At 37.0% G+C, this 144,179-nt stretch overlaps 7 protein-coding genes across 9 annotated transcripts in view; 6 read left to right on the plus strand and 1 right to left on the minus strand.

Moving 5' to 3' along the window:
* The first annotated feature begins 6,527 nt into the window (after positions 1 to 6,527).
* LOC140756459 (kxDL motif-containing protein CG10681) lies at positions 6,528 to 9,424 on the plus strand. Its single transcript, XM_073091973.1, has 3 exons — positions 6,528 to 6,756; positions 7,766 to 7,939; positions 8,300 to 9,424. Exons 1-3 carry the CDS (start codon positions 6,617 to 6,619, stop codon positions 8,610 to 8,612), a joined length of 627 nt encoding a protein of 208 aa, XP_072948074.1. The 5' UTR covers positions 6,528 to 6,616; the 3' UTR covers positions 8,613 to 9,424.
* A 4,580-nt stretch (positions 9,425 to 14,004) lies between these two features.
* LOC140756570 (ubiquitin-conjugating enzyme E2 T) lies at positions 14,005 to 16,045 on the minus strand. Its single transcript, XM_073092095.1, has 2 exons — positions 15,643 to 16,045; positions 14,005 to 14,656 (listed from the first exon to the last, which is right to left on the minus strand). Exons 1-2 carry the CDS (start codon positions 15,902 to 15,904, stop codon positions 14,448 to 14,450), a joined length of 471 nt encoding a protein of 156 aa, XP_072948196.1. The 5' UTR covers positions 15,905 to 16,045; the 3' UTR covers positions 14,005 to 14,447.
* Positions 16,046 to 16,828: 783 nt separating this feature from the next.
* On the plus strand, positions 16,829 to 18,542 carry LOC140756569 (ubiquitin-conjugating enzyme E2 T-like). Its single transcript, XM_073092094.1, has 2 exons — positions 16,829 to 17,224; positions 17,741 to 18,542. Exons 1-2 carry the CDS (start codon positions 16,966 to 16,968, stop codon positions 17,965 to 17,967), a joined length of 486 nt encoding a protein of 161 aa, XP_072948195.1. The 5' UTR covers positions 16,829 to 16,965; the 3' UTR covers positions 17,968 to 18,542.
* Positions 18,543 to 19,055: 513 nt separating this feature from the next.
* LOC140756567 (oxidative stress-induced growth inhibitor 1) lies at positions 19,056 to 99,530 on the plus strand. Of its 3 annotated transcripts, none has more exons than XM_073092091.1 (10): positions 19,056 to 19,289; positions 76,016 to 76,341; positions 83,616 to 83,721; positions 85,484 to 85,583; positions 91,854 to 91,937; positions 95,464 to 95,661; positions 96,330 to 96,436; positions 96,976 to 97,139; positions 97,743 to 97,906; positions 98,656 to 99,530. In XM_073092091.1, exons 2-10 carry the CDS (start codon positions 76,281 to 76,283, stop codon positions 99,460 to 99,462), a joined length of 1,791 nt encoding a protein of 596 aa, XP_072948192.1. In that variant the 5' UTR covers positions 19,056 to 19,289; positions 76,016 to 76,280; the 3' UTR covers positions 99,463 to 99,530. The 3 variants fall into 3 exon arrangements, with proteins under 3 accessions (XP_072948192.1, XP_072948193.1, XP_072948194.1); XM_073092092.1 differs by lacking the exon at positions 19,056 to 19,289 and adding an exon at positions 49,857 to 50,018; XM_073092093.1 differs by lacking the exons at positions 19,056 to 19,289; positions 76,016 to 76,341 and adding an exon at positions 49,873 to 50,018.
* A 2,535-nt stretch (positions 99,531 to 102,065) lies between these two features.
* On the plus strand, positions 102,066 to 104,163 carry LOC140756571 (trafficking protein particle complex subunit 2-like protein). The gene is made up of 4 exons (XM_073092096.1): positions 102,066 to 102,321; positions 102,620 to 102,831; positions 103,223 to 103,399; positions 103,977 to 104,163. The coding sequence occupies exons 1-4, from the start codon at positions 102,289 to 102,291 to the stop codon at positions 104,020 to 104,022; spliced, it is 468 nt and encodes a 155-aa protein (XP_072948197.1). The 5' UTR covers positions 102,066 to 102,288; the 3' UTR covers positions 104,023 to 104,163.
* A 1,808-nt stretch (positions 104,164 to 105,971) lies between these two features.
* RpS20 (ribosomal protein S20) lies at positions 105,972 to 108,235 on the plus strand. Its single transcript, XM_073092002.1, has 3 exons — positions 105,972 to 106,127; positions 106,867 to 107,028; positions 108,000 to 108,235. The coding sequence occupies exons 1-3, from the start codon at positions 106,125 to 106,127 to the stop codon at positions 108,204 to 108,206; spliced, it is 372 nt and encodes a 123-aa protein (XP_072948103.1). The 5' UTR covers positions 105,972 to 106,124; the 3' UTR covers positions 108,207 to 108,235.
* A 31,956-nt stretch (positions 108,236 to 140,191) lies between these two features.
* The window catches only part of Tub1 (beta-tubulin), a 12,192-nt gene continuing 8,204 nt past the window's right edge, over positions 140,192 to 144,179 (plus strand). The window contains exon 1 of the mRNA XM_073092216.1: positions 140,192 to 140,351. Coding sequence (XP_072948317.1) covers positions 140,295 to 140,351 — 57 coding nt within the window. The 5' untranslated portion in view covers positions 140,192 to 140,294. The remainder of the gene's footprint in view (positions 140,352 to 144,179) is intronic.

Here is a 144,179-nt window from a genome sequence, read left to right on the forward strand (position 1 = left end):
TTATAAAAAAAAAACATATAGTGGCAACCCTATGGTAAGCTGAGATGCCATTGTGTGTTACATAACGGTGACGCAACGACCAGCTGATCGCTCATACCTACAACTTCTAATCTCTAGGTTTGAAGGTTTTGGTGTTAATAGCACGATAACTAGTTTAATTCATATACAAGCAGTCTTTCGCCTTCCTTCTCCTAATAATATGCCATGCTGTCTTTGACTGATTTAATTTTATTTAGTACTTTAGTCTTTAAACTGCCAAATTTGCATGTATTTCTCTATTTACGCTTACTATAACTTCACACCGATTGTCTGGAAGAACTCGGTTTTTATCCATTAGACCACCTTTTGTATTGTTTTCTTTTATATCTTTACATTTTCTGGGTTGTGCCCAGAGGTTGTATGGAGTAAATAAAGTATTATTAAACATATTTTAATGGCACGAAGATATTACCGCCATATCTTTTGAAGGTGGTCGCATCTTTTCTGGTTCGACTCTGGCGACACCATTGCCACAACTATTTCTGTGTAATAACAGCAGTGGAAAGTGCTGCTGTGTTCTAGTTTGAAGGGTGTGGTAAGGAAATATATATTCCTGTCGGACCTCAGGCAGTACACCGATTATCCTATCTAGGGTTTATAATAGATGTCCATGAGGAGCATGCTAATTTTATATAATAAACACATAGGGCTTGACAGGTGGTCGCCGTTGATCCGGGACCAGAATAGGGCTACGGTATCCCTGCCTGTTGTAATGGCGACTAAAAGGGGGCTTCCGGGATTGCGGGCGGCAAGAGCGGGAGCTCGAACCGTCCATTCATCGATTTCGGGAAAGACGGCGGTATGTGTGACCGCATAACGTCTTAAACACCAGAAAGAAAATTTATGATATGCGTGAAGCTCTCCCGGGCAGGTTCCTACAACGACACGCTCGGAAGACTTCTGTTGCGTTCCGACGGAAATCCCGCAGTCCTCTATGCAGCGCTGAGGACAACCATGGGAGGAATTTTATTAGGTAAAATCACACATAATCTAGTGTTGCTCCCATGATATCGGCTACTTACTAACTGGCTTGCTACTGTGCTACTTCTATTAAATAAAACATCCATAATATCAACGCCAACGCAGATCTATTAGCGCCTCTTGCTCTAGAATGCGAAGTAATTACGGACCATAAACCAGCAGTAAAACATTTACACCCGACTACGCTTGACCATTTCCGCTTGTAACCAGACACGCCATTTTATTATAGTCTAGTCCGCGCCGAACTTCTAGTCCGCTCTGAATATAGAAACGAGTCGCGTCGCAACAGCAAATTGTAGGTATAAGCGGGACGAAGACAGCGCCCCCCCGGCGACCTCCGCTGCCCGCTCTCGCCCACAGGTACATAGGTGTGTTAGTGCGCCCTTACGTTACGGAGTATATGCTAACTAAAACTACGCGCAACAACTTCAGAGCGGACTAGAAGTTTGGCGCGGACAATAACTATGTAGTATTATTTAAAAGCAGTAATATCCTAGTAATTAGAATTGATCTCTTAATCAATACCAAGGTCCAAATTTCAGACACGAATCAAATAAATCATTGAAGGTGGTGAAACCCCCTGTGGTTCGACTCCAGCGGCACCTCTGCCATACCTATTTCTGCCTTATAAAAGCAGTGCTAAGCGTTGCTGTGTTCTGATTTGGAGGGTATGGTAAGGGAGACATACTTTTCCGAGGCGTTCCAGCTTAGTCCTCAGGGGTAGCGGTGCATCTGTGGCCGACCTCAGGTAGGAATATAATTAATCCTATCTGGTGTTGATTACAGATGCAGTAGCCACTTACCATCAGGTGGACTGCATGCTCGTCTGCTACTCCTATATGATAAAAAAAAAAGAAAATAACCAACTAAAGTTATTCGTAGTTCTCAAAATTTCGGCTACATTGCCCCGGTTAACGAAAACTTGTGGCAGAATGAAATGTGTTGGTCGTAATTAAAACAACATCAGGCAGAACACACGCGGTGCCAGCGGACGTGACGTCACGCCGCCATTTGCATTTTTTCCCGCCAACCGCGAGTTCGTGGAGATCGTTATGAAGCAGCAGTTTTCCTGAAAAAAAAGAAAAAAATATTTTCGAAATGTAGAATGGAGTATTATTTGGTAAAAGTCTAAGTCAAAATATTAATTTAAAAGTAGGGACACATAAACCACATTTTGAAAATCAATTAATCACATTAATGAATTGTATTAATTGTAAAAATTAATAATAATATTAATATACATTATAATAATATTAATATACATTTTAATTTCCTTTTTAAAAACCTTATTTCCCCATATTTATACATCACTACGGTAATTGTCATCTATGTCGATATGAAACTAATATTACCCGAGGATATAAGGAATTGAAAATTAATTTCGACTTGCAATCAAAAAATAATATCGTTTGAGATAAGCCTGTCGCATTGCCGCTTTTTCATATTTCAAGTTGAAATCTCCTTCCTTAGTTTCACGTGTATACTTTGATATTTATAAGTGATTACTTTAATATTCTGATTTATGGAAAGAATAATTAAAAATGCAATTAAGTCACATGGTACGTATTTTTACTGATTTCTAGAACTTGTCTTTTTGTGATGGACTAATAGATATAATATAAAGTGAATTTAATGTTTAGAGGGTTTCATTAACAATCACCTATATTATAGGAGGGTTACCTAGAAGCCCACTAGAATCCGCTCCGCTAATAATTAATGATAAAATGAAAATAATGCTTTTTATACTTACTTAAATCAACATTGGATCAAAGATCAGCCATCTCTAGATTCAGACAAAATCGAAATCTAAAATCTGAATGTAAAATTTATAATATGTGTGGTATGACAACTCAAAATCAACTGTTAGAATACTTGACATATCTACGACCGACAAAGTTCCTGTCTTCCCATATTTAGAGATCAGCAATCTTTATTAATTACTGCTGTGTAATAACCACAATAACAAGATATTGCTTATAAACGCTTTCTACACTCACAGCCCCACACTAGGATTCCCTGTGTCGTGGGTCGGGGATCGAACTCAGGACCTTTTCCGCGTCAGACCGGTATGGTGACTGCTCCGCCACGCGGGTCTTCTATTATTATCCTATTAAAAAAGCTAATACCAAATAAATCTGATTCTAGATACTCCATTGTGTGTCCATTGTGATCTTCTCGACCCCAGTGTTCAGTCAGTACGCAGTCAATACCGGATTGAGACCAGACGTGACCTTCGGAGACCATAACGACAGATACGATATGTCTTCCCTCATAGATTACCAAAACAAGTACTTCAGGAGCGACGGCTCAATCGACTACCGTCGGAAACACAACATCAAAAAGAAACTTAAAACTGTCAAAGCTAAAGACACTAATAAAGATCTTCAGGACGCTGTGCTCAGATCTCGGAAGGCTAGAAAGAAGTTAGCGAAGAAGTTGAGAAGGGAAACAGACGCTCAAATTAATAGTTTAGCGAATTCTATTCTTCTTAGAATGGCATCTTCTAGACGAATTGGCGAGAGAGATAATAACAAAGAGGATGATGATTTCAATGATATTCGTGCAAGAGTGCCGACAAGAAGATCAGGGGCAGGTGGAAACGTTGCAGGGTATAGGAAAGTAGGCACGGATCCAGATATGTTCGATTATGCCTTTCCCATTGACATGAAAGTCAGTGGTTATTTGGTAGCGCCTGAAAGCTTATGAATAAATAAATTGTTAAAACATCAGACGCTTTTTTATTTCAATAACATTCGTCTATCTGCAAACCATAAATATAAATCTCACATGAGTTTAGGTTTGGCTACAGATAAATTGCTAATCCTTGAAGACTAAGTTGGAATGCTTCGAGCTGTTGCTGAGTTAAAAATCACAGTATTGATTAATCATATATATAATAGTCTAGTGTCACAATGTTAGTTACCGTACTCCTCCGAAACGGCTTCACCGTTTTTCACCAAATTTTATATGCATATTCAGTAGGTCGAGAATCGGCTACTATCTATTTTTCATACCCCTAAGTGATGAGGATTTACACCCTTAACATTTTTTTTATTAATATGGCAACATAAGGTTTGCCGGGTCAGCTAGTATTCCTATATAGAGTACAAATATGAGTTTAGAAAATCTTTGTAATATGAAATATAACTGTTCCTGATTTAAAAATAAGTCCGTTATAAAAATGTTAATTGCGAAATCTGGGTCTATGAATTATTCCCAAGTAAAACATTACATTTTTTTCATAAAGCATAAAAACAAAACTTAAAGTTGAATTTGAGTAACATAACTAAAAATGCCATTTATGTCTATATATATGTATTTATGCCGTATGATAGGAATAATGTAAATTATCGCATTATTTTTTCATAAATACCTGAAAATACGACTAATGTTACATGCTAACGCTTTTATAAATAATATTTCATATCATCAAAATATCGTACACCTTTTTTCTTCGTGGCCTAAAGTACCTGCGTAAAGCTAAAATTGTTTACGCATGTGTTTGGCCTGTAAACTTCAATTTACTGTAACGGCAATTACACGCTTTGTTTAATATCCGCTTGATTACAGGGAAATCAAGTTCAGAAATCAATTACTTTCGCTTATCTCCACCCGCTAGGAACAGGATGGTAAATCTCTATTAAAATACCTTCACGAAAATGCCTTCAGTAATCCTTTATCTCACTTTTGTTTTCGCTATATTTACCATCACTGAGCAAAAGAATAAACCGGTAGCGGAAATTCAAAAACTCCTGGACTTTTTGGCCGAAAAAAATCCACAACACAGAGCTGCTGAACATCAAAAACTTCCATATTATTCTAGACCTCAACAAAGACACAAGCACAGAGGTGATGAAAATAATCCAAATTTGATGAATATTCAAACTTTGAACCTTTATTTCAAGCACAACAATTTAAGAAATAAGAAACAATTGGCAGATGATTTGGAACAGGCAATGAATGCTGAAAGCGATAAAATGTGCAAGATGACGGGCAGATGCGGCTGCAGTGGGTCCAGGTGTGGGAAACCTTCAAAAGCAGAAATTGAAACTGCTGATGATGTAGATCAACTTCTAAAAGATCTTAATAAAGATTTGAATAACAACCGAAATTTAGATGGAAAACTGGATGATAAAGAGGATTATGGCGATAATCAAGCTGACTATGATGACCTAGATCTAAAATTGAAGAAAAATGATAATAAAAAAATGGACGAGGATTTAGATATTATATTCTTGGAGGTCCCAGATTCACAAGAAAAACTAATCATGAATAAATTACAAGGCCTCAGTGACAATGTTAAAATCGTTGATCTCAGAGATGTTGATTTAAGGAACTTAAAACCTTTGGATAAAAACAATAAGTTGACCAAACAAACCGTTGACAGTGAATATGTTAATCCTGAAGATTTAGCTCAATATTACGAAGAAGGTAAAAAGCGGATCGCAAACTGGCTATTAAAATATGTGAAGGGGAGCGGCACTGTTACTGGCATATCTCAGCTATTGCCATACCAAAGAAAACAGATAAAACTTTTGAAGAATAAAAATGACCAAAAACCAATTGCAGATGAAGATGTAAAGGCAGAAATAATTGAACTATTGTATGGAAATCGTAGCAACAACAAAATTCTTCCACACTCCGAAAATAATAATATTTATATACCCCAACGCATGTATGATGCAATAGTGACGTATAAAAACAAGAACTTAAGAAGAGCTAAGAAGAATTTGTTCCCCTTAACATCGCAACAAAAAGAAAGACTACAAAACAAAGTAGGTAGAAATAGAGTTATTTGGAGAAGAAATATGCCGCATCCGAGCCACGGGGTGCCATTCGATTTAGAAATTCAAGGACTGGGCCAAATAAATTAATGGTTTTGAAAACATTTATTTCAGAATAATACGAGTTACAGAGCTACAAGGCATCCACCGCCAAAAATACTACATACTTGGAACTGAAACAAGAGATTTTGAAAATATATATGTATTTTGAAATTATTTAATCCTATTCTATTCGAATCTATCAAAATTATTTTGTGATCAATACGCGAATGTACTCTAATATTTCTTTAAATATTGTTTTAAAGAGACAATGTCAGAATTATATTAAGTACAGCATTTAATAATCTTTTTATTTATACATTAGGACTGAGCATAGTCCACTACGAGATTTCAGTTTGATTTACATTACGTTACCCATAGCTCTATCTATTGGATATTTTTAAAGTTTCTTTGTGTAAGCATCTTGTTGATTTTTAAGTCTATAATGCAACAATAGATGGCGTATAAACTAATAAGAATTATATTAAAAAATTACCCATTTACTAGATACACAAAATAAAAAGGTATTAAAAAAGGAATAAATGAACAAATATGTACGACATAACTTATTTAGATAGACAAATCATTTGAGTTAGTGTTCTTATTACGATCTATAACTTAATTCGTAAACACTCACATCAGTCTGCCATTGTTTTGTTTTTGTGACACTGACACTGACAATTTTATTGATTCAAATTATTGACAGTTCTTATTGTTATTGTGCAGATACGATTTTCCATTCAAAATATTTATTTAAGAAATAAAATATTAAAATGGCAAACGATACACCGGAAAGTGACTTCTCAATAGAATGTTTTCAAAACTACTCCGCACCGGAAGTGTTCGTTCAGGGCTTGGCGGGAATGGTAGATCAGAGCGACGTGGAAGTTATCATACGGGCACAGAAAAATATGTACGTAAATTTAAAAATACGTATCAGGCTGTAGGCTTAAGGTAGATAGAAACCTGTATGATTTGTCTGTGGTGATACCAATACCACACCTTTTTTTACCTTATAAGAACGCTACGGTGTTCTGATTTGAAGCGGGTTTTTTTTATAATATAAGAGTAGCAGACGGGCATGCAGTCCACCTAATGGTAAGTGGCTACTACCGCCCATGGATATCTGTAATCAACCCCAGATAGGACGCATCTGTAGCCAAACTCCATTAAAATTTTAATGCTGTCTGGGGTAGAGTAGATGTCAGTAGCCACTTGCCATCAGGTGAACTGTATGCTTGTTAGCTACTTGTATATTATTAAAAAGGATTTCCGATCGGCTAGAACCTTTAAGTTTACGGAGGGACATAGGTTCCCTTTGCATGTTCTACCGGCTTTACAATGGTGAGTGTTCCCAGGAACTATTTGACCTGGTGCCTACGTCACCATTCCTCCATCGCACCTGTTACTGCATAACGCACTTCGTGCAGTACATGCGACAAAATACACAGTTCAAACCATATTTGGCGAGTTTTTATTCAAAGCTTGGACGCCCAGCTCACCACTGGGGCCTGACACTCAAACACACCACTCGCCGAAGAAGTTCCATCCACACCAACTGGCCTCGTGGCGGTCCTCCACGGTTCGGTTTGCAAGGACGTTCTTGCCGCAGACGTGCAAGATGTGGAATGAACTTCCTTCTGAGGTATTCCCGGAGCGCTATGACATGGGGCTCTTCAAAAAAGGTGCAAAAAGAGCTCTCCTTCAAAGCCGGCGATGCATTGGCGACTCCTCTGGTGTTGCAAATATCCATAGGCGATGTTAACTACTTTCCATCAGGTAGCTCGTCTGCTTTATCGTCAGGTTCCAATGTATCACAGGCTTTGGAAGAGCTCTTTTTGTAACTTTTTTTAAAACCTATTAATACTGTGAACTTACTAAGCTTAACTTTTTACCACAAACTATTTAACACCACATTCCAGGCTACAGCGGTTTGAGAAAACAACAGAAATGCTGACAAACTGCAACCAGCTGTCAGCCAGTCGCCTCCGGGCAGCGTCTACTGAGTTCAAGAGGCACACGCAACTCCTGCTGGACATGAGGAAAGATCTCGAGTTCATCTTCAAGAAGATCAGAGCTATTAAAACTAAGTTAAGGTATCATCATCATCAATCCATTACTGTCCCACTGCTGGGCATGGGTCTCCTCTCAGAATGAGAAGGATTAGGCCATAGTCCACCGCGCTGGACAAGTGCTTATGGTAGACTTCACATACCTTTGAGATTTTTTTTATAAATCTCTCAGGTATGCAGGTTTCCTAACGATGTTTTCTTTCACCGTTTTAGCAAGTGATAATTAATTTCTAATACGCACATCATTTCGAAAAATCAGAGGTGCGTGCCTGGTATTTGAACCTCGGACCCCTCGATCGAGAGGCCGAGTTTCTTAACCACTGGGCTATCACTGCCTTGCCTTGAATATGAGTAATATTAAATGAAATTAACACTTTCTTTCAGCTCACAATACCCTGAAGCATACAAAGAGGCAATCGCAGCAGCCACAACATACAAGAAACCAGTTGAAGAAGAAGATGAGGAAGATTTCAGGGCATCAGAACCAAAGACAGAGTCCAAAATGGTCACCACAGTGTCCACAGAAACCTTGAAACCAACCGCAAGTGATGGACGGAAAAAGAAGACCAAAGAAGCTAGTGGAAGTGGAAGTGAGCAAGTTGTTATACCCCAGAAAGTCAAGGTGCATAAGAATAGTAGTTCCTCGGAAACTGAAAGTGCTAGCTCTGGTGATGAAAGCAGCACAGACACAGGATGAATGCGTTAGGAGTAGACCTCTATCGGACTTAGGGGCGGAACGGGCGGTCTACCCTGACCTGATCCTGGAGCGCCCTTAAACACCATTGCTAAAAGAATAAAGACTATCGGAAAATACATAATACATACATAAATGTATTATAGTCAAATAATTCAATAGAATACAAATCATATAATATAATAAGTTATAACTGTGATGTTGCTTACCAAACGAGCTCACTGTCATATAATTAACTGTTAATAGCGATTTGTGTTTTAGACATTATTTATCGCTTGCTATAATGGTGACAGAAAAGCTTGCGAGGAAACCTACATACCAGTTTTAAAAAATATAGAACATTTTCTATTTCATAACAGCAGTTTTCGCTCAAAGGTAGTTGCAAAACCTTCCATGAGTTCTCAGCTTAGTCCTCAGGAGTAGCATTAGCATTTTTGCCAACCTCAAATATAAGCTATCTTTTTTTTTTTTTGTTATTGATGGGGAAACCTTCAAAATGTACCCTGTGCCATGGGAGCGACAGAGTTATGTGGGATTCTTACCGCACTAAAAGCCCCCCGGTGGCCGTCCTCGGCGCTGTGTAGATCCGGGATCCCGAAAGGAACGCAGCCGGAACCCTCTCAGCGCGTTGCCCCGTCGGGCTCCGCCCAAGTGAGCTTGACGCTCGCCACACCGTCTGGTGCGTATGACGGTATACGACCACACATACCGCCGTCCTTCCCGGAGCCGCTGGCCGGGCGGTTCGAGCTCTCACTCTTGCCACCCGCAACCCCAGAAGCTCCCTTTTAGTCGCCTCCTATGACAGGCAGGGGATACCGTAGCCCTATTCTGGTCCCGGAACTACAGGGACAAGTATGACCTATCTGGCATTAATTATAAGAGTCATGGGTGGCAATTGCCACTTACCATCTGGTAGACTGTATTTTATTTTGCAATTTCAATGATATTATAAAGATTACCACCAGATGGACATATCTAAGAAGTGACTCCAACCAATAAAAATACTACCACCAGACAAGAAGACCATGCATGGAGAGTGGTCATGCTCTGAAAGTCTCATTTCGAAGCTTGCATATGCAAAACGTTAAGAAAACTGCGATAGCGTGATTCAGAATCGTGTGTTGTCATCTTTTTTATTTAGTTGCTAATATTTTCACAATAATAATATTGTTCATGATTACAATAGTTTTCATAAGTATCATACCATAGTATTTTATACTTAACCAATGTTATTATTGTAAATATGTCAAGTTAATATTTTTCATTACGTTATTAAATAAAAACACGTTAGAATTTAACCATACAATTGATTTCTTTATTATGTTACACCAATAAAGTATACACCAACAATCGGTAAAGGTACACAAAACGAAATAAGACGCATACTCAATTATAGGTGCCAACTACAATGCAAATAATAGAACAACATAAAGTAGTATACAAATTAAAATGGAAATAATTGAATAAAATTGTAAATACTGAAATATAAATTAATGAAATAATTAGTTGAAAATAATAACAAAACTAAAATCAAAACAAGATCAACGTTTTTAACAAATAACTTTAAAGTCCCCCAAGGTAGTGTTTTGGGACCATTCCTGTTTCTCATTTATATAAATGCCATCACAAATATAACAGATCATAAAACAATTTTGTTCGCAGATGACACTACAGTCATAATTAAATGCAAAAATAACAATACCTATAAAGAAGAAATAAATTTAACAATTAATAAATTATCTAATTGGCTTAAAAATAATAATTTAAAAATAAACATTAATAAAACCAAAATTATTCAATTCCAAACTTATAATAAAAGACATTAATCTAAATATAGTTCATGACAATACTCCAATAGAAGAAGTAGAGAAAATCTAATTTCTAGACATAAAACTCGACAAAAACTGTAACTGGAGAGGCCACATTGAATATATTTGTGATAAATTAGATTGGTTTGTGTGGTTGATCGCCACACCGTACACACTACTGCATATAGACTGTATATATATACCATCGTATAGCGTGGCGACGCGTCGCCCCGACATGCGTCGCCACGCCAGAAATCGGTTTTACGTGCGGCTATAGATGTTTCACATCAAAAGTATCGAATACTGTGACCGTCAGAATGGCCGGTCACTACCCATATTTTACATCGAAATAATTACTAAGAGTTGCTACCTAGTTGCTAGTGTTGCTACTAGTTGCTATTAGTTGCTACTAATTGCTACCTTCGATTAAAAAAAGATAAACTACTTTTTAAGGTGACCGGCCATTCTGACATCAGGATGGCCGGTCACCTATCCAGTGAGTAGAAACTGCGCAAATAAATAGAGTTTTTTTGTAATCAATAGTTGCTACCAAATTGCTACCTTCATATGCATCGTACTGGACTTCATAGCTTTTAAGGATAAAAAAATATTACGGATTTAATATAAGAGGACTAAACGCCTGTATAATGTATAAGCATAATATGTTTAATTTCGGGTTTTCTCTTTTAATTATACAGGCGTATTAGGCGTTTAGTCCTCTTATATTAAATCCGTAATATTTTTTTTTCCTTAAAAGCTATGAAGTCCAATACGATGCATATGAAGGTAGTAATTTGGTAGCAACTATTGATTACAAAAAAACTCTATTCATTTGCGTAGTTTCTACTCACTGGATAGGTGACCGGCCATCCTGATGTCAGAATGGCCGGTCACCTTAAAAAGTAGTTTATCTTTTTTTAATCGAAGGTAGCAATTAGTAGCAACTAATAGCAACTAGTAGCAACTAGGTAGCAACTCTTAGTAATTATTTCGATGTAAAATATGGGTAGTGACCGGCCATTCTGACGGTCACCGAATACTGCCCCTAGCATGCATGTATATTAGGGAGGTCTGTCTGTTTGTTAGGCAGCACCCACACTATTTTAAAATCCAATATCAATATGTAAGAAGAAATGCAGACAAAAATAAATTTAGATTATTCATGCCAAAATCGAGACTAGAATTATATAGGAAAAATGCTTATCTTACAGCCAAAAAAATATATAACAACTTACCAGACAAATACAAAGATCTGACCTTAAACATTTTTAAGAGGAAAATTACCGAATGGCTTATGCAACACTGCTTTTATGACATCAATGAATATTTTCAATGTACAGAATAAAAATGGCATGTAATAACTTAATACGATATATATATATTTTTTTTAATTTTAATTTTTATATTTTTTTTTCTAAATTTTACAACTTGACATGATTGCACACCATTGTAATGGTAGAATGTACGAACTTCTCTTGCTGTAACTATCTTTGTGTACTACATTCTTGCAATAAATAAATTTCATTTCATTTCATTTCATTTCAACGTTTTACAAGACCCCCCCTCCCCCCAAATTGCGTTACGTAATACTTGAACGCCCCCCTATAGGTGGCAATTGCCACTTACCATCGGATGGACTATATGCTCTTTTACTACTTCAATGATCTCATTCTCGATGCATCGAAGCTTCCATATGCAAAATGTATAGAAAACGATGGAGTGATTCAGAATGGTGTGTCGCCATCATTTGACGAATTTTTTTATTGACTTAATATTCTTATCACAAAAATAATGAGATTGTTCATGATTACCAAAAATGACCAGCGTGGTGGAGCGGTCACCATACCGGTCTGACGAGCAGAGAGTCCCGGGTGCGATCCCCGGCCAAACAGATATCTAAATGTTTATTTTAGATTTCTGTTTCTAGATCTGGGTGTTTGTGTGTCCAGGTACCCACGACAAAGGAAATCTAAAAGTGGAGCTAAAAAAATGATAAAATTCTCATAAGTACCACACCATAGTATTTTATTTTCAATCATTTTTTTTATTGTAAATATGTCAGTAGGAATTTCTCAATACATTTTAAAATTAAAATACGTTCGGTTTAAAATTTACCATAATTTATTTAGAAAAATAACAAATTTTTGAAAACGATACAATGATAAATATCACTTGTAATTTGTGAACCAATTAATAAAAATATTGCTTACAGCGTATTTTTGGTTTTATTCACATTTCAACTTACTATATAAAAATATCATATAATATATCCTTATATTATAATCCTTAGCAAATAAAAGATGCAAGAATATGCTTGCATTTTTTTAAACCTTATCAAACCGTCGCAAAATTCAAATATATAAATCGTGTTTGTGTAGATTTGCAAGCGTTTGTAGCTAAACTTTGGATTCCCCAAATCAAGTCAAATATAATATATGTAGATGTTTGTAGTCTGCAAGTGCCAAGCATGCGGACAAGACGCTACAAACATAACATGCGTATACTAGAGAGCGTTCATAGGTAGTTTAGTTACTAAGAACATATCGTATAGAAACAAAGTATAACCAAGGCTTCCTTGCAGTAAAGTAATAAATTAACAATCATATGTAATAATCTGAAGATTTTTCTTTAAAGTTTGATTGATTCTTATTTTGTGTTTACAATAGCTCTTATAAATTGTCCCTGTAGTAGCGGGATCAGAATAGGGCTACGGTATCCCCTGCCTGTCGTAGGAGGCGACTAAAACGGGCTTCCGGGGTTGCGGGCGACAAGAGTGGGAGCTCGAACCGTCCGGCAAGCAACCCCGGGAAGGACGGCGGTATGTGTGGTCGCATACCGTCGTAAACACCTGACGATGTGGAGAGCGCCTGAGCTCACCTGGGCGGACCGGCGGAGCCTGATAGGGCAACACGTTCAGAGAACTCCGGTTGCGTTCAGTTGGAAACCCCGGAGTCCTCTTCGCGGCGCTGAGGATGGCCACCGGGGGGTTTTAGTGCGGTAAAAATGCCACATAACCCTGTGTCGCTCCCACGACACTGGGTACCTTTTGAAGGTTTCTCCCTCGTCAAAAAAAAAGCTCTTATAAAATACTAGAAACTACGTTAAACTATAAAATATAAAACTAGCTAAAATGCAAAAAAGTGTGTGAGTTATGTGCACATAATTAAGAAGTTATCCTTCTTTAACACATTTCATTAAATATTTATCATTCAAGTATTACAGTTTTTTTTATTATAGTATTATATTTTAGCCCTGTGTGCTATGCTTATATAATTATTGGAATTAGAACTTGTAAAATTTTGCAAGTCAGTAATTGGATAAATATTGGAATTGTAATCACCATCCAGGCCATCAAAATGCAAAGTAAGACCTCCCACCCCCTTAGTTGCTTATATAATATTTTTGGAGAATGGTAGAACCCTCTGACAATCATCTGGCATCACTAACACACCTTCTACCTAATAACAGCAGTGTTAAACGCTGCTGTGCTCTGGTTTTAAGGGTGTGGTAGGGGAGATATACTTTTTCGAGGCACTCCAACTCAGTGGGTTCTACCACGTTCAACAGGTCAATGGTGTAATTGTAATTGTCAGATAAACGTATCTACAAAAAATAAAAAAAACCTTTTTTTTCACAAAATGGTTCACAATGTAGTCCTTTATGAAATGGCAAAACGACGTAACGCTATATTCACAAGTAACAAAAAAAGAAGTAACATAAGACCCACTTTCGACTGACCCAGAATAACGTATTATGAGTACCGTTAAATTAGTTTTAATTGTCATGGTAACTGTTAGATCTATAAGAACGTATTTGCAAAAAATATGTTTTTAATCAAAGATTATTGTATGTCCACAATATCATCACTGTATCATCACAATATCATCACTGTATCATCACAATATCATAACTGAATATAATCTCTATTAATCAGCTGGCAAAGTTTGAAATGGCGAATAGTCACACTATTTTTGCTCTCTTGTAAAATTGACAAAATGTAGATACGTTCATCTGACTCTTACACGGCAAATTAAGCTAGACTTGAATCTCCAGAGTTCTTCTTAGCGTTTTCCAAATATTGTGTATTGTTAAATCTGTATTCATTAGCAATATCTTGCATGAGTGGGTCGTCACAATTAGGATTTGATAGCAGCACCTTGATAGAGTTTAATACATCTAGTAACTTGTTGGTAGACTTCCATTCACTGTTCTTCAACAGGTCCAAACAGATACGGCCTTCTGTAATGAACAAACATGTATTTGTTAAATAAATAGATTAGTAAAGATTAATCAACCTAACAAGAAAATGTAACCAGTATTGACGATTGAAATTGTCACAGTCATCTATTTTGGTGTTTGAAAAATATAATAAATTGTAGTTTTGAGATCATTTATGAATGAAATGATATTTCTCCGCACTTTTTCTTCCATTTCATCTTTTTGCACCACTTAACTGCGCATGTCGGCATTGTTCCGCGTTAATTACATTATGGCAGCCAATAAGCCCGACTTAAACGGCCGACAGAATTGTCAGCCGTTTAAGCCATTTAATGGCTTCCTTCAATTACAAGGCGGTGAGATATCTATACTTATCTATGGTTAAATCAGTGTTCTGAGTGTGTCGTTCCTCGGGGAGAGAGTTCCCATAAGGCAGGTACAGGGGTACATTTATTATGATGTTAATTACAGGACATTATCTAAATTTGTATTTAAACAGTAAACTAATATAAATAAAATACAAACTAATGAACAAGGAAATATGTACAGATTTTATACAAATATCAAACTTATCCTCATTGTTACATAATAAAATATAGATAAGAATTAGTGGACTAGTCACGAGTCACGAAATGTTATCACATACTAAAGGGATCAAAACATGTGTGTGTTTGCAAAATAATGCTTGTATGTCAATAGGTTGTAGAGCAGTTCATAGCTTGAGGAGTAGCGACTTCTTGCAACTTTTCAAGAGTTCGCACATCTGAACCATGCTATCAAATTTTTCTAAACATTTCGTATATAGGTATAGTCCGCGCCAAACTACTAGTCCGCTCTGAAGTTGTTGCGAGCAGGTGTAGGCATACAATTTACTATGGCGACGCGATTCATTTCTATATTCAAAGCGGACTAGCAGTTTTACGCGGACTATATACAAACGACGAACATTCGGCACACGTTCGTTCACGGTACATTGGCTACCATGAACACATAAAAATTAAATTTACCTTTATCTATGTTCGGATGATAGACCGGCGTAGTAAACTTGACGAGTGGCGGCTCGTGCGGATAATTTCCGGGCAGACTAATTTTTAGTTTAAAAGTCTTGTTTTCATACGGAGACTTCTCAGGACCCTCCATATGCGCGACCAATTCGTCGTAAACATCCTCAACTTTTGGGTAACAAAGGAAGCCGGTTTGTTCTTTTTCAAACATCTCTATTTCCCTCCGTAATCGTAATATACGCAATGTATTCCCGCCCGCGCTCATTGTGTATGTAATAGAACCAATATATAGTATATAGTCGAGGGATAAAGTAAAATAACTAAGAAATTGGGTGTTTATCGCAAAATGTAATTCACAATGACAAATCACAACAAGATTCAATTAGCAGTCAACTCAAAGCTCACTTGTTGTCCTTTGTCACTGACAAAAGTGACAAACGACAACAAGTGAGCAAGCTGACAGACTACAAAATCGAGATGTCGCGATTATAGAGACCATATTATTATAGTTTTAGTACAATACTTGATAAGGGAGTTTTGGTAAGAAAATCTCATGAGTTAACAACAACATACTCTTATTCCTACGCTATTTACACGCCATGTACTGGTGCATAATATCCGAAATGTTCCTGGCTATATGGCGAAGCTAATTTTTAAGATGAAATACCTATTAGCCTTCAGGTTATATCGTATAAATATAATTTTTCAAACTCGATTAAAATAGATTGCTACCAGATTTTTTTATAATCGACTACTGATAACCGAATGATAGTATTGACACCACTAAGGAACAATGTCACTGCCAATTTGCAGTGCACGGTTGCCAACTTAGGGGTTTTCCCCCCAGATTTAGGGGGTAAATGAGTGGTATGGGATTTTTCTAGGGGTTTTATATGTCTAGGGGTATTTTTAGGGGTTTTGTAAAGGCGCGGTGAGCAAAAAGAAAAAAAAAAACGGGAAACGTGTCATAAGCTTGCACGGCGTCTAAAACAAACATGTACTGAGCGGGCACGGCGGGGCTAAAAAAAAAAAAAAAACGGGAAACGGGCCATAAGGTGGCACGGCATCCCAAAAAAAAAAGTGTAATATATTTTTAGGGGAATTTTCAAATAATTAATGCAATTATAGGGGGTTTCGACTTCAGTTTAGGGATAAATATTTTTGAGAGTTGGTAACACTGTTGCAGTGCCAAATGCCAAATTCAGCAAAATGACAAATCCGTCATTACTCGTTTTATATAGCTAAAAATATAAACAAACAAAATTTTACTCTAAATAACATTTTTTATCACAAATAGCAACGTAAGTTTTGAATAAAATAAGTAAAATGATGAACAGAGGCGCGCGGACGGCCCGGTTGGCTGAAGAGATGCGAAAACTTGCAGAAACACCACCATGGGGTATTACTTGCAAACCCAAAGTCGACGATACGTATGACGTGTTGGTGGCTAACATTCAGGGTCCTGAAGGATCTCCTTACGAGAAAGGGATCTTTGATCTAGAAGTCCATCTATCAGACAAGTACCCATTCGAACCGCCGTACATAAAATTAATTACGCCAATAAGACATCCTAATATTGACAGTGGTAGATACTTTTATACATTTTTTGTACATAACTCCGAATAAACGGACAGTCCACCTGATGTATAAATGTAAGAACTTAAGTAGAATCCTTAATGAATTGACTCTGAAGACACCATAATCAACTTTCTATGTTATAATGGCATTCTTAAATACTGCTGTTTTGTTCGATAGGCACACCTATCTTGCCACAGCAAGGGAGAAACTTATGACTTTATACAGGTTACCCCTTCATGGTGTGTAAGGGGCCAATCTCAGGTAGTACTGTAACCCTGTGGTTGATTATAGATGTCCATGGGCGATGGGCCACTTACCATCAGGTGGACTTCATGCCTGTTTGCTTCTTATATAATTTATGAATAAAATATCAGACTCAAAATAATTAACCATTACTCAGTTATGTATTCTCCTACTAAGAATTAATTTCATCTACTTTTTGGTAAATTAAGAATAAATAAACAAAGCTTAAGGCAACAGCCAAACACAGTTCTCCATTGATACATTATCCATATAATTTCAGCTGGCCGCATCTGCTTAGATATTTTAGTAATGCCACCAAAAGGTTCATGGCTACCGACCACCCAGGTAGAAACTGTACTGGTCGCCTTCCAGGCCCTCCTAGCGTACCCAAATGCTGAAGATCCTCTAGATCCAGACATAGCTACAGAGTACAAGTTTGATCATGAAAACTTTTTGAAAAAGGCTCGGGAAACTACTGAGAAGTTTGCAATGATGAAATCTTTATGAAACAAGGTTGAAATTATAAAACTTCATTACAAGATTCATTCAAAATATGCCAAAAACTAGTTTTTACAAAATTGAAATCTTTATTTTACAAGATGTAAGAAAACAATTTATTTTTTGATAATAAATACTTATGAAACTTAATAATATATAACAGATTTTTTAACTATTATAATACATAAGTAATAAACTTTAGTACCATATAGGTACATAGAATTATACATAAATTACAAATGATTTACAAGATATACATAATAATACTTGATGTTATAAGTTATGAAGTTGCAGGTTTATTTTGTCATATTTTGAATACTGACCTCATGTAAAGCAAAGCCCTAAAAATTTTGAAAATGTGTTTAAATGTTGAAATATATGACCTAGGTACATACATTATTAAGTGACTACATATTTTTGTTTATTATTTGTTAAAAAACACTTAAAATATTCAGTTTTATTTTCATGTAAAAAGTTAATTGTAAGTATAGAAGATTTATAAGTACTTAATAAACTTAGTTATTTCATAGTTATGTGAAGGAAAAAAAAATACGTAACTATAACATAAAATTGTAATCATATTGTATAATTTGTTTAATAAATGATTTTCTTGACTCAACATTATTTTATTTCTTAAATTACCCAATCGGTAGAAATTGATATGATTTCTATAAGTAGCTCAGATAAATATAATAGGTGTACAAAATATTATATTTATCGGAGTTAATAATTTAATATATCATCTAACTTTTTTTAAATAAATATACTAACTGCTTTAGTTAACAGACCGAAATATAGATGGCGTTATAAGCCAGCTTTAACAAGAAAGATAATGTATTTGGGGTTGCTTATATGACTACAATATCCAATGGACTACTATACTCTTTGACAATATCTTCCGGACACTTTTAGCGGCAATTATTAATTAACTTCATCATATTCCGAAATAACACTTTCCCAAAAGTATGTGTTATCTCTAACCATTTTTTTGTTTCGAGTATTGGAATAAAATAATCCACGTTGGGTAACAGTAACAGTTTCTGAACGTAACCCTGAAATGTCAATAATGGATTTGATTTTGAAATGAAGTTATGAAGGTTTTTTCTTCGTAAAGTTCGAATGATCGGAGAAAAGGTGTGTTTGTGATTGATTAATTTACAGTTAATTTTATCAATAAAGTTTAATTTGTTGTTTATTAAAACCTTTAAAACATTAGCGGTAACTTAAATTAGTGTTAGATGTGATAGTAGTGTATTATTTAACAGTATTTTGTGCAATATTAAGTAATTGTGATGGCAGACACCTTGCTGCCGCATACTGCAATGAAATTGGTACGTATTACGTTTTTCTGTATAATTCCATAACTAAGCGATGTACAACTAGTTAATAGAACGATTTAGGCGGCGTATTAAACATTTTATTCTTTACAAGACCGCATTTTTCGATATAACTAGCCTCCCAAATCGATACTCGCAAAACTTACATAAACGTGTTTTATGATGGATTTGGGCGTTGAAATTGTTATTTTATCACTCAAATTCGCAAAAGTGAAGTTTATTTTACATGTTACGTGCAGATTTACGTAACATTCAGTTAATATATACTTGATGGTGTAATGTTGGACCGCCGGCGTCGTTCTCAGAAGAGCATGTTGTAAAACATCTGCTCGCTTGTTTGATATTATCTTTGATTGTTTCGTGGTATTAAATTCATATAACATTAAATAATGGTAGTGAGAATATTTATAATCTTGACAGTTCTTATAAGCATAATAATTTGTATAAATTATAATGTTTCTGTCTCAACAGACATCTGTATGATATGGTTATAATGGGAAGGTTCATTTTTTCTCAATCTTAATCTCATGGTATTTTATAACTTAAGTCAACTGGGTCTGACCTTGTAGGCACCCGAACCATACCTATTTCTGTATTATAATGGCATACTTAAGCGCTGTTGTGTTATGGCTACAAAGGTGTGGTACCGTTGCCTTAAATATCCTTATACAAACTTATATCAGCTATTCTAAATTAGTTTTCAGTTATTGTGATTCATTGAGAGATTATGCATTGACAAATTTGGAAAAAAAATAAACCAAAAAGTGATTTTTTTTATGCCTAAAAGGTTTTGAATCAATTTCTTACATATCAATACATTAATTCGCAAATCAGCCAACTCCACTTTTTGTAATTTTTTTTTTATGTATTTTGATTTCGTTCAACGCCATTTACTATAAAAATAAATAAAAAAGCCATTTTGACAAAAAGTGGAGTTGGCTGATTTGCAAACAAGGTATTGAAATGTGACAGTAACACTACTACTAATACAACTAGGTAATAAAGGTTTTTGACTTTTAATTTACCTGTTCCAATTTTAACTGTGAGGGGAAACCCCACATACAAATCTTAGATAGTAAGTTTTTCCTTCCTTATTTATAAAAAAATTTAAACATATTTGTTTTTAGGGCTGTCTTGCACTAGCGTTTTAGTAACACAATCAATTCTTAAACACATGAGCAGACACCACAACAGCATTATACTCATGTCGGTTTAGTATCTAGAAAGTGCTAGAACTCTGTGGTTTCACTCCGGCGGCACCACCGCCACACCTATTTCTACCTAATAACAGCAGTGTTAAGCGATTCTGTGTTCTGGTGTGCAGGTTGTGGTAAGGGAGACATAGTTTTTCGTAGTTTGCAGGCGTAGCGGCGCATCTGTAGCCGACCTCAGGTGGGAAACTAATCCTATCTGGAGTTGATTACAGATGTCCATGGGTGGCAGTAGCCACTTACCATCAGTTGGACTGCGTGCTCGTCTGCTACTCCTATATTAACCACTGCTACACCTGCAATTGTAAATGTTTTCCAGTTAATAATTTACCAGGTGTACAGAACTAATAAGGTATGCTGGTAAAACGCCTACAATGCGTTTTCGTCGCGGCGTCTGCGTCAAGATTACGATTATTGAACGCTTACGCCGTATAAACGCTAGTGTGTAAGAGGCCTTACTTTAACCTGTTATGTAAATTTAGATTTACAAATATAATCTTGTCCTCCCGTTAATAACCGTTCTGTCAATTTTTTGCCTACCAAATATCAAAAATGAACAATTGTAGTAGATAGACATTGACATTTTTTTCTTTAGTGAGATTTATTATCTAGTATGGCAATAACGAAAGAAGAACCCGCGGCTTGCGGCTGAAGCTCAATGAAAATAGTTGTTTTTTTTTCTATCACTCGGGAACAGTAGTATTTCGGGAAAAAAGTTTTGTCCTTTTCTGGACCCCTGCCTGTCGTGCGTAAAAAGATCATGGCAATCGGTTTGATATATAAGGCGCGAAAGTGTCTAGCGAACAAACAAACAAACAAACTCACATCTGCATTTATATCATTAGTTAGAATTAGGATTACGGGTCGTCCTTGATCATCAATGACGATCCGCGTGGCGGAGCGGTCACCATACCGGTCTGACGCGCAGAGGGTCCCGGGTTCGATCCTCGACCAGACAGATTTCTAAATGATGAAATTAGATTTTTGTTTCTGGGTCTGGGTGTGTATTTGTCTGTGTGTGTGTCCATGGCACCCACGATACAGGGAATCGTAGTGTGGGGCTGTAAGTGTAGAAAGCGTAAAGAATAAATTAATACTATTAATATTTATAATAAATTAGTATTAATAATGGACGGTAATCGGGGTATCCGAAGTACGGATCTCAGACACGCACTTAAGATTGATCTAATGTATTTCTTTATGTGCGTGTTAGGATTTAATTATCACTTACTTTAATGTTTAAGGAAAATATACTGAATACACACACGCATAAGAGTTTTAAAAAAAATTAAAGATGTGTGGAGTCTATCAATTAGCACTTAGTCAAAGCGATGGACTATGGCCGAAACCTATCCCACTGTGAGAGAAGGCCCGTGCCCAGCGGTGGGTCAGTGATCAGTAATGATAATAGTACTGAAGAAGAGACCAGGCATAGATGTTGTTCCTTCTGGAGTACTTACAAAAACCTAAGTAATAATACAGCATATGGTTACTCCTGCGAAATGGTTAAGCAGGCCCGGATCTAGGGGGGGCAAGCCGGGACCTATGCCCAGGGCGGCAAATTCAGAGGGCGGGCAAATTCACACTTTACAAACGAATTTCATACATTTTACATCATTTACTTAACTTTTACTTACTATGCACGAAAATTATTTATCGCGAGGCGCGTAGGCATATTTCGGTAAAAATAAATATATTATGGTCGGGGGCGGCATTTAAAAAAATTGAAAATCCGGGGCTGTGTTAAAGTCCGTTAAGCCGTTTGGGCTTTAGGACGTACCAAAGAATGATACAAACATACATACTGGAAAAACATTACCCTCTGCAGTCGGGTAAAAAAATAAAAACTTACATATGCTCGAAAACGGTACACTTCGCAGTAAGGTAAAAATAAACAAAATATGAATAAAAACGTAAATATACTCGATAAACATTACCCTCCGCGATCGGGTAAAACAAAATAACAAACATACATACGCTCGAAAAACATTATACTTAACAAGCTTTTGCCCGGGGCTTCGCTCGCGTTACGAAGTAATATTATTAACTAAGAAGATTTATACAAACTGTCATCCCCTATTTTACCCCCTGGGGGTAGAATTTATCAAAATCCTTTCTTAGCGGATGCCTACTACATAACATCTACCTGCATGTCAAATTTCAGCCCGATCCGTCCTGTGGTTTGGGCTGTGCGTTGATAGATCACTATGTCAGTCAGTCACCTTTGAGTTATATATATTTTAAGATTATACGCAGTTAGGTAAATTATCTATCTATTTACATAAAAATTAACAAAATATGAATAAACTGTTTCATTTGTATCGTATGCAGGTTACTGTTTTCTTTGTATTAGCCTACCACATGTTATCACCATCACCTAGGGTTGACTGGCAGAGAATGCCATTAGGCATTAAGTTTACCCTTGTAACATTTACTTTAAGGTGTTTCAAAAAAAAAAAATAATAAATATGCAAATACGCAGGAAAAACAAAATATATGAACAAAATGTAAATATACTTGAAGAACCTTACCTTCCGCGGTCGGGTAATACAAAATATGAATAAAAACGTAAATAGCCAATGTCACAACTAAAAAGTACATGTACTGTCCTCGCGGTCTGGCCTCAATTTGTCTCATTATTTACAGCAAGGTTATAATTCAACGTTATCGTCGTAAAATAATTTTAATCTATAGTTTATTCTTGAATACAGATCTAGAAGAAACAAAAAATTGGCTAAGTGCGAGTGGAACGCGCATGTCGGGTTCCGTACTACCAAATATGGCAGTAATTTTGGGACGCATAATAACGCATATTTGGGACGAATAATAAAAGTGATTTTTTTATATAACCGACATCAAATCAAATCAAATATTTTTTTTTGATTCAAAATAGGTTCTTTACAGAGCACTTTTTGAATGTCAAACTACCACCACTTCACAAGGTGTTTCGTTATGGAGAAGAAGCGGCGAAAGAAACTCCATAACACACATCTTTTAAAAAAAATGGATTTTACAATGTTAAACTTAACCTAATGGTACATGTGGAGCTGGAACTACTTCAGACCACATCGAAAATTGACACCATAAAGTTGGTAAGTAAATGTCGTAAGTTTTTCAAAAAGGCTTCCAACAAAGTATTTTGTTAGAATTTGTTATCTTTGCAACTATAAAGTACATGAATAATTATGTCTATGTGACGATTCAATAGATTAACCCAAACACGGCGAAAATTACAGCTTTCTTGTCCACACTTGGAACCCTTTTTACACGCTTTATATTAGCTTCACTTGTATGTTTGTCTGTGAGTAACTCCGTTTTTCAGTAGAAAGAGATCAACATACATCCTTATCTTAACCTGCATGTATGAAAGAATGAAATAGAATACTTTTCTACTTTTTACTTGATTTTATTATAAAAGCGTGTTTTTTAGTTTTTTGAACTATATTTATATTTTTATTATTTGTTTTTATAGCGGCGCTAGTAAATAATAGTAATACACACTGTAAAAATATTTCTTTTACCTACGATTCAAGAGACAGAGCCCTGTGAAGGACATTACAGGCTCAGTAATAAGCTCCCGTGTTTATCTTTCGTGCACAGAACCCTAAAAATGAAGCCATTATATTCCATTGTAAATAATGACATCGTTTATAAGATCATTTATTCATTGTGATTGTTATATTTTTTATTTAGTTTTTCAGTAAATTTTACAGTCGATCTGAAAAACTTTTAAATAAAACATGATGTTTTCCTTCGCCGTTAATACCTGTGATAATTATTTCAAATACGCACATAACTTAGACAATCACTATATGCCTGGTGTTCGAACATAGAACCCCTAGATCTTCGATCATCTTGAAGGGTGTGGTAAGGGATATATTTCGAGGCGTTTCAGCTTAGTCCTCAGGGGTAACGGCGTAGCTGTGGCCGACCTCACGTAGGAATATCTAATCCTATTTGAGGTCGATCACAGAGCTCCATGGGCGGCAGTAGCCACTTACCATCAGATGGACTGCATGCTCGTCTGCTAGTCCTATGTTATAAAAAAATAAGCTGTTATAAAAAGCACATGGGGCTTATAAAATGAGACAAACTTAAAATTTTATTAAATTCGTAGACAGACATTGAAAATGTACGTATACCTATTTTATTTTTAGTTCAAAACATGCAAGTCATGCAGCGAATCGCGAGGTTACGAATGTTTTCTGTAACTACTGGTGAGTTTTTGTTGGATAGTGATGTTACTAGATAACTACATATCGATTTGTTTATAATATACAAGTGGTAGACGAACATGCTGTCCATCATCAACCCATTACTGTCCCACTGCTGGGCACGGGTCTCCTCTCAGAATGAGAAGGTTTAAGCCATAGTCCACCGCGCTGGCCAAGTGCGTATTGGTAGACTTCACTTACCTTTGAGAATCTTTTTTTTTTCTTTTTAATTTCTCAGGTATGCAGGTTTCCTCGTGATGTTTTCCTTCACCGTTTAGCAAGTGATAATTCATTTCTAACATGCTGTCCACTTGATGGTAAGTGGCTATTGTCGGCCATTGACACCTGCAATCAACCCCAGATAAGATTACGTTCGTACCTGAGGTCGGCCACAGATGCGCTGCTACCCCTAAGAATTAAGCTGGAAGGCCTCGTAAAAGTATGTTGTCCTTGCCACACCATTTAAACCAGAACATAGCAGCATTTAATACTGCTATTATTAGGCAGAAATAAGTGTGGTGGTACCGTCAGTCTAATCACAAAGGATTTTACAATCATAAAAGGCAGCTACTTACCCTTCAACCGAAACGCAAAACAGCTTCTCGTTAGAAATTGGTATGTCGATGGTACCACTTAGGGCTGCCAAGTCGATACAAACGTGCTCTACCACCTTTCAAAGTACAAGTTACCAAATATCGTTACTTTTAATAATTATAGTTTAAAAACTAAAAATAACGCTAAAATCGCACAAGGAAAATCGTTAATCCTGATTCCTGATGAGGAGAATGGGATAAACTTATTAAAATCATGTATTGTTATCGGTCCTTGATAATTTTTCAAAATTTTAAATTAATTACACCGTTCAAAGTGGGTAAAAATCGAGTTTCCGTTACATACATACAACCCAACCTAATAAAAACAGTAAAATATCGATAAAACTCCTCCCCCTAACCGTCCCATCCCTAACCCACGTCTGCAGGCCCATTATATTGCGCAATCTTTTGTAATCGTGCATACGATAAGATGGTTACGTTTATAAAACACATGTACATTTTTACTATATGTATATGTTCGGTTCTATATGTGTGTGTACGGTTAGATGACTAACTGAGGTTATCGGCGAATCAGTACGGGTTCTAGAATGATTGTCTCTTTGGAGTTAATGTTGGCTGCAGCCTCTTTGTAGGGTTTCGTAGCCAAAGGGTAAATAATTCGCCAAGTACGAGTCGAACTCGCACATGGAGGCTTCCGTACCAACAAACGTTCATTATTTTTTACTTATTTTTACTCATTTTATTATTTTCAAAAATACTTAGTTATATGACACAACAATAGATGGCGTTGGGGTGATGATGAATGATACGTAAATTTTCAATAATGCCTAAGTATTATTTGCCCCAACGCCATCTATTCTTGTGTGACATAACTCACTCACATGTCTCACAAAAATAGATGGCGTTGAGGTGATGATGAATGATACAACGTATAATAAAATTACAATAACGATATTAAAATATGTTTAATGGTTCTTATTTGTATTTATTATAATACCAGTTATAGTAGTAAACGGATTGTGAAAATTTCAAGCGTCTTCCTAGTACGGTTTAACAGTTAGATCGAAAAATGCCGAATAAATCCGGTTTGTTGTATGGACGCCCCTTTAATATGCAAGTTTATTTTATTTTTAGTATTTGTTGTTATAGCGGCCACCGTTATGCATCTTCTGTAAATTTCATGTGTCTATCTATTACGGCTTTAGTGATATAGCCCTGTGACAGACAGACAGACGGACAGACAGCGAAGTCTTAGTAATAGGGTTCCGTTTTTACCCTTTGGGTACAGAACCTTAAAAAAGGTAATCCTATTTACTAAGCCTCCGCTGTCTGTCCGTCTGTCACAGGGCTCAATCTCTTGAACCGTAATATTCCCTTGAAATTTTTACAATGCTTTCTATAGCTGATATGATTATGTAAGCTCATTATTCCTGAAAGACTATTTTATATAATAAAAGATTCAATATCAACTCCGTTATTTATTTTCTTTGACAATCAATTCTATGAGATCTTATTCTCCAAAAACATATAAAATCCTTCTTTCGCTTTATATAGTTTCCCGCTACATTGCTACTCACCAGCAATTAGACTCTTATTAAAAGAAATTAATTAAAAAGTATTGTAATGAAAATATACCCTTACAATAAGAAAATTAAAATTGATGGTACGGTATGCGAGTTCGACTCGCAAGTATATAATATATTTTTTATTTAATTTTCCTTGTAAGGTATGTACTATACCTATATGTGTGGACACATTATAAGGATATATACAGTATTGTAACTCGGCCCTGTCCTTGAATTATATACCTACAGGGGCGCTGGGCGAGAGTTCGCGTTAGGGCTGCGCGCTTACAGTATTTTAATTACGTCTGACTTTCTTCTATTTTTTTTTTAATTGTAAATATTATACTTTAGCCTTTACATAGCCGCTCCATAGTAGGCCATAGGTTGTCTGACATTTTGTTTCAGCGGAAAATAATAAGTCTATTAATAAGTTATGATAAATAAGTTGCAAATTAGTAGGTATGAGAAGTGTAGTTATAATTTGTTCATGTTCAACGAGAATAGCTGTGCTAAATTATCATTCGTATGTCAATTTCCTTTGTCCTATCCATTTATTTCTTTATGAATCTAGGTATTGTGCTCGGTAAAAAATCTAAATATTAATCTTTAAAAAAAAGAAACAAATTATGATGGTACCTACTAGTCCAGATGCTATATAATGGATAAAATAATAAACATTGCCTAAAACTCGTCACACCGACCGCTCATCACTGCGGCACATTCGCGGCAGTTCGCATACCGAGTGCATACCGAAATCGAGGCGCGTAGGTATAACTTGCGTTCCGTGCGTTTGTATGAACATAGAATACTGTATAGATACTTATACTGTGGTTTATGTCAAATATTGCAACATAATTAAAATCGACATGATTAATGGTAAAGAAGTTTATATGACGTCATACATCCAAATCAGTGTTGACGCCATAAGTGTAAGATTTAATTAAAGCTACTTATGTGAAGCTGTACAGTACAAACCAAGCATGAAATTGTTGCGCGTCGGTAAAGGGTTTTATAGAATACTAGCTTTACCCGCGGCTTCGCTTGCGGTCACAAGTCGAAGACAATACTAAAGGTGGTAAAACCCTTTGTGGTTCACCCCAGATAGGATTAGATATGCCTACCTGAGGTCGGCCACAGATACGCCGCTACCCCTGAGGACTAAGCTGGAATGCCTCGGAAAAATATGTCTCTTACACATCCCTCAAACCAGAACACAGCAGCGCCTAACACTGCTGTTATTAGGCAGAAATAGGTGTGGCGGTGGTGCCGCCGGGGTCGAACCACAAAGGGTTCTACCACCTTCAAAATTAGATTTAGACCACGACCTCGTCTGCATACGTATTTCCATAAAATGACTAATGACTATAGTTAAACAGTATGCGACGATAGTAAACTGCGTAATTTATCATATAATATAAAGTAGACGTGTTGAAACCATTATTTATTTACTTGGCAGTAACTAAATGTAATACTTTGTAGTAAAATAGAAATAAATGATCACCTGAAAGCAAGCCAAATGCATAAAACGGTGGGTTAATTATATGTTATTGCGTGGCTTTTTAGTTTTTAACCGACTTCAAAAAGGAGGTGGTTATCAATTCGGCCGGTATCTTTTTTTTCTTTTTTTTTGATGTATGTACACGAATTACTCCGCCGTTAGTGGACCGATTTTAATAATTCTTTTTTTATTGTATAGAGCTGTAAAGTAAAAAATAATTGAAATAAATGTTGGTTTAGTACATATTTCTGAAGTCGGCGCTCGTATTAGACACGCTGTTTACATCGTTATCCAACTAAATATATAGAGCGCCGACTTCAGAAATATGTACTAAACCAACATTTATTTCAATTATTTTTTACTTTGTAGTGGCACAGAAGTCGGTTGTATTTTTTTGGTAAAATTTTTTTATAATATAGAAGTAACAAGTATGTACTCCACCTGATGGTAATGCTACTGCCGCCTATAAAAATCAGTAATCCACCCCAGATAAGTATCACCCCCTCAACAGGGGGATGATAGATATTTTTAATATTTGTTCATTATTTTATTATATTTTAAATAACACTATATTATTATGAATAAATATCAAGAATCCGGGGGGTATTTACCACCTGAGAATCTGCCCGGGCAAAGAGGGTATCCTCGAGACCCGAAATTCCATGCCCACCGGCCTTATGTTAACATTGCCTTAGCATATGAGAGACCCGGAGGGTATGACGTCCCGCTGACTGACCCAGATAAGAGTCGCCGTCGACCATAAATAGATTGCTACTCTAGGAGGCTAAGTAGGAATTTATAATATAGGAGTAGCAGAGCATTTAGTTCATCTGATGGTAAGTGGCTACTGCCGCCCATAGACATCTATAATCAACCCCAGATAGGATTAGATATTCCTATCTGAGGTCGGCCACAGATGCGCCGCTACTCCTGAGGACTAAGCTGGAAGGCCTCGGAAAAGTCTGTCTCCCTTACCACACCCTTCAAACCGGAACACAGCAGCGTCTAACACTGCTGTTATTAGGTAGAAATAGGTGTGGCGGTGGTGCCGCCGAAATCGAATCACAAAGGGTTCTACCACTTTCAAAATTTGATGATAAGCGTCTGACTATCATCCGCAAATAAGAGTAGAGGTCTACTCGACGTCGATCATATATGCATTGCTACTCTAGAAGGCTAAGTTGGAACGCCTTAGATTACTGTCTCCCTTACAACTCTTCAAACTAGAACATAGCAGCGCTTAACAATCCTGTTTTATAGAAGTTTAACGGTTACGATCTTCTAAATAAATTTAGAAAATGCGTAAAGTATTTAATACTAATGTACATTTTATATGTATAAAAACTATGTATAGGTATATAGCACTACTACTATAGACACTAAAATGATCGTTCTCAGAAAAAAAGTTCAAATTAAGGATTACTGTTTAATTTAGTGCAAATACTGCATTTTTTGTGGCGACTGACCGGCCTCCAACTAAAAAGCCGTCACGGGACGCCTGGCAGATGTGAAACATCGACATTATTTTGTAAAAGTAATATGCAGAAAAGAACATATTGTGATAGGAACTAAATGTGTCATAATGATAAAATAAAATATTACGATTTTTGCGCATGGCGACGCGTCGCCACACCGTACACACTACTGCATATAGACTGTATATATATACCATCGTATAGCGTCGCCACGGCATGCGTCGCCACGCCAGAAATCGGTTTTACGTGCGGCTATAGATGTTTCACATCAAAAACATCTCTTTTCTTCCTCTCATAGCCTTCTGGAGCCATTTCTGCAAAAAGTCTGAATGTTGGACATTGGTAGTACCATGGTAGTACCACGAAAGTTTCAACCTTCAAACCCTAAGGCCGAATTCAAACTAGCCTTTATTTTAATGAGGGGGAAACCTTCAAAAGGTACCCGGTGCCGTGGGAGCGACACAGGGTTATGTGGGATTTTTACCGCACTAAAACCCCACCGGCGGCCGTCCTCGGCGCTGCGTAGAAGACTCCGGGATCTCCAACGAAACGCAACCGGAGTCCACTTGGCGCGTTTCCCCGTCGGGCTCCGCCCAGGTGAGCTTCAAACTCACCACACCATCTGGTGTTTACGACGGTATGCGACCACACATACCGCCATCCATCCCGGGGTTGCTGGCCGGGCGGTTCGAGCTCCAACTCTTACCGTCCGCAACCCTGGAAGCCCCTTCTTAGTCGCCTTACGACAGGCAGGGGATACCGTAGCCCTATTCTGGTCCCGGAACTACAGGGACAAAATTCAAACTAGCTTATCACTATTTCAATGTCATAAAAACTAAAAACACGTAAACATGTTTTCCTAACGGTATAAAATGATTAGATTTATTCTAATCTCTCCCATCGATTACTTTTAGCATAAATTCGCGAAAATAAGGAAACTTTAATATTTGTAATGTTTATCTGTAAATGGATGATTAGATAGAATTCGCTTAACTATTATTCAGCCCTCGTAATAAAGAACGCTGTAATTTCTACCATGGTACTACCAATGTCCAACATAGCCAGGATTGCCACCTTATACACCAATGCGGAGGGAAATGTATTTCGAGTGTATGCATTTATGTGTACTTATACATCTCATTCTTTGACTTTCTTTAACATAATATGCTGGGTCGTTAGATTCCTTTTAATTGATAGTGTCATAGGTTATATTTAAGTAGTCGATTTTTTTTGTTTTTTTGTCTCCTTTAACACACTCTACTAATAGGCGGAGTGGTCGCACCTCTGGAATAAAAACACAAGGTTCTACCGCCCTCAAATTATTTGGAAATGTTCCAAAGATAATATTCTTTTCCCATATACTTTAACAAAAATGTTAAGTATATTCAAGATTACGTAGTTTTTGGCAACATCGGCCAATATTTTCGCACATCTCACTCGTATCGTGTTACCAGGAAGCGAAGGGCTGGCAACAATCTCGTATATACGGGAAAAATAGGCATTCGTTGACGGGTCTCCACTGTCAACACCGTCACGGCATTTTTTTTTTCATAGAATTAGCAAACGTGCATGGGATTGCATGGTGCAAGATGCGAACTTGATGGTAATGTGTGGTGATGCGACAGGTTAAATTACTGTTCGATATAAAAGCAGCTTTCCTACGACAAAATTTTATACATACTACTACGAACTACATTTTTATATGTAATTTATACTATGTAGTAGCAAAGCGTACATACCGACATGAAGTTTAATCCCACCTGGAGCAGCCACTTTTTTTTTATAATATAGGAGTAGCAGACGAGCATGCAGTCCACCTGATGGTAAGTGGCTACTGCCGCCCCAGGACATCTGTAATCAACCCCAGATAGGATTAGATATTCCTACCTGAGGTCGGTTACAGATGCGCCGCTACACCTGAGGACTAAGCTGGAACGCCTCGGAAAAGTATATCTCCCTTACCACACCCTTCAAACCGGAACACAGCAGCGCTTAACACTATTGTTATGAGGCAGAAATAGATGTGGCGGTGGTGCTGCCGGAGTCGAACCATAAAAGGTTCTACCACCTTCATAATGTTTAAGTATGTGTGTATATGTGTGTATGCACATGTGTGTGTACACAAAACGTGTAGTGGAAACACGGAGAACTGTGGAGAGCGGGGAGGTACAGACGGTGACCGCGTGTGAGGAAGATCCTTGAAGTAACTCGTAATATTTACAACTGTTACATCGGTTATGTAACGGGATCAGTTCTACTAACACACATGATGTTTTAGTTAATTTCTCGTGTCGACACGGACATTTAATTTTTAATTAGTATTTTTTTATTATCTGATAGACGAGGGTAATGTTTTTCGTATGTATCTTTGGCGCGTTCTGCAGCCTTTGGCAAAGGGAGATTTCCCCCTGGGCTAGGTGATCATGCCCGGAGAGCAGCCGTGCTTCAACAGTCTCAGTTCGGAACTTGTATGTGTACAAGATGCTTAGAAAACTTCGATAGCGTGATTCAGATTACTCGTGGCGCCATCTCTTTCACGTATAGCTTGTTTAACATATGAGATATCGTTGGATTCATCTAAATTGTAAGAATGTCATAGGCTATAAAGTTTAAACACTTAGAGTATTGTTTTAATAATTCTCTAGTTTATTTTGAAATTCTTTACGAGCAATGATTGTGTTTGGATTTCGTAACGGCTTAGACCACAAGACAAAACATATTGGCACTTTAAATAAAACATCCTGAGACTGAATATGTCAGGGCGGTTACACACGACGCCATGATGGCGGTGGTGGCTATCCTTGTAGTCAAATCATTTTTGTTTCCACGGTACCGAGCTTGGCTATCTACTTCATGGTAAGTAGCTACTGCCGCCTATAGATATTTGGTTCGACTCCGGCGGCACCACCGCCACACCTATTTCTACCTAATAACAGCAGTGTTAGGTGCTGCTGTGTTCCGGTTTAAAGGGTGTGGTAAGGGAGACAGACTTTTCCGAGGCGTTCCAGCTTAGTTCTCAGGGGTTAGCGGCGCATCTGTGGCCGACCTCGGGTAGGAATATCTAATCCTATCTGGGGTTGATTACAGATGTTCATGGGCGGCAGTAGCCACTTACCATCAGGTGGACTGCATGCTCGTCTGCTACTCTTATATTATAAAAAAAAAAAAAAACTTACATCAACCCCTGAAAAGGGACCTTAATAGCGGAGGCTAAAGATGCGGTGCTGCACCTGAGGACTGAGTTGGAAACCCTCGGATAAGCAGCCCGTAGTGCTAAGCGTTGATGTATTTTGGTTTGAAGGGTGTGAGGAATACATATTGACCCGAGGTGTTGCTTAGTCTTCAGGAGTAGTGACTCATGCATGGCCAACCTTGGGTAAGAATCTTCGTCATCAACCCATTACTGTTCCACTGCCGGGTCTCCTCTCAGAATGAGAAGGATTAGGCCAAAGTCTTCCACGCTGGTCAAGTGCGGATTGGTAGACTTCACATACCTTTGAGATTATTTTTTATACATATATAATTCTCTCAGGTATGCAGGTTTCCTCACGGTGTTTTCCTTCACCGTTTTAAGCAAGTGATAATTAGTTTCTAATACGCACATAAGTTTGAAAAATCTGAGGTACGTGCCTGGGATTTGAACCTCGGACCCCTCGTTTGAGAGGCTGAGTTAGTTAACCATTAAGCTATTACTGCAGTTCGAAGATCTAAGAAGAAGAGGTAAGAATCTTATTTGGTATTAATACAGACTGCATGCTGGTTTCCTGCTTCAATGTTGAAAAAAAAACAAAGTTCATTGACGGTGTTTTTATGAACTAATACTTCTCAATTGAGGTCGTGTTCCGATTCGGTTGTGGGATGAAAAAAACATTGTATCTATGCAAGATATTCTTATTTCATTTATTTTTGGCATTGCTTACATACATATGTACAGCTATGTAAATGTAGTGTGGTGATAATTGCTTCTTTTACATAAAACAGGGGACTGATGTCGGGTTGCGTGTTCGAAAAGTCCTACACAGGGTAAATTTAGTGGAATCAGTCCTCTGGCGATTTGCCAGCTGCCGATTACACGGCTCTGCTCTCAGTAAACTAGGATTTTACGATATTAGCTCTGTCTGAGAAAATGTCGTTATTTAGTACTTTAGTTTTTATGTGAGAGACGCAGTTAATGTGATGGTGTATGACGTCACTAAGCTAGTGACGTCATACTAAATCCAATATGATGGACGGCGAAACCAATTACTTTTTTATTTAAGTGACCCGGAACTTTTCACCTTCCAAAACTTTTAGGAAATTCATCGGGTTAAAATTTATTCGTGAGAAGTCGTTTTGTATAGAAAGTGCATTTTTAGAAATAATTGGCCATGTGCGAGTCACGCTCGCACGTGGAGGGTTCCGTACCACCAAATTTTCATTTATTGTTTACCTTTAGTATTTGTTATTAAATTACAATTCAATAGATAAAGCGAAAAATGTCGAAAAATAGCATATTTTTTTCAATTTTCAGTTTAAGACAAACTTAAGCGTAGGTTCAATTAAACTGTCCCTTTACTTCCGGGACTAAAATAGGGCTACGGTATCCCCTGCTTGTTGTAAGAGGCGTCTAAAAGGGGGCTTCCGGGGTTGCGGGCGGCAAGAGTGGGAGCTCGAACCGTCCAGGAAGCCACCCCGGGAAGAACGGCGGTATGTGTCGTCGCATAAAAAAAAGGTTAAACTAAATATTATTTATTTGCTAAAAGTTAAATTCCTTTTGACAAAGTTCATCAACATTCATCATTCATTCATTCATTCATTCATTCATTCATTCATTAACAGCACGAGTGGTGTTCCGCTAAAAGGTTAACGCAATTACTGGCACCTGCTGTGTTATCTTAAAGTTGAATCTGTAATATTAATTGACACTTTAATTAAAATCCGGACATTGCTGCCTCATCATTTTTTTTTTATAATATAGGAGCAGCAGACGAGCATGCAGTCCACCTGATGGTAAGTGGCTACTGCCGCCCATGGACATCTGTAATCAACCCAGATAGGATAAGATATTCCTACCTGAGGTCGGCCACAGATGCGCCGCTACCCCTGAAACGCCTAGGAAAAGTCTGTCTCCCTTACCACACCCTTCCATCCGGAACACAGCAGCGCTTAACACTGCTGTTATTAGGTAGAAATAGGTGTGGCGGTGGTGCCGCCGGAGTCGAACCACAAAGGGCTCTACCACCTTCAATGATGTAGATAGATGCGTTTCCATGAGGCCTAACTCGGTCGCCTTTTCTTTTTTTGTCCGGCGGCAACGCCTTCATACATATTTCTGCTTAACAAAAGCAGTGTCAAGCACTGCAATGTTCAAATGGGGAAGCACCACTGCCACACCTATTTGTCGCGTGAAACAGTTTTGTGTTTCGGTGGTAATGCTGGTTAACAAATCAGTATCATCTACATCAACCCATTACTGTCCCATTGCTGGGCACGGGTCTCCTCTCTGATTGAGAAATATTAAGCCTTAGTCCACCGCGCTGGCCAAGTGCGTATTGGTACACTTTACATACCTTAGAAAAGTTTTTTTTATAAAACCAATAAGGCGCCTAATATGAGAACTCCGGTTGCGTTCCTTTAGAGATCCCGGAGTCTTCTACGCTGCGTCGAGGACGGCTACTGGGGGGCTTTAGTGCGGTAAGAATCCCACATAACCTTGTCGCTCCCACGGCACCGGGTACCTTTTGAAGGTTTCCCCCTCGAAAAGAAAAAAAAGGCTATCACTGCTTATAGATATTGGATAGATTGATTATTTATAACGGGCGTAAGATGGTTACCTTATAATTATGCAATCAGCCAGCATCCACAGTTTCCTCTGAAACGCAATATTGCTAACTGCTGTTATTATTGGACCTGATCTGAGGTCAGTTTTCAGTATCCCCATTCCCCATACTGAAAACTACTTTCTTTTTAACTTTTATTTACTATATTATAGTCATAGTAACTGTAGAAAAGTTTATGTCTATTACCATTCAAGAGATAGAGCCCTGTGACAGACGGTCAGACAGTGGAGACTAACGCTGTTTGTCCACCGACCACCGATACCGAGCCGATACCGATAATATTAATGGCGCCGAAGTAGCGTTCGTACATTTATTATAGCAGCTTGTCCACCGCACGCCCGTCACCAGAGCACCGTCATCCCGGCCGACGATATTTCGAGTAGATCGGCGCGATCGGTAGATCGGCACCGAGAATATAAAACACATTGGAAGTTATCCATACACTGTCGTCACACGCCGATATCGATCGAACAAAATAAACCGCCGGTATCGGTCGCGGTGAAGATACTACATCGCCGACATCGCCGTCACGACATATTAAAATCAGCTCCAAAATAATCTCGTTCTCGGTATCGAATCGGTGACGGTGCAGTGGACAAACAGCCTTAGTAATAGCGTCCCGTTTTTACCATTTGGGTCCGGTACCCTAAAACCATAAGCACTAAAGGTCAAACAGGGTAATGACGATGACGAATACGTTTGCTATGTGGAAATCTCATTAGGTTGTACCATTAAAACCTCATTGTATGACGGCGTACAAATGATGGCTTTACAAATTGAGCGGGTTCCACGAAGTATGACGTCATAGGTGGGACATTACTGGAATCGTATTGAAATATAATGATTTATTACGTGATTTATGTTGTTGCTCGAAATTGGACTTTTAAGCGCAAAAAACCGAACTTGGGATTCACGGAAGACCTTTTGTTATTTCAATCATAACACACGAGTATAATATAATTATCATAGATTAGTAAAGATACTTCGCCACCTTGAAATTGAATGAAGCCACAAACGGCAGTAAGTAAGTTCTTTTTTTGAATTCTTGACAAATAAAAACATTTTTAGATAAATTTTACGAATAACTAACTAATACTGCGTAATTTACGTTATAAATAAATAATTATTTCAAATATTTTAGGGACATTTTAGCACGGAGACGTGGCAAAACGTTTTTACGCAACTATTTCAATTCTCAAAACTGGGTACATTTTCTTGTTAGGAGTGAGTAATCTTTACCAATCTATGATAATTATACATATTAGAATTAAGAATTATGAGTATGTTTTATTTTTAATAAGGTAGGTATATGATTTGGAAACAGCTTTAAACGACTTCGAAAAAGAGGACATGTTGCGTTCGGTTGCATGATTAGTGATCGATGATTGCATGTGTTGCATGTTGCAGAGCTTATTGTATTTTTTTATCTCTGCGTTAATTTTCGATTTATTCCAAAAGCAACCAATGTAGGAAAAAAATTGGTGAGGCCCGTTCTTAATAACCATTCTATCCATTTTTTTTTATTTTAAAGTTCGAAATTTAATAATATCTAGCAGTATTGAAACATTCATATATGTATTATTAATTATTTTACTTGTATAAATTTATTATATATTTGTGACATATCATTAATTCATTTTAATTAAGATATATTTATTGGATATTTGATTTTTAATTCTCTATTGTAATGGTCATTTGATTTTAATCTGTTTAATTTGTTGCCTATTTGTTTTTATTTGACATTTAATTTCATTGTTATTGTATTTCTTATTTGGATTTTATTATCGATTTTAATGCTATTTTTGACATTTAAAATATTTGTTTTAACTTAATTAAATTTTCTTTTATTTAATATTTAATGTATTTTATGTAATTTGGACGTTAATTATTGTTATTTTTAAGCTACACTAACGCATTTGGATTTTTTTTCCTGTAATGTTAGATGTAAGTTGTGAATAAATAAATAAATAAATGTATTTTTAAAAGCAATATGTGTGTTTCCGTTGCCATGGCGCAGTGATTGCGGTATGAAGGACGGTAATTATCGATGTGATGGCGCGATGCGGTTCATATGTGATTCATGTGTTACAATAGATACATTATGTTGATTATTTACACATCTATTAACAAATGAATTGGATTTATTTGTATTTACAAACGTTAAACTTGGTATAGTCCGCGTTAAACATCTAGCCCGCTCTGAATATAGATACGAGTCGCGTTGCAACAGCAAATTGTAGATATTAAAACGAAGACAGCGCGGGGCCCCCCTGGCACCCTCCGCTGCCCGCTCTCGCCCACGGGTACATAGCGCAGTTAGTGTGCCCTTACGTTACGGAGTTTATGGTAAATAAACCAGCGCGCAACAACTTCAAACCGGACTAGAAGTTTGGCGCGGACTATATGAAGTTCCGCGTTCGTATGCTACCTTGCGGCTAACTTCAAAATGCTAGTGCGAGTCGGACACGCATACTGAGGGTTCCGTACCACCAACTTTATTTTTTTTAGTTTTTTAGTATTTATTATCATAGCAATCATGGAAGTGAATACATTGCGAAAATTGTCTATCTATTACGGTTCAATGGATGAAGCGAATAATGTATTTGTATTACCTCCATTTATTCTGGATTTTTTTATTTTTAGTATTTGTTATAGCGGCCACCTTTATTGGCATATTTATATACTGTGAAAATTTCAAGCGTGTATCAGTTCCGGTTCCAGAGATAAAGCCCTGTGACAGACAGACAGACGGACGGGTTCCGCTTTTACCCTTTACGGAACCCTAAAAAATCAAGCAATGCCATTGTTGTAGATATTTGTCACATCCATTACAGTTTATCCTAGTCTATATTCTAGTCCAGTATTATAAGTAAATCTGTTTGCAAGGCCCCCTAATGATGATTGCTTCTAACATGTAATGATGAAAAATGCACTGTATGTATGTCTGTAACCATGGTTATCAGTGGCTAGACACCACGAAGGACGTATAACTAATTATTGAATCGATGCATGTTTTATGTATCAAAGTTTTAATAGTTAATAGTATCTTGTCGGACTAAACATAGAAGGTGGTAGAACCCTTTGTGGTTCGACTCCGGCGGCACCACCGCCACACCTATTTCTACCTAATAACAGCAGTGTTAGGCGCTGCTGTATCCGGTTTGAAGGGTGTGGTAAGGGAGACAGATTTTTCCGAGGCGTTCCAGCTTAGTCCTCAGGGGTAGCGCATCTGTGGCTGAACTCAGGTAGGAATATCTAATCCTATCTGGGGTTGATTACAGATGTCCAATCCCTCTATATGTCGCGGGCTTCCACGACAGGGGTTAGGGAGGATGGGAAGGGGGGAAGAGGGGGAGAGGATGAGTCCGCGAAAAGAACCGTCGTTGCATATATGAATAACGAAAATACACCATTGCCTTGGAAAAATGTCGGCGAAATTTTTTATTATTTTAATCATTTATTTTTTCAAACTTGATTCATTAGGATAATTATTTTTCTAGAAAAAGTTGTGGGCCGCTAAATTGTTATCTTACGAGGGGGCGTATAACCCAAGCTATAACACGCTGAAGACGCCACCACGCAGATCCCAAGATGTTTTCTATCCTCCCACAAGGCCTCAGAGATTTAATCATCTGAAATGTTAAACGAATTACGACTACTGTCCAATGATAACAATCGAGACGACGGCTTCAGTTGTCCTTCAAAACACTAGCGGTCACCCATCTAACTGAGCGCCAGACGTTGCTTAACTTTATTGGTTGTTAACGGTTTACGGCCTAGGAGCACTGTGCTCTTCGTCACTTAATTATTATGATGGGAATAAATAAGATATTATGAGTACCACTCAAATAATATTATATAAAACTATAATAGTTTGAGCTGTGACAAAAAACTAAGTAGTTAATTAGCTATTAATCTACCATGGCAATTATTTATAATAACTTGAAAATTAAAGTGATTTGCTTATTTAAATCTTCATGGTTCGCTTGTGCCACCACCATACATATTGTACTAGCTTTTGCCCGCGACTCCTCCTGCAGGGACATATTTTACCGAGGTAATCAGTATCCTATGTGTTACTCCAAACACAGTATAAGGATCTATAGATATTTATACTCGTACTGGGCTCCAAGTCATAATCTATCTGTTTGCGAAATTTCACCCAAATCTGAGCAGTAGTTTTCGCGGGAATAAGTAACAAACACACATCCTTCATAAAAATGTGTAGTTATAATATTAGTAAGACTTATAAAAGCAATATTATATGCGCAATGTAACATGTATGTGTTTTACCACAAGTTTGAAGAATTGGGTATTTTGGAACTTTTTTTATAATTTAGAAATAGCAAATGAATTTGCATTCCACCTGATGGTAAGAGGCCACTGCCGCTCATAGACAATTGTAATCGACCCCAGATAAAATTAGAGTCCTACCTGAGGACCTGATACTGGTATCTGAGGTTACCTCTCATATGTAAGTCTTTGGCCATCTCCACTCTTCCACAGAAATGAAAGAACTGCATCACTCTAAAAATAAGTATGGCGTTGGTACCTCTCTAGTCTTATTACTATACGAGCTTTTGCCCGCGGCTTCGCTCGCGTTACGAAGTAATATTTTCATCCCCTATTTTATCCCCTTGGGGGTAGAATTGATCGCAATCCTTTCTTAGCGGATGCCTACGTCATAACATCTACCTGCAAGCCAAATTTCAGCCCGATCCGTCCAGTGGTTTGGGCTGTGCGTTGTTAGATCACTATATCAGTCAGTCACCTTTGAGTTATATATATTTAGATTTTTGATTTTTACTAATGTTCGCTTGCTATTTTCATCAGCATCATATTAAAAATAGCATTTTATTTTGAGTTATGTGACCCCAAAAGTCACCTCCCGCATTGTAAGTAAGTTTCACAATTATGACTAATTGTCCGAAATTGATAACGGCACTGATAAGGGTCTCAATACAATAACCCCTAAACCATATCTAGTATCTGTTAATGTTGTTGCTACGTTGTGTTACAAAATAACATTACAAAATTATGGCTTAAAAAAGTATTAATGACTAGTTATTGCCCACGGCTTCGCCCGCATTGAAGAGAAAATAAAATGACATATAATCGATTATGATATGAAAATAATCGATTTTTTAGGTCCAAAAGATCGATTCTCCGATTAATCGATCTTAGATCGCCATCCCCAGTTCCCGTGGGAATTCCGGGACAAAAACTATCCTATGTCCTTTCTCGGGTCTCATACTATCTTTGTACAAAATTTCATTAAAATCGGTTCAGTGGTTTAGGCGTGAAGAAGAGACAACTAGACAGACAGACAGACAGACAGAAAGAGTTACTTTCGGATTTATAATATTAGTAAGGATTATGGGAAAAAAGACAAACCCGCTGAGTTTCTTACCGGATCTTCTCAATTGAGGTCATGTTCCGATCCGGTAGTAGTTTAAGAAAAAAAATATGTAAGTTACAATTTGTATGTGCCTTTTTTATTATATAGGAGTCGTGGTAAATGGCAGATGTGAAGGCATATCTGAAGTCTACTAATACGCACTAGACCTGCGCGATGGACTATGGCCTAAACCTTTTCATTCTGAGAGGAGACCCGTGCCCAGCAGTGAGACAATAATGGGTTCATGATGATGATGATGACGTCATTATACAGCAAAAAAAAAAAAAAAAACATAAACGTATTTGTCTTAAGTTTCTTTTGGTATGTTCACATTATATGTCCGTGTACGTGTGTCAGTTCATATAATTTGGTCTGCCCGACTATTTGATGTATATTTTAGATATGATTTTTTATTTTAAACTAGCTGACCCGGCAAACGATGTGTTGCCATATAAATAAAAAAATGTTAAGGGTGAACAACCCTTATCACTTAGTGGTATGATTTCTATGATTCTTTTTTATGGAATAGTTAATACTGTTAACTTTTATAATTAGGGATGACTAAGAGTGTTATAAACGTAGGAGTAGACAAATATAATCAGAAAGCTTCGAACTGCTAAGCTATCGGGAGTTACACGTGTTATTGTGAGTCAACCATAAAATATAGACATATGCTTTCGTTGGATATTTTTTATATAATTTTAAGGAGAACATTTCCGTCATACATGATTTCTGTGTAGCTTTAACCATTAACGTTGCACACGCGACTGAAGCTTAAAAAATGGAGTAACTTCTCCCGTTTTCCCAACATTTCCCTTCACTGCGCTGCTCCTATTGATTGTAGCGTGATGAAAAGTATACTATATCCAGCTCAGAAGTATGAAAAATAATTGTACCAAGTTTCGTTAAAATCCGTCGAGTAGTTTTTGTTTCTATACGGTTATACAGACAGACAGACAGGCAGACAGACAAAAATATACTGATTGCATTTTTGGCATCAGTATCGATCCTTAATCACCCCCTCATAGTTATTTTGGAAATATATTTAATGTACAGAATTGACCTCTCTACAGATTTATTATAAGTTTAGATTACGTCATTTCATTTTTTTTTTGGACGAGGGGGGAAACCTTCAAAAGGTACCCGATGCCTTGGGAGCGACACAGGGTTATGTGGGACTCTTACCGCACTAAAACCCCCCCGGTGGCCGTCCTCGGCGCTGCGTAGAGGACTCCGGGATCTCCAAAGGAACGCGACCGGAGTCCTCTTAGCGCATTGCCCCGTCGGGCTCCGCCCAGGTGAGCTTATCGCTCACCGCACCGTCTGGTGCGTACGACGGTATGCGACCACACATACCGCCGTCCTTCCCGGGGCCGTTGGCCGGGCGGTTCGAGCTCCCACTCTTGCCACCCACGACCCCAAAAGCCCCCTTTTTAGTCGCCTCTTACGACAGGCAGGGGATACCGTAGCCCTATTCTTGTCCCGGAACTACAGGGATAATCGGATCGTACACTATCGGAAAGATGTCCATTTAACTTTTGGTATGTGCGATAAGAAAATGTATGCCGATGGAATATCTCCTGAAGGTTATCGATGTGGGTTACGTATTGTAACCTCTGTAACATTACACATACACGTGTCCCTTAAAAATAATTCGTCATCATCTGACTGACTGGGGTACATACTAGGTTTCTCTCTGTAGTACCGGGACCAGAACAGTAGTGAAAGGCTAAAATGGGGCTTCCGGTTGCCAGCGGCAAGAGTGGGAGCTCGAACTGTCCAGCAAGCGACCCCGGGAAGGACGACGGTATGTGTGGTCGCATACCGTCGTAAACAAGGTGATTTTGAAGGTGGTAGAACCCTTTGTGGTTCGACTCCGGCGGCACCACCGCCACACCTATTTCTGCCTAATAATAGCAGTGTTGGGCGCTGCTGTGTTCCGGTTTGAAGGGTGTGGTAAGGGAGACAGACTTTTCCGAGGCGTTCCAGCTTAGTCCTCAGGGGTAGCGGCGCATCTGTGGCCGACCTCAGGTAGGAATATCTAATCCTATCTGGGGTTGATTACAAATGTCCATGGGCGGCAGTAGCCACTTACCATCAGGTGGACTGCATGCTCATCTGCTACTCTTATATTATAAAAAAAAAAAAAAAAAAAAAAAACAAATGGCGTGGCTAGCGCCATGCCTACCCTGGTTGCGTTCCGTTGGAGATCCCGGAGTACTCTATGCAGCGCTAAGGACGGCCACCGAGGAGGTTTTAGTAGTGTGGTAAAATTCCCACATTGCCCCGTGTCGCTCCGTCAACACTGGGTACCTTTTGAATTTCCCCCTCGTTAAGAAAAAAAAACAAAAAGTACAGCTGAGGCTACCATCTGAGTCCTCAGGAAAAGTAACTCAAGTTAGGGGTCGTTCAAGTATTACGTAAGCGCGTTTAGGGGAGCGGGGGGTCTTTGCTTTACTTATTTTGGATGACATGGGGGTAGGGGAGTCTAGATGATGATTACGTCATCGGTAGTTTGTTTACACGAATAGCAACCCTCACATTGTCTTTACTTGAAAGCGAAACGCATTTTCGGGGATTCCCGCAAATCATGCCTACGTTTAGGCATTTTTAAAATTAAACTATAAAATTATAATTATAATATAAAAAAAAAAACCAATATTAATTGAAACGTAAGCGTGGGGGAGGGGGTAAGAGCTTTTCTTACTTTTGCTGACAAGGGGGATGGGGGGGTAAATAATTGCAATAAATCTGCTTACGTAATACTTGAACGGCCCCTTATTGGTGTGAAACACGAAGAGTTTGTCGATTGATCTCAGATCGATGCGTAAGTAACTAATAAACTACGCAGTTCGCAATCTTAAGTGCGTAAATCACATCATAAATAATCGAACAGGCCCTTCGACGTGTTATCGAAGGCCACGGACTACCAAATAATTGGCCAAGTGCGGGTCGAACTCGCACATTGAGGATTCCGTACCACTTTAAATTTTAACTTATTTTTTACTTTTAGTATTTGTTTTTGTAGCGACCACCGTTATACATAATCTGTATAAAATCAAGTATATCTATTGAACCGTAATAGGTAGCTATTACGGTTCAATAGATATAGCGTACAACGTTGAAGAATAACTGTTTCTTGTATGGCGACTCCCATGTATTTTGGTTTATTTTTGGTATTTGTTGTTATAGCGGCCATCATTATACATATTCTATGAAAATTTTAAGCGTATATCTTGTACGGTTCCAGAGATATAGCACCGTGACGGACTGACAGCGGAGGCTTTGTAAGGCTTAATATGATTCCGTTTTTACCCTTTGGGTACGAAACCCTAAAAACATGGCTAAATATAATTCACACGTTATTATTACATGATAAATGGGGTCTTTAAACTTCACTAGGTAGTTTTATTTATATATAGAAACTTAATTAAGTAATACGTATTCAATAAAAAACAGTTATGTAAAATAAGGGCCAAGTTCTTATGTAAAAATCTCCGCTACATGACGTATTTAAATTTAAAATTAGATTTGTTTCTTTCCACATTTTTTTCTAAACGATCTGTGCCCCGCGGTTTTACTTGCTATTTAAAAAAATACTAGAGAATTCACATGGATTTCAATTGTTATTGTGAAATAAATGTAGCTTAATTACTTCTTATGACTTAAATTTTATTTATTTTATTTTTCTCTCTTTCTTCGGCCAATTTCTTATTTCTTTCTTTCTTCGGCATTTTTTTTACTCTTAGATATTTTTCAACTAAATGAAATATTATATATTTATTTTGTATAGGCCTGCGGAGGCACTTACAAATTTTCTGTTACAATATTTTTTCTTTGCTACTACCGGATCGGAACGCGATCTCAACTGAGAAGATCCGGTGAGAAACTAAATGAATGAATGAATGAATTTATTTATTTGTAAAAGCATGCGTTTATAAAGTAGTTCATACATAGTAATTGCGTTCGGCATACTCTACCGGTTGATCCGGTGTACAAATCTTTGTTTTATTCTTATAAATAAACATTAATTTACATACTTAGTTGTCCATTACAATTTACATATAAAATTTAAAGTGTTATAAATATTTATTACAATATATTGTCACTATAATTAAATCATGTCATTTATTAAATTATATTTATAAGCAATTACTTTAATTTGTCATCATTTGTTTTTATGTCTACATCTATTTTGACCAACATCAAACATTACACCCCGGTTAGTGGTATAGTAATGTGTAAATAATAAACTGACAGACAAAGTGAGTGACATTTACATATACTGATAAGATTAAATTAAATTAAGTACAGCCTGTTTACAACTAGGAAGTGATTCCGATATTCATATCTGATCAAAAGATAGTCGACGAGGCACTTACGGGCTATGTGCGAATATTGGAATTTGCCAATATTTAGGGGTTAAGTAAAGAAGAAACGTTTATTATGTTTCAAAATATAGCGTGTCTCAGTTTTTTTATTTTTTAGTAATCATATTTTTTTAGTAGTATTTTTTAGTAATATATTTGAGAAATCATATTATCTGATATGCAAGATATTCGACGAGGCACTTACGGGTTATGTGCGAATTTTGGAATTTGCCAATATTTAACGGCGTAACTAAAGGACAAACTTATATTATGTTCATTTTAATAGCTTGTCTAAGTGATTCCGCTAATTATATCTGATAAAAAAGATATTCAATGAGGCACTTACGGGTTATGTGCGAATATTTGAATTTGACAATATTTATGAGCGTAACTAAAAGACAAACTTATGTTTAACACCATAACGTGTCTAAGTGATTCCGCTAATTGTATCTGATAAAAAAAGATATTCAATGAGGCACTTACGGGTTATGTGCGAATATTGGAATTGACAATAGTTTAGAACGTAATCTTAGGTCGAAATTATATTGTAATAAAAACTTAGCGGGTAAATAATTCAATAGTTGAAAATGAAGGGTCTCGGTTTTAAGACTTTTAAACCTATGAGGAGTCGTTGGATTCGTCTAAATTCTTATAGGAGTAACATAGGCTTCTTTATTTGCCCAATCAGTTAATCATTTTATAATTTTATAATTTTGTTTTTATAATATAAGAGTAGCAGACGAGCATGCAGTCCACCTGATGGTAAGTGGCTACTGCCGCTCATGGACATCTGTAATTAACCCCAGATAGGATTAGATATTCCTACCTGATATCGGCCACAGATGAGCCGCTACCCCTGAGGACTAAGCTGGAACGCCTCGGAAAAGTCTGTCTCCCTTACCACACCCGTCAAACCGGAACACAACAGCGCCTAACTCTGCTGTTATTAGGTAGAAATAGGTGTGGCGGTGGTGCCGCCGGAGTCGAACCACAAAGGGTTCTACCACCTTCAAAAGAGTTCATTGTAAGGAGACGGGTAATAATAATTCGGACAAATTATTATTTTCACGATCTATAAATCTAGGTATGAAGTTGCTGGTACAACTAGTATATAATTATTGGAGCAAAAACGGATATGCCTACATGGCGAGGTCGCGTATGCTTGTCTGTCTTTATTAAGATCTTTGCGATATTATGTCTACGGCTTAATTAAACCGTCTGCTCTTGATAGGTTTAATTGTATTTCATAATTACGTGATGGAATCGTTAAGCACTGTAGAGACGTTTACGTACGTTATTTGTTATTCATTTTAATCAATTTGTATGTCTTAAAATTGGAATTTTGTTAAGTTATCTAGGCACGTTGTCAAATTTCGAAAGTATGAGAAAAATGGATCGAGATTGGTTATTACTAACGGGCAATCATTGTTCCAGATAACTAAGAACGAAAATGTAAGTTCCCTTTTATCTATGGTTCTACGTATTAATAATCTGTCGTTGGTTTATTGGTATTCATATTAATCTTTAGACTCGCAATTGAATAGAGCCATAGAGATTCTAGTTGGATGTTTTGTTTGTTGTAGTGGAATAAATTGTTTTCTCTAACACACTTTATATTTATTATTAATGTGTTATGCGTTACCAAATAAAGTTTTCTTTTAACCGCGAGAAATAAATAAATTAGGGAAATAATTTTAGGGCCAACTATGAATTATTACACTTCACGCTGCATATTTTTATATAGCTGCTGTGATAACAAATGCAATATTATTAAAAAAAATACACATACATTTCATGGTCGTACGGAACCCTGAGTCTTTGTGTTCGACTCACACTTGACCAATATTTCTTATTACATTTTTAATTATGATCATAATCCTTAGCAACAACTATTTAGACATTCCAGTCTAGTTAGACTCAATAACGAAATGTGACCGTTACATGACCCGGCCAACCGCATGGTAATCCGATCGGATCACTGAATTACAAACTAACAGACGGGCGTCACGTTGTTTATATAGCTATTAGATGTGTGACATCTTGGGGCAAGTAATGTGTCATCATCATCATCAACCCATTACTGTCCCACTGCTGGGCACGGGTCTCCTCTCAGAATGAGAAGGGTTAGGCCATAGTCCACCGCGCTGGCCAAGTGCGTATTGGTGGACTTCACATACCTTTGAGATATATATATATATATTACGGGTCCAATTGGTGTGGATGGAACTTTATCCTTCGGCGAGTGGTGAACATTCCGATCATTCTTTAAAAAACCACTATATATCAAATATTTCGAATTGATAAAAAAGGATTTTAAAGTTATGTGAAGTTTATCAATACGCACTTGGCCAACGATGTGGGCTATGGCGTTCTCATTCAGAGTTTCATTCGTATTAACCCTTTGGTACGGAACCCTAAAAAGAAAATTTCATAAAAGAAAGAGAAAGATACAGTGTCCCCTCTGTCTTTGCCTGTTTATATACAGATTTTGTATTTTTTTTTTTTTTTGTATAATATAAGAGTAGCAGACGAGCATGCAGTCCACCTGATGGTAAGTGGCTACTGCCGCTCATGGACATCTGTAATCAACCCCAGATAGGATTAGATATTCCTACCTGAGGTCGGCCACAGATGCGCCGCTACCCCTGAGGACTACGCTGGAATGCCTCGGAAAAGTCTGTCTCCCTTACCACACCTTTCAAACCGGAACACAGCAACGCCTAACACTGCTGTTATTAGGTAGAAATAGGTGTGGCGGTGGTGCCGCCGGAGTCGAACCACAAATGTTCTACCACCTTCTTTTTTGTCTTTGCTTATTTTTATCTAGATTTTCCGTTCCAGAATATTCGCAGTACAATCTCACAGTTAATCATTCTTACCGTGCGATAACTGCATCTATTTTAGTAACGCACTGCATTCTTGAGCAGTTCACCTGTCGCATTAACTATGCGGTTATAACTAAAGTTAAAAATATATTTTATTAGTAATAAGTATTAAATAGTGATAGCCTAGTGGTTAAGAAACACGGTCTCGATCGAGGGGTCCGAGGTTCAAATTTTTCGAAATTATGTGCGTATTAGAAATTAATTATCACTTGCTAAAATGGTGAAGGAAAACATCGTGAGGGAACCTGCATACCTGAGATATTTATAAAATAAAACTCATAGCTATGTGAAGCCTACCAATACGCACTTGGCCAGCGCGGTGGACTATGGCCTAATCCTTCTCATTATGAGAGGAGACCCGTGCCCAGCAGTGGGACAGTAATAGGTTGATGATGATGATGATGAGACTAGTGGGTAGAACTTGGTCGTAATGGGCGGTTCTGAGGTTAGAATCGGAAATTAATTATGACTTGCTTTAACGGCGAAGAAATGATGAAGCTCATAAAATCCTGAGTGTTAAGCTCTTCAGTGTTCTGTAACGTGTGGTACGGGAGACATACTTTTCCGAGGCGTTCCAGTTTAGCCCTAGAGGTAGCCGACCCCAGGTAGGAATCTAATCATATTGGAGTTGATTACAGATTTCCATTGGCGGCAGTTTCACTTACCATCAGATGGACTGCGTCCTGCTCTATTACTTCTATATTAAATACTAGCTGACCCGGCAAACTTTGTACCGCCTCAAAATCTATTTATCAAATATATTTCATATAAAATAGCCTATGTTACTCGTGGATAATGTAGCTTTCGAATGGTGAAAGAATTTTTAAAATCGGTCCAGTAGTTTTGAGCCTATTCGTTACAACCAAACAAACAAACAAAGTTTTCCTCTTTATAATATAAAAATAGAAAAAAATATCACACCTGGCCGCGGTGGACTATGGCCTCAACCCCTTTCACTACGATAGACCTTTGCCAAGTAGACGACGATAAATTTTACACTCCGTAAACTCAGTAATTATATTAAGTTCAACTTTTTTTATCTCCAAAGAAAAAAGTAAGCTTATCTCAACGAGAGATTAAAATAAACGAGTCGTGTGTCTACATAGTCGTAGGATACGAGTCGAGGTATACCACAGATTAAAACTTTTAGTATGCAACACGTCAGCATACTGATTTCTGATTTTTTTTTATAATGTAAGAGTAGTAGAGGAGTATGCAGTCCGCCTGATTGTAAGTGGCTACTGTCCATGAACATCTGTAATAAACCCCAGATAAGATTAGATTCCTACCTAAGGTCGCCCATAAATGCGCCGTTATCCCTGAGGACGGAGCTGAAATACCTCGCATAAGCATGTCTTCTTTCAAAGTACGAGTAGAACACAGCAGCGCTTAACACTGCTGTTATTAGGCAGAAATAGGTGTGGCGGTGGTACCCCCGGAGTCGAACCACAGGGGGTGCTAACTTCACCAGATATAAAGGATATGTATATTTTATTTATACTATGGCACAATATGTGTTTACAAATCGCGTAGTGTGTACAAGTCCGTCCGCGGTCTGACAATTATAATTTTAAATTCGGAAGTCGATGTCAGTCAGTTCACGCGTGGTCGCCGCGACGAGCGCACGTCTGTACGGCTGCTAAGAGTGTTTTACAAGTTTTTTTCGGTTATTTTACTAACTGATAGTTCTTTGAAGATAGTGGTGTGTTATAATTGTGCTATTTTTTGAACCAAGTACGTATTTTATTTTTCATTTTTTTTTTGTTAGTTTTACCTGAAATTCATATGAAAATTGTTGCAACATGTGACTTGAAATAAATAAGTTTATGTTTAATTTAATTATTTATAAGTAGAACTTTAATATACAGTTAATTACAATGTTATCTAACAGAGGAAAATTACCCATTACATTGAATTATTCAAATGTGTGACTTTGAAATGCATTGCATATATTTACATTATTTTTATTTAAAATGCCTGTCACATATTATTTAATTATAATATTTGATTACTCACATTGGCTTGATTTATTTTTATTTGTGGCAGTTTAAAAAATGAATCATTTTTACAAATGAGTAATATTATTATAGGTGTTTTGTTTAGTCATTTCTACTGTCTAAAATAGTCAGTTACTTTTCCGGTAAATGTTTTTTGAAAAATAAATTTGTGTAGTTTAGTCACCCCATACAGACTTATAATATAATCTATTTTTAATGCCATTAAGTGTAAAAACTAGGACTTGCGGTAATCTAGATTCTAGAAAGTGCCAAAAAACTGATATGCTTAAACGATTTTATCAACGCATAATAAATATAAATTATGTTTGTATATGCATTTTTCCTTTTTGTAATCTATACTATGTTTTTATTGAATGTCTGTCTGTGGTTTCGGTATTTTTTAATGAAGTGTTTCTCAAAGGTTGGGTTACGACTACTTACGACTCTGTGAAGGGTCGTGAAGTTTTTACGAAATAAGCCCAAAAACAATATAGATTGTAAAGTTAAAAAAAAAATACTAAGAAAATGTAAATTACATGTAAAGGACCTATTTGAATATGTAATTAACAGATACCTAGTTGTGAAAATAATCACTTAATTACAAATATATAATCCTTAGACCGGTAGTAATACCTAAAGTAATATTCATTTCTATAATAACGGTAGAAATACTGGTGTAAGGATTTTATATTTGTAAGATAATAAAATATTTTTTAGATAATATCGGAAAGTGGGGGACCGTAAAATATTTTCACCTAAGGGGTCTGGGATATGATAAAAATTAAAAAGCATTGCTAATCTAACCTGACATCATTGTGTCATGCTTTTTTAGTACGATATAAAAACACAAAATGCATAATTTTAATTTACCTTATTTGTTTAGAATTGTCGCTACGGGGTTGAAACGGTGGAAGGGAATTTTTAAGAGTCTGATTTATCATTCGTTTGTAGGGAACAAGTCAACGTTCCCTAATACGTGTAGCGTCAAGTGGTAATGTCGAGGAGAATAAAAAGTAGCTTTTACCCCATTAGCTAAAGTATGATGCGTGGTATGGAGATGCTTAAATTCAAATCTCATTTATTCAAAATTTATTCATATAGAACTTTTTGGAAGTCAACAAACTACCATCGCTTCGGAAGGTGTTTCGCTATGGAGATGAAAGGCGAAAGAATCAAATAAAATAACTTTATTGTGGAACATAGGTTTAAAAACATAGGTGTAGGTAGTATGAAGGTGGTAGAACCCTTTGTGGTTCGACTCTGGCGGCACCACCGCCACACCTATTTCTACCTAATAACAGCAGTGTTAAGCGCTCTGTGTTCCGTTTTGAAGGGTGTGGTAAGGGAGACATACTTTTCAGAGGCGTCTCAGCTTAGTCCGCAGGGGTAGCGGCGCATCTGTGGCCGACCTCAGGTAGGAATATCTAATCCTATCTGGGGTTGATTACAGATGTCCATGGGCGGCAGTAGCCACTTACCATCAGGTGGACTGCATGCTCGTCTGCTCCTATATCGTATAAAAAAAGGTACATTGGGTAATTATCCGCCATATTCCGGCCTCATGAGCATACAATATTGTAATTAAAAAAAATAAAATTAGTACATATTAATATTAACATTAAACATTAACGGACTCACTCATTTAAAGTCAATATGTATATTAATTAATAATTTATCAGAAAGAAACTCCATACTAGTTTGAATTACCTAATGAATGTGACATAGGCAAGGATAAGGGTTGATTTACATACAGAGTGTGTCAGACACGTGTCGTGGCGAAATAGTATTTTACACATTATTTTATATTTTAGACAATATAGCATATGCAATCTGTAAAGTTAGAAATAAGAATTTGTTACGCACTCGCCGTGCGTCTAGATTACCTCTGTGACGTTTGTAAGGATTAGGGTTTATTTACATTCGTGAAAGATATACAGAGCTTGTAAGGTGCGTGTCTTGGCAGCATTTTTTACATATCTATTTAAAAAAATGTGAGCCGTCACGGGACGCCTGGCAGATGTGAAACATCGACATTAATTTGTAAAAGTAATATGCAGAAAAGAACATATTGTGATAGGAACTAAATAAAAAAATATAATTATGACAATAATGAAAAAATAAAACATTACGATGTTTTTCCAGATAACGATGACTATTTATTTTGAATTCGATTGCGCATGGCGACGCGTCGCCACACCGTACACACTACTGCATATAGACTGTATATATATACGGCATGCGTCGCCACGCCAGAAATCGGTTTTACGTGCGGCTATAGATGTTTCACATCAAAAAATATTTGTATCTATCGTACGGGGAATAAGATTTTGTTTGACATCGGTCGTGTCTGATATAAACGCAACTTACCTTCCTTAAGCACAACCCCGGGACGGCTCTCAAAAATTATCGATCAATTTGCAAATCTTTTTTTGATTTTCACAACGCTTTGCAATCGAACAGTTCGATTAATTTAAAATTTCGCACACTGAATAATTTTGTCCAATTCTCGTCATCGGCATCTTCAGGAATAACGATTTTAGTGCGGTTTTTAGTTATTAAACTATAATTATTTTATTAACTAGGAATTCTTTTTATAAGGATGTTATTGTCAATGAAAGAGTTTTATTGTATTTTATTTCCGATGTCGAGCTCTTTAATAAGGAAACATTTATCATCCGTTCCATTCGATTGCTCTGAACAACTCGTTACAAGGACGATAGATAATAATTCTTATTTTTTACAAAAACTTTTCAGTACAATTACATTAATTATGTTAATTTTAAAGTGGCAATCAAATAATAATTTCTTAGTTCCACTGTTTTAAGAATAAAGATGCCGATCAGTAGAAAAATAGATTAGAAAAGAAAGCTTATGTGTACTTAGGTTATGTAATTGAAGGTAGTGGAACCCTCTGTGGTTCGTTTCTGGCAGCTTCACCGCTACGCATAGTTCTGGCTAATAACAGCAGTGTTGAGAGCTCCTGTGTCCTGATTTGAAGGGTGTGGTAAGGGAGACATACTTTACCAAGACCTTCCTCAGCCTCACTTGGTCTTCAGGGGTAGCGGCGCCTCTGTTAGTTTATTAAGTTTGGCATGAATAAGCTAAGTCGAAAATATGAACTTATTCACACAAACATGACTTTACTACTTTATAACTTCTGATAATCGAATATTCTTCTTCTTTTATAAATAGAAATCAATTGCTGTTCGTTAGTCTCGCTAAAACTCGAGAACGGCTGGACCGATTTGGCTAATTTTAGCTTAGACAAATTGTGGAAGTCCAGGGAAGGTTTAAAAAGTGAGTAAATATGAAATATATTTCATAAATAGATGCTGAGGTGGTACAAAGTTTGCCGGGACAGCTATAGTCTGATTCATAATTAGGTGTCCAAAATGTAAACAAAGAAGTTTTATTGTCAAAATACGATTACAGGTGTTGCAGACCCTAACAAAATAACAAAAACTTTAACAAACTCAACAAAAAACTTAACGAATAAATAAAAAATTAACGATACTTAAAAATAGCGTTACAAAAAATGTTATGGATCCCGATTGTGTTACCATTATCACATTTTAATTTTCTACCAAGTTACATAAGCTGCAGACGGGGGATGCAGAGATTGAAATTAAAGTCAAAAATGCTGCAATTACTTTCACTATATTAAAAATTATTAACTAAGTACATGTACAATTACGTTCGAGGTGGGAACCGCAATTGGATAACATAATTCTTAAATCTAAAAAGACACCAGGATCATCTTCGTGGGAAACAGGCCGCGAGGCACGTTCTGCTGTGTCGACGTTACTGTAGCCCATTGCCGATAGCGTGGGATGTGCGATGGGCGATGGGCGATATACTCGCTGCATTGTGTAACATCTCCCTCCTGAAGACAAGCAACTATTGGCGAACTTTAGACGACATAGTTGCTGAAATAGCTGCATGGTTAACTCTTATGAGTTTTGGATCAAGTTCTTCTTGGTCGGCGACCCTTGCATGAACTTCTTCGATATCGAGGTTCTTTGCATTAGGCTTATTAGCTTGCAGCTTCTTCTCTTTGACAATCCTTCGACTAAGGATTATAGCTCCAAGGAGAGCAGCAACAACTACAATTGTATAGATGGGTATTGTAGTGTGATAGATGGTAAGATCAGGCATTGGCTCAAGTTTCATCGGCGATTGGAGTGCTATCTTCGTATTGACGTCGTGAAGATTCTCAAGGTTGATGGAATTGAGCTTGACCGGAGTCATTTCATCATTATGGTTGTTCTGTAGAAGTGGTAGCTCAGTAATCTTCAAGACTCTTCCTTTTACACGGTCATGGCTATTCGTAATGGTAAATCCAGGTGCAGAAAGATAGCACTTGTAAGGTATTACTGCTAGAAAACTTCCATTCAGGGTCTTATATTGTTCTTGCCCACAAGATATCTTGACTTTGGTTGGTACGGGAAAACTTATAGTATAATGTCTATCGTCGAGTTGTTCAAGTGCTTCTCTGGTTAAGATTACTGGTGTGAGGTGGCAAGTTGGATGAAGTTCCTGATTGATAATTAGCTGATTTACGCAGTCTGGATCATGAGGAGAGATATGATTGTGCTTGTTTTCACAGAGATACCATGAATTGGTCTTCGGACATTCTGTCTCTATGTACAAAGAATCGGTGCTATGAATGGCTACGTATGGATGGACAGGTATAAGGGCTGCATGGTTTTTATTCGGAATTATGGATAACTTGTAAAAATCGTAGGTTATAGGCAAAACTAGAGGAATTTTGAAAACTACTACTATTTTATTATTCACGTAAAAGTACCCTAATTTTATCGTATCGTAATACTCTCTTAGATCAATATCAAGAATTTCATCCTTTGCATATATCGTCCTTAATCTATCTAACATTTCCCTCAGAGAATCTAAACTTATAATGGAATGGGGAGTGCTTGATGCACGTATAAATGCAAGATTAATTTCTAATTGATTAATTTCTTCGTAAAGGCTTTCTATACTATCACTTAACATTAATAAGTACTGTACTAGACGGGAATATTTTCCTACGTCTGTATCTTTTTTATTAACTATCCTATCTATAGCTTCAATAATTCTTTTTTGATTTTCAACTACACTATCAAGTAAATTTGAATGTCGAGACATCCATTCCTTCGACAAACTCATATGATTATTAAACTCTAATTCTATTTTCCTTTCATTATCCTGTAAATTTTTAATAGCCTGATTGTATTTTAATGCGTCGGTATAATCCAGATTTCCAGAAATACTTTTGATTATAGAACCCAATCCATCAATGAGACCTCTCTTATTTCGTGTCGGTTCAAAGCTTTCTAATTTATTGGATATTTTTTGTATTTTTAAGTTCAAAAATGATATATGTGGATCATAAAAAGATAAAGTGTTATTATCTATTTGATTTTTAAGATCTAGCAACTTTACCTGAAATGATTTTATTTGTGTTTGAACATCTGTAAGGTCGATATTTTGTAAAAAGGAATGAAAATGGGATATTACTTTAGCTGGTCCTAGTTTGAATGGGAGTAACCCTGGCCCATCCTGTAATGAGTCAATCATTAGATCTTGTCCTTGAATCAGTTGAAGTAGTGGGAAGACTAGCACTGGTATCCTGTAACAATACGCGATTTTTAGGAAGTCTTTTCAAACGGTGCTTGGCAACAGGACCCCGATTTCGTTTGGTATATATATGAATGGGCAAATCTGCTAATACATTGTCCGCATTAAAACGTGGTGCTAATTTCTGCCGGCCGGCCGTTGGATTACGTATAAAGATTTGCTGACCAGTAGAAAATTCTTGTTCAGGTTCGCGATTTCTATTTCTATTCTCAATTAGTTGCGTTCGTTCGTTCAGGGAGGATTTATTAATTAATTCAAATACTAGTTTCATGCGACTCTTGTGATCTTGTATGTATTGTTGTGTTAAATGTTGAGTCAAGTCGGTGTCTATAGGATCTCGAGGATCGAAATGGCCTGTAATTAATTCTAATGGACGGCATTGGGTAAAACTATGAATAGAGCTATTGTAACCTAAAATGGCATAAGGCATGAGAGTTTTAACATTATCATTTGGATGTTCCAGTTTTAATATTCTCAAATGTTCTAGTATAGTCGAATGAAAACGTTCGACTATGCCGTTCTCATTGGGCGCATGTGCAAGGATCTTATGATGCTGTGTTTTATGGACTCTAATAAATTCAAGAAATACTTGATTACAAAATTCTGGTCCCTGATCTGTTACTATAGTCAAAGGCACGCCATGATGAGTGAAAAACTGAAGTAGAGCTTGAACTACACTTAATGCTGTTCCATCTCTTAATAAATATGCTTGAGCATATTTGGAGAACGCATCAACGGCAGTCAAATATTTTTCGTTTTGTACTGTAAAAAGATCGACATGAAGAATTTCGAAAGGCTTGGTAGGCGGTGGTACAACATGAAATTTTTGTTTAATGGGATTACGATCATATTTGGCTTGGCCGCAGATGCTACATTCATGAATATACTTTGCAATTTGATCTTTCATTTTAGGCCAATAATATCTTCGAGATAGAGCCAAATACGTTTCATTAATTCCACGGTGGTTAGTTTTACCAAAATGATAATTCTTTATTAATACCTGTTGCTGTAAATATTCTGTGACATTTTCTACTTCAGACTTTGTAAACACTAAATTCATGGCAGAACTTTTAAATTGCCTTTGAATGATGGGAATAATTTTGTACATAGCTAGTGGTGGTTGAACAAATAAACCTGTTCTAATCTTTGGATTCACAAAATCTTTTATAGCATTAATTACATCAGCCTCAAGAGAAGTTTCTGATAAATGAATTATAGTTTTCGTGTGAGTTGCAAAAGGTTTAGTAATGGTCGGGTTTTTCTTACGGGCATTAACTATCACAAAACAAATCTGATTACTAAAACGATTAAGTGGAATATCACTTATTGGAATCTCTAAAATTGGGTTTTCGTGACTAGTATGTGCTGTACGACAGGAACTAGCTGTTAAAGTAGAACTACGGCTAGCTGTAATAGTAGAACTAGAGTCAGCTGTAAGAGTAGAACTAGAGTTAGCTGTAAGAGTAGAAGAACGAGATGGGCGCCTTATAGATGGATTCACTGCAAGAGAATTTATGTCGTCGCTGTTAATCTGGATCCTTGAAAGAGCATCGGCATTAGTATTGGATTTTCCTGGTTTATAAACTACTGTAAAATTATATTCACTGAGCTTCAATCTCCATCGAGTTAAGCGAGAACTCGGCTCTTTTATGTTCATTACCCATTGCAGGGGTCTATGATCAGTGACAATTTTGAAGGTGCGACCAAATAAGTAAGGACGAAAGTATTTAGTGGCCCATACAATGGCCAACAGCTCTTTCTCTATAGTGCTGTAATTAATTTCGCTCGTATTCAAAGTTCGTGACGCGTATGCAATTGGTTTATCAGACCCAAGGGGTCCTTGTGATAATATTGCACCAATTGCTAGATTTGATGCATCAGTAGTTAAAATAAATTCTTTGGTAAAATCGGGATATTGCAGTATAGGATCATTCATTAATAATGTTTTACAAGTTTCGAAACAGTTAATATAATTTGGATCGTCACATTTAATTTTAGCTCCCTTCTTCAAGCATTGCGTCATAGGTTTTGTAATACGTGCGAAATTAGGAATAAATTTGCGATAATATCCTACTAAACCCAGAAAGCGTTTTATTTCAGTGGATGTCTTTGGAATTGGAAATTTCTGAATGGCTGTGATTTTTTCAGGATTCGGTTTGATACCATCCTTGCTGATAATGTGTCCTAAATAAACAGTTTCTAATTTCATAAACTCTGATTTATTAAGTTGAATTTTCAGATTTGAATCGCGTAGCCTTTCAAATACTTTTCCTAAATTGACAATATGTTCCTGAAGGGAAACACTAAAGACGACGATATCGTCAAGATACACTAAACAGATTCGATTTTGAAGGTCCTTAAGTACATCATCCATCACTCTTTGGAAAGTTGATGGAGCGTTCTTAAGCCCCATCGGCATACGCAAAAACTCAAAATGGCCGTGTTCTATACTAAATGCGGTCTTCGGTATATGTTCTGGGTCCATTTCAATTTGGTAAAATCCACTCGCAAGATCTAAAGTTGAAAAATAGTGACACTTACCGAGTTTGTCAAGGACGTCTGTGATGTTAGGAATAGGATATTTATCATCGATGGTCTTTTGATTTAGTTTCCTAAAATCGACTACTAACCGCCACTTTGGTTTACCTGATGCGTCCTGTTTTTTGGGAACTACCCAGATGGGGGAGTTCCATGCAGACTCTGAGGGCCGAATAATATTTTGCTGTAACATTTTAGTTATCTGATCTTTAACCTCTTGCCGATGTATGAATGGGTATCTATAGCTCTTTGTATAAACTGGAACCTCATCTGTAGTGCGAATTTTATGTTTAGTTTTATTGCTAAAAGTGAGCGGCTCACCATCTATATAAAAAATGTCAGCGTATTGAGAACATAACTTTTCTAAATTTGTGCGTTCTTCAGGGTTTAAATGATCAGTCCTTAACCGAGAAAGAACTTCATCAATGCGTGACCTTGAGATTTCAAGTGGTTGAGTATGCTTGCATTCTAAATTAAATAGTTCGGCATAAACTGGGCGATCCATTGAGAAAACTATATCATTATTAGTGGGATTAAATACTTCAATATAACCGCGATTGTTACTAATGTCAGTTAAACACTCTCGAATTATACAATTTGAAATTATTTGCTCTGGTATTAACGCATCACCATTTTTAAAATTAATTGGAACCTTTAACAATTTTGTTGAATTAGCTGGTATTATTTCCTCAAATAAATTACAATTTTTAGAGTTATATAAGTGAATTGGATTGGTCGCATTACGAGTTATTAAAGTTTTATTTTTAAAATTAATATTAGATTCCCATTCTTTTAATAAGTCATAACCTAGAAGTCCATCAAAATAATCGTGGAAGTTATAAATGAAAAGACGCATATTACCTTCTTCTCGAAACTCTGAAAACGTCGGCACTGTAATAGAATAATTGTGCTGGCTTGTACCATGATAATTTGTTATCTCGAATGGTTCATAATTACATGAAATGTGTGAATAAAATGTTTTAACTGCCTGAGGGCTTATAACGGATTGATTAGCCCCAGTATCAATAAGTAGTTTTAGCGGGGGATCTGAAATTACAATATATGGCAACATACGCTGAGTCTGAAGGTTAATTTCTATCCTAAGGGTTTTGACTTCGGGTCCTTTTGAAAATTTTTACCATGAGAAGAACCAGAATTAGTGTCATCTTGATGCTCCTCTACCTCTACCTCACCATACTCCGGCACCTCAGTACAGAATGAATTATCATATTCGCCACTTACATTGCAAGCATAATTATAATCGGAATATCCGTAGTAGTCAAATGGTTCTGTATTATCGTAAGGTCCTGATAATGGTTCTCCGTAAAATTCATTAAAATTTATTTCCCTGCTTTTAAAATAATTAGAGGGTGGTGGATTACCCTGTTTCGACCAATCATGACCTCTTAGAGTTGGTGGTAGTGGCTTTGAAATGTAATGGCTTACTCCACTCATTGGGTGCACTTTATTATTGGCAGAAGAACTTTGAACATAATTTTGTTGCGGCAATCTTAACACATTATTAAATCTGTAATTTGGTGAAGGTGCGCTGAAAATTTGCTGTGTGCGGCTAGGACCTGCATAGTGAGGCCTCCACAGAGGGTTGTGTGGGTAGTGTGGTTGGTGTGGTGTCAATGGACGACTTGTACTGGGTAAGCTATATCTAGGTAGTGGCATCGCAACTGTGTTCGCATGATGTGCAAAAGGAACTTTAAATGATTGACCTTGATTGAAAGAAGTTAATTTTTTGTCAGGAATTTTATCATTTCTTTGTTGCAAGTACATGGTATTTAATTCTTCCTGAACGAATTCTAATGCCTGCTCAATAGTTGATGGTCGCATGCACCGTATACGAAATCCTAACGGGTCTTTTAGTCCACGAACAAAGGATTGAAGGGTAAGTTTTTTGTACAAAGATCTCTTAGACGCGATTGTAGTTGCTACATCTTCGTGCAAACTAATATAGGTCATAATTGTGGAAAATAAATTTTGGCACTTATCATAAAATTCTTGAGGTGACCCTGACCCTTGAGTCAAAAGAGCCAAATCATTATAAAGCGAGGTCTCATCGCGGTGATCAGCAAAATTGTTTATTAGTGAAGAGCGAATGCAATCCCAGCTGTCCGGGATGCCGTTAGAATTTATTAACCGGGCTGCAGGTCCCGTGACCTTGTTGAGAATACCGTTCAGAAGCGCTAAATTACCTAATTCTTGTCCAGGTGTGGTACTCATATAAGTTTTCACTAATTCGTCGCATAATTTAATAAATCTTGTTAGGACATGACAGTTTCCATCAAATTCTGGCAATAGCCTCAAGGCCTTGTAAATGTTATCTAGATTATCCATATTAGAACTAGAATTTTCCGTATTTAAATTATTTAAATTTCGTCCAGAGTCTAATGTTTGATTTCTCTTAATTTTATCTAACCTAGGGGACGATTGCTTTGGATGAAAAATTTTGACAAAATTATTTAACACTGTACCACAATTATTTACTTAACATTAATATTAGTTTAATTTTTTTTTTTTTTTTTTTTTTTTCACATAAAATACACACAAAAAAAGGAAAATTACTATAGGTAAAGTGAAAGGAGAGCCACAATAGTACGATTCTAAAGTACTCACATGCGCATTTTGATATCTCTGCTGCTGTATCGAGGTTTGGATACTCCTCTTGGTCTGAAGCTTCGTAGGTTTAGGATGTCCTAATTTTTGGCCTAGCTATGACCCTAACTTATGGACATCCTACCGACTGCGCCAGTTACATAAGCTGCAGACGGGGGATGCAGAGATTGAAATTAAAGTCAAAAATGCTGCAATTACTTTCACTATATTAAAAATTATTAACTAAGTACATGTACAATTACGTTCGAGGTGGGAACCGCAATTGGATAACATAATTCTTAAATCTAAAAAGACACCAGGATCATCTTCGTGGGAAACAGGCCGCGAGGCACGTTCTGCTGTGTCGACGTTACTGTAGCCCATTGCCGATAGCGTGGGATGTGCGATGGGCGATGGGCGATATACTCGCTGCATTGTGTAACAACCATAAACCTTGTTTTTTATTATCTATTATTACTGTATGGAACGAAATTGAGGTAATATAAATATTGGAAAATGTGAATTGCTCTTAATTTATTTAGATTATTATTTTATTACTTTAATATCGTCAAAAATAAGAAACTACCATTTGAAACGTATTTTATTGATAGGTCAACACCGTTGTTTACATTTTGGACACCTAATTATGAATCAGACTATAGTAACTTTAATAAGTTTAATAAGTTCTAACGTAACATAGACACACGCTTAATATTTAACTAATCTGTCATAACAAGGAAATGGTTTTTCCCGCTGTCAAAATTTAGATCGCACATGTGTTTCGAATCGAGGAAAATGTTTTATATTTGTAAACATTTCGTAGAAGCCCGAATTTGAATATTAAAGTTTTAAGGTAGACCGTATTATAATTTACTTTTCCTGTTTATAATCTATACTAGCTGTGCCCAGCGGTTTTACCCGCGTTAAAAAGAAATAACGCGGGTGAAACCGCGGGGCACAGCTAGTTCTAAAATATAGGTAGCCCTAGTTACTCCTTATTACATCCACTATCTGCCAATAAAAGTCCCGTCCAAATCGGTTCAGCCATTTCAGAGATTAGCGCTCAATATATTTAGTTGGATAACGATGTAAACAGCGTGTCTAATATGAGCGCCGACTTCAGAAATATGTACTAAACCAACATTTATTTCAATTATTTTTTACTTTGTAGTGACATAGAAGTCGATTGTATTTTTTGTTAAAAAATTTCTTTCACCCTTTTTAGTGATGACATACTAACATTTATATTAATACAATATAAAATTGCAAAAACGTGATCATGAATGAAGGTAAGGTCTGAAATTACATTGATTGGAACCGCCCGCTCGCAGGGCGCTCCCGCGCCCTGCTCAACTAAATAGTCAATGATGAACTGACTTTGCAATTCCATTCGAACCTACACCAAATATCTTCAAACACAACTCAATTATTCCCATCGGGTGAGGACATATTTTGACTCCGAGCCACATTATTAGACCCTTAAATAGTCAATGATGAACTGGCTTTGCAATTTCATTAGAACCTACACCAAATATCTTCAAACACAACTCAATTATTCCCATCGGGTGAGGACATATTTTGACTCCGAGCCACATTATTAGACCCTTAAATAGTCAATGATGAACTGGCTTTGCAATTTCATTAGAACCTACACCAAATATCTTCAAACACAACTCAATTATTCCCATCGGTTGAGGAGTTACATATTTTGTCTCCGAGCCACATTATCAGACCCTTAAATAGTCAATGATGAACTGGCTTTGTAATTTCATTAGAACCTACATCAAATATCTTTAAACACAACTCAATTATACCCATTGGTTGAGGAATTACATATTTTGTCTCCAGAACCCACTCTGATCCTCATCATATTTAAATGGGACCAACTTGTAGCAATTGTCCACACACGAAATTAAAGGCATTTAATGCCTTTAATTTCGTAATATTTAATTAATATAGGTTCATAAACGGCGAAGTTATGGCTGTTATATTTACATGGGTGGAGGAGTTCCCCTCATTTTCTCCAGAACCCATCAATGGATTCTAACCATATTTAAATGGGACCAATTTCCTGCTCGTCCCTACACAATAAAAAAAGAATTATTAAAATCGGTCCACTAACGGCGGAGTAATTCGTGTACATACATAAAAAAATAAAAAAAAAGATGCCGGCCGAATTGATAACCACCTCCTTTTTGAAGTCGGTTAAAAAAACAGCATATCGTGAGTACCCGTTACATAATAAAATGCCCTAGTGACGTCATTTTTCATCCAATATGGCGGACACCCTTATATTTCTTTTATGCACCCCTTTTATATAGGTATCAAATGACTTGAACTTTTTGAGATGAAAAAAAAATTAAAGAGTTTACAAAAAAAACTATTTTTTGTTTAAAAGAAACTGTTCGTTTTAAAACTGTTCTTTTTTAATATATTTTTTTATTTTATCTGTCAGATAGTGTTAGACTATTTTAGTCTGACATACTTAAAGAGCGTCGCTCTGCGGCCGATTCTTGTTTAGTACATAACGAAATTAATTTGACTACGATTTGAATTTCATTCATTTCTTCATTCATATTTATTTTGTAATTTGAGTATTTGTTATTATAGGTTGTTCACCCTTAACATTTTTTTATTTATATGGCAACACAACGTTTGTCGGGTCAGCTAGTAATCTGTAAATTTCAAGTGTCTATCAATTGCGGTTTAGGAGATAGAGCCCCGTGACACACGGACAGACAGCGGAGCCTTAATAATAGGGTACTGTTTTTACCCTTTGGATCTTCTTCTGAGTCGCTTCTTCATTGCTGAATACCGTGCCTGCTGTGGTGGTCTACTGTGCAGCCAAATGTAAAATTCTCGCCAAAGTGCTCGGTCTTCTGCTTGTCTTAAGCATTCTGTGACAGACATCTTAGTTATGTCCTTCTTGGTCTGGTCAGACCATCTTGTGGGCGATCTTCCTCGAAGTCTTTTATAATAATAATAATAATAATATAATTTATTCACCACAATTGCAGTACACAGTACAATTTTTAAAACTAAATATACTAAAATAAAAATTAAAAAAAATAATTTAAGAAAAAAAAAACAAAAATCACAAAAAACAAAAATAATAACAAGAAAAAAATAAAGAAATAAAAACTTGAACAAAACAAACAAAAGGCAATAACAAAACAAAGGTTATAATTATCTAGTGCTGTTAAAGTACTATGCGCTGCAACAATCGCGAAAGGGAGCAAACTCAGAATTATGCCATGAGCGGTTAAAAACACCTACCCACAGCTCTTGTTTTCAGTTTGCCCCATGATACGAGGCGGCTCGGACGGCCGCCTCGTATCATGGGGCACCTTTTACCTTCCAGTTTCCCAACAACCATGATCTTTGGGTACGGAGTCCTAAAATACAGTCTCATTTGACGAGACTCATGCCCAGCCGTGGGCTAACAGGTCGATGATTACATATCGCATTACTTTATAATACAACATATAAGGTGATAACAGGGCAATTGTAATAAAGCAATATCAGCTGCAATTATTAATTACATGAAGATAAGGTCATATCGGTCGCATCTAATTAAAACATGTAATTTGTCTGCTTGTAATACTTGGAAACATTGAATTGCCTAAAAACCTTACATACACGATGTTTTTTTATTAATATATATTAAGTAAACAAACATGCAGTCCACCTGATGGTAAGTGACGCCCATAATCATTAACCCATTACTGTCCCATTGCTGGGCACGGGTCTCCTCTCATAATGAGGAGGATTAGGCCATAGTCCACCGCGCTGGCCAAGTGCGTATTGGTAGACTTCACATACCATTGAGATTTTTTTTTGTGTAAATCACTCATGTATGCAGGTTTCCTCACGATGTTTTCCTTCACCGTTGTCAAGTGGTAAGCCCTACAAATAGCCCTTTGAAAAGTAAACATTTGACTGTTACTGGGTTACTGGCGAAACAATGTTCAATTTAAGTTAAAGGGTCAAAGGTTTCGCAATTATGAGTAGATTTTGTGTGGCATTTGCCTTGTTTTGAATATAGTCTGACCTTTCAAAGTTCAATTGATATTGCAGAACTTTGTAATTGGATTGTGTAGCCACAACTATTTCTGTATTCATAACTTCGATAAGTAAGTCAGCGTTACCGCATCGAGCTTGAAAGGTTTGGTAATGCTGACTTATATATAAGTCAGTCTTACTCTCCCCCAAAAAAGCTTCGTGTGATATTGCAATGAATGTTGCACTTGTGTGGGTTAAATTCCGTGGTAAATTCAAGAATTGCGAATGTGAATATTTTATATTTAAACGAATTATATTTGCATATAATATACGCGATAGCCTTACCATAAGTTAACTTATCCAAAATTCTGCTTGCTAATTAACGCAATCTGCATGATTCGGCATATTTATTTCAATATGTGGCTCGAGAACCTTCCAAATTTTATCGGCGGCCTTACTAAAGTTACCTTTTATTTTTCGCGGAGAACCTTGCCAAAGGAAGATATTACCAAAGTCCATAGATATCTGATTGTAGTTTCAAAGCTAGGTAAGGCGGATTTGCTTGACGTGTAGCTTAATCCAATGAAAGAAGAAAGCTTATAAGAAGATACTTCAGATACTTCAGTTAGGATGTTCATTGACAATGATTTAACCAATCTGATATTAGTTACATAACATATTTTCTTCTATTGATTTACCATACACAGACAGGATAAATATGACATTTATTCTGATATATAGTTAAATAAGATTATATAATATAATATGCTTTAAGATAATTACTATATAATTATAATTCTTAATATGGTATCGTCAACAGAACTGACGTTGAAAACTAACACGACAACGTTTATTTTTTTGGATTTGAAAGTCACATGAGAAAGACATTCACGTCAGAGTTTTAGGATAATGTCATTTAATCATTACGTTAAACATAATGTTACGAGTCATTGTTAACCATTAAATACGGTGACGTCACTACAATTTACTTTCAGGTTGATAGCGTCACCTCATCATATCTAATCGATTTATCAAGCTTATTATTAAACATGACTTACAGAATTTACGTAATCTTTGTAAGTAAACATTGCTTATTCGGCTTGTTTTGTCTTTTAAAATATTTATGGGGACGGTATAATGAATGTGTCAGGTTATGTTATGTTATTGGTCAGGTTCGTGCAAACTCCGACTGTAAATTTTATTAGTACATACTTAAATTGAAGGTGGTAGAACTTTTTGTGGTTCGGCTCCGGCGGCACCACTGCCGCAGCAGTTTTAACCGCTGCTGTGTGCTGTGTTCTGGTAGGTTAGACATACGGGACAAATCCTCAGGGGTAGCGACGTATGTATCTGTCGCTGACCTAAGTTAGGAATCAAATTATAGCTGGGGTTGATTACAGATGTTCATGGCGGCAGTAGCTACTTACCATCAGGTGGACTGCTTGCTCGTCTGCTAAACCTATATTATATAATCTAATTTACCATATCCTTCTAACCAGAAACAGCAACGTTACGCTGTTATTATAAGACTCCGTCCTATCTGCTCCTATGGAAGTTCCTAGAACACCGGATACGAACAAACAAACACTTCCCAAGTTCCTCATAAGTGCCCCTTACTTCTAATCTTATCGTTATCACCCTTATCAATTTCGTCATGTTCTCTATTTTCCCACTCGTATTTTATCAGTGACTTAACTTATCTACAGGCTTTTGGTTATCTACTTACATACTCATTCATTTATCGGTACCTATTTTCTATTTAATGGAAGAACACCTGCTGATTGTGGTGATCCTAATTGATCTACAAGTTAAGTAATGTCGGGTGGCCGCCAGTTGTTGAGACCAGAGTCCAACCACTCCTAAGTACTAAGACCGATAGTAGCTGAATATATGCGCTTCAGTCTTTCAGAGAATACGTTAAGGAATCATGTTACATGTCTTAATTGTTATCATTATTAGACATTGACAGAGGCCTCGTAAATGGTTTAAAACTCTCTGACAAGGCCTCTAATGCGTAGATACCTTGCTCCACAAATGTAACATAATTCTCCAAAACATATGTCTCTGACAAAACAAATTAAAACTGAAAAAATTCAGAGACTATTAGTTTAAGATACCCCCTTAGCATAGTGAAAAAAAATCAGAATCATCCTTTTTTTCTGACCATGACTATTTTACTGCGTTTGGGAACCTCTAGAAAGCTATATAATTTCGTTTATCTGATTAAATTTTTTCATTAACGGATTTCATTTTATTGGAATTTAATTAACATAATTAATATTATGTTATCCGAACAACACTAATGTGTTGTTCGGATAAAATATCACAACACTTATATTTAGCCACGTTATGACGACTACTTATATTTTAAGTAGTAACGCGGACTTATTAAACAGTAACAGTGACTTATTTCGAGTAGTAATAGCCACTTACTTTGAGTGCACACTACAGACTCGCAATCGTATCCGTATATTACGAATATTCGTTACAAAGTTTCAACATGTAGAGGCAAGATATGTAGAGCCTCGATAAATTTATCATTCGTGAGTTATTGCTGCTTGTATGAATTACTATCATTGTAGTCTACTGATGTGTGAGGACCTGTCGTATAGTAAGCTATGCGAATGTAAGATTTTTGGTCAATTTTGATTTTGTTTCAGGTATTTTACCTTCTTCTCCATAACTCTACCACCACTTCACAATGTGTTTCACATTGTGAAGTGGTCGTAGTTGTATTGACATTCATAAAGTGCTCTGTAAAGAACCTATTTTAAATAAAAAAAAATTTTGATTTGATCTTTTTGAATACTAGCAGTGAGTAACTTGCAGTAATAGCCTAGTGGTTAATAAACTCGGCCTCTTGATCAAGGGTTCCGTGGTTCAAATTCTAGGCACGCACCTCTGATTTTCCAAAGTTATGTGTGTATTAGAAATTAATTATCACTTGCTAAACGGTGAAGGAAAACATCGTGAGGAAACCTGTATACATGAGAGATTTATAAAAAAAAATCTCAAATGTATGTGAATTCTACCAATGCGCACTTGGCCAGCGCGATGGACTATGGCCTAATCCTTCTCATTATGAGAGGAGACCCGTGCCCAGCAGTGGGACAGTAATGGGATGATGATGATTCAATACAGTTTTGTGTACATTTAGAATCCGTCGCAGGAAAATATTATACTATTGGCAGAAAAATATTATCCCGCTACTCGGCAAGATATAGTATACACGCTACGCGTATTCTGAATCACGCTTTCGAAGTTTTCTCAACGTTTTGCATATATACGAGTATAAGCTTTGAACTAAGCCTGTTGGAGCACGGCTGCTCCCCGGGCATGATCACACAGTTCTGTGGGAGGTCCCTTTGCCAAACTATAAACATTTGTAATTTGGCAAATTGTTAAAAAAAGGTTAAATGTCGCGTATTTGAATGCATCCAGCACAACTTAATCTAAATATATATAATTCAAAGGTGACTGACTGATATAGTGATCTATCAACGCACAGCCCAAACCACTGGACGGATCGGGCTGAAATTTGGCATGCAGGTAGATGTTATGACGTAGGCATCCGCTAAAAAAGGATTTTGATCAATTCTACCCCCAAGGGGATAAAATAGGGGATGAAAGTTTGTATAAATCTTCTTAGCTAATAATATTACTTCGTAACGCGAGCGAGGCCGCGGGCAAAAGCTCGTTAAAAATAAAATATGAAACATTAAATGCCGCATTGCACTGTAGAATGTGTAAAATAACACGCTATATCTTGTATTGTAGTGAGACAAGAACCTTAAATAGACTATCGATTGGATGAATTATGGAGACCCCTCGTGAGGTACAAAATGGGACATTCATGCTTTATCGAGCTCTGTTCATTGTGTAGCTAAGTTAATGGAGTATACAAAATGTTCTATTCTATTTATTTATTTATTTCGAATCGTAATCTGGAGGCACGGCAGTGCCTCCGCCAAGTCGAGCCAAAGCCAAAAAAAGCGGCACGGCCGTAGCATACTTTTCTCGAAGCAATTCGGCCCATTTTCGACCCCCTGTAACTTCGTTGCATATGAAGCTAGAAGCTTGAATTTTCAGGAGCCAAGCAAGCATTGTGTAGACACGGTATATTTCAAATTTCATTAAATTTGAACCAGTAGTTTAAGAATTACAAGTAGTCAAAGTTCGTAATTTTGTCACTCACTCACTGACTGACTGACCGATCATCAAAACTTTAAGGCACTTCTAGCAGACATAGAAGGTTGAAATTGAGAATACAATTAGTGTTTAGTATATAACTCATGGGAAAACTAAAATATTTTGCAATTTCTGTCCAGTTATCTAGATACACCAACTACATTAAATAACTTTGTATCCTATATAAGTTATATAGGATGACAAAGTTACATTTGCCGTTAATGAATCTGTGTTTCTGTCCGCGAAATGTAAGAGTAGTAGGGGAGCCGATGATGTTAAATGGGTAGAAACTCGAGCGCCGATAGGTCCTATACGATTGTGTAGATTACACGTTAGAGTGAAGAAAAGGTTGTGTGATATTTTTCGATTCACCGTGGGAATAGTGTCTAGATGATTCGAAAGATGTTAAAAGCAGAGTCAGACATACTCAAGGCGCGGCAGGTTAGTGATAGAGTATATATCTCTGATGCCGGAAATATGTTTATCTGCTGGTTTGGGATAGTCATACGAGAGGTAAAAATGGAAAAAAAAGTAACCAGCGCATTAGATTTTCAAAGGGGATATGAAGCTACCTCAGATGAGTCGCCCATTCGAAAAACTGACGATTCGATTCGAAAGACTGTCAGTGACTCTTCGAAGATTATTATACAGGATAAGATTATTATACAGGAAATTCCAACTGATGTTTTACTTATCATAACCCTTCATCTGACGATTTAGTGGAGGGGTTTTCTATACTGACGATTTGAAAAAAAAATAGAATGAGAATGTATGAAGAATAATGTATTTTCCATAAAATTTGCCTTTTCCTTTAGTTTGTTATACACCATTACTTTCCAGGGATCCAAGCTAATAAATGGCGCTATCAGATAGTGCATATTTTCTAGCATTATTTCCTTTATATTAAAAAAATTACCGCACTCGAGTATGTCCAGGTATAGATTTTTTTGCAACCTTATTACTCCCTAACGCCGCCCTCAAATCATCAGATTATAAATTTATTGTTTTCAGAATGTAATTAAGCTACTATAGATAATACATTTTTTTATTAATAGTCTGATGGACTTCCCTGGTTGAACCCCCCAAATGGATAGTTTAAGATACTCTATAGGATGTAAGGTATCTCCCATATCTTAATCTGCCGCGTTCGAGTCACTCTCGAAATCCCGTCTTGGGCTCCCCTACTATTATAGGCGACGTCAATTGTTTTTATTCTCGAGACAAAAGACGTTTTCAATTCCAACTTCAATTTAAATTCAATTCAAATAATGGGTGAAGTGCGAATCGAACTCGTACACTGAGGGTTCCGTACCACAAAAACATTTGTTTATTTTATTTTTATTTTTACTAATTGATATTATAGCAGCCATATAATGCATTGTGAACATTTCAACTGTAACATCTATTACGGTTCAATAGATAAAATGAAAAACGCCAAAAAATAGCAGGTCCTTATATATTTGTCCCTGTAGTTCCTGGACTAAAAAAGGGCTTCGATATCCCGTGCCTGTCGTAAAAAGCGACTAAAAGGGGGCTTCCGGAGTTGGGAGTGGCAAGAGGGAGCTCGAACCGTCCAATAAGTGTCCGCGGGAAGGACGGCGGTATGTGTAGTCGCATACCGTCGTGAACAAAGTGTTTGAAGGTGATAGAACCCTTTGTGGTTCGACTCCGGTGGCACCAACGCCACACCTATTTCTACCTAATAACAGCAGTGTTAGGAGTTGCTGTGTTCCGGTTGAAGGGTGTGGTAAGGGAGACAGACTTTTCCGAGGCGTTTCAGCTTAGTCCTCAGGGGTAGCGGCGCATCCGTGGCCGACCTCAGGTAGGAATATTTTATCTTATCTGGGGTTGATTACAGATGTCCATGGGCGGCAGTAGCCACTTACCATCAGGTGGACTGCATGCTCGTCTGCTACTCTTACATTATAAAAAAAAAAAAAAACACCGGATAGTTTAGGAGGAGCGAAAACTGTTCTCCCAACGCAGAGCTCGATCGAGGCATCGCGCTTAGAGGACTTCGGTTGCGTTCAGTCGGAGATCCCGGAGTTCTCCGACAAACGTTGAGGACGGCCACCGAAGGATTTTAGTGCGGCTAAAGTCCCACATAACCCGGCGTCACTCCCACGTCGTTGAGTACCTTTTGAAGGTTTCCTCCTCTTCATAAAGAAAAAGAAGGTCTTTGTATGGCAACTCTCCTTTATTTGAAAGTTTTTCTTTTTACTTTTATTACTTGTTGTTAAAGCGGCCACCATTATAAATATGCCGTAAAAAAATTTAAGTTTCTATCTATTAAGGATCCAGAAATAGAGCTCTATGTCAGACAGACAAACGGACAGCTTAGAAATAGGGTTCCGTTTTTACTCTTTGGGTATGGAACCCTAAAAAGTTATATAATATCAAAAACATTCCGAATTTCTGACAAATGTCATAAGAAGAAAACTAGATGTTACGGCTAATGTGCCTAAATCAGTTAAAACGCAGATTAGCTTGTCCATTACCTAAAGTACAAAACGAAGATTGTATCAATTTTTACCCCTTGACGTCGACCCATGCATGCTATGATGCGTCGTCGTGTCATGAATTTACGACAAACTTTGTATATTTTCACGAAACAATATCGCTTTGCGGCACGATGTCGCTATGTATCACACTACGTCGTCGTGTCGTAAAAAGGCATGTGTTTTAGTCCTAAGAACAAGTCTGAAAAGATGTTTCAAATTTTAACTACATAGTTAATCTGCATATTTTCTAGCTAATCTTAAGACTGCCTAGTTAATGTGTATGCTAACGTATTCTACAATCTAACGGCAACATACACAAAATACAATAACTGTCGTGAGGTAAAGCAACTGTCACCGTATTATAAAATAATAATAAGTTTGTTTCCAAGGAAACAAGTGTTTAGGCAAATTTCGGCCTTATTGCGCATAAATAAATGTCTATGAAAATAAGCTTACATATAAAAATTTACAATGTTCACAATGGAAAATCCCTAATAACTTCTAAAAGGATTACCCTAATTACACAATTCCTTTTGCCCTATCCGTTTTAGACCTAAACCTACCAAATGGCATTAAAGACAAACCAATATATATACGAACAAAAAATCATGTTTTCAACTTACGTAATATTAGGTACCTAACATTTCAACGCAATATTACAAAAATTTAGTTATATTCATTTCAAGTGATTCGAAATAGGAAACTGTTATATAAATCGAGCTTAGATAGCCACTTTATAACATATTCTTGCCATGATCACCAAAAATATCAGCTCCTAGTGGCTTGATAATTGATAGCTATAAAAAAAACGAAAATCCACAGTTTAATGTTGAATTTAAACAACCGTCCATTGCACAATTAGGGTATTTTTTTGCTCCATTGCTTGCACAAAACAGTTACAAATGCGTGTAAAAATGAACTGACGAGTCGAGTCGAGTCCCCCCGAGATAACTAGTCGGTAAGTGGTGTCTATGTGTGCGTTACTCCAGCCCACTTTGTATGAAGATTGACTTCTGTTAGTTTTTATTTTGTGGTAATACCTACCCGGAAAAAACGTGGAAACTATTATAAGAAACCTTTTTAATATAAATTATTTGTAATCTATAATAGCTATATATAAAATTATATTGTACGGTGAGTTAAGTTTTAAATAGAAGTGAATAAAAATATAGTCTAGCTGAAAATATGTATTATTAATATACTCTGCAAATAATAATTCTAAAAATAACTACAGTTGAATGCAAAAGACAAATGCAGACTAATAATTTTAGTATGAATTTGTTAGCGGTGAGTAAACTTATTGAAAAAGGATTTACTGTTAATTTCTTGAAAAACGGTTGCACTATTAGTAACTCTATGGATAACATCATCGCAACTGGCCACAACGTACATGGTATATATAAATTTAAACAATTTGTCAAATCACCGATATGATATTTGACAATGTCAAATAAATATTGGCATAGAAGACTAGCCCATATTAATCCGGAATATAAGAATATTATGACCGGGCTTGATGATGTGAACATTACGACGGATATGACGACTAGTAAGAAACCATTTCCAAACCTCTGAACGCGAACGAACGATATACTGGAGATCGTACATACAGATTCATGTGGTCCCATGGAAGCTACTTCACTCAACGGTTCAAGGTACATGTTATTATTTATCGACTATTATTCACGAATGACACATGTTTATTTTCTCAAATATAAGAGTGAGTATTTACGAAATTTCAAAAATATAAAGTGTTGAAATGGGAACTAGCAAGTCGAACAAATGTAGGTATGAGATCAGATGGATGAACGAAATTTTGTAATAGAGCTTTCAATATTTTCTTATCAACAAATGGAATTCTACATCAGAAGGCGATGCTATATACCCCTAAACAAATTGTTGTGGTTGAAACAGCTAACAGAACTATTATTGTAAATGCGAGAAGTTTAAAACGAATGTTATCATTATTAAATAAACATTTCATTTAATTTCATTTCAGAAGTCAGAAGTATATTATAAATTGAACCGAATTTGAGCAAGAGCAGTAAATACTGTGGTTTATATAAAAAACCGGAGTCCGACGAAGTCAGTGAAAGATTACCAATGATTTTTGTCGGATATTCAGAAGAAAGTAAGGGATGTCGATTATTTAATACGAAGACACGTTAAATCACTATAAATAAATAAATAAATAAATCACAATCAGTAGAGATGTTTTTTCCTGAGGACAATGGGAATAATTTCAGTTGTCAAAATAGTAACTTTTTTTGATTTAATTTATTGTCATGTTCGAATGAAAGTGATGATGAATGGCAAGATTATTTACATAACTACAAAGACTAACTACAAAAATTTAATTGGCTTTAAAAAATCTGTTGTTGAGATTCAACTAGTAGAAGGTACCGGAAAGGAAAAGAGTAGAAATATCTACAAAAAGGAATGAGATGCCATCAAAAACAATGCTTGTAAAAAGATCCAAGTCTCGCCATTCAGTTCTTCTACCGTAAAAAGTTTTGAGATCTATGTAAAACCAAGCCGGTAAATGTATGCAGTCCCTACTTAAGGGACCTTCTGTCTTAAGGTATTATCTCACTATCTAACCTAACAACATCTCATGGGACCATACCAATATTAAAAATCTTTTATGTTCTAAATAAATCGACGTGGCAATCGTACTAATGTTACCTGTGTGATGCGATATGATAAGATGAAAACACAATGTGACTTGCAGTACGATTGCCACGTTAATTTATTTAGAACATAAAAGATTTTTAATATTGGTATGGTCCCATGAGATGTTGTTAGGTTAGATAGTGAGATAATACCTTAAGACAGAAGGTCCCTTAAGTAGGGACTGCATACATTTACCGGCTTGGTTTTACATAGATCTCAAAACTTTTTACGGTAGAAGAACTGAATGGCGAGACTTGGATCTTTTTACAAGCATTGTTTTTGATGGCATTTGCTATTTACTGGAACGTAAAATGGCTAAACGTAATTTTCGAAAGTTCTTTAGTTACAAGCTGGACTTTTTAGTCAAAGAGTTTTTAGTTGTATCACAAAATAAAAACCAATTATTTTGTGGTTATATGCGCACGTGCTTATTTTCACAATATATTATTTTCACAATAGATTCACAATAGATTTTTTTATGATTTCGGAAATATCGGATTTTTACAACTCTTTCTTTTGGGTAGAGAATTTTAAACACGGTAGGTAGTATAAGTCAGGTTTACCCCAAAAATAATTAAGTTTTCTGAGTAAAAATATAATATTTGTGCCTCCCATGGACTTCGGTAATAAACTGGACTAAGATAAGAGGCTCTAGGCTCTAAAACTCTGTCCCTGTAGTCTCGGGAATAGAATAGGGCTACGGTATCCCCTGCCTGTCGTAAGAGGCGACTAAAAGGGGGCTTTCGGGGTTGCGGGTGGCAAGAGTGGGAGCTCGAACCGTCCAACAAGCAACCCCGGGAAGGACGACGGTATGTGTGGTCGCATACCGTCGTAAACACCAGATGGTGTGGGAGGAGCCAAAAGTGCTCCCCCAGGGTAGAGCCCGATCGGGGCATTGCGCTTGGAGGACTCCGGTTGTGTTCCCTCGGAGATCCCGGAGTTCTCCAACAAGCGTTGAGGACGACCACCGGGGGGGCTTTAGTGCGGTAAAAAAAAAAAAAGGCTCTAAACTCATACTAAGGGTACTGTTATTAGGCAGTAAAAGGTGTGACCGTGTGACCATGGTGCCTTCGAACCACATCGGTTTTATTATGCTTAAAATGTAATTATTTTATGAATATAAACGTGATATTATTGCCCAAATACGTTAAAATAAAATCGTGGGGCAATATGTAGCAATGTATAAATACTGTTATCAAATAAGTGTAGGAATTTCTAAATGTCATTCTTATAAATACTCTTATAATAATTCTTTTTACGGAAATATTAAAAATAGTCTCGTTTCTTACTTTAGAATAATAAAATATTTTATTTAAATATATGCCTTAGGGTAATCTTATATATAAAATTCTCGTGTCACAATGTTAGTTACTGTACTCTTCCGAAACGGCCTTACTGATTTTCACCAAATTTTATATGCATATTCAGTAGGTTCTAGAATCGGCTACTATCTATTTTTCATACCCCTAAGTGAAAAGGGTTGTTCACCCTTAACATTTTTTTATTTATATGACAAAACAACGGTTGCCGGGTCAGCTAGTATTTGTTATATTTATTTATTTATAACTAATTAAACCATTGCTTGTTACAGATCACCACTGCCCAGTGAAAGCAATAATATTATAGTAAATAAATAAAAAAGTGGCGCGAATTAATTTGAAGACGGCCACTTATAAATCCTATAAGAATATTAAGAAGAAAAAGAAAAAATAATATAATAGACAAGTCCGCAAGACTTTAAACTGCTTGTGATATTTAATTTATAAACGGAATTCCAAATTCGAATACTCAGCGGCCATTGGCTAGCCATTCGACAGATAATATAGTAACTAAGTTGGGTTTTTTAATCTGTGAAGATGAAGACTTGCCAGCACACGCTGTCTGATGACGTTGTCTACAAAGAAGTTGTTGTTATTGGTAAGTTGTTTTTTACCACGCTTTTATTAGCTTGGGTTGTATCCATGCTTTTCTTTTTCATGCATAGGTTGTCTGGAAGAAATCGCTACTTAGCGATAAGACCGCCTATTGCATACTGTTTGACCTGTGTATGTATTTTGCTATTATTTAAATTCATCTGTAAGTGCAATAAAGAGTATTCTATCTATTCTATCTATCTATGTATTTATGTAGGTATGTATGTATGTAACGGAATTTTTGAACTCGGTTTTTTCTCTCTTTGAACGGTCCGATTAATTTAAAATTGTGAACACTTATCAAGAACCGATGACAATATACGATTTTAATATTTTTGTCCCGTTCTCATCAGGATCGTAAGGATTAATGATTTTCCTTATTTGATTTTAGCATAGCTTTCAGTTTTTAAACTATAATTTATTAGTTAAGGTGGTAGAGTAACGCTTTCTACACTCACAGCCCCACACAAGGATTCTATGTCGTGGGTGCCATGGCTATTGGACACGTACGAACGACGAATACACAAACGCCCAAATCCAGAATAGATATCTAGAGATAAATTCATGATTCGGATATCTGTCTGGCCGGGGATCGAACCCGGAACCCTTTGCGCATCAGACCGGTATGATGACCGCTCTGCCACGCGGGTCATCTCAGGAATTTAACTTCGGACGCACCACCGTCACACTTATTCGTGACTATACAGCAGTTTTGAAGGTGGTAGAACCCTTTGTGGTTCGACTCCGGCGGCACCACCGCCACAAGTATTTCTGCCTTATAACAGCAGCGTTAAGCGCTGCCGTGTTCTGATCTGAAGGATATGGTAAGGGAGGAATACTTTTTCGAGGCGTTCCAGCTTAGTCCTTAGAGGAAGTTGCTCATATCTGGCCGACCTCAAGTAGGAATCTAATCCTATCTGGGTTTGGTTACACACGGCCATGGGCGGCAGTAGCCACTTAACATCATGTGGACACCATGCTCGTCTGCGACCCCTATATTATATATAAAAAAAAATACGCACATGGCCAGCGCGGTGGACTATGGCCTAATCCTTCTCAATCTGAGAGGAGACCCGTGTCCAGCAGTGGTATAACAAAATAGTGGGTTGTTGATGATTGGTATAAGTAGCCTCTTAGCTATAGATGGTCTGCATGCGCGTTTGTTTATGACAATCTTATAAAAATAAATATTTTTCATGGTCGTTACGGTCATACACACGCAAACCAAACAGGAGCCTGAAATCCTAATAGGATATTAAGTTGTCTGTACGATCAGGGATCGAACTCTGAAACGTTTGATTTTCAGACCATTCGAACTCTTGCAAGTGTATTTCGTACAGTCCTAGATAATAATGAGGTTATGTTATTTTAAAATTACATACAGATATATTGGAAAATTTTATTAATATCTAGACTAGATTACTTTAAGATTACAACGTGCATGACAATCACGACGCAGCCTAATCAGCTTCTTTAAGCGCGATCATGTTACCTAGATAGATAAACATACGGTTGCCCGTAGACCAAAAAAATAGACTGAGCATCGAACAAAATATAAAGCATATTCGATTTGATTTACGTATAGAAATTGGTAGAATTCGGGTATGTAGGTTTGCTCACGATGTATTTCTTCAACTTAACGTTTAACCGTCGTAGAGTCAACTCACCCTGATGATGCTCCGTTTTGGAGCGAAACACGTGTTGGTGGTGGTATGTATGGTGGTGTATATTTTTATTTTTTTGCATCTGCACGCATCTTTTGAGGGAGGGAGGGTGGTACATACTGCATGGTTTAAAATATATACCATCATACATATTTGTAGCGGATCGTTGCGAAGTATTTATCTTAACTTAATTAACTTAATTTCTTCACTGTTAAAGCAAGTAATTTTAAATTACGATTACGCTTATAACTTTAAAAAAAGGAAGGCTACTATCCAATAGGATATAATCGTGAAATAGAATCGTGATCGAGCAGTAATAACTGTTACTCTGGTTGTGTTACAATTGGGATCCTGCAATTCTCTACGAAGCGTTCAGGCTGGCGACTGAGGGGGTTTTAGTGGGTAACAATCAATCCTAGATAAGATTAGAGTCCTACCTCAAGTCGCTCATAGATGCGCCGCTACCCCTGAGGACTAAGCTAAAATGTCTCGGAAAAGTATGTCTTCCTTACCACACTCTTCAAATCAGAACAAAGTGGGTAACACAGAGGGCTCTACCACTATATTGAGTACAAGTATTTTGTTGTCTTACTTTTTTTTGTCTAAGGCAATACTTATAATCCAGCTTAGATAAATCAAAAGGCATTAACCCTGGCTCGGATTACATATTGATATGGAAACCGCACGTTTTATTCGCACGGCGAATACTCCGAAGGTCGGCACGCCTGATGGCCTGAATCGTAATCGGCCTAGAAAAGTGTCGTGTGAAAAGACCTATTCTAAATTCGTAGTAGGTATATACGTTAGGGTACCACACAAAAAGTTTTTTTTTTTTATAATACAAGAGTAGCAGACGAGCATGTAGTCCACCTGATGGTAAGTGGCTACTGCCGCCCATGGACATCTGTAATCAACCCCAGATAGGATTAGATATTCCTACCTGAGGTCGGCCACAGATGCGCCGCTACCCCTGAGGACTAAGCTGGAACGCCTCGGAAAAGTCTGTCTTCCTTACCACACCCTCCAAACCGGAACACAGCAGCGCCTAACACTGCTGTTATTAGGTAGAAATAGGTGTGGCGGTGGTGCCACCGGAGTCGAACCACAAAGGGTTCTACCACCTTCAAAAGTGTCGTGTGAAAGACCAATTCTGAATTAAAAGCTGGTAGTATGTAGGTACTAGGTACCAGGGAGATGCGTGACCTATTTCTAGGGAGACTGCGTAACCTATTTCTGCCTTATAACAGCAGTGTTAAGCGCTGCTGTGTTCTGGGTTGAAGGGTGTGGTAAGGGTGACATACGTTTTAACTTAGTCCTCAGTTTTTGGAACACATTTGTGTCCAGGAGGCAGGTACCCTCGGTAGTCGACCCGCGTGGCGGAGCGGTCACCATACCGGTCTACGCGCAAAGGGTCCCAGGTTCGATCCCCGGCCAGACAGATATCTAAATGATGAATTTAGATTTCTGTTTCTGGGTCGGGGTGTTTGTGTATTTGTCTCTGTGTGTGTCCATAGCATCCACGACACAGGGAATCCTAGTGTAGTCTTATCTTATCTGAGGTTGATTATTATAGATATCCATGGGCGGCCGCATACTATCAGGTGGGCTACATGCTCGTCTGCTACTCTTATATTATAAAAAAATCTGAGGCGTGAGTCTGATCCAACTTAGTCCTCAAAGGTCGCAACGCATCTGTGGCCACCCTCAAGTCAGCTACCTCAGGGTACTTCAGTAGATTAATCTTATCTGGGGTTGATTACAGATGTCCATTGGCGGCAGTAGCCACTTACCATCTACTGGTCTGCTTATTTGTCTATACTAATTTTATACAGAGGAACACTTTGTTTGTTTGTTTGATTGTAATGAAGCTCAAAAACTACTGGACCGATTTTAAAAATTCTTTCACCATTCGAAAGCTACATTATCCACGAGTAACATAGGCTATATTTTATATAAACTATATTTGATAAATAAATTTTGAGGCGGTACAAAGTTTGCCGGGTCAGCTAGTATACTATATTCGTCATCAACCCATTATTGTCCCACTGCTGGGCACGGGTCTCCTCTCAGAAGAGAGGATTCGGGCCTACCGCGCTCGACAAGTGCGTATTGGTAGACTTCACATACCTTTAAGATTTTTTTATATAAATCTGTCAGGTATGCAGTATTCCTCGCGATGTTTTCCTTCGCCGTTTTAAGCAAGTAATAATTAATTTTGAATACGCACATAACTTTGAAAAATCAGAGGTGGGATTTAAACCTCGGACCCTTTGTTCGAGAAGCCGAGTTTCTTAACCACTAGGCTATCACTATATAAGTTACGTAAAATATAACCAAGTAGGTATTTTACGACTCCAACGAAATACTTAAGTCAGTAAATGATACGGTATCATTAGGAAGATTACTGGCAATACGATCCCCGCTGACCCGCGAATGAGGGGCGTGTCTGGCTCCTCCACGCCATTCAAACTCAGACATGCCTAGGGTTGCTACTCAATATATATTTATTTAATTTAAGGTGGTAGAACCCTTTGTGGTTCGACTCCGGCGGCACCACCGCCACACCTATTTCTACCTAATAACAGCAGTGTTAGGCGCTGCTGTGTTCCGGTTTGAAGGGTGTGGTAAGGGAGACATACTTTTCCGAGGCGTTCCAGCTTAGTCCTCAGGGGTAGCGGCGCATCTGTGGCCGATCTCAGGTAGGAATATCTAATCCTGTCTGGGGTTGATTACAGATGTCCATGGGCGGCAGTAGCCACTTACCATCAGGTGGACTGCATGCTCGTCTGCTACTCTTATATAATAATAAAAAATAAAAAAAAATAGAATGGTTAGTTAAATTATGCAAACTAATAAAATAATAAATTCGAGCAATAATAATAAATGATACAGTATCATTAGGAAGATTACTGGCAATACGATCCCCATTGACCCGCGAATGAGGGGCGTGTCTGGCTCCCCCACGCCACTCAAACTCAGACGTGCCTAGGGTTGCTACTCAATATATATTTATTTAATTTAATTTAGTTAATTAGAACGGTTAGTTAAATTATGCAAACTAATAAAATAATAAATTCAAGCAATAATAATAAATGATACAGTATCATTAGGAAGATTACTGGCAATACGATCTCCGTTGACCCGCGAACGAGGCGTGTCTGGCTCCTCCACGCCACTCAAACTCAGACTTTGCTAGGGTTGCTACTCAATATATATTTATTTATTTATATATTTTATTTTATTTATTTATGTTTCAATGAATTTATGTTTAAATGAGGGAATTTAACTGCCAAATTAATATGGAAAAATATGTATTTGCTTAAAATTGAGGCTTTTCCTTTAATTTGTCATATAACATTACTTCCCAGAATTTGATCCTTATAAGCGACACAATCAGATAGTGGAATAATACAGAGGGTGTATTTTTTTCAAAATGAACTCGTTAGATTCCCGGCTAGGGAAAAAGATATTTTAAAAAACTAATGATGCAGTTTTAGTTTTTATCAAAATCGGCCTCGTAGCATTTTCTTTAATCGTTATAGTCTCGGATTTGGCCCTGAAGGCCTATTTGAAAAATTCGCCCTGTATATTTATGTATTTTATTTTATTTATTTAATTAATTAGAACGGTTGATCTTATGATAATTAATAAAAGTATAAATTAAAGTAATAATAATAATAAATGATACGGTATCATTAGGAAGATTACTGGAAATGCGATTCCTCCTCCACGCCACTCAAACTCAGACGTCGCTAGGGTTGTCACTTATTAATTTTAATATGTTTAATATGAGTATATGACTTATAAGGCAGACAGACCTGAGGAGGCTGACGTCATTATCACCTATGGAATGTCCGAAACAGCTGGTCCGATTTTGATGGGACTTTCACTGGCAGTTAACTGATGTTAATTACGTGTTAAAGATTAATTTAGAGTAATTGTATTTTATAAAAAAAAAAACTAGTATTTTTATCCCATAAAATCTGCAGAGTATTTACGCTTTTAAACTTAGAACATTAAACAAAAATGAGAACTAACGAAATTTAGCAAACGGAAAATCCGAAAAACTTGGAAACACGATGGCAATCCTGAAATTTAGAACTAACGAAAGTTAGCATACGGAAAATCCGAAAACCTTGAAGGTACGATGGCAATCCCGAAAATTAGAACTAACGAAAGTAAGCAAACGGAAAATCCGAAAAATTTAAAATACGATGTCAGCCCCGAAAATTAGAACTAACGAAAGTAAGCAAACGGAAAATCCGAAAAACTTGGAAACACGATGGCAATCCTGAAATTTAGAACTAACGAAAGTTAGCATACGGAAAATCCGAAAACCTTGAAGGTACGATGGCAATCCCGAAAATTAGAACTAACGAAAGTAAGCAAACGGAAAATCCGAAAAATTTAAAATACGATGTCAGCCCCGAAAATTAGAACTAACGAAAGTAAGCAAACGGAAAATCCGAAAAATTTAAAATACGATGTCAGCCCCGAAAATTAGAACTAACGAAAGTAAGCAAACGGAAAATCCGAAAAATTTAAAATACGATGTCAGCCCCGAAAATTAGAACTAACGAGCTATTTTGGGTACAGCCAGCCCTGCATCCAGTTGAACTGTTACTGCCATGAACGATGAACTGCCATGAGCCAGTGAGTCATCTGGAAACTTCCAGCTATTTATAGAGATCTTTGGACGTGTCGCGTCTGGAGAAACAATGCGTACTATGTTGCATCGTGGCCTTGGAACTGTTTTTTATATATAGTGTTAAAACTAAAATGTTTTTTATATAAGTGGGATTCCTTTTTTTATTATAATATGGGAGTAACAGACGAGCCTTTAGTCTACCTGATGATAAGTGGCTATTACCGCACATGAATATCTGTAATCAAGCAATACAATTAGAATTCCACAAATGTCGGCCACAAATGCGCCGCTACCTCTGAGGACTAAGCCGGAATGCCTCAGAATAGTATTTATTCCTCACCACGCCCTTCAAACCAGAACACAGCAGCGTTTAGCGTTCACGACCCGCGTGGCGGAGCGGTCACCATACCGGTCTTACGCGCAGAGGGTCCCGGGTTCGATCCCCGGCCAGACAGATATCTGAATGATGAATTTAGATTTCTGTTTCTGGGTCTGGGTGTTTGTGTATTTGTCTCTGTGTGTGTCCATGGCACCCACGGCACAGGGAATCCTAGTGTGGGGCTGTGAGTGTAGAAAGCGTTTACCACTGCTGTTATTATGCGGAAATAGGTGGAGTGGTGGTGGTGCCACCGGAGTCGAACCACAAAGGGTTCTACCAGCTTTAAAACTAACTTCACCTAATAAACGAATTTGATTTGATTTGACCTAAATGTTAATAGGAGTATCTAGTCCGACTACCTTAGGTAATGGAGATAATCTAATCCGAGGTATTACAACTTAGTCCTCTGGAGCCTAATGCATCTGTGAGCGATCCCAGATAGAACTCATCTTATCTGGGGTCGATTACAGATGTCCATAAGCAACAGTTGCTACTTACCATCTGGTGGCCTGTAAGTGTAGTACTACTTCTTCGAAGAGAATTTCTAAGTGAAAGAGCCCCTGTTAAATTTGAAAATGGTTTTACAGGGAATGGTCCGAGTGGTATGGTTACGTCGTTCATGCTGGCGGGCAACGTGCCCCATCTGAAGCAGCTGCCCGAGGACCTGCCCATCGACGAAATGCTGAGAGCTAGGTGAGTGTAACGCATTGACATAACTCCCTGCTTTGCGTGAATATCAGCACAACTCAGAAAAAATAATTTTACAGAAGAGCCACTTTAAAATTAAGTAAACACAATACAGTTAGACGCGTTAAAAATATTAAAATAGGATCTATCTAAATATATATAACTCAAAGGCTTCTCAAAGGTGACTGACTGACATAGTGATCTATCAACCCACAGCCCAAACCACTGGACGGATCGGGCTGAAATTTGGCATGCAGGTAGGTGTTATGACGTAGGCCGCTAAGAAAGGATTTTGATCAATTCCACCCCCAAGGGGATAAAATAGGGGATGAAAATATTACTTCGTAACGCGAGCGACGCCGCGGGCAAAAGCTCGTTTTTTAATAAACTTTAACTTTAACAGAATTATGAATTTTTAGATGTGCGGATTCATGCAAAGCAGCGACATAAATAAAATTTAACTGTCTGTTTGTAATGTCAAAGTAACAGCTTAAAATATAAGTTATGCTATGATGTGGGTATCAAATGCAAGGGTTTTTAGGGTTCCGTACCCAAAGGGTAAAAACGGAACCCTATTACTAAGCCTTTGATGTCTGTCTGTCTGTCCGTCTGCGTGACTGTCTGTACCGGGCCAATCTTATGAATCGTAATGGACAGACAGTTCAAATTTTCACAATTTATTTACTTTTATATCTGCTATAAAAGCAAATACTAAAAATAAAAAAATATATATAAAAAATTGGTAGTACGGAGCCCTCCGTGTGCGAGCTCTACTCGCACTTAGCCAATTATTATCTAATATATAAAATTCTCGTGTCACAGTTTTCGTTGCCATACTCCTCCGAAACGGCTTGACCGATTTTGATGAAATTTTTTGTGCTTATCCGGTATCTATGAGAATCGGCCAACATCTATTTTTCATCCCCCTAAGTTATAAGGGTTGTTCACCCTTAACATTTTTTTATTTATATGGCAACACAACGTTTGCTGGGTCAGCTAGTTTTATTATACAAAAATAAATAAAAACAAAAGTGGAAATTTTGATTTACACTCTTTATTGGTACAAGTTATACTCTGGAATCCTCAATTGACGTAATTGGTATCTTCGGGAAGGAAAATAAAATAAATTATGTTATATATTAATATTATCAGGCATTAACGGAAATCCATGCTATTATACTTAGAATATAATTATTATGTTATATTCATCATAATTATGAATAATTTATTAATTATATATGTTTACGGAGAATTAAAAATAATTGAGTACTTTAGAGTAATGCTGAAATTTTGAGTCTTTACGTCATCATAAAGAAGTTAATCATAAATAATTAAAGGTGGTAGAACCCTTTGTGGTTCGACTCCGGCGGCACCACCGCCACACCGATTTCTGCCTCATAACAGCAGTGTTAAGCGCTGCTGTGTTTCGGTTTGAAGGGTGTACTAAGGGAAACATAATTTTCCGTGGCGTTCGAGCTTAGTAGCTCAGGGGTAGGGGCGCATCTGTGGCCGACCTTAGATACGAATATAATCCTATCTGGGGTTGATTATAGTTGTCCATGGGCGGCAGTAGCCACTTACCATCAGGTGGTATGCATGCTCGTCTTCTACTTCTATATAATTCTGTACCACTATGTAAAATTCTATAGTATGTATAAAAAAACTCATACTATGCCAGCCTGTTCGTCAGGCCACCCACCCCAGCCGTGGTACAATAAGGGGTGATGATGAAGTCCTTTAAAATGTGTTTTCTTCCCGTATCTTCCAGATTATCAAACCTCCCGCCTGGACAAAGTCTGTACGAAACTGATCTCATAGAACTAGCTGAAGGATTGGAGGGGAGGAGTCAGAACCCTATCCCGTTATTGGTGAGTTCTCAACTATAATTTTATCCTAAAATATATTTCCGACGGCCGTAAAACGCAAATCATTCCCGATTTTTGATCACTAATAGGAAGTTCCCGACAATCCCGATATATCTTTTTATAGCAATGTTATAAACACTATTTAAAAAGTAGACGTGTTTTTCAATAAATTACCACGTTCTGGTTTTTTTTCATCAAAAGTATTTTCAAAATGTGGGCATTTTTATGTATAAAAATATAAAAAAATCAACACAAGTCAATAATTATAGTTTCCATCAAAACCAATATACACTCATTTTGAAAGATATACCAAATTCCAAAACAAAAAAAAACCGTTTTTTTTTACTTTTCTCGTAAAATATTTGAATTTAATCTATAGACAATTTAATTGCCAACAACTTTTACATTTAACTTTTTTCGATAGGAACGAACAAAGCATTTTGATCCCTAAAAGTCAACCCGGTTTCACCCCCATACCTTTAATGGAGTTTCATTTATTTCTCCATATTTTTCGTTATACTTCTTACACATTCCAATAATTTTCATGCAGTCATAATTCTTCACCAGTATATAATATATACAATTAATAATTAGCTTTGCTATATAGTTGCAATGTAAAAAGCCAATAAGGTTAGTTCTACACGCGTCATTATAGACACACATAAAACGTCGATAAGACATAATTGAACCCCATCCATTAATTAAACCTTTGACACCACTTATCGATACCTAACATTATAACGTACATGGAGAATATACGTAAAAAGATCCGAGACACTAGTTATTATTATAAAAAATTCCAAGGTGGTAGAACTATTATTGGTTCGACTCCGGCGGCAGAATCACCACACCTATTTCTGCCTAATAACAGCAGTGTTCCGTTTTGAAGAGTGTGGTACAGAAGACATACTTTTCCGAGGCGTTCCAGCTTAGTCCTCAGGGGTAGCGGCGCATTCGTGGTCGACCTCAGGTAGGAATACCTAATCCTATCTGGGGTTGATTACAGATGTCCATGGGCGAAAGTAACCACTTACCATCAAGTGGACAGCATGCTTGTCCGCTACTCCCGTATTATAAAAAAATATATATTACAATATTTATGGAAAAATAAAAGAAAGGTGAAAATAAAATGAACGAAGATAATAAGCCTACTTTGTCGTATCTGATAAGCTGATAACAAATCAATTTGACCTTATTTATAAACATTATGTGGAACTTGTCATTGCAAATCAATACGGATAAACAAACAGACATGCACTTCCGATATATTATAGATAATATGATATAAGTTTGCCTCTCGGCTCTACGGTCGTCTCTTTGATATTTCACAGAAACCAAAATACTTCTGGATTAACATTTAGATTATTTTAATTTTTGTCTTTGTGCTGAAGTTTAATTAAAAATCGATTTAATTATTTCTAGGAATTTTATAAATGTAAATAAGCTCAAAAAGAAAAAGAAGGTTTTCTATGTTTTGACGTCATGTAAATTTATATCATAATCCTGCCAAAATTACTTGTTATGTAAATAATTATGGTTTAAAAACTAAAAAACCACGCTAAAATCGCACGAGGAAAATCGTTTATCCTGATTACTGACGATGCTGATGTGGAGAAGGGGATAAAATAATTAAAATCGGTTCTTGATAATTGTTCAAAAATTTAAATTTAACGGACTGTTCAAACTGGGTAAAAATCGAGTTCAAAGACAGACATATATACATACATTACATACATACAGCTCAAGCTAATAAAAGCGTGGTAAAAGCCAAATTCCCATTCAAAAACCTCTTCTTATTAAATTACTGGCGTTTAATTTATTTGAAGTTTAGACCATAACTTTATACGAAATCTATCCCTATTACATGCATTTTTAGATCGCCATAATTTATCATTAAGTTTATTATCATATGCTTTGACTGCGGTGGTATTCATATATTAAATAAATTAAATGTTATCTACAGAGGTTTATCCGTTAGGCAACCCGTGACGATACTTGCGGTGCGCTTCCTACCGCAATGATACGTAGATATAGTAATATCTACGTATCATTGCGGAAGTATCAACTAACTAAAATTTAGTCGACTTCAAACTAACGTTCTTATTTACTACTGACAGACAAGACAAATCACAGATTAAATGAATGAGTGTAGAAGTAAAATTTGTAAAGACATTCCTATTATTTCATATTAGACACGCAGTATTTAGTCCACCAAGTGGCTACTGCCGCCCATTAACATCTGTCATCAACCCCAGATTAGATAAGATTCCTACCTGAAGTCGGTCACAGATGCGCTGGTAGCCTTGAGAACTCAAATAAGAATGTCTGTGATCTGAAATCAACCTCAAATAGGATTAGAATTCTAGCTTAGATGGGCCACAGAAGTTGCAACCCCTGAGAATGAAGTTGGATCACGGATAAATCTATCTTCTTTTTCACCCTCCAAACTAAAACACAGCAGCGCTTAACACTGCCGCTGTAAGCAGAAATAGTGCCTCCTGAATCCAACAACAAAAGGTTCTAAAATTTAATGACGTGCTATGATCATTAATTTAATAATTCCTATCAAAGTCATTATTAATTAAAACTCTTTATAAATCTTGCATATTCAAAGTCTCTTTAAGATTATGACGACCCGCGTGGCGGAGCGGTCACTATACCGGTTTGACGCGCAAAGGGTCCCGGGTTGTTTTCTAAATGATGAATTTAGATTTCTCTTTCTGGGTCTAGGTGTTTGTGTATTTGTCTCTGTGTGTGTCTATAGCACCCACGGCACAGGGAATTCTAGTGTGGGTCTGTGAGTGTAGAAAGCGTTTATTATTAATTTAATAAATCCTATCAAAAACACTATTAATACGAACACTTTATAAATCTGAAACTCTTATATTTTATTAATGTGTCTCCATAGCAACGGTACTATGACTTGCGTATTCAAAGCCTTCAAGATTATTCTAGAACTGGTTATATAGATACTATAACAATACAATGCGGCTTGTGAATCACGGTGCAAAAAAACTAGTTGAGTTAGGGTCGCCACGATGTCCGGTTTGCCGGACGAACTGGACATGGTTTGCACAACAGTGTCCGGTTTAACTTGCCAGGCAATTGTTTTGTGGCGATTTTTTGCATTTCTACAAGAGATAGCCCGTACGATTTTGCATCATGCTAGCAATTTTTTCTTAATATTTTCTATTTAAGACTGTCGGAGGGTGGCCGTTACCCAGGCCTACCCTGGTAAAAGGTCTCAATTTGTTCAAAATAACCAAAAGTAAAATGGCCGATTTTATATTAGTAACAATAAAGGAATGATTTTATTTTATATGTGGAAAAGTTTTTATAAATGTCTAACCAAAATTTAGAATTTAGTTAATTCTATTTTATTAAAAATAATTTAATAATTCCTGTCGGAAACACTATTAATAAGAACACCTTATAAATCTGAAACTATTAAGTGTAATGTGTCTCCTTAGCAACGGTACTATGACTTGCGTATTCAAAGCTTCCAAGATTATTCTAGAACTGGTTATATAGATACAACCGCAACAATAAAATGCGGCACGTGAATCACGGCGCAAAAAAACCAGTTGGTTAGGGTCGCCACGATGTCCGGTTTGCCGTTTAAACGTACCGGACATGGTGTATACAGGTGTCTGGTTTAACTTTTATATGTCCGGTTTTCTGATGCGATTTTTTTTACCTTTTTTTTTAACATTTTCTACACCTATTGACTAGTTCTCGAAATTAGACTGTCGGAGAGGTCACTTTCAACCAGGCATACTTAGCCTGGTTGAAAGTCCGCTTTTAAAACCAAAAAGAAGATGGTGGATTTCATAAAACACGAAAATAAAACAATTCAACAATAATTTTCATTTTGTAAAGGTCAATTTCCGAAATGTCCGACCAATAGGGAGAGAAAATAAATAAAAAAATATTAATAATTAATAAATTAATTAATATCCAGTATTAGATTTATTCGAATCACAATTTGTTTTAACAAAAATCTTATTAATAAATACCTATGTATAGGTGATTATTTCATTGGACGTGATAACCCTGAATACAACGCTAAGTCAAGGTATGGTTAGCAAAAAAGATAACTTTTTTATCACCGACTGAATTTAACCTTTTCTAGTTTTTTTGTGTTGCATTGAGATGCAACGATTCAATTCGATGACATTACTGTCTGTAAAATTGAGTGGTTTTCAATGGATTTAAATACATTAGTCTGTTCAATTGAATTAAATTCAATGGGTTTAAAATAATTTATTAATTAATTAAATTTTGTTTTATTTGTTATAGTAATTCATACGTTGTTGCACTAATTAAATGACAACATGAAATAGAATTCTAGTTTATTTCACCTGTGACATTTATTATTATATTAGATATCTGATGTGACTTTTTCATTATATAAAATCAATTTTCATTATTTGAAATCAAAGAAATTAATAGGGCTTAATTTAGTGGACATTGTCAAGATTTCATACAAAATCTTTCATACTGTCATTTACATACGACTATTTCAGATTAATTGACAGTTGGTATGTATTTTTATCCTGTTATTACCAATTGGTAACTTGGTATATCCGCGTAAAGCTGCTAGTCCGCTCTGAATATAGAAATGAATTGCGTCGCAATAGTAAATTGTATGACTACACCTGCTCGCAACAACTTCAGAGCGGACTAGCAGTTTGACGCGGACTATACTCGTGGGTGACACTTTTCTTTCACATATTCCGTTTATTTCTAACATATAGTTTAATTTGTGTATAAAAAAAATATTTTATACCTTTGTCATATTAAACGAATGAAGTAATATCCCGACCATGAAACATAATTAATATAAACATAAAAACTGTTTTTTTTGTTAACCGTACGGCAACTGATGATATCATGGAAATAAATTGTTACGTAACAAATAATATAATCACAATTTTAATGACAATTAAAGTGGTCATTATGTGTTACGTATATAAATTTAGTATGTTTTGTTGCTGACCGTATTTATATGTGTTTTACTAATTTCCTATGCGAAGAAAACTGGTTTTAAGGAGCTAAATATATATTGATATATTTAGCTCCTTAAAACCAGTTTTCTTTTTGCTTCCTTCCTTTGCTTTAAAGTTCGTCGCTTTAATATTGGTTAAAGTTGGTTAAGGTTATTAATTTATTGTAATTTTATACATATATTTACATATCTTTATGAATAAAAAACGTGTATGTACTTATATATGCACATAATGAGGTGTGAAGGTTAGAACTCTTTGTGGTTCGACTCCGGCGGCACCACATCCACACCTGTTTCTGCCTAACTGTGTTTTGGTTTTAAGGGAGAAATACGAGTATTTTCCGAGACGTTCCAGCCTAGTCCTTAGGGGTAGCGGCGCATCTGTGGCCGATTTCGGATGGATCTGGGGTTGATTATAGATTTCCATGGGCGGCAGTCCTGGCAATTTTGAAGGTGGTAGAACCCTTTGTGGTTCGACGCCGTGGCACCACCGCCACACCTATTCTACCTTATAACAGCAGTGTTAGGCGCTGCTGTGTTCCGGTTTGAAGGGTGTGGTAAGGAAGACAGACTTTTCCGAGGCGTTCCAGCTTAGTCCTCAGGGGAAGCGGCGCATCAGTGGCCGTAGGAATACCCAATCCTATCTGGGATTGATTACAGATGTCCATGGGTGGCAGTAGCCACTTAGCATCAGGTGGACTGCATGCTCGTCTGCTACTCCTATATTATAAAAAAGAAGTTACACTTCGTTTACTGGATTCTCATACGGAACCCTGAAAATGAAGATAGCGTTCAGTGCGAGTATGTGTATGTAATGTTATGCCAAAGGTCAAAGGTTTATACTAGAATAGAATACAATGGGTTTATGGCCAGTGAAAAGTATTTCAAATTATTCTTAAATGTTAATTTAGTAGATATTTATTTTTTTATAAACCGGATAGTGTCCTAAACCTACTTGTTATTCATCATTTTTAATTATTTAAAGAACATCATGAATATGTATTTTTGATTTTTGTAATTGTAATTTTCGCCACGCCGTGGTAAGAGAGACATACTTTGTCGAGGCATTCCGCCTTTATATTCAAGGGTAGCGGCACATATGTGGCCGGCTTCAGGTAGGATTTTAATCTAATCTGGGGTTGATTACAGATGTCAATAGGCGGCAGTAGCCACTTACCATCAGGTGGACTGCATGCTCATCTGTTACTACTATATTATAAAAAAATACTTGTATTATACAATGTATTATGTGTTGTTGCTTTCAGGTCGATAATTTGCTAAGACCGTGCGCGGATCTGGGCATCCAGGCTGACTCTCTCATTGAGTGGAAGTATGATGTGGAGAAACAGGTATGTGTACAGTATTAAAATCATCATCATTATTGTCTGACAATTTCTAGGGTTTCATCTCAGAATTGTTTTTTTATAATATAGGAGTAGCAGACGAGCATGCAGGTCACCTGATGGTAAGTGGCTACTGCCGCCCGTGGACATCTGTAATCAACCCCAGATAGGATTAGATATTCCTACCTGCGGTCGGCCACAGATGCGCCGCTATCCCTGAGGACTAAACTGGAACGCCCCGAAAAAGTCTGTCTCCCTTACCACACCCTTCAAACCGGAACACAGCAGCGCCTAACACTGCTGTTATTAGGCAGAAATAGGTGTGGCGGTGGTGCCGCCGAAGTCGAACCACAAAGGGTTCTACCACCTTTAAAATTAAGGGTCTAGGTCATCATGGTGACTAAGATTTTAGATTTTACACACCTTTGAAATTTTTGCTATTGTCCACCACTTTGGCAAGGGTAAATTACTAGACTCGACTTCACAGACTTATAGGTCCCTTCACGATGTTTTCCATCGCCGTTTAAGCAAGTGATCATTAATTTCTAATATGCACATAATTATTGAAAAATCAATGATGCGTTTGTGATATGAAGCTGGGATTCCCCGATTGAGAGACCGAGTTTCACCCACTCGTATTGAATATACGAGATAAATAAATATGTGCTGTCAATTATTTAAATACAACATTTACATTATATTTATACTAAAACTAATTACATTAATTATATAAGTGTAAGAGGTTTTTCCCGCGGCTACGCTCGCGTTACGAAGTAATATTTTCATCCCCTATTTTATCCCCTTGGGGGTAGAATTGATCAAAATCCTTTCTTAGCGGATGCCTACGTCATAACATCTACCTGCATGCCAAATTTCAGCCCGATCCGTCCAGTGGGTTGGGCTGTGCGTTGATAGATCACTATGTCAGTCAGTCACCTTTGAGTTATATATATTTAGATGTTTACATACATTTAATTAAATCATATTTCCGTTGAGGAAGCTGTATTAATATGGTATATAATACCGGAATAATGCGAGCTACATGAGTCAGTAGACCTCAAGGTTCCAACACACGTCACTTTTACTCCACACTCAATAGAATGTGTTTAATGGTGAATTATATTTAATAAATAGTGTAGTATAATTCATAATTCATAATAATTCATAATTCATAATCTTTATTTAAACAGCACTAGATAATTATAACCTTTGCTTTGTTATTGCCTTTTGTTTGTTTTGTTCAAGTTTTTATTTCTTTATTTTTTTCTTGTTATTATTTTTGTTTTTTTGTGATTTTTGTTTTTTTTCTTAAATTTATTTTTTAAATTTTTATTTTAGTATATTTAGTTTTAAAAATTGTACTGTGTACTGCAATTGTGGTGAATAAATTATATTATTATTATTTAGTAAATTTTTGAGTTACAATATATAGGATGTGCACTAGTCAAAAGTTTAATATGCCGATTAAGGCGTTCTAAATGTATGGCTCTCACATAATTCTTATAAAGTATTGATTTTTTTTATTAATAGTCTATAGTCCGCGTAACACTGCTAGTCCGCTCTGAATATAGAAATGAATCGCGTCGCCATAGCAAATTGTGTGACTACGCTACTCTGGCTCGCAACAACTTCAGAGTGGGATAGCAGTTTGGCGCGGACTTTAACTTCTAACGCGTTATTATATACATAACTATATGCTATACGCGTTATTACGGTGGTAGATCTGTGGTTCGACTCCGGTGGCACCACCGTCACCTATTTCTGCCTAATAACAGCAGTGTTAAGCGCTGTTGTGTTCTGGTTTGAAGGGTGTGGTAAGGGACACATACTTTTCCGAGGCTTTCCAGCTTAGTTCTCAGGGGTAGCGGCATCTGTGGCCGACCACTGGTAAGAATATCTAATCCTACCTGGGGTTGCTGACAAATGTCCATGGGCGGCAGTAGCCACTTATCATCAGGTTGACTGCATGCTCGTCTGATACTCCTGTATTATTAAAAAAAATGTTTGCTGAATAATGTTGCCTATATTCCACTAAAGTTTTTTTTGAAATATTAACATCCAAATTTCAAATTTCCACCATAGGGTGATAATAAGTGAATCAGTCGACTGTCACATTGCCTTTTATATTATTGACGTACATAATTCATGTAATTTAATTTACAAAGCAATTTATCAATACGTTAATAGTGTAGGAAAACATCGTGAGGAAACACACATTGATACGTTTCAAAGGTATGTGACGTAGGAATAAATTAATGTGGTTAACTATGGTTAAGTCTGAACCAGGGATGTAGCTCCGTATCCGTATCCGAAACTAGCGGATATTAGATCAAAATATCCGAAACCATAAGCGAATCTGATATAAAACTTTCGAATAATTCGGATAAGGGCGAAGTCTAAATGATACTATTATGAAAAGCTTTCGCCCGAGCAAGCCGACGCATTTTGTTAATATAGGAGTAGCAGACGAGCATGCAGTCCACCTGATGGTAAGTGGTTACTGCCGCCCATGGACATCTGTGATCAACCCCAGATAGGGTTAGATATTCCTACCTGAGGTCGGCCGCAGATACGCCGCTACCCCTGAGGACTAAGCTGGAACGCCTTTGAACGGTATATTTCCCTTACCACTCTCTTCAAACCAGAACACAGCAGCGCTTAACACTGCTGTTGTTAGACAAAATTATCGTATCCGTCACCGATTTTATCCGAACCTATCCGAAATAATTCCATGTCCGTAACCAGATCCGAAACTGATATATTTTCAATAGATCCGTGTCCAGATCCGAAATATCACATCCATAACATCCTTAGGTTAAACCTGTTTTAATTCTGAGAGACAATATTACGATCTTGTAATGTATGACGTCATTGTTCATTACTACTTAAATTGTATTGAGTAGCTTATCGCCAGATCATATTATTTTATCGTCAAACCCAAATAAAGTATCACGTCACAGTGAGATCGATTTTTATAGTAAATCCGGCTTTTTACGTCAACACTTGATCGTGTCGTAAAAGATCGCAATAAAAAACCGTTTAATATCCCATAAAGCGTGATGTCGTCAGATCCATGTAATGTCAAACCGTGTTGTGTGTAGCGTGTCATAATAAACCACTGTTGTAAAGGAGTTCTGCCATCTTATAACATGTAATTTTTTAATATGTATCGGTATTTATGATGCGCGGTCTTAATTAAAAAATCTTAGTTAAAAGGTCTTAACTCAGCAACAACATTAGCTTAAATCGAAGGGTCCGAAGTTCAAATCCCAGGCAAATACCTCTGATTTTTCAAAAGATATGTGCGTGTTTGAAATTAATTATCACTTGTTTAAACGGTGATGAGGAAACCTGCATACCTGAGACTAATTAAAAATGTTTTCAAAGGTATGTGAAGTCTACCAAGTCGCACTTGGCCAGCGCGGTGGACTTTGGCCTAATCCTTCTCATTCTGAGGGGAGACCCATGCCCAGCAGTGTGACAGTAATGGGTTGATGATGATTAGCTTTTCAACGTGATGTCTTCTCCCCAGATCGACCATGTGGTTCTCGGTCGGGGTCCGCCGGGCGGCGCGTGGCATACATTCCCGGCGGGTGTGCGCACGCTGTCTCCGGCTGGATGGCTCGCACTGCCGCCGCACAGCAGCGCTTCATCCGCCCCTACAGCGAGGTTACCCGCCAGAGCAGTCGCTGCTTACTGCCGGCGGTACGTCCACGCGTGTGGGCTACAGGTGGGTTACATAGCTATTTAGAATTTATGTAGACGAGACGGTAGGTTTGTAGCGTTAAACTTAGTAATCTTTGTGCATAATATCGTACATATCGCGAGCTCTGTATATACGTAGCTCTGTCTCGTAACCGCGAACTGCGTTGACCATAAACTCATACGTAGCCATCTCTGTGCATAATACACGTAGCTAACTCAGTAAATATAATGTAATACGTAGACCAATCTCTGTAGATAATGCACGTAGCTTGTAGCTACACGCGTAACCCATTCAGGGCTACGTAGCGCGCCGCGTAGCCGATGAACTCTTGCATTGTCATCACCGTCTATAATACACGTAGAGAACTCCATAAATAATATAGTAAATAGCCCCGCCCCATCTCCGTAGATATTGTACATATACGCGTTACCGATCAACTTGTTCGTAGCACATCATGTAGACGATTTTCATGCATAATACACGTAGCTCAATCTCTGTAGATAATATACGTAAATCGTGGCAGACCGCGTAGCCGATTAATTCATCGTAGTGCACCGCGTAGCCGATGTAACCGTACGTGGCATTATACGTAGACGAAGTACATAGAAATCTCCGCGCATAATACATTGTGAACTCTATAAACCAGTAAGATATATGTACAATTAATTAGTGATATAATTTGGAATTTGCAGCGTTTCTTCCGTAGCGGTGTGATAGTGAGCAGCGTGACGCTGGCGCCGCGCGGTCCTCCGCCCTGTGCGCCCGCCTGCCCTAGGAATGCACTGTTTTGTGTCTCCGGGTAAGATATCCTTGAAGTTATACTTCTTTTCGGGTTCTTGGGATGATTTACATGAGGACTGTGCTGTTTAATATTGCTAGTATACATTATTTGTTTGCTATTTATTTAATTTTATATGTTTTTACGAACGTAGAGCATGGGATATGTTTTTTAATTAATTTTGTTTTTTTTTTATGATCCCTTGCGTCCGTACATTCTTTAATTTTTAATTTAATTAAAATTGTAGTATTAAAAGAATTTGCAGTCCATTTTATTATAAGTGGTCATGGTCAGTTCGGATTATCTGAAGTCGAATAGATACTACCTCTAAAGACAACATATTATGGACACTTGATATTCGAGAATTATTGTGTAGAAAACTGGTCAAATTTTGTACTTTGGCATAGACAACAATTTATTAAGATTATTTGATTATTATTAACTGGCATATATAAATAAGCAAACACAAAAGTATTCAGTACCAATTTCACTTATATTTGTCGATCGATCTCCTTTTTTTTAAAGCTATGTAAAATTAACAGAAAATGTATTTTTTTCAGCTATGACAAGACAGAATGTCGTCCGTTCCGCTATGTATGTCGCCGCGTGGTGCTAGCGGCCGGCGCCGGGGACCGCCCCAACTCGTTACCGCCGCATCTCGCCGCTAAGTCGCTGCATTCGTTAGCTGCTGTGCAACGCGGCTTGCAACTGTTGGCCAGACATCGTGAGTATTATCTTATTTGATGCGTTATTAAGAATGGCCATTTATTCGCCAAATAATGACGAGTAAGTAAACTTTGACTGGCACTAAAACCCCGAAAGTGCGCTGAAAATCAACGACAATTCATCGTAAACATTGCACAAAGCGAATGACGTCGTCCGTACTATTACGCGCGCATTTTCTGATTTAGTCCTTAGAACTAACAATACATTTGTAACTTTATTAGTCTTGAATAAGATTTTAAACCTAATTACAAATGTTCATACAATGACTACAAATCATTAGATGAATTTAAGGTTCATTGGTTAATTTAATTTCATAAAATTTTCAAACTTTTAAAGGAGATCTTCCGCGGGATTTTGTAATCATGCCCGGTAAGCGGTTGTGCTCCGACAGTCTCATTTCAGAATTTGTATACATATATATGTAAGAAGTTGAGAAAACTTAGATAGCGTGATTTATAATACTCGTAGCGCCATCTCTTGACAAGTAGCGGAAAGTCTACACTATTGTATTAGTATCTTGCTGTAATAATAATCACTGAAGACTTTGGGAAAGCATTTCTCATTTATTTTAAAATAATTAATGTTTTTTTTTCACCCCCAGCCGGCAACAAGCCTCCCTCGGTGCTAGTGGTGGGGTCGGGCGTGAGCGCCGCGGACGCGGTGCGCCTCGCTCGCAGCGCGGCGCTGGACGTGCGACACGTGCACAGGACTCCGGCGGACGCGCTCGCCAGACTGTCGCCGCAGGCCTATCCGGATTACTGTCATGTGAGTTCAATTCAAATCTCATTAATTCAAAATTGATTCATATATAATATAGTTAATTGTATCAGGCGTTACTTTGCGGAAATCCATGCTTTTAAAGTAAGATTAAAACTACTTCGCAACAATCCGCTACAAATATGGATGGTATATATTTTACATACTACATGCTACATGGTTTAAAATATATACCATCATACATATTTATACCGGATTGTTGGGAAGTAGTTTTAATCTTAACTTCATATAGAATACTTTTTTAAAGTCAACAAACTACCACCGCTTCGGAAGGTCTTTCGCTATGGAGAAGAAGCGGCGCGAGAAACTCCATGTGGGTGGCTTATTGATAGGTTTTATGATAGTCAGAAGTAAAATATGATACAAAACTCTGTTATAAGATAATTGAACTAAAAAACAATAAAAATACCGACATAGTCCAAGTTCATAGACAACAAAAAGAGGGAAAAAAGGAAAAATGAATAAAAATGGAAATTATGGCTACTTACAAAAGTATTGCAATAAATTAAATTAATGTTCAGCCAAGTTCACAGTTGACGAAATATAATATAAAAAATGCTTTACTAAGTAAAATAGAAAGACATACATATCTTGATTTCTAATAACATAATAACTTGACTTACATAAGGCATAATGTAGCTACATCAGTTTCAATAAAATCCGTAAAAAATAGGTGAACTTATGATTCAGCCAAAAGATTGATAATAATGAAATAATCAAATAATTTATATCAACAGGTATACAAGATGATGATCGACGGTCCTACCGGCAACTACCAGAACTATACTCCATACCCTGAACACATGATAGTTGAGATCACCCCAGTGCCCGGCAGCAAGGATACCCACATCAACGAAAAAGAAACCTCTCTCCGTCTCAAAAGAGTCAAGCTCTTAAACCTAATCACCAACGAAACAGTTGAAATAACAGTCTGTCTCATAGCCGTGCTCATTGGCTCCAAACCAGACCTATTCTTCTTACAAACAAACTTCAATATAAACAATATGGACATCAAAAACTGCATCAAATGCATCGACGAGGATGAAAAACGGAAAATCGAGGACGAAAACCAAAGGCAATGCTTCCTGAAGAACCACTGGCACTACATCAAAGCTGTTTTGGGACAAAGCATCCAGAGTTGCAAGTCTAGGTATCTGAACTACACGGAAATTAATGGTAATACCAACACAAAGTGTATAGTGCCAGATTGCAACAAACGGAACGGGATAACAAAGATTGGCAGCTCGGACAATGTTGGGTTATTGGAGAAATGTGAGTGTGAAGAGAAAAGTAATGTATGTCAGTGCCAGCCAACGAACCCATATTCCAGTGGAATTGGCTTCGGAATTGACCCTAAAAAGCCAGTGGACGGACGCTCTAACCCAATAGCCATTGACAAAAGCACTCATGAATTATTAAACGCTCCGAAAGGTATGTACGCTCTGGGGCCGTTAACAGCGGACAATTTCATAAGGTTCATTCCCGGAGGGGCATTGGCACTAGTGGCACACATACACAAGGAGTCCAAAATGACTGCAGAGTGACATGACACCCGTAATTGTGATGTTTCAATGTTTAATTTTTTTTATAATAAATTATTTTTTATACCCCATCTTTACTTTTATTTCTTGCACATTTATCTTTGTAATACGATGATATAAAGTCCATAAAATAACTATAATTAAATAAGTAAGCATCAAGTATACTTCTACGTTCTAAAAAAAATAATGTCGGATTAGATGTTATCCTAATCAAAGAGAATTTCATACAAGATCCCTCATCCAATTCAACTAGTATAGTTATTGTTCTGAGCTGTTCAAACTAACACTATTTCGGATTTATTAAGAGTTGACAAACCATAGACGTAGATTTTTTTTGCTACATTATATCTATGTGACAAACATTTTAGAATGAATTTGATATTTAATAACTCATACACAACACTACATTGGATCTATTGGTAATATATAGTTAAAAGTTTTTTGCTCAAATTCATTATCTTTTCTATCTATATTCCCAAACTTCTAATGACCCAAAGTTATTTATTTAACCATAATTTAATGAAACTACATTTATAAAAACAGTTTATTTCTAAATGGTATTGGTATATGGTACAATAGAGTAACTAATTTAATGACTAATTATAATATTGTGATAGTAGAACTAAATGCATTTTAGGTATACATGTTAGCCACAATGCAACCAATAGTTTATTCTAAAATGATTTTACAGCTGAAATCATATCATGATAAGAAAAATATCATACAAAGTTTTTTACAAATGTACAATTATGATTAATACAAACCATACAAAATATAATGGATTGGAGAAGGGGTTCGTAACTACCTTTAAGAATTAAGAATGCCTTATTTGACTGCCACACCACACACTTCATATTAAAATATGTAGCAATTAATAAGAAATGTTTATGTGGTGACATCATTGCTGTCAAACCACAAAATGTTCTACCACCTTTTACAGAAATAGAAATAATCAAATGTTTGTAGTTAGTAGAATCCTGTATAGATTCGACTCCAGAAGCATCATCGCCACACCCATTTTTGCTTTTTAATAGCTGTGTTATGTGCTGCTGTGTCTGGTTAGAAATATGTGGTAAGGGAGATATACTATTCCGAGGCATTCCAGCTTAGTCCTCAAGGGTAGAGGCGCATCTGTGACCAGCCTCAAGTAGGAATACCTAATCCTATCTGAGGTTGATTACAGATGTCCATAGGCAGCAGTAGCCACTTACCATCATTGCAAGCATATTTGCTTCTTCAATATTATTTAATAAAAAAAAAATAACATTTTTTTAACTAAATTACTATTATGTAACAAACAGCAGACTTATCTTTACTTGTTTATCTGTCAGACATAATGACAACTCAAGTACTGATGACTCGTTCTGTTACTAAATTGGTTATAACATATGATGACTCACATAAAATTATAACTGTATATAACAAGTCTTGAAGTTTGTGCTCATTATGAACAGAGTTTTCATAATATTCCAGTAAAAATATGTTGAATGCAGACTTCAACAATAAGTCAAATTAGATTCCTTTCTAAGATCGGCCACAGATGCGCTGTTACCTCTGAGGACTAAGCTGGCATGTAACGGAAAAGTATGTCTCCCTTACCACACCCTTCAAACCAGAACACAGCAGCGCTTAACACTGCTGTTATTAGGCAGAAATAGGTGTGAAGGTGGTGCCTCCAGAGCTGAACCACAGAGGGTAACCACCACCTTAATTCATTTTTCAGTAAACTAACATTTATATCAATTTATGTGAACTATTTCTTATTTTTAATGACATCAAAGTTGGTTATATCTTTTTAATATATACTTTATAATTAACCTGATTCATATACACAATGATTGATATATATTTATAATTAGTGGCTTATACTACTAATTAGTGAAATAAAAATATACAAATAATTAGAGAATCTTATTACTACGAAAATTACACATGAATATTCAATGTGAAGATGTAAAACTAAAATATAAGTAATGTAACATAATCTTATACATTTGAAATTCAACAAAACTTATCACAGACAGTGGATTATATCATATTTGTATAAAATATAAATGCTCTATTTATGCTTAAAGTATTCAAGTGTTTATAGACAACACTTCCTATAGTATTGTCATCTTCCTAGATTAGGTGTGAGTGGTCGGTGGTACATTACTATCGTTTCTCGCAACTCCTCGACGAGAACCCGTGGTAATTGCAAATCTGACGCTGTATTTGGGTCGCTCAAGCGCTGCGCAATCGCTAATAAAACTGTTTTTCTTAGCGAACGCACTCCGATAGTAATGTTCCAGTTCGTCCTAAATCCCTTATCGGCGATGTGTTTTGGCGGTCGAAATATCCGTTTGTTCTCGATAACGTAGTTCTCTTTCGTTGTGACGTCGGTGAACTCCCAAGGGTGCGTTATGAAGGAATTTACGTCGAAATACGTGCGGGCTTTGAGACGAACGTAATGGACTCTTGTGCCGCCAAAATTCCGCCACCACACGTCCACGGGGCGGCTGGTCTTGTTGGTGAAGCGAAGATACGCCCGTTGGTTCGATTCTAGAGACCTCACTAACATCTTTTCACCCTTCTCGTTGGTTTCGTATGCGAGAGATTCTGCGTCACCGTTTTGCGCCATTTCACAACATTAACAGTACGTTACTAACTTTTTGTAGTCAGTACAACTACATTTACTATAACGAGTTCTAGAATTATTGTACATTTTGAGGTTTAAATGAAAAAATGTATTAAAGTAGTGGAACACTTTTTCAAAAGTTCCCGCCTCGATATAAACAAAAAGGTCTAGCTGTCAATGCCAAATCACTTCCGCCCAGCTTTGTGTATACAATGGCTGTTTGTGTCGCAGTTATCGGGAAAGATGTAAGTTTTTAACAGTTCACATGTATCCGTTCATATCTCTTTCAGCACTATTCACTCGTTATATATCTAACTTTGCATTTAGCTATTAATTCATGCATTCACTATAGATTTTTTGGAAACTGAGATAAAAACAAATTACACGTCATAGATTGTTTGACAGATGGACCAAAGACAATCAATAGATATGTTGTAAATTTACATACGATTTGTCATAAAATCGGCAAAGATATTTTTTTATAAACAACCAGTTGTTATTTAAAAATATTGATATTATTTTTTCTTAACCTTCTTATTTTAGAATTCTCCATTATACATTGGGGGAATCGGAAATGATACAAGCACAGATAAGGAGCTATCGCGACAATGGCTCGTGCACACCGCTCTCGACGCGTTAGAAGAAAGACTGGCTAGTACCAATACAAATACAACTAACTCTAGCTCGAATGCGGCTAGAACAGACTTACGAGACTTGTATCTTGGTTTACTCTATTCAACAGATACGCATAGGATGTAAGTTTTTCGAACTACAATTATTATTTCAACTCTTTCTTTTAATTTAATCAAATTATTAAATTATATGATAATTTAAATTCTTAACATTTGTAACACAAATTGTTGTCAATCTTGAAAATGCATGACGTAAAAATAACACTAGATTAAAGTCAAATACAATTTTTTTGGACACTAGAAATAATATCTTACTTAACAATATTGTAACAATATTTCCATTGTAAATAAAATTTACACCAATTAGATTATCATCGATGAACAATGATATAAAAATATTTTCCTAACTCTCACATAATTTCAACATAGCTTCCACTTACAAAAATATCCAGTTGAAAATAATGAACACTTTAAAATAATCCATATTTCCTCAACTTCTATATTTTATCACCAGTTATGGCTACGTAACCAACACGCGCATCAAGCTGGTGCTGGTGACGAGCTGCACGTCGCCGAGCGGCAGCAACATCCGCGACGCGGAGGTGCGCGCCGCACTCCGTCGTCTGCACGCGCTGTACGCTGATGCCATTTGCAACCCGTTCCACCTGCCCGGGGATCAAATTACCTCGCTGTAAGTTTGTGGTTGCTTCGTAGTTATGTGTAATATTAAATCTAGTGAATTAATTTGAAATGTAACCTCAAAAATACTCAAAATATACGAATATTCACAATGTTCACAGAGTTTATAAGTAACGGAGATGAGCGTGCTGCTATTAAAAATACCCTTTATATTTGTAGAGAAACCACCGCGTACTTGTTCAATAAATATATTCAAATGCAATACGACATATAAAATATAAATTAGGAAGACAGACAATATTTTTCAGTATCTACAATAAACAAACCATAGCAACTATCGTTACATCGCGGAAAACACCGACCGCAGCCGATAGTTGCCGAACACGGCGCTGACACTAATATTAATATAAAAATTATGACGCGTGTCCGCACGTTAAAACCTGTCGTCACATATTAAAGAAGATTTCATTAATTACCACTAACATTTATCTGTAAAAAAAGTCATTTAATGGCAAAATGGGTTCCGCATTACGTATTGTCTGCGCCCTTACAATAATTCTTAAATATTGTATTTCGAAAAAAAAATCAATATTATGGACATGTTTTAATCATATATTCTTTTGTTTTAGGAAATTCGACAAGCAAGTCAAGAGTCTTATGATTAACAATGTGTGAGCTGCAGCGCGATTAAATTACAATTATAGCTATTCCTATGTTATATTACTTAGTATTACTGCTTACAATCCTCTGTTTATAGCTAATTTTACTTGCGTATAAGTTATATTTATTTATTAAAGATGTGTAATCCTATGTAAACCTTACTTTATTTCCACATAATGGGAATATGATTTCGAATCATGAGATAATATTATATTTAAGAGATAGAATCAGATAATTGTGATGTAGTAACAGTAAGTTAGAAATTTTATAATTAAATATACCGAAAAGTTTCAAAAAATTAAAAACATTGTTGTCAACCTGTTACAACTTTTATATTATGGTATCAATAATGATTATTATAATAATTATTCATTACTGTAATGAGTTTGAGTTTAAGAATTCCAATTATAACACTGGTCAACAGTGGTTTTGTTGCCCTTGAAGTGAGAGTGGTTTCGAATACTTTTATGTTATTAATTTAAGAAACTAAAAACAGGTTTTGAATATTGGCTCTAGTTTTTTTTAATTCATCAATATTATATTATACAAAAAAGGCAGTCAGTATAAGAAAAAAAAAACAAGTATATTAGTAAAAATCTTTTTTTATTAAAAATTCTTATAAATTATCAAGTTTTAATATTCAATTAGGGTAAAAACAAGTGACATATAACAAAAAAACATATGTATATTTATGTTAAATGTCTGAAAAATATCTTTTATATGCTTGTCTTTTATGACCTTTTTCAGGACAATCTCTTTTCAAAGACCAACAGTAATCTGCCATCATATGGCTATTCCATCTTCACTTATACCTTTCTTCCATAACTTTAAGGTCTTGGTGGAAGCGCTCTCCCTGTTCTTCACTATTCCAGTTCTCCCAGATTCTCAGGAAATCTATTTCTAAATGACTGTGGAGATAGCAATTTTATACTCGTGTGCGCTCCTAAATTCTTAAAGCTCCTCAACATTTTCTGTACTATTTCTTCGTAGTTTGTTGCTTTATTACTACCTAAACAACCTTTTACATCCGCTACGCAATAGTAACAATCATCAAAATGATTTTTCGGCTTCATCCAGATCATTGGAACACCAAATTCTAGTCCGCGGCGTTCTCCTTTTTTCCGCAAACGTAACGACTCAACATAAGACTTATAAACTTTATGAGGAACCCACGACTTATCTTTTTTTTTCAATATGTAAACCAAAATATTCTGTATGTACCTCTTTGATATAGTCTGTAATATTTCGCGTCTGTTTTATTGTTATATAAACATCACAAATGTAACAAAAAACGTCTGGGCTATATTTGCATTTTCTTCGCGTTGTATTCATATTTCTAGAACAAAATAAACATTAATATTATATCAACCAAAATAAAAAAGTACTTTACTACACGGAAACATAAACAAACAATACAAAAACACAATATAGAAATGTTAATAAATGAAGTATTAGCAACTTACCCAAAAGCGCGTTGTGCGTCTTTTAACCTTAAGAAAACACTGATTTCGACGGTATTTACACGAAATGATGGGAGGGGGAGTCACGTGACGTTTATGTAGCAACCTCTGTACTGCATAAGAATAACTATTAACATTTATGAAAACATAACTTTTATGATATTATAATTTGGATGACCTGGAATATCGATTTCAGAGGAAAAATAATTAAAAAACAAAAAATGCCAAATTAAAAAAAAACAAGAGCCACTTCAGCAATTTTATAAATATATTCGAATTTTGTAAGTTTGAAAGTAAATTAATCCAAAGAGATATCCAGGGCAACAAACAAAAATATATTTTTTGTTGACCTGTGTAATGATTATTATAATAATTATTCATTACTGTAATGAGTTTTAGTTTAAGAATTCCAATTATAATTAGTACTTTGTTTAACTAATTGATAAAGTATAAATTAAATTGTTTTACTTTAAAATATATTTAGCATTTTTGTCACTAGCAAGAATATGACAAAATATAATCATTTGCCATAGAGCTAATATTTTCTATCTGTCATTTTCTTTTACGTTTGACGTTTAAGTTAAGCTGTTCTCCGGTTCAGCGCTGAGCAATTTTTAATTGGAAAATTGTTTATCTCGACCGAGAAATCGCATCAACATGGTAAGTACATCTTATTTTCATTATTACAAACATAATTTAGTTGAAATTATCAGTAATAAAAATATATAAACTTAATGGTATTTTAAGGTTATGTTTCCACGTGTGTCATAGCAAATTTATCAGAATTTGCCAATTTTGGCGCAACTAAACATATGTACTAATAATATTAATTATCTAGCAATAAGGAACGTGTCGAAAATATTGATAATAATCGAAATATTTGATTTTTGCGTTTCCCGCCCTAAAAATGTCATACTTTGATCATTCTTATTTTACACATTTATTCAATTATAATTAATAAGAAGTGACTCAATCTTAAGATCGCCCAGTGTTAGACTAGCTAGTGCAATTACTATTAGACTGGGTACTAGTAAATTCGTTCCATCATACGAATCTCTATGCAAGAAATTCATAGCTTCGACTAAGGCATGGCTTTTACTTCAGACACTCATGGTCTTTATGGACCTACATTTACCAGAGCTTCACAAAATACAAGCAATAGTTGTAATTAACAATAAAATATCTTTAAACTGGAGCTTATAGAAAAAAAAAACACTACAAATTGTTTTTTTTTATAAGCTCCAGTTAACTTTTTGATGAATTTGATGATAGTTAAGTCTCTCACAATGAATCATAGCAATCCTTGTTAATCCTCAAAATGCTTATCAGTTAGTCATATTTAATCTCACCAATCCTTGTCAACCCTCAAGATGTTAAACATGTCTCTGTACAATTCCAGGCAGCAGCCGTCGTAGCAGGCAAGGATATCGAGAAGCCCCAGGCGGAGATCTCGCCCATCCACCGCATCCGCATCACGCTCACCTCGCGCAATGTGCGCTCGCTAGAGAAGGTGTGCGCTGACCTCATCAACGGTGCCAAGAAGCAGAAGCTCCGTGTTAAGGTTTGTAGCACTATAATGGTGTATTAATTTGTACCCGATTGCAGAGGATAAGGCTGCAATCTCTCTAAAACATTTGGCTTGATCAAAAGCTTATTATTACAAGTTCTTGCAACCATGCTTAATGCTCTACCTATATTACTTAAATATTATAAAACAAAATATTAGAAAAACAGAAATGTAGTCCTAAAAATTAAATTCTACTTATGTATGGTAATTACCACAGGTATGGTATCTTCATGAGCACTCTAGAAATATACATCATTATACTCTTAATGGTGTCTACCTATAGCGGTGCAAGATCAATGCTTTTCAAAGTGCAGAGTGTGTGTTACACATAACACATTCTGCTCATAGGGAAGCTATATAAATTTTATATAAATATATATTTTAAGAACACAAACGAAAATGTCATATAACATTAAATTTAAATCTAGCAAACATTTAATAATAATAGCATAATGAATCAAAAAAGTTACCCAATATTTCAGAAGGCATTGTCTGCCGTACTAGGTGTAACCTTGTATTACCGCACACATCTCCCACCCCAAGTTATTTTAACTTAAAAACAAACTAGCTAATTAAAATTAATAGCTACAGATGCCCTGACCCTATTCCATTATTAAATTAAATAAAAATATAAATTTATAGGGGTATTAAGTTGTAGAATAATAGAAAAATCACTAATTAGGAATAGGATAGGAATTAGAACAGATAGGATTGGATATTCTTACCTGAGGTCGGCCACAGATGCGCCGCTACCCCTGAGGACTAAGCTGGAACGCCTCTGAAAAGTATGTCTACCTTAGACACCCTTCAAACTAGAATACAGCAAAGCTTAACGCTGCTGTTATGAGGCAGAAATAGGTATAGCGGTAGTGCCGCCGGAATCGAACCACAAAGGATTCTACCACCTTCAATTACCCAATAAAACTTAAGTTATGTGTTAAAAAAAACTTATTTTCTAATTTCAGGGCCCAGTGCGCATGCCGACCAAGATCCTCCGCATCACAACCAGGAAGACTCCCTGTGGTGAGGGTTCGAAGACATGGGACAGATTCCAGATGAGGATCCACAAGCGAGTGATCGACCTTCACTCGCCCTCCGAGATCGTGAAGCAGATCACTTCCATCAACATCGAGCCTGGAGTAGAGGTGGAAGTCACCATCGCCGACGCGTAGGCATAACTGCCCGATAATATATAAATATTTTAACATATTTGTGGTTTTATTTTAAGGTTTACTTTAGTGTTAGTTGAAGTTACTTAACTTGGTATTGTTAGTTACATTTGAGTAGCCACTGGAGTCTATATGTGTATAAAGTTATAAACCCGTAGACATGTGTGGTTAATCCCTAAGGGCGTACGCTAAAATTGACAGGCGAACGATCGCGTCTCTGAATTGAAATATGGTATGAGCAAGGCCAAAGACGCGCGTGCGACGGGTTTCTACAAGGGGCGGGCGCCCGGGCGTATACATTTTTTTTTAAATTTGGTGAGCTTCGCTACTACGTAGGAATACGCGCCAAACTTCTAGTCCGCTGTGACGTTGCGTGCAGGTGTAGTCAGAGAGCCAATGCGGTAGAAAACTACTACAAGCAAATACCCCGTAGCAACAGTAAGGACAAACGCAGCTATGTACCCGAGAGGGGGTGCCGGGGGGCTGTCTTTGACCCGCTGATATCTACAATTTGCCTTTGCGACGCGACTCGTTTCTATTTTCAGAGTGGGCTAAAAGTTTGGCGGGGCTCTACAGCGGGTTGCCCTCGACGGTCGCCCGCGACGGGTCCCTGCCCGTTCAGAACGGACGCCCACTCCGTGCACGCATGTTTTATCGTAGATCCGAATAGGATTGAAGTTATGCTTTGCTATCCCTAAGAACTATGTACCTCATACCTTATCCTAAACAAACAACTAAAAGTATGGTATATGGTATTGCTGTTTTAACACACAAATATGAAAAATGTGTGGCAATGGCCATGATTAAACTGCTGATTGATTCTTAATCAGCTACCAAGTTTAAATAATTATTTTATAAACTAGCCAATTTAAATAAAGTTATGTATTTCAAAAGTTATAATAATAAACTGCTTAACAATTTTATTATTGTGAATTGAGTTGCGGACTCTGTTAAATGTACCTAACTATAATAACTATAGTGACTTAGTTATGTATTAGGAGATTGTAGAGTACTCGGGTTTGACTCGAGCAGCATCACCGCCACGTATTTCTGCCTTATAACAACACTGTTAAGCGCTGCTGTACTTTGGTGTGAGAAAAACTTGATGAGAAAAAGCGTACCTACTTTGAAAACTTTCGAAGGAGACAAAAAGCAAGCGTAGGTATAGTCCGCGCCAAACTACTAGTCCGCTCTGAAGTTATTGCGAGCAGGTATACCGATTTGCTATGGCGACGCGATCCATTTCTATATTCAGAGCGGACTAGCAGTTACACGGACTATACGAGACTAAAAAAACAAGCGTAGGTACATAGAAACTATTGTTATATAATCCTTGCCTAAACAAAAAGCAAATACTAAACATTGTTATCGATCTCTCGCCAAATTTGAATGCTAAGTAATAAACAAATAAAAACTTGTAGTAGGTTTTGCAAGGCGTTGGAGATGAATCATGTGTTTTACATTAGTCAGCGCACAACGCTACCATAATAGTAAGTATTTGAATCGATCTTCTAGTCATGTTGTTATTGTTTTCCCTTTAATTTATTTCTCTTAGTAGGTATATACCTAATTTTTATTGATGCACTAAGTTCGGGACCAACTGGCAACAAAATATAACAATGCGATTTACAAACAAACAAAATCATAATTTCTCTTACGGAAAAAAATATGTGATTAAGTTGGTGCCTACTGATAAATGTAAAAACCCGTTGACCAATTGTTTTTTTGCATTATCAATTGATACCTATATTTTATTTTTAGTCTTCAAGAGTAATTCAGAGAATTCTGATTACCGGAGCATTCCCAGTATGCATCAATTCTCTTTTAGTCGAGCATGTGTGATATGTGCTTTAAGGTGGTAGAACAGTGCTAAACCTATTTCTGCTTTATAACAGCACATTTTAGTGCTGTAAGTTGTATTCTGATTTTAAGAGTATGGTATAGGGAACAAACATTTTTTATAATATAGGAGGACGAGCATGCAGTTCACCTGATGGTAGGTGGCTACTGCCGCCCATGGACATCTGTAATGAACCCCAGATAGGATTAGATATTCCTACCTGAGGTCGCCATAGATGCGCCGCTACCCCTGAGGACTAAGCTGGAATGCCTCGAATGTCTCTCTTACCACACCCCTCAAAACGGAATACAGCAGCGCCTAACACTGGTGTTATTAGACAGAAATAGGTGTGGCGGTGGTGCCGTCGGAGTCTAACCACAAAAGGTTCTACCACCTTGAAACACCACCACATTAATTAATTAATGAAAATAAGACCAAATTTCTTGTGTTATAGGCATAAAGATTTTCGTACAGTGACACTCAGGTATGCACATATAGGTATACGTATTTTAAAATAGAAAATTTGCGTGCCCGCATATCAAAATTAATCAAAATCTTAAAATGCGGATATGATAATAATTGTATAGTAAGACCCCGCCTCAAAACATTAGCATCATTGCGTAAGTAGTTACGGCGTACAAAAACGATCCATTGTTACAGCGACGATTACAGCACTTCCTCGTCCCCTACGCGTGATAGTACGCAATGACTGATTCAGATCACTGTGGCACGGGGGCATACATCCTCCACGCTACACCCACGGAAGGAAGATCGATGCTGTACAAATAAATACATCTGTATAAATAACTAGGAATTGTTTGTTTATATAATGGCAGCAACAAAGTTAAATGATCATGTTTAGTATAAGCATATGCTACTAGAAATAAGTTGAACCACAGATGCGTGGACTAAGTCGGAACGTCTTATAGTACCTACGCCACAACGCAACGCAACGCTACGCAATGGCCCGTATCGAAGTGACAATCGCAATCATTTAGAAGGTGGTAGAACCCTTTGTGGTTCTATACTATTTCTGCCTAATAGTCCTCAGGGGTAGCGGCGCATCTGTGGCCGACCTCAGGTAGGAATATCTAATCCTATCTAGGGTTGATTACAGATGTCCATGGGCGGCAGTAGCCACTTACCATCAGGTGGACTGCATGCTCGTCTGCTACTCCTATATTAAAAAAAAAAACTTCGGTTTGCATTTTTTTGGTATTATTCTTTTTTTTTAAATGGTATTGAAGTGCTAGTTTGCTAGCATGCAGTCCATCAAGCCCAGATATTTAAGATTGACTTATATACTATCTGAGGTTGGCAACAGACCCGTTGCTATCCTGAGCAGTAAGTTGGAACGTCTCTGATAAGTATGTCTCCATTTCTACACCCTTTAAATCAAAGCACAGCAGCACTTAACACTGCTGTCATTAGGCAGAAATAGATGTGCCTCCGGAATCGAATCACACAGGAATCTACCAGATTTAAAGCCCTTCTATTTGTATACGAGCCCAAACACATGGAATCAAATGACTTAGCTTCTAATCTAAGTGGTTAATCTTTATTTTTATGTAAATATTAACAGTGCCCGCATTATTTATAGGAAACGTATACTTTTCAGTAAAACAGGGTTGTTCGTGACCATTTCAGCGAATTTAGATTAACTTCGCGTGTTTCGAACAAAACGCAATCTTTGTAAAAGAAATGTAATAAGCATGGATTTTTTGTTAGTAGGTTAAATAGCAAAAACGGAAACGCCATTAAATAGGTACCTACTTAATGTATCGGTTTCGTAATAAAAATTGCTTCCGTAATTTGCGTTTAGGTAAGTTAGCATCATAGATTAGTAAAGATTATTCACTCCTAACAAAAAAATGTACACAGTTTTGAGAATTGAAATAGCTGCGTAAAAAAGCTTAGGGACATTTTAGCACGTCTCCGTGCTAAAATGTCACTAAAATATTTGATATAATTATTTATTTATTACGTAAATTACGCAGTATTAGTTATTTATTCGTAAATTTTCTCTAAAAATGTTTTTATTTGTCAAGAATTCAAAAAAAGAACTTACTAAAATAAGCTGTTTGTGGCTTCATTCAATTTCAAGGCGGCGAAGTATTTTTACTAATCTATGGTTAGCATAAAGAAGTTTTTTTTTTCTTTCTAATATTTCGGTATTCTAGTATGTAAGTAGAGTCCTTAATATTTTGCATTACATTTTTTAAAAGGCTAAATGACCAAAAATATTTCTAGCCAAAACAATTCTTGCGTTTCGGCGTTAGGGTGTGGATGCTGGCTCACTTGCATAATATGAGGTGATTATTGAAGCTCCCAGGAGTGGCAATGAATCTTTAATTTAATCTTTAATTGATGTAGAATTGCTCTTTTGGGAGTTGGTTACAGATGTCCACAGGTGGCAGTGACTACTTAATTTCAGATAGACTGCATTAATATGTAGATATTGAATTGCTACTTTTTTTTACTCCTATAAAATTAAAACAGAAACAAAAATAAAGAAAATCTAATCGTAAGAGTATGAATATTTAGATGTATCGGAAATGGATAAGTCTTCAATAAAAATAAATCCAATCGAATATTTATGGCTTTTACGGAGTTACAGATAAGATATTGAATAACACTCATTTTTTATCTGTGCCAGCCTGCCGTTATATTTTTGGCGGGAAGTAGCGTGCATGAAATATTGTTATTGCGAAAGTTTTTCGTGATTTCTTTTGATTTATCACCCCAGTGAGGCATACTTTGAGCTTCGCCATTTATTTCTATTTTTATCTTAGCTCTGTGTTTCTAATATTTACGCTTTTATTGTTTTTAAAAGGATTTCAAGAGAGAAGGTTTATAGGAGGAAGAAAAGAAAGAGGCAGAGGCACATTTATTTTTTTCTGCCTTACAATAACAATGTTAAGTTTTGCTTTGTTCCATTTTAAACAGTGTGGTAAGAGATACTTATTTGAAGAATTTCAACTTAGTCCACAGATCTAAGGCCAATCAGTGAGGAATCAAACCTTATTTGGAGTTGATCATAGATGTCCATGGGCGGCAGCAGGTGTGAGTACCTGCAGATCGTTTGCTGCTTCTATATTATGCATAGATAAGTATAGATATCTCACCACCTATGTAATTGAAGGAAGCCATTAAATGGCTTAAACGGCAGACAAATTTATCAGCCATTTAATGGCTGTCATGGTGTAATTTACGCGGAACAATGCCGACATGTGCAGTTAAGTGGTGCAAAAACTCGTAATCGAAGAAAAAGTGCGGAGAAATATCGTTCCATTCGTAAATGATCTAAAAAATACATTTTTTAAATCTTTTTAAACATGAAAATAGATGACAGTGACAATTTCAATTTTCAAAACTGGTTACAGTTTCTTGTTTACTAATCTATGATATTATGAAAAAAAGCTTAACCTTTACCTATTAACATGTATAGTATATTAGTTGTCAAGTTCTTTATTAAGATTTACGGAAGGCTAAAAACAGTAACAATTACATTCATTCTATAATTGTTACCAAACAGACAAAACAAACGTTTATCTAGTTAGGATGATTGTCTAACGCTGATATGCGCTCGACTAATGATAGTGCAACTATTAGTGAAATTTACTAAATTGCACTCTGGTAGATGTGGACTATGGCCTAAATCTCACACTCTGAGAGAAGACACGTGCTCGGCAGTGACACAGTAATGGGTTGAAGACGATGCAGTTGCTTTTATGCTAAACTTGTAATCGAACTAAAATGGGATTGGAATCTTATCTATAGGGTGGCGCAAATTTAATAACCCTATTTGGTTTTTGAATAACTTTTGTACTGAAGAAAAAAGTGATTTTAAGTAATAGAAATCTTTACCAGGACTTTTAACTTTTTTTTTGATAATTATAAAAAATGATGTCTGTCAAGTGTCTTCCACCAGCGTTGATACAATTGCGCCTGTTTTATCATATTTTCCACGACTTTCCTTAAGATTTCCGCCGGTAACACTTCGCATTCCAGTCGAATATTCTCCTTGACCCGTGACTCGTTATTCGAAAACAAAATAGGGTGATTAATTTTGCGCATTTTAGTTCGATTACAAGTTTAGCATAGCATAGCATACTATCAGCCATAGATGCGTTACTGCCCTTACTACTTAGGTTCCAATGCCTCTTGTAAGTGTATCTACCTTACATAATGATAAGCTTCTACTATCTTTTAAGACTAGGGTTTACAGTAAATGGTAAAGGAAAACATGCCTGAGAATTTCCTGAATATATTTTTGTGTTAATTCTATCAAACCGCACTTAGCCGGTGATGTATGTGGCCTAAACCTTTTATTTTTATTTTATGTACAGGACAGCAGTGGGTTGATGTAAATTTTCCATACTCTTTTTTGTCTGAACTTTTCCAATCCGCACTTAGCCAGTATAATGAATTGTTGCCTAAATCCTTTTGACTTTAATACAGGATATCAATGAGTTGATGTAGATTTTGTAGAACAATAAAAACCCGCACCATATCTATTTAAATGGCTATTACCACGGATAATGAGCAGACGTAATGTCAGTTAGTCAGTAGGCAGAATGATGCAATCGTTGTTACCTGGCGATAAAAATAAATGCTTGTCTCTGGCCGGCGCCATGCTCGATTGGGCATAGACAATCGGATGAAATATGGCAGATTAGCCCTTCTAGTGCCTTCCATTATGTTTTAGTTCAACTTAAAGCTGTAAGTATGGTTATGTTCAGTATGATTTACAATTGTTTTTATTATTTTTTTTATTATAGACGCAAATAAGCTACGCTTACGACCGTAACTGGTCACCATGAACAACAACGGTAACTCTGTTTTAAGATCAAAGATTAGTAAAGATACTTCGTCGCCTTGAAATTAAATGAAGCTATAAAGGTGGTAGAACCCTTTGTGGTTCGACTCCGGCGGCACCACTGCCACACCTATTTCTACCTAATAACAGCAGTGTTAGGCGCTGCTGTGTTCCGGTTTGAAGGGTGTGGTAAGGGAGACAGACTTTTCCGAGGCGTTCCAGCTTAGTCCTCAGGGGTAGCGGCGCATCTGTGGCCCACCTCAGCTAGGAATATCTAATCCTATCTAGGGTTGATTACGATGTCCATGGGCGGCAGTAGCCACTTACCATCAGGTGGACTGCATGCTCGTCTGCTACTCTTATATTATAAAAAAAAAAAATTGTAAGTTCTTTTTTCGAATTCTTGACAGACAAAAACATTTTTATAGAAAATTTAGGAATAAGTAACTGCGTAATTTATATAATAAATAAATGATAATTTCAAATATTTTAGGGACATTTTAGCACGGAGACGTGGCAAATAGTACATTACAATACGAGGACGAAAAATTTTTTTCTGACAAGTGTGAGTTTGCAGGCCGAGCCGCAGGCGAGGACTGCAATCACACGAGTCAGAAAAACATTTTTCGTCCGCGTGTTGTATAAAATTTTATATTACGGGGTCGGAAACGGGGGTTTTGCGCACGCGAAGCGTGCGTAAAACGTCCATTTACGCACGCCGTGATATAAACTTTTTTACGCAACTATTTCAATTGTCAAAACTGGTTACGTTTTCTTGTTAGGAGTGAGTCATCTTTACTAATGTTTAAGATGCAGTTTTTCCTAACGCTGATGAAAAATCGTAAGAACTCATCTTAGTTCTTCTTAGTCAGCCAGCACCCACACTCTTCCAGAGGGACGCACAACTTCACGCGAGAAATGAAAGTGTTTTATATATTATTTAAAAGTAGTTAACGAGCATACAGTCCACCTGTCAAGTGGCTAATGCCGCCCATGGCATGGATATCTGCAACCCTAGATAAGTCTAGATTCTCACTTGAGGCGCCTGAGGACACCTGAGGACTAAGCTGGAATGTCTCGGAAAAGTATGAGCACCCATAGCACATACAACAAACCGGAACACAGCATCGCTTAACACTGCTGTTATTAGACAGAAATAGGAGTGACGATGGTGCCGCCGGAGCCGAACCACAGAGGAATCTACCGCCTTTAAACGATAGTATAATATACCCCAGTCTTTAAGCAGTGAAGCAGTAAGCCTAGTGGTTATGAAACTCGACCTCTTGCTCGAGGGATCCGAGGTTCAAATCCCAGGCACCTCTGATTTTTCAAAGTTATGTGCGTATTAGAAATTAATTATCACTTGCTTAAACGGTGAAGGAAAATATCGTGAGGAAACCTGCATACTTGAGAAAATTAAAAAAAAAAAAACAAGTTTTCAAAGGTATGTGAAGTCTACCAATATGCACTTGGCCAGCGCGGTGGACTATGGCCTAATCCTTAACACTCTGAAAGGAGACCCGTGCACAGCAGCGGGACATTAATGGGTTGATGATGACGATGATACCCCAGTCGCATAATACTGGCTCTACCTTTAATTACTAAAATTATATCAATAATCGATTCAGTAACTTGCATTGTAGCATTACTAATCTGTCAAAAAGGAACCAATATAGTGAAGTGAGTTTAAAGATTAATTTTAAACGAGGTGTGGGCGGAAGGCCTCCTAGTTAGATCCGAAAGCCGGATACGAGCTGCGTGGGTTCCTTACTGCCTGACATTTACTGAACCACCGAAATATGTCATGTGCCTTGGACTTTCAATCTGAAATTAATCATCCATTTTATGGAATCATAAAATTTTATAATTGAAGTTGAAAACGAAATTAATGGTAACGAAAGTTGCATTGACCGAAGCATAAGCTGCAACAGATGATAGAATTGATTACGTATAAGCATAAGGGTATGACCGTAGTTCCAGACTAAAAATATTCTATGGTACCAACATAGATTAGTAAAGATACTTCGCTGCCTTGAAATTGAATGAAGCCACAAACGGCTTATTAGTAAGTTCTCTTTTTGAATTCTAGACAAATAAAAACATTTTTAAAGAAAATTTACGAATAAATAACTAATACTGCATATTACATAATAAATAAATAATTATTTCAAATATTTTAGGGGCATTTTAGCATCTATGATTTTAGCACGGAGACGTGGCAAAACTTTTTTACGCAACTATTTCAATTCTCAAAACTGGGTACATTTTCTTGTTAGGAGTGAGTAATCTTTACTAATCTATGCCCCTGAGGAGTAATTTGAAATATCCGGGATAAGCTTATTTCTAAGGCGGTAAGAGTGCCACGCCCTTCAAAACAGAACACAGAAGTCCTTAATAATATTGTTATGAGGCAGAAATAGGTGGCGGTGTCACCAGATTTGAGCTACGAAAGGTTCAACCACCTTGAAATATTTGTAGAATGTTACACAATTTCCACATAACTGTTATAGGCACGACTACATTACCGTTCCTATAATATCGGTGCTAGTAAATGGTAAAAGGCACTCTGCCATTACCCAAATTGACAGACGCCACTCCCGCCAATATCGCCCGCTGATTTACCCGCGCCAGGATTTTTTTTTATCGGACGATGCCGCAATGCGTTATGTTATACAGCCGCAGTGTAAGAGCACTGTTTCACTAACGTTCAAGTTAATGATTTTATTTTAATCAAGATATAGTTGCTTTGGAAATGTAATCACCCTCAAATCTGTCATTATGTAGCTATGGAGATACCCCTAAAGTTAAAATTGGAAATTGAAACTAAAGATACATGTGCCCCTAACAACTACTAAATATGAGACACTAAAATAAGAGTAATGTAACTGTGCTTATCGGACAACGTTTTTTAGCTATAAAATAAATAGTTATTTGTGTAACTAAGTATAAGTTTTTTTGTTATACAGAATGCTGTATATAGATGTATACCTAATTCGAAGCATTTACATTTTTTATGCTACAAGCGTTTCATATTATTGTATTTCGTGGCTAGAATAATCAAATAGGGTGGCGCCAGCAGATTCCGCGAATCCTCAATTCGGTATTATTGTCTGTAGATATGTAAGAGATGATAATAATGTAAAATATATAGTACTGATTCTAAATTAAAAAAGAAAACGATAAATATTTCTGTTCTTATAAAAAGCTTTCTTATTATGCCAATGATATTAATCTAGAAATTCTGAATCTTATTATTTAATAGGGACAACTTTTGTTACTTAATATATGATAAGATTTTTAATTTAAGCTACAAATTTGTCTCTTTATATTTCTTATTCAATTGATTTTTCAACACAATATCAATGGTACTCAGGACTGGCCGCCCGAATGCGCACACCTGGCCACAGTAGGGGACACCCTAAGCTGGGGTACTTTAATGTATGTCAGATCGGATGGCTCTATTTGTCTTGTCATGGGGTATGTATGGTCATTTATAAATAAAGAAAATTGGAGTGGATTTCGAAATAATCATTTTTTTTTTAATTTTATGCTAATTATACCATTAGATTTTATCTTTGACTGTCTTTATATAGACTAATATTGAAAATAACTGAACTGTTTCTCATAAGGGTCGGGTTTTTTCAGCCTTAAATGATGTTGGGATAAAAACACTATATGGTAAAAATACAGATGTTATATAAATATTTCATACATTGAGTATTATGTACGTTACTTAGAAAACAAAAAGTCCTAACTTGATATTAATCATACACAATGTTTGAAAAAAAACTTACACAATTAATATATTGCACATACCTTACTAAAGTTTTTACACGGTATTTTCATTTGTATAAACGTAAAAGTCAATCTATTTCATTCATTCATCCGGAATGTCTAGACTTGATTCCGCTAAATAAATTATCTAATTCATACATAATTAAGTAAGTATATGGGTTAAATAAAAACATTTTACTCGTCGTTAATTCTGTCAAGTGGAATCTACATTCCACTAATCAAATTATCGAACTCAAAGTAAAAGGAATTTTCATAAAAAGCCACATACATTATTTCATTATTATTAAGCTAAAATTTCAACACAAGCAAAACAAACATGAGTACCATTTAGCAAAAACCCTTTCATCCAACGCAAAAAACTTTACGTTAAAATGAAATTCTTATTCAGCCTTTTCGAAGTCTGCAAAATTTATTTCGGAATTGGAAGCGAGCTGGTGCTTCAATATTGAAAGCTGGATGCACTTCGTTAGTCCACAAAGCCTCTCAGCGTAATATTATTGAGTTGGGAGTGTAATTTTCAATCCGTGTGCTTGGAATAGGTATGTGACGTCACGGTGCACGATCTGTAAAGGGTATCCGAAAATATAATTTCCCTTTTTACGTTTTTGGTATCTTCCTGTATGAGAAATAATATGAAGGTTCTGTCGTGTGTCGAAGGTTCTCTCATGTGTACACGCCGCGAACAATAGTATGGTGTGAGTGGGGCATGGTCCCCCCCTCATTCTGCTGGAAGCTGTGGTGTAAGATGGATGTGCGTGCGGTGTGTACAGCAATGAGCCGATACTTTAACATAAGGTGAAACACAAACAGTACACTTCCATCATGGATATCTTCAATGCAATTTTGATAACCATAAGTAACTTACCTACATGGTTTGTAAAACTTGTCAGTTAATATCGAAATTAAAGGAGCAAACAAGCATGTATTCATGAAATAGGTATCACTAGTCACTGCTACCAGTGGCGGACTAAGGTCGGAGGCCTGGGGCGGAACGTTGCATGGAGGCCCCCAAAGTCATAGATTAGTAAAGATTACTCACTCCTAACAGATAACATAACTAGGGGTGTGCGAATATCGTTCGAATCGAATCGAATCGAATATCAATATTCGATTCGAAATTCGAATCGAATAATTCGAATTTTCGAATTATTCGAAATTCTTCGAATAATTCGAAAAATTTCGAATAATTCGAAAGTTTTCGAATAATTCGCGAATTAAGGGGGTATTCTAGTCTAGAAGCATGAATTTCAGGTAATTTTTTGAAGTGCCGTAAAAAAAAGCAATCAATATTTTTACCATCCATTTTTTTATAAGTTATTAACATTACAAGAATAGTTTATTAACATTACAAGAATAGGATCATCCCCAAATTTCAATTTTTATTATTTCATTATTTAAAAAAAAAACTATATTAATTGTTCTATTTGTGTAACTATATGGTTTAAATAAAATGTATATTGACTGTTAAATTTTTATTCCAAAATTGAAAATAAGAAACCCTGAAAAAATTCGAATTATTCAAAAATTTCCGGATTATTCGAAAATTTTCGAATTATTCGAAAATTTTCGAATTATTCGAAATTTTTCGAATTATTCGAAATTTTTCGAATTATTCGGGAACTTTCGAATAATTCGAATTTTCGAATTATTCGATTCGAGTTTCGAATCGAATATTAATATTCGATTCGGAACGAATAATTCGTAAGTTCGAATTATTCGCACACCCCTAAACATAACGGGTTTTGAGAATTGAAATTGTCACTGTCATCTATTGTCGTGTTTGAAAAATATTTAAAAAATGTAGTTTTTAGATCATTTACGAATGAAACGATGTTTCTCCGCACTTTTCCTTCGATTTCGTGTTTTTGCACCACCTAACTGCGCATCAGCATTGTTCCGCGTGAATTACACCATGACAGTCATTAAATGCCTGACAGAAATGTCAGCCGTATAAGCCATTTAATGGCTTCCTTCAATTACAAGGCGGTGAGATATCTATACTTATCTATACCCAAACTGTAAAAACTTTATGTGATTTTACAAAATTATAATTGTGTCATAGAATATTCGCCTGTGATTTGGTGACCTTCTGGGTTCAGATGACATTGTTCTTAGCAATTGTGTTTGGAGGATCCCCCCAGGATCGAAGGCGCGGGACGGACGCCCCTATATTAAACCTTACCACACTCATTAAACCTGAACACAGCAACGCTTGACACTAGTGTTAATAGGCAGAAATACCACTCACCATCAGGTTGTCACTTACCATTCCATTTGCTATTACTTTAATCAAGTAATGAAGCTCCCCTAACTATTTTGAAGATGAGAACTCCACTTATACACGATGATGATACAAACTGATTTCTTAATAAATCACTCAGATCCGAATGTAGATACGATAGAGAACAACCCTAATTGAAGTTAGTTTCGCTACGTATAGTTCTAGTTGCGGGCGGTGGGGTCGTCGCTCCACGGATCAATACTGTCTGGATCCGACGGCCCGGTTCACACTTAGCTAAATCGGTGTTTAACTATTGGTAAGCTTTGGGCGTGGTCGGTTACGTTGAACTTATCGAAAAATTAATAGGTATACTAATCTGCAAAAGTTGTTTTTTTTTAATAATATAGGACTAGCAGACGAGCACGCAGTCCACCTGATGGTAAGTGGCTACCGCCGCCCATGGACATCTGTAATAACCCCAGATAGGATTAGATATTCCTACCTGAGGTCGGCTACAGATGCGCCGCTACCCCTGAGGACTAAGTTGGAACGCGTCGGAAAAGTCTTCAAAACGGAACACATCAGCGCCTAACACTGCTGTTATGTGTTAGAAATAGGTGTGGCGGTGGTGCCGCCGGAGTCGAACCACAAAGGGTTCTACCACCTTCATGTATGTGTTAGAACTATCGTATGTAAAGGCACAATATATTCAGTAAGTAAGCGGAGGCGCCGTACATGTAAAATATAAACATGAATACCTACAATCTATTGTCAAGCTCTGGAAATTGATAATAGGCGTGTTATGTCGATTCGATTATCTCTGTAAAGAACAGCTTTTTATCTATCGTTATTAACTATTGGGCAGGTGGGTGAGAGCTGTGTAGGAGGCGCCATCATTGTACGCCTATATCTACACTATAATATTATAAGGAGGAAACTTTGTTTGTTTGGTTATAATGAATAGGCTCAAAAGCTCAATTTAAAAAATTCTTTCACCATTCGAAAGCTTCATTATCTACGAGTAACATAGGCTATATTTTATATGAAATTTATTTGATAAATAGATTTTGAGGCAGTACAGTTTGCCGGAAATAGAGTTTGCCGGGTCAGCTAGTAAATAATATATGTCGTAACTTTAAATGTATATTCTAGTAATTAGTGATGAACAGTTTATATTTTACGGAAATAAATGAAACCTTATTAAAAACAGTGATAGCCTAGTGGTTAAGAAACTCCCAGGCACGCACCTCTGATTTTTCTAAGTTTTTTATGTATTAGAAATTAATTATGACTTGCTTAAACGGTGAAGGAAAAAATCGTGAGGAACTATAGCCCAATCCTTCTCATTCTGAGAGGAGACCAGTGCCCAGCAGTGGGACAGTAATGGGTTGATGATGATGATGATGAAATGAAATCTTTCTAAATGTAAATCATTTTACAGTGTGATTGAACTTTTCAATTTCAAGTTAAAATGATGCGTACTGATATTAAAACATATTTTATTTTTGTTGGTAGTAGAAATTTAAAACATTAGTTCGATTTTTGAAATTAAATCGCTGCAGCCAACTATTTCTTAGGTATATAGGAGCGAAGCCAACTGTAATGCTACAATTAAAGAATGTTTTGGTGTAAATGTAAAATGTTTTATAAAACTAAATGGCGTTAAACCTAGCAACGCCCTCATCAGCGACTTTAAGTTATATCGAATTTTACTTTTTTGCCTTTCAACAACATTGCTTCTTTCCTTATATTTTGAAGAGCCTGGTATGACGTGAAGCGTTTCAACTTAATAATTCGGTGTGTGCATTCGTTATCACATTTACATTCAATTTTGAGTTACTTAGCGGCGAGTGAAGAAGTTGTTTCCTGTTTTCACATTTTTTTCTAACGCCTCGATAATTCTCACTACAAATCGATAATTATGACTAATAAACTTGTCTTATTTTCTGATTTATTTCGTACTATTCAATATTTTTTCAACAGATTTTATGACAAACCGACGACTCTTTCTAAACCAGTGTAATACTTAACCATTAATTAAACTGTGTTTACTATACTAGTGGCACCAGCCTCTTAGCGCTATAGGTCCCTGTTCCAGCTAGTCTAGGGCGTGGCTCCTGCAGGCTCTTGAATTATTATTACTGCGGCAGACAGAGACGGCGATATATGCCCCTCTCACACTGCGCTGTGTACTGGCGGGTTACCATGACAACGCAACTCGATAACGAGATGGAATTACGTGGCGTTACGTAATATGGTCTGGAGGGTGGGAGGGTGGAGGGTGGTTTGAGGATTATACTAAGTTCCGTTCAATAATGTCTCTACTGCAAAGAGGTAGAAATTTCAGCGTCTGTAATTTCAATCTAAAATTTTATATTTTACTGAAAAGTACAAAACTGCTAAGTTGTTTGTACAGATTAATGACATTTAAGCAAATCTGAGTAGTAAGAGTAAGACTAGTGGTTTGACTAGAAAATTCTGCTTCTGAATCAGGGGTTTTTTTTATAATATAAGAGTAGCAGACGAGCATGCAGTCCGTCCACCTGATGGTAAGTGGCTACTGCCGCCCATGGACATCTGTAATAAACCCCAGATAGGATTAGATATTCCTACCTGAGGTCGGCCACAGATGCGCCGCTACCCCTGAGGACTAAGCTGGAATGCCTCGGAAAAGTCTTTCTCCCTTACCACACCCTTCAAACCGGAACACAGCAGCACCTAACACTGCAGTTATTAGGTAGAAATAGGTATGGCGGTGGTGCCGCCGGAGTCGAACCACAAAGGGTTCTACCACCTTCAGTCCTAATTGGTCCTAAGTACCAATTCCAGGTACCTCTGATTTTTCTAGAAAAAACATGAGCAGCCGTTACTACTACATTGTAGGGTCTGTCATCTTCACATATTGCCCATATTTGATGGTCAAACTCACTGTGGTTTAACTCCGTGGTTGTGGTGGCACCACCGACACACCTATTTCTGCCTAATAACAGCTGTGTTATGCGATTGGAAAGGGAGTCATACTTATTATCTGAGGCGTTAAAACTTAGTCCTCAGATGAGCAACTCATCTATGGCTGGCATCAGGTAGTTTGGCAAAGGGAGATCTCCCGCCGGGCTAAGTGATCATGCCCGGGGAGCGGCCGTGCTCCGACAGTCTCAGCTCGGAACTTGTATATATGCAAGATATTTGGAAAACTTCGTTAGCGTGATTCAGAATACAGAATAGTAGCGGGAGGTCGCCACAGGTAGAAATGAAATCTTATCTGAGGTTGATAACATATGTCTATAGTGGCAATAGCCACATACTCAGCTGAACTGCACTCTCGTTTCTCTACTTCTATATTTAAATAATAATTAATTGACTAAGTGTAAGTTTGAAGGTGGTAGGAACCTTTGTGGTTCAACTCCGGCAGCACCACCGCCACACCTATTTCTACCTAATAACAGCAGTGTTAGGCGCTGCTTTGTTCCGGTTTGAAGGGTGTGGTAAGGGAGACAGACTTTTCCGAGGCGTTCCAGCTTAGTCCTCAGGGGTAGCGGCGCATCTGTGGCCGACCTCGGGTAGGAATATCTAATCCTATCTGAGGTTGATTACAGATGTCCATGGGCGGCAGTAGCCACTTACCATCAGGTGGACTGCATGCTCGTCTGCTACTCTTATATTATAAATAAAAAATAAATAAGTCATACTCGCTCACGGAGGGTTGTGTGCTACCGAATTTTTCATATATATTTTTTTTTCAGTACTTTTTGTATAGCAGCAGCAAAAAATTCAAGTATCTATCTATTATGGTTCAGGAGATAGAGCCTTGTGACAGACAGAGAGACAGCGGAGCCCTAGTAATAGGCTTCCAATTTTACCCTTTGAGTACGGAACCCTAGAAATTATTACAGTTTCATATAAAATGGGAGCAGTACATATAACTAAGTAGCCACTGCCATGGATTATTAAAACATTCCTAGCGCAAACATTCTTCATACGGCTATCTAAACAAACTATCTGAGATGGGCCGATATTGTTTATACGTAGATTGAGATAGATGTTGATACTATATAAATTAGTTGGTGTTCTACTGTCAGCGAGGAGCGATTACTGAAGCGATGTAGTGAATCATCATCATCATCATCAACAACCCATTATTGCCCCACTGCTGGGCACGGGTCTCCTCTCAGAATGAGAAGGATTAGGCCATAGTCCACCGCGCTGGCGAAGTGCGTATTGGTAGACTTAAAAAAGAAAAATAGTTTTCAAAGGTATGTCCTTTGAATACTATTTTTCTTATGTACGTTTTTGTGCAGATGTAGTAAATAGGTAAGCCAATTTTCATTAAATCTTTACGTTTTTTTTATATTATAGGAGTAGCAGACGAGCATGCAGTCCACCTGATGGTAAGTAGCTACTGCCGCCCATGGACATCTGTAATCAACCCAGATAGGATTAGATATTCCTACCTGAGGTCGGCCACTGCGCCGCTACCCTTGATGACTAAGCTGGAACGCCTCGGAAAAGTATGTCTCCCTTACTACACCCTTCAAACCAGAACACAGCAGCGTTTAACACTGCTGTTATGAGGCAGAAATAGGTGTGGCGGTGGTGCCGCCGGAGTCGAACCACAAAGAGTTCTACCTTCAAAACAGCTGATCGCTGCCTGATGTATAGTGTGGCAGGTACCCAAAGCTTTTATGGTCTGACTGTGATATGGCTGAATGGGCTCTAGTCCTTTGCCCGTGGTAACAGAGGTCATTGTCACGTGTCGCCGCAGTAAAGACAAAATGGTGCGGAATAGGAAATATAAGTTCGCCTACGCTTTCCAGAGTAGATTTACGTAGAGAGAATACAACAGAAGGTGGTAGAACCCTTTGTGGTTCGACTCCGGCGGCACCACCGCCACACCTATTTCTACCTAATAACAGCAGTGTTAAACGATGCTTTGTTCTAGTTTGAAGGATGTGGTAAGAGAGAGATACTTTTCTGAGGCGTTCCAGCTTAGTCCTCAAGGGTAGCGGCGCATCTGTGGCCGACCTCAGGTAGGAACCTAATCTTATCTGGGGTTGACAGATGTCCATGGGCGGCAGTAGCCACTTACCATCAGACGGACTGCATGCTGGTCTAATTTTATAAAAAAAATCTCATGATTTGCTTACCATATTGATCAATTTGAAAATTTGTTCTTACCCATTATTAATAAGCAATATATTTAGCATTTTGCCTACATTTGTCAATTTCTTTTTATTCTTGGGTAGGTAAAAATTGAATAATATAATACACGAGCTTTTGCCCGCGGCTTCGCTCGCGTTACGAAGTAATATTTTCATCCCCTATCTTATCCCCTTGGGGGTAGAATTGATCAAAATCCTTTCTTAGCGGATGCCTACGTCATAACATCTACCTGCATGCCAAATTTCAGCCCGATCCGCCCAGTGGTTTGGGCTGTGCCTCGATAGATCACTATGTCAGTCAGTCACCTTTGAATTATATATATTTAGATAATAGACGGGCCTATTACTAGGTGATAGCCGTTTTGGTTTGACACTGGAGGCACCACTGACACACCCTTTTGTTTTGTGTTGTCTTTCCTGTGGCATTCTAATTTATTCCTCAAGGGTACACAGTGTAGAAACCTTTAGGTTTGTCCCTTACCTTAATGACAGACGTCTTAGGGCGGCAGTAGTCCCATCTGGTGGAATGTAAGCTCGTTTTCTACCTTATAAATTAAAAAAAAATGTGAGCCGTCACGGGACGCCTGGCAGATGTGAAACATCGACATTATTTTGTAAAAGTAATATGCAGAAAAGAACATATTGTGATAGGAACTAAATATGTCATAATGATAAAATAAAATATTACGATTTTTTTCCAGATAACGATGACTATTTATTGAATAAACATTTATTTTCATTAAATACAAAAATTTACGAATTTATTTGAAATCGTGACTACTTAATGGAGAGAATCGCACAGTCGATTGCGCATGGCGCCGCGTCGCCACACCGTACACACTACTGCATATAGACTGTATATATATGGCATACGTCGCCACGCCAGAAATCGGTTTTACGTGCGGCTATAGATGTTTCACATCAAAAAAGCAACAACAACCAACACTTCTGTTGTTGACGAATTTTGATGACATTTTCAGGCATTTTTTGTTTTCATAAATAATATGTCTCTATTGTGAAACTTCTCTATGCCTTTCAGAGAGGCACACCTACACAATAGGCAATATTATAGGCATTATAGCAATGGGCCGAACCCGAGCATTGGTGACGGACTCAGACCAAAATAGATAGATACCTCGCGGACACATTGGAGCACAATTTGCACTTATGTGACTGTATGACGTGGTAGACTCGTGAATGTGTGTGCTTTTTATATTTTTATGCCTTTTTATATGATATAGGAGTAGCAGTCGAGCAAGGAGTCCACCTGATGGTAAGCTACTGCCGCTCATGGACATCTGTAATCAATCTCGGATAAGATTAGATTCCTAACTAAAGTTGGCCACAGATGCGCCGTTACCCCTGAAGACTAAGCTGGAATGTCTGCGATAAATAAGTCGGTTTGTACGGTCATTTTTGCCGCGTACGTGCAAAATGTGAAATGAACTTCCTCCTGAGGTATTCCCTCAGGACTATGACATGGGGCTCTTCAAGAGGGGTGTAAAAATAACTCTCCTTCAAAGCCGGCGATGCATTGGCGACTCCTCTAGTGTTGCAAATGTCCATAGGCGACGGTGACTGCTTTCCATCAGGTAGCCCGTCTGCCTTATCGTTAGGTTAAATATTAAAAAAAAGTAAGTCGAATGAGCCCTCCATTGGAACTTTCTGTGGTTCGACTCCGGGGGCACCACCGGCACACCTATTTCTGCCCAATTATAACAGTGTTAAGCTCTGCTGCGTAGCGTTTTGGGTGTGGCCAGGAGACATACAGGGATTTAAAAATTATTTTATAGTCGTGTTTAAAACATCTACAGAACTAAACACAGTTTGTATAAGAAGCCTATAGGTGTCGCTGTATCGCCACATTTATTAATATTTTTACGGTATGCAACAGAAACGTAGCCTTTCTCGGTCACAAAAAGCTATAATGAAACGGGGCCGCATATTACATGGACTTGTTATTTAACTGAAAAACCTTGTTACCACTGACAGGACTGTTTCATTGCCTAAATAGTCGTTTCATTCATAACTGGGTAGACATAGACCAATAAAGTACTAGAAAAGACTTGTGTATCTGCAACTACATTGCAACAATTTTATGATCACTGAGCTATTGTCTCTCTTCATATCTGGAGGAGGACCAAAGTTTAATCCATTTCGTTTCTTTATTATATTTGAGTAGCTAGTACTGCCGCCCATGGACATCTGTAATCAACACTAGATAACATTAGATTCTAATCTGAGGTCGGAATGTCTATCCCTCATCACACCTTTCCAATACCAGATTACAATATTAAGTAACCCTACTATTATAAAGCAGAAGTAGGTGTGGTGGTGTCTCCGGAGTAGAATCACCAAGAGTTGTACCACTTTCAATCTTTTTAATTTTTAATAATTACTGAGTAGCAAAGCAGCTATGGCAAACTCAGGTAGGAATCTAATCTAATCTTATCTAGAGTTGATTATTGATGTCCATGGGTGGCAGTAGCCACTTACCATCAGATGGACTACATGCTCGCTTACTACTTTATAACGAAACCAGATAAGTAAAAGTGTTGTAAAATTACATTAGATAGGTATTTCTATTACATATATAACTCTGTGTGCGGTGCATAGTTCGCCTTGACTGGCTTTCAAAGCCGGCCCACTGGGATGACTTCACTCGGGTTCGAACCCGCACCTACGGCTGAGTCACGACCGGTCCGCCTACACGCCAGCAAAACTCAAAACATCTGAAACGAACAAAATCGAACCTGTTCACCTATATCGTAATGAATCGGAAATTACTGCTCCGATTTTGATGGGATTTTCACATTTTGTAGCTAATGTATTGAGTGACGTATGAGCAAAATTTTGAAAAGATTGATTTTATAGTTTTTGAGTTATAACTAAGTGAGTGACGCTCATATTTCAATAATTGCCCTAATAACGTAGGTGCTTATAACTGAATGTCTGAGTAACTTTAAATTGTAAAGTCATTATTATATTCAGATCTAGTTATTATCCTTAACTGGCAGTTAGACAGTTATTTGTTTCTTTATGAAATAACGAGCTATTGCCCGCAGCTTCGCTCGCGTTACGAAGTAATATTTTCATCCCCTATTTTATCCCCTTGGGGGTAGAATTGATCCAAATCCATTCTTAGCGGATGCCTACGTCATAACATCTACCGGCATGCCAAATTTCAGCCCGATCCGTCCAGTGGTTTGGGCTGTGCGTTGATAGATCACTATGTCAGTCAGTCACCTTTTAGTTATATATATTTAGAGATAATAACAATATTTAAAGTCGAAATCAAAAGGGTAGCATCTTTAACAAGGTTTGAAACTATCTTGTCTCCTGAAAGAAGGGTGGTTCACAAAATAATGCATAGAAAAATACGATTTTGTCTGAGTCGACTCGTGTCTGACACGTTCAATGTCTGTATCATAAGAAAGGGGTCTAAGTTTTTTTTAATTTAGAGTAGCAGCTGAGCAGTCAATGTAATCAACCCCAAATAAGATTAGATTTCTGCCCAAGGACAATCACAGATGCGCTGCTAACCCTATGGACTAAGCTTGAATGCTTCGAAAAAGTATTGTATTTTATAATATAGGAGTAGCAGACGAGCATACAGTCCACCCGATGGTAAGTGGCTACTGGTTGATTATAGATGTCCATGGGCGGCCATGGACATCTGTAATCAACCCCAGATAAGATTAGATATTCCTACCTGAGGCGTCCACAGATGCGCCGCTACCCTTGAAGACTAAGCTGGAACGCCTCGGAAAAGTATGTCTCCCTTTCCACACCCTTCAAAACGGAACACAGCAGCGCCTAACACTGCTGTTATTAGGTAGAAATAGGTGTGGCGGTGGTGCCGCCGGAGTCGAACCACAAAGGGTTCTATCACCTTCAAAATATCTCCCTTGCCACACACAATACTAACCCAGGGATGGAAATTCGACCAAAACTTTTTTTTTATTGATAATCCTAAAATGATTTTACCAAATAATCAACATCATCATTACCAAACTAAAATATATATTTTCTTTTACAAACAAGAAAAAAGTCCTAAATAGTAATAGTATTTTCTAGGTATATGAAGAGAAATCTAGTGTATACCTAAGCTTAGGTTTCTATAATTAATTAAATTATACCGGCCTCTAATTAAAACTGGAAAGGTTTCCCAACTTCATTAAGACGTATTCATGTCATTACCCTGTTACAATGATTGATGATAACTGCATATATTGTAATTAATGATAATAAAGCAGTGATAAACATTGGTTAGAAACTCGGCCTTTCAATCGAGGTCTGAGGTTCGATAGTCCGGGCATGCACCTGTGATTTTTCAAGTTAAGTATGTGCATATTAGAAAATAATTATCATTTGTTTAAAAGGTGAAAGAAAATATGGTAAACCAGCATGATTGAGACCTCGTAATAACAAAGATCTCAATGGTTGAAGTATACCAATTGGCAATTACCCAGTGCGATGGACTATGGTAAAGCCCCTTTCTTTCTGCGAAACCTTTGCCCAGCAATGGAACAGTAAAGTGGTGATGATAATATACATAATTGAACATTTTGCTTAGCAGTGATAGCCTAGTGGTTTAGAAACGCGGCCTCTTGATCGAGAGGTCCGAGGTTCAAATACCAGGCACGCACCTCTGATTTTTCAAAGTTATGTGCGTATTAGAAGTTAATTATCACTTGCTTAAACGGTGAAGGTAAACATCGTGAGGAAACCTGCATACCCGAGAATTCTTAAAAAAAAAGTTTTCAAAGGTATGTGAAGTCTACCTTTCGCACTTGGCCAGCGCGGTGGAATAAGGCCTAATCCTTCTCATTCTGAGAGGAGACCCGTGCCCAACAGTGGGACAGTAAAGGGTTGATGATGATGATGATGATGAACATTTTGCTATATATGCTCTAAAGGCGAATCAGTGAATTTCTACGGGAGAAGTCACATCTGCTTCTGAAGCAGCTCTGCGTTTCAGTGTTGGGATGCCGTGGATGCTATCTGACTTACATGTGAGGATTTACATTCTTGCTTAATTACATTACTCTTAGTTCTCAGGAGTGGCAACACATTTGTGAGTCGCTTCAGGTATGCTTTTATAATACAGGAGTAGCAGACGAGTATGCAGTCCACCTGATAGTAAGTGGCTACTGCCGCCCATGGACAGCTGTAATCGACCCCAATAGATTAGATATTCCTACCTGAGGTCGGCCACAGATGCGCCGCTCCACCTGAGGACTAAGCTGGAACGCCTCGGAAAAGTATGTCTCCCTTACCACACCCTTCAAAATAGAACACAACAGCGCTAAACACTGCTGTTATTGAGCAGGAATAGGTGTGGCGTGGTGCCACCGGAGTCGAACCACAAAGAGTACTATCAGCTTCAAATCTGAGATTGGCTTCAGGTAGAACCTTCGTAGAGTTGGTTATAGATGTCTATGAACATCATTAAACCAAGATAGATCATAAATTTACTATCATTATCTCTTACTTTACTACTTCAATGTAATAAAAATGTATACACGCGTTTGATACAAGAAACATATTACAAATTTAACAAACTATTTTAAAGGTAGTCCATTTGGTAATCAAATTTACCTTGGGACAGCTTTATCAACGCACCCCTGGGGTGGGTGACGTCAGCGTGACTCACCCCCGATCGATACACAATTTGGGGACGATATGGCTTCCATCCGGAGAGATTTTTATTTTGTACTTTACATTGGTATTTTTACTATCTTAGTCCAAAACGGAACACAGCAGCGCCTAACACAACTGTTATTAGGTAGAAATAGGTGTGGCGGTGGTGCCGCCGGAGTCGAACCACAAAGGGTTCTACCACCTTCAAATTTAAGATTTTTATTTTAAGTGGGTATTTTTTCTAGCTTAATTCAGCCACTTGTTGAAATATAGAAATGCCTTTTTTATAAAAGAGATAACAAACGAGTATAGAGTATGCAGTCCACTTGATGGTAAGTGATTACATGTACATGAACATCTGTATGCAACCCCAGATAAGATCAGAATCCTACCTAACGTCAGTGACAGATGCGTTACTACTTAGTAACCTTAATGAACATTTGTAATCAACCCCAGATAAGATTAGAATTCTACCCAAGGTCGGTGACAGATGTGTTGCTACCCTTAAGTACCAAGTTGGAACACCTCCGAAAAGTATGTCTCCCTTAACTCTCCCTTCAAACCAGAACACAGCAGCGCTGAATACTGCTATTATTAGGCACAAATAGGTGTGGTGGTTGTGCCAGAGTCGAACCACAGAGGGTTCTATTCTACCTCAAACTTGCCAGATATAAGTAAGACCATTTTGACGAGCCAAACCTGTCAATATATTGTATTGAAGAATTGATTTAGGCTGCCACGACCCATGTCTGAGACATTTTTTTTATAATATAGGAGTAGCAGACGAGCATGCAGTTCACCTGATGGTAAGTGGCTACTGCCGCCCATGGACATCTGTAATCAACCCCAGATAGGATTAGGTATTCCTACCTGAGGTCGGCCACAGATACGCCGCTACCCCTGAGGACTAAGCTGGAACGCCTCGAAAGTATGTCTCTCTTACCACAACCTTCAAACCGGAACAAAGCAGCGCCTAACACTGCTGTTATTAGGTAGAAATAGGTGTGGCGGTGGTGCCGGCGGAGTCGAACCAAAGTGTCTTCAGTGTCTGGTATAAATACACAGGATCCAAAACATATCAACACTTGCTATAACAGTGAATAATATCGTAAGGAAACCTAAATGCCAAGTTCTGGTGCCCTATCCGGCGGCGCGACGAGTATAGATTACTTCCAATTCGCTCTGACCTTTACGATGTGCACATCACTATTTTTGTAGCATGCGAGATGTTACGTGGCAGTTTATTGCAATTTATAACCACCCGTCATTTAATACAATGTCTACGTAGTTATAGTCCGCGCCAAACTGCTAGTCCGCTCTGACGTTGCGAGCAGGTGTAATCATACAATTTGCATTAAATGTTTTGGGAACTTTTGCAAAAGATAACACTTCACTTAGTTTATTTTAGAATAATATATTTTTAGGTTAGAAAATGATCCTGATATCTAGAAAAAATAAAAACGACCTAAATGGCAACATTTTGAAATGTCCCTTCGACTTAGTTACGACCGTCGCATCTATTTCGACCTTATAAGAACAATATTAAGGCACTTCTGTGGTTTCAAGGGCGTAATAATTCCCTTGCCTGTCGTAAGAGGCGACTAAAACGGGGCTTCCGGGGTTGCGGTCGGCAGGAGTGGGAGCTCCAACATTCCAGCAAGCCTAAATATATTCAGTACCCTACTTTAATGCCCTACTCTAAATTAAATCTGTCTTAAATTTTATTTCGTGGAACCCGAATATGTGTGAGTATATATATTATATACAAACACATAAATGGGCGGTCGTCATTCGAAATATTATATTACAAAAAAACGAACAGAAAAACATAAGCACGTATCCGAACATAACACATCTATTGAATATGAATCCACGTCTATATATGTTCAGTAGCGACCTGAATGTCCAGTGATTTCTTTACCAAAATTAGTATCTTGTCTGCAAATACAAAATTCAAACAATTTTCGCTCTTAAAACCTCGGATTAATATCCAAAATTGCACATTCAATGCCACATTTTGTAAAGGGAAATTTTCTTTACAGCTTAAACAACTTTGTCGCATTAATTCTTACACAAAGCTCTTTCTACAGAAAAGGATTAAATACGTGGTGTTACTTTGACAGAGTTTCAGGGATATTTTGATGTCATCTGAAATAGCTTGTTTTTAATATTGTTTTCTATATGAATTAAATTGATGTATGTGCAATAAAGAGACAGTGATAGCCTAATGTTTAGAAATTCAAGACCTCAATCTGGGGGACCGAGGTTCGAATCCCAGGCAACCTATGATTTTACGTTATGTACGTATTAAAATTTAAGGTAAGCTTGTGGGAGGGAGGGTGGTACATACTGCATGGTTTAAAATATATACCATCATACATATTTGTAGAGGATTGTTGCGAAGTTTTAATCTTAACTTAATAGCATGGATTTCCGCAAAGTAGCGCCTAATACAATTAACTATGTATTAAAATTTAATAATCAGTTGTTTAAACGATTAAGGAAAACATCTAGATGAATCCTGCATAGCTGAGAAATCTTAAAAAAGGTTTTCGCACTTGGCCAGAGCGGTGGATTATGGCCTAATCCTTCTCATTCAGTGAAGAGACCCGTACTTAACAGTGGGACAGTAATGGGTTGATGATGATGATGATGAATCCTATCTAGGATTGATTACAGATATCCACGATGAACTGAAAGCTCCTTAACCTGTAGGATATAAGAATATATTCACGGTAGGCATGACAGTTTATTTCTTACCATAAAAACAAATCTTGCATAACTTAAGCAGGAAACTCAATAAAATACATTAAAAGCTGCGTGGGACGGCGGCGCCGGGCGAAAGTTTCTCATTGTACACAATTGAGCTTTATAAGGACACTCACTTTATGATATTTAAGTGGCAAACGAAGATAGTCCGCTTTTTATATATATTATAATATAGGAGTAGCAGACGAGCATGCAATCCACCTGATGGTAAGTGGCTACTGCCGCCCATGGACATCTGTAATCAACCCCAGATAGGATTAGATATTCCTACCTGAGGTCGGCCAAAGATGCGCCGCTACCCCTGAGGACTAAGCTGGAACGCCTCGGAAAAGTCTGTCTCCCTTACCACACCCTTCAAAACGGAACACAGTAGCGCCTAACCTAAGTAGAAATAGGTGTGGCGGTGGTGCCGCTGTAGTCGAACCACAAAGGGTTGTACCACCTTAAGAAGAAGAGAAGCAGCCGAGAATGTATTCCTCCTATGTTATGCTTCTGTCACCCATGGACATCTGCAATCAACCCCAGACAATACTAAATCCTCATTTGAGGTCGGTCACACCCGCCGCTAAACCCTGACTAAGCTGGAATACCTCGGAAAAGTATGTCTCCTTTACCACACCCTTCAAAACAAAACACAGCGCTTAACACTGCTGTTATCAGGCAGATATAGGTGTGGCGATGGTTTCGCCGGAGTTGAACCACAGGGGGTGTTAGAACCCCCTTTAACCACCTTAGCAGTGACACCGTAAATAAGGAAATCTCGAAAAATCTTACAACCCTTATAAATGTATATATATATTTATATATTTATGCATTAATATATAATTGCATTTATTTATTTTATATATTTACTAGCTGACCCGGCAAACGTTGTGTTGCCATATAAATAAAAAAATGTTAAGGGTGAACAACCCTTAGGGGTATGAAAAATAAATAGTAGCCGATTCTCAGACCTACGGAATATGCATATAAAATTTGGTGAAAATCGGTAAAGCCGTTTCGGAGGAGTACGGTTACTACTAACATTGTGACAGATTTTTTTTATATAAGATCTATTTATTTATAAACGGTACTACAGTCGAACACTATGATAATCGTATACATTACATAAGAGAAGCACGTATCCATATGATTGTCAACTTACATTGGACCGTTAATTGAAGCAAAAACTTGGGCGCCTCAACGACCAAATATGGAGCAACGCTCTTGGATGCGAATACTTGACTTGTATTTAAAATGCTTTTATGTTTCGTGGAGAAATACTACTGTTTTCCTCTTTCGTAACTATTTTTTTATGATTGAATCTTTTTTATATAATATGGGAGTAGCAGACGAGCATGCAGTCCACTTAAGGTAAGGCTAAGCAGCCCATGGACAGCTGTAATCAACCCCAGACAGATTAGATTCCTACCTGAGGTCGCCCACAGATGTGCCGCTATCCCTGAGGACTAAGCTGGAACGCCACAGAAAAGTATGTATGGACTGCATGCTCGTCTGCTACTTCTATATTATAAAAAAAGAAGATCAGAAAGTAAGTTTAAAAAAACATCAATTTAGTCAGTCTAGCGAAGTCTTAGAATGTATTTAATGTTGTACATACTTCAAGATCAAGTTGGCGCCATATTTAACTTGAAAAATAAACGAATTATTTAATAAACAATGACAAGCCGACTAATAAGTTATTAATAAGTGTAAGCCTTCAGTTATCTGAGGTTTTGTTCTACCAAGCCGTTTAAACACTTAATACAAGGTATAAGGGTCTAAAACCCTTTAAATAATGTTTCCCTTGACCACATGCGGTTAGATTGAGTCATACTCATGATCAATATTAATGGATGAAACATTTAATTTAAAATTGTGAGTAAATACAGCTGTATTTTGATTCTTGATGTTTAAGTATTTTGATACTTAAGGTTGGCCATAAATGCATTACTGCCTCGTATCCATCCGTCAGCTGTTTGAGGTCCACTGCTGGACATAGGCCTCTCCCAAGGCACGCCACTGAGCCCGATCTTCGGCTCTCCTCATCCAGCTAGTTCCCGTCGCAGATCGTCGCGCCATCTTACAGGAGGGCGTCCCACACTACGTTTGCCTAGACCCGGTCTCCACTACAAGAGCCGTCTACTCCAGCGATTATCGGCTCTTCGACAGATTTGGCCAGCCCATTGCCATTTCAACTTGCTAGCCTTCTGAGCTATGTCGGTGACTTTGGTCCTCATCCGAATTTCTTCATTGCATAATATTAAATAATTATTATTTTAGATCAGTTTCAGGGAATATAGAGCTCTGAGTATTGTTTACATCTTGAATGAGACCAGAGAATTTCGAAGAATTATTTGAGGAATATCCATTGAAAGATTCTATGAATAATTGCTTGCTTACGACATTCTAACATAAGTAGGTCAACTACCATGACATGGTAAACTTTTCCTTAAACATATTTAAATGAATGACAGGTTGCTAATATATTGTCTTGAATAATAGCCGTTTATGGTGTAGTACAAAAGGAATTAACTAGTCCCTTTTTGAGGGCTCCGTTCCCAAAGGGTAGATACGGAGCCCTATTACTAAGACTCCGCTGTCTGTCCGTCTGTCACTTGATTAGATAGACACTTGATTTTTTTATAGAGATTGCATAGCCACCGTTATGCCAACAAATACTAAAAATGAAATAAAGTTGAATATAAAAGGGGGTCGCAACTCTCAATACAACAAACCGATATTTTCTAGCATTTTTCGAAAAAACATGTACTTAAAGCTGTTATAGTAAAAATTAGTAAAAATAAAAAATAATGAACTTTAGGTGGTACGTAAGCGATTCGAGAGCGATGTGCGAATTCGAATCGTACTTGGCCAATTATAATAAATGAATACGATTATAATAGTAACTGCCATCTATGAACCTCTATAATCACAACCCCAGATATCCTGAGAACTAAGTTGGAACGCCTTGTAGAGACAAGGGAGTAAGGAGGAGCCCTTACCACACATTTAATAACAGAACACAGAAGCGCTTAACTCTGCTATAAGACAAAAATAGGTGTGACGATGGTGCCTCCAGACTTGAAACACAAAGGAGTTCCTTTAAAACCTTTAACGCGACTATTTTTAGTAAACATAAATATCTAATGAATCAACCCTATAAATAAAACATAAGTGCCAAAAATGTCGCTACAATTACTTCGCCCCAATGACCGGAACAAGATTATTATTATTTGTCCCAGTTCGGTGCAGGGCTGCCACAGATAATTTTAATATTAAAGGTGTGTTACAGGAAAGTTTGGATAATGGGTATTTGTTGTATTAGTTGCAGTGATAGTCTTTTTTTTTCTTAACGAGGGGGAAACCTTCAAAAGGTACCCGACGAGGTGGGTGCGACACCGGCTTATGTGGGATATTTACCGCACTAAAACCCCGGTGGTCGTCCTCAACGCTTGTTGGAGAACTCCGGGATCTCCGACGGAACGCAACCGGAGTCCCGCGATGCCCCGATCGGGCTCTGCCCTGGGAGAGCAGATTTCGCTCCTCCCACACCATCCCACAAAAAAGTTTTCAATACGCACGTGGACTATGTCCTAATCCTTCTTATTGTGGGAGGAAACCCGTGATGATGATGATGATGATGTTGAATTAATTCTTTGAAATGTTGTCCTGTTCTTAGTAAGTTAGTTAAGCCCATTGATAACTTGCAAGAACATTTACATTAAGGCATTTTGAAGGTGGTAGAATCCTCTGCGGCTCGACTCTAGCGGCACCACCTGCCATCTGCTTCATAACAGCAGCGTTAAGCACTGTGCTCTGTATTAAAGGGTGTGGTAAGGGAGACATACTTTTCATTGGCATTCTAGCTTAATCCTTAGGGGTAGCGGCGCATTAGTGGCTGATCTCAGGTAGGAATCTAATCCTATCTGGGGTTGACTACAGATGTCCATGGGCGGTAGTAGCCACTTACTATCAGGTGAACTGCTCGTCTGCCACGCCTATATTATAAAAAAACTGATTATAAGAGTCGAAAATAGACAAATCACAAAGTTATGAGTCGTTTGAACCCAGACCTTATTAAATAATGATGATTACATAGTCAGAAGCAATATACAACACACAATAGGTATTAACCAAGTAATCGATGCCATCAACCACTCCTTATAACTTATCTATCTATGGAGCAGCTGTGTTTAAATACATGAGTAAGTATCCACTTATGTGTAAAACAAACACCACTGTTTGTGTAGGAAAATTGCGAATAAAATTAAAAATAGGGATGGCGATTCTTTCCGAAAAAGATCTACTCTTGAATCGATTCGAATCGAAGTGTGATATAGAACAAAATCGAGGGCCTAAGAATCGTTCGGTCTAGATCATTCTGGGGCGAAGCTACCAAAAAAAAGGTTAGGACCAAAAACTCGCTGATATACGTATCCGTCAGCATGTCTATAACAAAATTATTTGGTTAGTGTGCATCATTAGAATCAACATCAACCCATTATTGTCCCACTGCTGGGCATGGGTCTCCTCTCAGAATGCGATGAAATGTTCAATCAATTTCGAAAAAAACGAATTGCGGTTTTCTAGAATAAGATCGTTTCACCTAAGATGAAAGATCGATTCACAGAAACGATCCATTAGTAGAGATCGATTAAAATAATCGGTCCAAAAAATCGATTATTCCATTAATCGATCAGATCACCATCTCTAATTAAGACTCATTTTCAAAATATTATAATGTAGGGCTTTTTAAGAACACCTTTGTCCTACACTTTGTAAGTAGTGTTTGGTCAGAAAGTTTACCCTAATATAATAAAGGGAATTATTTAGAAGGGCGGTTTGTATGGGGTGCGTGCGTGTACGTTATAAAAATAATTGGCAAGTACGAGTCGACGCAGAGGGTTCCGTCTCAGCCAATTGTTATTTTTATTTTATTTTTGGTATTTATCATAGCGGCCATAGTAAATCCTTTGTGAAAATTTGAATTGTCAACATATTACGGTTCAAAAGGTAACTTTATGAAAATTTGAAGTGTCTGTCTATTACGGTTCAATAGATACAGCGGAAGGGAGACATACTTTTCCGAGGTATTACAGCTTAGTCCTCAGGGGTAGCAGCCCATCTGTGTCCGACCTCAGGTAGGAATATCTCTATCTGGGGTTGATTACAGATGTCCATGGGCGGCAGTAGGCACTTACCATCAGGTGGACTGCATGCTCGTCTGCTACTCTTATACATAGATTAGTACTAATCTATGCTCTTATATTAAAAAAAAGCGAAAAACGCAGATAAATAGCGATAAATTGTATCAGTAACATTATTTATTTACAAGCTTCTTTATTTTTTATATTATTTGTTATAGCAGCCACACATACTTTTTAAACATTTTAGGTACCTACTTTACTTATTACGGTTCAAGAAGTAAAGCCCTGTAAAAGACGGACAGACAGCTGAGGCTTAGTATTAGAGTTCCGTCTTCACCCTTTACGGACGGATCCCTAAAGTGTGTCCTAAAAATATGCGTGAACTCAACCCGACGCATGCAAAAGGGAACCAAATAAAAAGCTAACAATAAAGCATTGAGCTCTTCAGTGCGATAAAATACAATTTCGCATACTGCAGTGGTAACTGGTAACGCATAGCCATATATAGAAATTCATTTGGCGCGCCAAGTGGACTGAAGTGAAGTTGCCGCGAGTGTGCAAATGGCCGACCAATCAGAGCTCGTTTTCCGGCCGCAGCGGAGGCGACTCTGTCCTCAAAAAACCAGCACAGGCCGCCGGCTGATCAAATCTTCGAGCAGTGTTGTGTGAGCACCGCGTATCTAGTGTTTAAGTAACTTATTACAATTTAATACAATATGAGGGAAATCGTGCACATCCAAGCCGGCCAATGCGGTAACCAGATTGGAGCTAAAGTAAGTATTGTTTAACGTTAACTTGTTTCAGAAGCTGTTACCGTACCACGGAATCGCTGGAAGAATCTACTCATTTCCATGTTACATTTGTTATCTGTTTTACATTAATCCATTTTTATATATCCCAAAAATAATTGATAAAAATGGTTTTGGGTTGCTATTGCATAGTGCCGTGCCTTCGTCAAAATTAGGCGAATAGTGAAAATTAGAATTTTACGCCCCACCCCACTTTCGTGTGAAACGCCAGGGTTGACGCACCCCCGAGAATAACCATAATATTTACCCATCCCATAGACAACAAACTACATAGTTTGTGGTATGATTTTTGCCTTAAGCATTTTAATTTGTGGTTGTAATGAAAATTGTCAACATTTTTTTTAAATTTTGTGTATGTTTCGTTTTTATCTAGATTAGATATTGATGTTATAAGTACAGATAACAATACCGTTTTTGGAACACTCGAGAACAGCTGACGAGTATCAATAATAAAATAAGATAATAATCCTTCATAAGGATAACCTTTATATACCTGCATACTAGAGTTCATAAAATTTTCTTACAAACATCCTCAATACAAAAACATTTATATATTTTTCGTAAACTATATGGAATTAATTTCCCTGTCAACACATAAGTCCAATTTATGCTTACGTGTTTATAAGCGATCTAAAGTAGGCAATGACGTCATCTTCATAGTTTCAAGTATTAAACTAAGCGTTTTGTTAAAGTTATATAAACCCGTTTTAAGCAGTGATAGTCTAGTGGTTAACCGGCCTCTTGATCGAGAGGTCCGAGGTTCAAATCCCGGGCACGCACCTTTGATTTTTCGGCTCGGCTTAAACGGTGAAGGAAAACATCGTGAGGAAACCTGCATACCTGCGAAATCTTAAAAAAGTTTTCAAAGGTTTTTGAAGTGTATCAATAATCCTGTCAGTCTGAGTCCCGTGCCCAGCAGTGGGATAGTAATGAGTTGATAATGAAACTCGTTTTAGATTGTCTACAAAGGTTTACGAAAATCATATGTCAATATGAGTAATATGATAATGTCATAACCGGTTTGAAATTCAAAGTCAATAATTCATGGTAGAGTTCTAATCGTCCTTATTTAATTAACTTATGTATGAAACGAGCATTTTAGTCTTCAGGAGTGAGCCCTTAGCTGTAATCGGCTTTAAGTAAAACCTGATTTATATGGAGGTGGTTTATGGGCGGTAGTTACCCCTTACCATCAAGTGGACTGTATGGTCACATGTTACTCAAATCAAAAGGTTATATATAAATATAAAAGGCTAAAGAACCCTTCGTGATTTTCATATACCACCCTACACCACTTTCTGCATTAAAACTTTGAGGAGCTGCTGTGTTATGGTTTAAAAGTGTGGTAAGGTAAACGTACTAATCCGAGGCAACTTAAGTTAATCCTTAGGTAACAACGGATTTGAGACCAATCTCAGATAGGACTAACTCTATCTGGGGTTAATTATACATTTAATTAGGCTGTTTCCTACTAACCATTTATCATCAGGTAAACTGCATGATTACACACTTTTACAATAATAAAAATCTATGACAAACTTCAGATTAAACTGTTTTCATTTGAAGTTTCAAGGATCTTTTTTATTATATCGTTGCTACTTCTCCATTAAAACCACTTAGAAGATATCAAATCCACTCGAAACACAAAACAACCTTATCACAACAACAGTACTACACTAGTTATAGTCCACACCAAACTTCTAGTCCGCTTTGAAGTTGCGAGCAGGTGTCATACAATTTGCAATGGCGACGCGATTCCTACATTCAGAGCGGACTAGTTTTACGGACTTTAATTATTAGTTCTCGAAAGTTTTCAAACACCGGATAATTGTCTTGCAAATTAACTATAATTACTTGCTTTCCTATCAAATAAAGCGGTGAAAACAGTGCATAAATTACATGCACTCACTTGCACCGCTATTGGTCCTACTGATACCGATCTGTGTGCTAATTAAGCAGAAACTTTCACCAATTTATTGCACTATCGAGCAATTTTAGGAAAAAATCAAGCAAATGACCTCGCTATAACACAGAATGTAGGGGTATCGACACCGATGTATGCTTTGTAACAGTAAAATTAAGCGAAGTGTTCTGGTTTGAAGGGTGTGGCAAGGTAACACACTTTTCCAGGTGTGGTAAGGAAAACACAGTTATAAGAGTGAACTTAGTCCTCAGGGGTAGTAAAGCGTCTGTGGCCGATCTTAGGTAGGGTATTATCCTATCTGGGGTTGATAATAGATGTCCATGGGCGATAGTAGACATTCACTATTACTTTCACTATTTCTATATTTAAGAAACTGATCACTATTCACGGAGGTCTGTAATCAGTTCCATAGGATTTGAGACCTATCCCAGTTTAACAATAGATACATTGCCACTGACTAAGTTGGAATGCTTCGTGTAATTGTCTCTACCTAACCATAGACTGCATTTATCAATAAAAAAATCTACAAAAATGCAAAAATTGTGCAATTTCGATTTTTGATATGCAAAAATTTGCAACGATTGGTTAATACTAAAGATAGGCTATTGCGAAATGACGACAATTGCAATGTATTGCGATAAGTAATCTCTCCATTTCGTTCTCAGAATTCCTTATCTGGATAGTTACTGATAATGACGTAATATCAAAATTGGACTAACCTTTAGATAAATAAATCACAATATTTTTGTATAAGGAAAAATTATTATTGTTCATTATGCACAAATTACAAATAATAACATTTCTGCATAAGGAAAAATATTATTTTTGCAATTCATTACTTATGCACCAATTAAAAAACCTAAGTAGGTATATATTAATGCAATGTCTTTCAAAATATGACTTGCGACCCCCTGGGGTCACCTAACCCAGCAAACTATGGTCGTAGAGCCGAATTCTCGTAAAAGTCCAGTCCATCTGTTGCTAAATAGCTGCCGCTTCCATGTACATAATAATAATAATAGTAATATTCTTTATTGTACCCAAAAGAAGAACACAAAACAAAAACATACAATTTTGGACGATACAAAAGACGGTCTTATCGCTAAAACAGCGATCTCTTCCAGACAACCTTAGGATGAGGAGTTAAATAAGGGATAACTTAAAATAATAGGGAGGGTGCAATTAAATGATAGATGCAGGACTAATATATAAAATTAAGTGTAAATTTAGAGATAGCATACAATAGAACAAATAATAAATAAAGGGGAAAGAAGCTAAGAATTTAAAATTACTAAAAGAAAGTTAACACAGTTTTATAAGAGAATAGCAAGACCACAAATTTTGCTACAAAAGAAAAGAAAAGAAAGAAAGAAAAGAGTACATATTTAATCAATGTTAATAAAATTATAGTTCAGATAACTAAATTGGAATGTCCTGGATAAGCATGTCTCCCTTACCACACTGCTGTTATTAGGTAGAAATAGGTGTGTCCGGAGTCGAACCACAAAGGCTTCTATCACCTTCATAAATGACTGTCCCTCTAACACTAGTTATACCGTTCCCCTGTGTAAAAATATCAATCTACGAGTAATATCGTTCATTTTAATCTTGTGTCAAAAGGCTGACTTATCTGACCAATCTAAATAGACAGGATGAAACATCAATTGAATCTGATCACTTCATCGAAACAAAAGGCAATTGTCTTGAATTAACTCCGCAACTGAGAGCCATCAATGTCTGATACCGTAATATTAATTCCTCTTAATTCTAAAATCTGGGACGAGGATTGGAGAGATTTATTTTTTTGTTTTTTGAAAGTATTAAAAGTTATATGACGGTGGGATTATAGTTTTTTGTTGAAGTGTAAA

This window comes from Epargyreus clarus, unplaced genomic scaffold, assembly GCF_041222505.1.
Source record: "Epargyreus clarus isolate Ecla_fem2 unplaced genomic scaffold, WU_Ecla_fem_2.2 ptg000035l, whole genome shotgun sequence".
NCBI classification, from domain to species: domain Eukaryota; kingdom Metazoa; phylum Arthropoda; class Insecta; order Lepidoptera; family Hesperiidae; genus Epargyreus; species Epargyreus clarus.

What these genes read in the sequence shown, in the direction of transcription:
- LOC140756459 (XM_073091973.1), top strand. Translation starts at nt 6,617, where the DNA reads ATGGCAAACGATACACCGGAAAGTGACTTCTCAATAGAATGTTTTCAA. An exon ending in ATACGGGCACAGAAAAATAT is followed by an intron (nt 6,757 to 7,765) that starts GTACGTAAATTT and finishes ACCACATTCCAG; the next exon opens with GCTACAGCGGTTTGAGAAAA. An exon ending in GCTATTAAAACTAAGTTAAG is followed by an intron (nt 7,940 to 8,299) that starts GTATCATCATCA and finishes ACTTTCTTTCAG; the next exon opens with CTCACAATACCCTGAAGCAT.
- LOC140756570 (XM_073092095.1), bottom strand. Translation starts at nt 15,904, where the DNA reads ATGAGCGCGGGCGGGAATACATTGCGTATATTACGATTACGGAGGGAA. An exon ending in TCATCCGAACATAGATAAAG is followed by an intron (nt 14,657 to 15,642) that starts GTAAATTTAATT and finishes TGTTCATTACAG; the next exon opens with AAGGCCGTATCTGTTTGGAC.
- LOC140756569 (XM_073092094.1), top strand. Translation starts at nt 16,966, where the DNA reads ATGATGAACAGAGGCGCGCGGACGGCCCGGTTGGCTGAAGAGATGCGA. An exon ending in ACATCCTAATATTGACAGTG is followed by an intron (nt 17,225 to 17,740) that starts GTAGATACTTTT and finishes ATATAATTTCAG; the next exon opens with CTGGCCGCATCTGCTTAGAT.
- LOC140756567 (XM_073092091.1), top strand. Translation starts at nt 76,281, where the DNA reads ATGAAGACTTGCCAGCACACGCTGTCTGATGACGTTGTCTACAAAGAA. An exon ending in GCACTGTTTTGTGTCTCCGG is followed by an intron (nt 96,437 to 96,975) that starts GTAAGATATCCT and finishes TATTTTTTTCAG; the next exon opens with CTATGACAAGACAGAATGTC. An exon ending in GCAACTGTTGGCCAGACATC is followed by an intron (nt 97,140 to 97,742) that starts GTGAGTATTATC and finishes TTTCACCCCCAG; the next exon opens with CCGGCAACAAGCCTCCCTCG.
- LOC140756571 (XM_073092096.1), top strand. Translation starts at nt 102,289, where the DNA reads ATGGCTGTTTGTGTCGCAGTTATCGGGAAAGAT. An exon ending in TCGCAGTTATCGGGAAAGAT is followed by an intron (nt 102,322 to 102,619) that starts GTAAGTTTTTAA and finishes TTCTTATTTTAG; the next exon opens with AATTCTCCATTATACATTGG. An exon ending in GGGGATCAAATTACCTCGCT is followed by an intron (nt 103,400 to 103,976) that starts GTAAGTTTGTGG and finishes CTTTTGTTTTAG; the next exon opens with GAAATTCGACAAGCAAGTCA.
- RpS20 (XM_073092002.1), top strand. An exon ending in AGCAGAAGCTCCGTGTTAAG is followed by an intron (nt 107,029 to 107,999) that starts GTTTGTAGCACT and finishes TTCTAATTTCAG; the next exon opens with GGCCCAGTGCGCATGCCGAC.